Source organism: Drosophila arizonae, chromosome 2 (genome assembly GCF_054131065.1).
Source record: "Drosophila arizonae isolate 15081-1271.41 chromosome 2, UAZ_ARI_1.0, whole genome shotgun sequence".
Lineage (NCBI taxonomy): Eukaryota > Metazoa > Arthropoda > Insecta > Diptera > Drosophilidae > Drosophila > Drosophila arizonae.
In genome coordinates, this window is record NC_142922.1 from 24,391,814 (window position 1) to 24,521,228 (window position 129,415).

The window sequence follows — 129,415 nt, forward strand, 5'->3', positions numbered from 1 at the left end:
ATGTATTCAAAATATTTAATAAATATTTTATTAGGAACAAAATGCAGCAATCAAATATTTAAAAAAAAAATAATAAAAATAATTTTTGTAAAAAATAGGGTATCGATTCGTCGGTACTGAGCTGTTTAGCACACTGTCTTACTTTGTATGTTTTTGGCAACTTAATCAGCAGGCAAAGGTAAACGTTAACGGATGCTTTTAGAATTCACAGACTCGGCCAGAAGAAGCACAAGCATGGAAACACGACGATGCTCAACGCTTGCGGTCCACGATCCAACCACAGCCACAGTTAGGCAGTTAGGCAGTTAAGCAGGCTGTCAGGCAGGCAGGCACTCAGAGAGGAAGGAAGTGAACAATTCACATCTTGCAGCTAGAGAGTTGGCTTTATTGGTAGCTTTTCTTTTTTAGCGGCTTTATTTTTGGCAGCAAGTTAATTGCATAAAGCTAAAGCAAACAGATTTACACATAATTAAATCTATTTTTGTGGTTCATTAATTGGCCAGAGCGAATGCGAAAACAAATGACTTAGGCAACGAACTCGCTTCAAATGAGCACATTTATTGGCCGTGCAATTTGCAGCTGCTAACGAAAGCATCGCAATTTTCATTTTCACCCCGAATGGAAAGTGGGCAGCGATTCTTTTTTGGAAACAACAAACAGCCAAATAATGCACCTGCCGCTGGCAAATCGCTTGTCAAATCTCTGAAGCTCATCAACGGATTCGCCGTTGCCTTTTGTCATTGTCATAGAAATGGCGGTGAAATGCAAATTGCCTTTCCCAAAACACAAGCTCGACCACAACAGCCAAATCAGCCAAATATTTGTAAATGAATTCGGACATATTTGATGCTTAGCATTTCCGCAAGCATTAAATATTGGAATGCCAACACTTAGACAACATTTGCACTTCCTTGCGCGACAGATTCGTTTTGATTTCCACTGGCTCGGCCATTCTAATTTCATTTCTGTTTTCTGTTTCATTCAGCAATTCTCGCCTTTACGCTGCTGCGGCTTTCACCAGATCGTGATGATCATCTGGGCTATACCTGAACGGACCAGCTAGCTGATCAGTATGCGGGGGCCATTGTCGCAGTCATTCATTGAAAGCGAAAGGTCGCCGTTTGATGGCAGCAGCAGCAGCAGCAGCAACAACAACAACAATAACAACAGCGTCAGCAGCAGTAAGCGATCACGCATCAAATTCAAATTGATTCATTTTGAGGGTATGATGAGGGTTCTCTAGATTTGATGCTTTTGATGTTTGTTTACATTTGAAATAGACGAGTTGACTGCATTAAGAGCATAATCGTTAAATTTATGAGCCGAATATGCTAATGTGCTAATTGAATAGTTCAATAAAAAAAGAGTGTATACAAATAAAAAGAAACAAATAAATCGTTATCCCACACAATTGAACTTTCGTTTTCACACAGGAATCAATGTGTATCAACTTTCTTCAGCATTGGCATCTCACTTAGCATCTCGATTAAGAATGCATTGTGAACCAATTTATGGATTTGTGTTTGCGTTTCTGCCGTTACCTTTCTCCCAATGCAACTGACTTCGTTTTGGGCTCCTAATTCAGTTAAACTGTCTATTACTACTGCCGGACAGTATCTTTATGCAGTTTTGTAGCTTTGTGGAGCATAAAACGCACGACAACCAGCACCGCCTATGGCCGACCACAACATCACTGAGGCCCGATAGAATATCTGCAAAAAAAAGTACAAATATGGAAAATGTGTAACAAAAAAAAATGCATAATTATAATTTTCATGTACCAATAACTCAGCTAAGTGTACGGTGTCCATTTTGAGAAATTGATTTTCTACTACGAGTTCTGGGTTCTCAAGCCGACCATGCACTGGTCTCAATTTAATTAATGATTTTGAACGTCGTGTGCCCGTTTTGAACTTTTCCTAAGTGGATTTTGTAATCGTTAGATGGGCTCTAAAATTATGAATGAAATCAGGCATATGAAAAAAAGAGAGAGTACTCCCAGCTAGCACACACATATGCCTTGCCTAGAGAAAGAGCGAGAGCGAGAGAGGGACAGAGAGAGAGGGACAGAGAGAGAGAGAGAGAGAGAGAGAGAGTTGCCACTCTCCCGAGTGCGCACGCGAGCTGACAAGAACAAAGCAAACAGCTTTTTCTGCCAGCGCCGCTGAGTGGAAAGCCGCACAGAGCCAACACCAAAAACAAAAGCAAAGGCCGACTTTTCCTCACTCACTCGAGGCGCAAAAGCAAAGGCAAAGGCAAAGGCAAAGGCAAAGTGGAAAGACTCAAACTCGAAAGCAAACACAAAGTGCAGCTCACACTCAAAGCAATTGAGCGGTTTGCGTGTGCTCGCGCTCATTTCTTTGGCTTTCTTTGTTTGGTTTGTTTTGTGGCTTTCTTTCGCTGCGGCCAAAAGCAACGATCGCCGCTGAGCAACGAGTCACAACCATTGCCATTGTCAAGGCGAGCGCACGGCCAGCCGGAGCAACTATCAACAACAGCAGCAGCAACGCTAGCAGTAGCAGCAACATTAGCAGCAGCAGCAACTGCATCAAACTCTTCAAACTTATATAACGACCGATTAGCCTGACGGTTACTTTAGTTATTCGGTCAACTCTAGACGGTCAAGTTCGCAACGAAACACGGCTGGATCGCAAAAAAAAAAAAAAAAAATTTAAGAAAATCGACAAAAATAATATAATAAATTGAATTTTAAACACGCACTAATGCAGGCACATATTCGCCAGGAAGTGTGTCTGAACTTAGAAATGCAATTGTAACATCAAGAAATCCTAACTAAAGCAAAAGTGAGCAAAGTGAACCAAATTGTGTGAGAGTTAACAAAGAAACAAATCAAGCAGTACGCCGTGTATTGCAAAATAAAGAAACATATAAATATAAAATATCTCAAGGATATTTTTCGCTGGTGACTTTTGACAACCTGCAAGAACTCTTGCAAATATCAAGTGAGTGTCTCTATATCCATCATTATACATTTATGTGTGTCTAAATATTCCTATGAAATCTATATGGATGATTAGAAGAAATTTATTCATTTCATAGTGAATTTATTAATTTAAATTAAATATAATTTTGATTGGTACTGTGATTATTAACACGAAGTATAATTCATATCCGTTTTAAAAGCTGATAATGAACATGAAGAATAACTGAACAACTTGAAAGCTGATCTATATTTTTGTTTGTAAGATATCTAATACGATCTAAAAACTGTTATTTTTTCTGAAGATCACTGAAGAGTATATAGTATATAAATGACTTGCACATTGATCTACATTGAACCATTGAACATAAAACTGCAAATATTTAGTTCATTTGTAATTAAATTCAGTTATATAAATCAACAGGTCGAAGCTTCATCTAATGCAAATCTTATAAATTAGCTCCTCTTGAAACTTATAACAAAACAATTTCAAAAAACATATAGAAGCCCCTTCGAAACTCTTATATTACACTTTGTATAGAGGCCACAGGTTCATTTTGTCTTTAGGAATTCCGATAGCCTTGGCAATGGCAAAGTTGCCCTTGAGTAGAGCAGCATTTTCATGCCAATTATCAGCTCATCTTAGAGCACCCTCTGGATAATTACATATATGGCATATAGATAATCTTGATGTTCTCAGGGCTCTATAATTAATGTAACACAAGCAGCGGCCAATTAAAATAATTTAGACCTGTGCGATTTTGATGTGGTGTGAAATCTGCAATGAAATGTGTCAAAATGCTAGAGCTTGTCTCTCGTCTTTGGTGCAAGAGATGGGCACAGACCACCAGCCGAAATGATGCATTGAATGTCAGATTGAAGCAGCTACTGTCTTAGCTAGGGTTCCATTACCATTACACTATTACCCAGTGCTTGCCACTGTCATGAAGATGCCACCACAACAGCAACAACAACAACAACAACAACAGTAGCAACAACCTGCGTTGGTATTTAAATTTGCTCACATAATTGCACTGGCCATGACTGGGCTGAGCCGCAATCGCAGTTGCTGCCGGAGTTGGAGTTAGAGCTGGAGTTGGAGTTGGAGTTGGAGAGCCAAGACTAGAGTCGCATCATCGTCATGATGACATGACAGTTACAACACAAAACCGATGGGTAATCTTATCTGCCGGGTGGGTTGGCTCTTGGCTGTTAGCTATTTGCTGGGTTCCTAGGTTAGCCGGCTGACTAGCCTAGCTGCCTAGCTGCCTAGCTGGCTGGCTGGCTGGGTTGCCTGCCTGGCAGCTATTAATTTACGCAACCTGCCAGTCGCTGTTGATTAGACGAAGCGTGCGCTTTAATTGCCGCCAAATGGGCAAATCTGCAACACGCTCTTTGCTGGGCTCTCGGCTTGCAATTTGTCATGTGCATTTAATATTTGCCCAGCTCAAAGGCCCAAAGGCCCCCCCGATGTAGCCGACATAGTGCAAAACAATTTGCGTTTGTTTGTCCAGCTTGTTTGTTGCAGTTAGCGTTGATTAGCGTGCAGAGAGGCTCAATCGCAGTGCAGGTTTCATTGCAATTACGGCTAGAGCAACAGTTGCAGCAACGGCAGCAGCAGCAACAGTTGCAGCTGCGCTTTCTTGCGGTGGGCAGTGGCACGCCTCTTGGGCAGCATTTAACGCAGCAGCTGTCAGTCAGCAAAACAATTTCAAATGTCTAAGCATACACGCACACACACACACACATATGCGCATTAGAATGGACCCACCGCATTTGGGCGTTCTGCTGTGAAATTGAACGATTTGACATTTGGCGCAAGTCTTCCTTCTGCATCGATTCACCGAGAGAGACGGCAGTCGGACTTCTTGGTTTTTCTGAAACCGCTTCTCAATAATAATTCTGACATTCTGTAATTTACTTTTGCGGCTGCTGTGTGGCTGCTGTCGCCAAGCAACCAATAATGCTCATAATGACAATCGACGGGCTAACCAAGTTGTCGTCAAAGAAATCGCCATCGATTCTGAGTAAGAGCCGCAAAATAGTGAAGCGTACGGTGTGCGGCAATTGTCATGATTGATCAAATTATGTTGCGAAAACCGCTTCCGTTTCAGTTTATAAAAGAAAATTGATTGAGTCGCCGGCCGTGAGGGAAAAACAAGCAGCCAATCGTTGCGATCTTCACTTGGCTAATGTTGCCAATGGACATACTTTTTTTTATCTACTTGAGGTTTTTATTTATTTTCATTTTTTTTTTGTTAATCATTTATTGCGGCTCTTGAGTTCTCGTTTGCTTACCGTTTGCCTCGTTTGACGTGCGCCCAGTTTCCGTTTCGTTTATTCAAATAGTTGGCCAGGTTTTAGGTCAGCTGATACAACGGTCGCTGTTTTCTTGGGCAATTAGCAATGTCTGTCAACAATGGATGCCAGGGATCTAACTGTTCAGATTGGGGCAATCTCTCGAATGTTTGTCGCCAAATGGGTTAATGCTAATTTCGGCGATGGCCCAGGGCCAGCTATTTTTCGGTAGTTGCTAATTTATGCCCAAGTAGCCAATAGTGGGAACAATTTTGATAGATTGGAAATTGCTAGACGATACGAAATTGCGACTCATTTATATGCAAAAACTTTCGTTTCGCTCAGGAAGCGGATCAGACAACAGTTTTACTCGGGTCTATGATGCAAGTGAAAGCCAGGAAGCTGGAAACAGTTCAATGAACACTCAGCATAGATGATTGAGAATTCCCAAAGGGTTTCGGCTCGTTGACAGAGCGCAGCCTAAAGCCGATAAATCATGATTATGCTCGAGTAACTGTATTTTGTGTATGATTCATAAGTCAAGTATGCAAAATGCATGGCCCCCAATGAGGTCACGAGGGTTCGTTGCCGCCGCTTCAGGCAAATCAGATGGTCCGGCCGTGAAGCCAACCCACATTTCAGCTGTCATCCCAGACACGGAGCAGCCAGCCAGCCAGGCAGGCAGGCAGGCAGGCAGGCAGGCAGGAGTTGGAGCTAAGAAGCTGTAAGTGGGGCTGAGACTGAAACTGAGACTCTTGCTGAAACTAAAACTGCTTGTTTGCCACTTGATTGGCTGGCTTCGCTTTCATTGCCAAATGTCTGCAGGAGGTGCAGCTTCACTTGCTCGGCTTGACATGCAGTTTGGCTAATTCGTCCAGAAGTGCTGCCCGAAATAATTTGCGGCTGTGTGAAAGTATTTTTCGTTTGTTTGCGTATATCAGCATTTTGGCTTTGGCTTTCGTTTTGCCATTGCTCTCAAGTATAGTATTTTAATTGAATATTAATTGAAAAATAAAAGTTTTGCCAGCAACAGCAGCAGCAGCAACAGCAGTAGCAGCATCTGCACAGCTGGCGGCCAAATACAAACACAAATACATATACCATATATCCAGGCTCATATCTGGATGCTGCTTTCAAGAGTTTCACTTTTCAAATATCAATGAACTTTTGCCAGCTGAACTTCTCCCCGGGCAGACTTACACACAATGGCAGCTGTGCCGCCTCCAAAACGCCCAAAACTCAACGGCAGTGACACAAGCAGCATCACGACAATTTTGTTTGGGCAGAAGCTGCTGCAGCCGCCGACAGAAATTACAAAGAAATAATCGTTGAAGAATTTGACTTTCGCTTGTTGGTCCTCGCTGCAGCCGGGCCATAAATAAAAAGGCCCCCCTAAAAGATTTGTGATTGTCGCCGATTAAATGCGCGAAAAAAAAAATTAAATAAAAACGCTTTGGGTGCAACTCACAATTGCCACGACTTGGCATTGGCATTGGCCAATGTGGAAGGAGGAAGCATGGATTAATGGTAATAATGATGCCCAGTCGTTTGTATTTGCTTAAACTTTGACATTTGCCAGCTGCAGCCGCAGCCTCGGATTGCCGACGAAAAAGGAAAATTCCAGTCAGGATAGCATGTGAATTAGCAAACACTTGGGCAGACTTGGAGAAGATAAAACCTGCTCAAAATGTTAATTTACTAAAAGCTCAGGTTAAATAAAATTAATTGAAGCTGAGCAGAATAAGATATGATATTGAGAAGGATATACAACTCTTAGCTTATACATATATATAAAAGTATATATATATATATATATATATATATATATATATATATATATATATATATAATAGTTCAATAGTTGATCTTCGTTTTGGGCCACATCATAGGCAGAGTAAATTTACCCTTAGCAACATCTTTTATCTGTATCTAAGTGGCATATTCAAAACTGGTAGCACCCATTTATATTTAACCTCTGACTCATATTTTGGCTTGGCTTGGGTAGCCCCAACAAAAAGGTTTCACCTCTTTCAATGACATTCAATTTCGCTTTCAAAAAGCTGACTCTTTTTTTTTGTTTTTTTGCGCTTCTTATTAAATTGACAATAATCCAATAAACGTTAAATGCGCCTGGGTCGTGACAAAAATTCGATGCCGCGGCGTGAAAGCGCCAGCTACAGACAGCGATTCGAACTCCAAGCTCTCCCGCCTGCCCCCAGCTTTGGTGCAGCTCCCCTAGCCACCTCGCCACCCCGCTACCCCTCTACCTAACAGATGGTATTGCATTTAGGCGCTGTTAACATTTTGACATCGACGCGTTCCATTAAAAACTTCTCTGGCGAGTGACCCCCGAGAGCACATTAATAGGCTCGATTTTTATATACATTTAGGCGCAGCGTTTAGCTGATGCTTCGCTGGGCCGTTAGTTGGAGCTGCTGCTTCTTCTTTCCGAATGCCGCTTGGAATTCGGCTGGCGTCGCCGGCTGCTCGTGGCTGGGCTGGGGTAGCTGCTGGCAACGTGCCAGCCGCTTGAGACTTCTATTTGTATTGTGGTCTGCTTTGCGGTACCCATGCATGTTGGCACTTGGCCGCCTTTACGACTTTGGCTTTGAGTTTGGCTTTCAGCCACACAACGCACAAGTATTTTTTTTCTCTATGCTTGCGCCTCATTCTACGCCCATTCAATGGCATTTTTTAAGTAGTCTTCCACTTTTTTATTATTATTTCTTTTTTTGACCTTAATAGAAAGTGTTACAGTTCAATGTTTGTAGCTTCCGTTGCTGCAAGATTTCAGTTGATTTTAACAAGCAGATGGCTTGGCTAGAAGACAATCTACAGTCGGATCTGAGAGCTCCAAGAACACGTGTATGCAGACCTTTTATTTGCTCGGGAAAAACTCTCTTACTTTTCCCAAAGATTTAGTTCTGTGTGTCAGGAGTATATAAGCTATAGAAGACTATTATATCTCTCCTTTCCCAGCGGCTTTTTGCATTAGATACAGGGTATATAATCACGCTCAGCGCCTCAGCTGGGACTTTGATGTGTCTATCAGAAAAGCAAAAGTGCAAATCTTGTTGAAGACAGCTCGTTAGAATGCCCGACACTCGATTTTGGTCAATTTGCATTTGGAAGCACAGAAAGAAAGTGGCTAAAAATAAACTGAGAAAAAAGCCCAAGCAAAGCACAGAAAAGAAATAAAATAATAAAAAGGTTAAGAAAACACTGAAATCATGGGAGACATTCGAATTGCTAACGGCGCGTGCGTTGCATCTTTAATTGTATATATTTTAAGTTATTTAGCTCGATTGAGCTGCGCGAGTTGGCCAAGTGAAACTGGCCGAATGTAGAGGCCAATGTGCAGAGTCCTCGAGACTTTTAGTTGCAAATGTGTTAAAATAGGCAGCCTTTTAAGGCAAGTGGCAGTCGCTGCTGCTGCCGCTGCTGCTGCTGTTGGCCATATTTAATTTCGTTATTTATAAGCAAATTTGTTGCGCTGAGTTATGCCCCGACCAAAGCCTAGCGACACCGTCGACTAGGTCAACTTTCGCTAGCATGGAATGCGAAATGCAACAACAGCAGCAACAGCAAAAACGAAGCTACAACTGCTGCTGCAGCAACAGCAACAACAACAGCAACAACAACAACAACAGCAGCAACAGCAACAACATTTACAACAAACAGCGACATTGCCAGCCAATAATAAAGCAAAAGAAGTGCTCTGGCTGACTGACATTGTCTGACTTGGCTGACTTTGGCTTGACTTGGCTGAGATGCTGCCACAGGGAGCTAATAATACGCCAGTCGGGCCTTTTTTGTCCGGCACGAACTCAAAAGCGGGTTTGCTTGAATTTCTTTACCTGCTTCGTTTAAATAGTTGCAAATAAATTGTGTGGGTAGCGACGAGAGATGTGCAACAGCAACAGCCACAGCAACAGCAACAACAATTGCAACTGCAACTGCAACAGCAACAGCAACAGCATCTGCAACAGCAGCAAGTAAATTACTTCAATGTCACCTGCTGATGATTCAAAGTTGAGATAAGCGCTCTAAAAGAAAGAACCTCGTCGTCGTCGTCACCGACGCTGTCTTTGGTTCCGTCGTCGTCGTCATGACGGATATTTTCAGCATTGCAATTGCCTTAAGTTTTCTCTTATAATGAAATTATCGCTGCATCTCATTGTTTGACTGTTGTTGTTCTGGTTGCTGTTGTTGTTGTTGTTGTTGTTATTGTTGTTGCTTCAGCGTTGTACCATCTGAGATTTTGTCTGTTGCAGCAGTGGTAAAATTATTTATTTAGTTCTCGTTTTCACGTTAAACGTTGTCACACTAAACTCAATTGCTGAACTACAGATGCCTATCGTCAGCCGGGCCACTGATAAGGCCAGACACTGAAAAACCTCATTGCCCCGCACTCCCCCACATTGTTTTGTGCCGCTCGCTGTCGTTTTCCTTTCTTCGTGCAGCTGAAAAATCTTAAGTGGGTCTCTGGCCCATAGCGTAGCAAGCGAACTCGTACTCTAACTGACTTCCAGCTAATATTTATACAATTTTCATTTGTTTGCTTACAGATCACACAGCAAACATAAACGAATTCTCTGTTACGGCGTCGTAGTGGGGAGCATCAGATTCCAGCTACGTCTATTTGGCCAACACTAACAATAGCTAAGGTATGTGTAGAGCTAAGATAAAAGGTTATGCTAAGTTCAAAATATAAAAAGCAAACGATAAGAAGCAAATACTCAAAGATACCCAAAAGCAAAACTCATTTGCATTATGCAACGGATATTAAGCCAGTAAACGCGTAATTCAAGTCTATTTTATGCCTGTCCGGTTAATTGATCCTTCATTTACAGTTATGCTATAAGACGTCAAAGTTACTGAGACAAACAACATATAAATAAAAAAAATAACAAATATTAATTACAAAGGCAATGAATAACAGTAAACGTATCTATTATATGATTATGTTATCCATTCATTCAATATGATGCACTACGTCCAGACGGATTGAGAAAAAGTTCAACGCTAATGATCCTCTAGAGTTTTATGATCAATATCAACTTACTCTAAAAGTCGTTCTGCTAACATTTAATAGTCGGCTGTTAACCATTTTTATGTTATCCCATAAAAATTTAACAATTTGCCAAGCTCACATTAATAAAGAAAGGTGAGCTGACCCGCAGGCATAGCTCAAAGCTGGTCATAGTACACACACACACACACACACACACACACACACTTACACACCCACCTTGAGACTAATCCCAAATGCAAATTGAGATCTGAGCAGATGCCAGACAAGCTGGTAATTCAAGCTCAGCTCCAAACGTTTTTAGCCAATCTGTGGGCCATCGATAATGTTTATTAAATGCAAAGTGAAATCCGTTTTGGTTAACTTCTTTATTCAGACAGGAAATGTTTGCCGGCTGCTTCTAGTGCTGCTGCTGCTGCTGCTGCTGCTGTTGCTGTTGCTGTTGCTGTTGCTGTTGCTGTTGCTGCTGCATCTGCCACGGCATCTTGCAGCATTCCAGCCGGCTGCATTGCCCGGTGCATATCATCGACCCAGTTTTAGCATTTTCCTAGCCAAGCAGCGTGCTAACTGGGCGCTGAGCACAGTGTTTAGTTAAATAGAAAATAATTTGGCGTGGGTTGCTCTCAGATACAGATACAAGAGCAATAAACAAGAACTGAAGCCGCCATCACTGCTGCTGCTGCTGCTGCCAGAAACTAAAATAATCTCTTTTAAAACTATTTCATATACCCTGTAACTAACAACAAAAGGGGCATAATCGAGTTGTGCAAATTTATGCAATAGACAGAGAAAAATAGAATTTATTGTGTGAGAAATAAAGAGACTTCGACTGAGACTGAGATGATAGAGCATATGCTGGATATAAATAAAAGTTTCATTATTCAATTCAATTATTTAATTTATATTTTATATATATGTAAGGATTGAAAAGTTTCATTTATTCACTTAAGAAGCCATTTTCACATAAATACTGAAATAAATTGATATTTTCTAGTTATATATAGAATGAGACAAACTACAATAATATATTGTAGATATATGGTATATCATTTTGCAGGCTATGTTTCGGTCGATCATTTTCGCAGTTATCTGGCCAACGTTGTTATTGTTGCCAGCTCGCATTTCACACAATTCGCACACAAACACTGAATAAATTAGCGTGCTATATAAACAATATGTATGTATATAGAAGGCGAGGCGTAATTGTGCAATGAATATCAACAGAAATGGAGAGCTCGGAGGCCGGCTATAGAAACTGCAGCTATAGAAACTGGAGGCATGCTGGAGCCTCTGCCTCTTGGTGAAGATTGCATGCGCCTTCAAAGCCGTTTGCTGCTGTCCCACTTGTGTGCGGCCTTCGATGGTTAGCTGGCTGGCTGGCTGGCTGGCTGGTGGTGCTCCAGAGCTGCTGTCTCGTATTCCACAATAAACGGCACGCAGAGCAGTGACTTTAATATTTATTGCGTTTTAAGAGACGCATTGAGAACGGTGGCTTTTGGTGCCCAGAAATGGGCAACAGTTGCCTGCTGCCGGCTGCCTCCTGCCTGTTGCCTATTGCCTATTGCCTATTGCCTGCTGCCTGCTGCCTGCCAGTTGGCCATAAATCTCAGCCAAGTTGGCTGTTTATGTGCAAATTATTTAATGAGTGCTGCACTTTTGTGGGCTACTGAAATTGGGCTACTGGCCATTTTTGGCCAAAGTGTTTTCCGTCTGCTGTTCTAGTTGGCCAAATTGTTACGATTTCGACCAAGACATTTATCTTCTTCTTCCGCTGGCAACACCTGAGACGGAAGTGCGAAGATAAAATTAAAAAAAAAAAAAGAAGAAAAAATATCAGCTTCGACTGATATATTGATTTTGATTGCTGTTGAGAGTCAGAGGGAGAGAGAGAGGAAGGGGGCGATGGCTGTGACGTGTGTACATGTATATAATGATGGCTAATAAATCAACAGAGATTGCCTGGAATCTGGAATTTCTGTGAGCGTCAGCCACGTCGTCGTCGTCGTTGTCGTCGTCGTCATCCTCGTCGTCGGCATCTTTTGTGTGGCATGCTGCGCCTGCATTTCCTGCGCCGCGTTGCCAATGCCAACAAATTAGCGCAACGGCGTCGGCAAAGGCAAAATCATAAGGCTAAATCCCCAGTCAGAACGGCAGACTATACAGCCGGCAAGCAACAGCTGGCATTGCGCATAGCACTCGGCACTCGGCACTCAGTCTATCAATCAGTCAATGCAACTGGCTAACAAACAAATGCAAGAGCTTTTGTTGCTATTGCAGTCGTTGCGCTGGCTTTTTACCTGTTTGGCGAGGCCAATCTTAATGTTTGTGCAGCCAAGTGGATGCGAGCATAGAAAAACTTGTTGCACTTCTTGTTTGAGCTGCCGAACGCCGCTTAGCCCGTCGAATGTCACAAAAAACCAACAACAGCAACAAAATTAAGCAAATACCAAATACATATGTATATATGTATATATATATTCTTTTTGTCAAATTCCAGCTGTTTGGGCTATAATTGATCTGAAGCTCAGCAAATGCTCAATCTGAAAGTTGGAGCTATGCATTCGTTTGTACAACAAAATGTTTGCTCTTACCCAAGACTTACAGCTCGAGTGGTGTCCAGAGACAGAAGAGCCCCAGCAAGTGTACTCTACTCAAGATTACTTCACTGCCAGATACCACCTGTTCAAAGTTCTAGTATTTACATGCATTTCTACACACACGCACTGAGACACACACGCACACACACACGCACATTTGTTTGCCTTCTTTATTGATGCAGCAGGCATGTAAACAAAAACTTTCTTGTTTCCTCAAAAATTCGTTTAGAACTTTCCAAAATTTTAATTTGATATCGAAGCAAATTGTTGACGTTTTTTTCAAATATTTACATAATATTTACTCATTTCTAAATTTCCGTCCATTTTTTGTTAATTTTTTTATGAAATCTGACAACTAGCTGCTAATAGCTGCTCAAATGAATTATTATCTTGCTTGCATATTTATTTCTGAAATGCCTTTGATTTGTATATGAGCAGGATTCTTGGCTGTCGAATGCCTAAGACCGAAAATAAAAATACTTGTATGCAGTTTGAAAGTTTTGTCGCCTGTTTGTTTTGTTTTTTACTCTTTTTTTCGTATTTCGTTTTTCGTTTTTGTGTGCATCTGCCATGCCATGCAATGCGATGCGATGCGATGCCATGCCATGCTTTTGGCCAGGCCGGGGCCAGTTGAAAATGGGTTAATGGCACATTCTAATGGTCGGGCCAGGAAAGTAGGCAGGCCGTCATTTGAGCTAACAAATTTATTAGTCAGCTCGTATGCAGCTACTCAGGCTCAGTGCTATGAGTGTTCGGCGTTGAGAATATTGTTGGCCATGAATATTGCGCTCAAATTGGCTTAAATGCCAAGCGTTGGCAATTAGCTGCGCAGCCGGTGGGTGGGTGGTACAGTGCAACAGTTTACAGTTAGTTTGCGCCATGTTGACAGTTACGTGCACCGCTGCTCAGCTCAGCAGCCACCTGCCACCGTTGCCACCGAAGCAGTGGCGTTGCATAAATTAGCCAACAATGTGGAGCACCGTGAGGCAGCCGCATTATTGTGGTGCTTCTGTGTTGCGGGCGGTGGTGCTGCCGCTGCCACAATTCACAGCCTTTTGTACTTGCGTAATGCATTTTCACGCAATTTATAACAGTTTGCAGAATTGGGTCAGCAACAGCAACAGGAGGCCGCCCAAAGAAATGGGCTTATAAATGCATTTGCATTTGATTGAGTCGTGAATTGGCAACGCACACACACACACACATACAGACACACAGCGCACATACATGGCAGAAGCAGCCATAAATCTTGAACTGTGGGAGTTGCCACCCGTTTCGGTCGTTCTGAAAAACATTTATGACTGCAGCTTTGCCGCTTCGACCTGGTTTCGACAGCATCATTTCCAGAAACCGGAGCCAGCTGCTGCGACTGCGGCTGCGGCTGCAGCTGATGATGATGCGGCTTTGGCGTGCGCTTTTCAATTTGTTAGCCGCCGTTTCCTTCTTCTATTAGCTTTTTTGTGCATTTATGTGTGTGTGTGTGTGTGTGTGTGTGTATGTGTGTGTGGTATTTGGATTTATGTGTGCTGTCAGCTTTTCGGCTTTTCTAAGCTTTATGAATTTTACTTTTAGGCCAAGAATTTCAGAGCCGCAACAACTAATTATACGACACGTGCTAAGCCACTGCGCTACAGCCGCCGATTATAAATTGCATACAGTTAAGAAATTATAAACACCACACACACATACACACATACATATATACACACCAGACTATTTTGCCAACAGTTTCCATTTAATTTGCCTGATAGCCGCTAGCTAGCTGTCAGCTTTCTAACTATACTTAATGCTGTTTGATTTGAGCCAGTTTTCTAGAATTTTTAATTGTGCTTAAACGTTTTTTATTGACGCAAATTAGCGCTCAAGTAGAATTCGATGCCACGACGAACGAAAGTGTCAGCGAAAGAACGGCCAGACACAAGCGAAAAAACTAGGCTGCAACTTTCATAAATCTGACCGAAGACGTCGACGGCGACGACGACCCCGACCTCTAGCCCAAGGGCCAAGCTAAAGGAAAGCGAAAAGTGTGTGGCACACGCTGCACGGCGATACGAGTTGAAAGAATGCAGGCCATAGAACCGCTGAAGAGACCGTTGTCATAAAGTTCTCTGTCACGTAGTTCAAATAAAATGTGTTTTTATGGCGCGATTAGTGCTGGATTTTATGCTGCCTAAAGCATATCACAAACAACAACAACGGCAACAACAATAACGCATGACAAGAGCAACAAAAAGTGAAAAGAATGTCAAGTGTTAATTGCCTACCTATGAACGTGTCGCCGCAGTCTTCCCTGTCTTCCCTGTCTTTGCTGTCTTTGCTGTCTGGGCGGCTGATGAAGATTAAGTTGTAGCCAGTGTCTTTTTATGGGTTTGTAAGTGTTATGTTTATGGGCATGCGACTCGAACATGAGCAAACCAGCAGCATCTCTCGGCATTTTGTATGTCATTGCATTATAAATGATCATAAATGTTTTACAAATGGTAAACACAATTAGCCTGGCCAATTGGGCATAAGAAATGAAGGGAATACGTATAAATATATGTGAAAAGATTAATCTTCAAACCATATTTATAGAGAAGGTGTATAAATGGTATGCACTTCTAACAAAAAACAAAAACAGAAAAGGAAAACCATTAGGCCTAGTAAGTAAAATGGCCGCAGTAAACTGCAGTAAAACTGTCTAAAGAGGATTTCTTTCAGCTGCGCAGGTATTAACAAATGATGGTCTAATGGAATATGCTTTATGGATTCATTCACTCAAATGATCTGCGCAATAATTCAGTTTTTTCTCAAAGGCTCTGCGGCTTAAATTAATTTTATTATGTGCATTATCAGTCAAGCAATGCGATAAAGAATGCTGAGAAAAACAATAAAACACTTCACTTAACTGTTTATTATCAACTCATTCATCTTGAAGAAACCCACTGGAGCTAGCTGGAAATATTAGAGTATTTAATGTGCATACGAAATCCATTTGCAAGCAACGCCCCAAAGGCGCTTTCAATTTTTAATTAACATTAAATTGATGTCAAATGCTAATTGACTTTTAAGCCATCAAAATCAGGCATTCAATATATTGCGAACAATAAAAACTACACTCTCCCCAGGGCAAACACAATTGCAGCCAAACGAACCCAATATGAGATATTGGGCGAAGGCTGCAAGTCCACGATAATAAATAGAAGCCTTTGTGACGCGCTGAAAAATGCACGGTCAGGCCGTGCTGCAAAAGGAAGCAGCATATTAGCAGAGCTGAACGGACCGTGCCGGAGCGCTGCTGCATTCAAGTCGGCGGCATTATCATAAACTAAATATAGCAGCAAATATCAATTTGATTGGGCGCGGGGAATGCTGCGGTCTAGCCGGCAGCAGCAAATTGAGTGCAGTGCAGCAATGAGGCAGTGCAGCAGTGAGGCAGTGTGCATTGTTTGTGGAAAGTACCGTTGAGACCGTTGAAAAGTCTGGAGCAGTTCACGTGCATGTCCGGCTGCTGGCCAGTGATAAATTATCACTGTTGGCTGGCCATTAGTTTTCGGAAATGTACGAGGTGAGCAAAAAGCTGGCCGCAGTGGCCGCGTGCAGTCAGCGGGCCGTGTTACCAATTCACTTGACGCTAAAACTTATTGCCGGCGATGAGAATGCGCTTTACCCAGGGCCAGCGGCAGCCCAGGCCAGGCCGGACCGGGCCAGAGCAGGACAGGACGGGGCTATGGCCATGACCATGGCCATTGCCGAGGCGTTGGCGTTTATTATGCAAATATTTCAGCTTTAAGTTGCGCGAGGTAAATTAATATGCTGGGCCGATTTACCTGTTGGCTTTGACTTTGCTTTGCTTTGCTTTGGCTTCGCCTCGCTTGGCTACACAATGTCGCATTCATTTAACGGCACTTGGCTGATTGTTATTTAAAGTTCAGTTCATAACAATTGTTGCAGTTGGCTGTTGCTGTTGCTGTTGCTGTTGCTAGCTAGCCGTTGCAATTTATTGCTTTGCATAGTTAACAACTTGATTGGTAGCGCTGGGCACTTGGCTGACATTGAAATGTAGGCCTGCCATTGATGCCCGCCAATGATTGTCCTCCATCGCTGTTGTCTCTCGTTGTCGTCGAGATGTTGCAGTTGTCATGCTACATAAGTGGACTCCAGCTGTTAGCTGTTGTTGTTGCAGTTGCAGTTGCTGTTGCTGTTGCTGTTTTCTGTTCGCTGTTCGCTGTTGTTGCATAACTAACAATGTATGCATCGCATAAATACATAGCGCGATTGGCCAGCAACAGCAGCTATTCAACTGAGCCAGCTAAGCTAACGGGAGCCCCACACAAATGTGCCTGACATGCAAAAGAATTTTAAAAATTCGCTGCGATTATGCGGGGCAAGGCAAAGGCAGAGGCAGAGTGAGAGAGAGAGAGGGAGTGAGAGATGCAGAACGGGTCCCCATTTAGCAATGCAAATGGTGCTGTTTAGCTTATAGATAATGTCATTCACAATACAAGAAACTATCGCAAATATGGTTAAAGAACTCGAACATGTTTGCAACGGCGGAACTCAATTTCGGATGCTCCATTGATAAGAGACAATCGTTGAGTAAGACAGTTAACATGCAAAAACAATTAGTGAGTGCGTTTAAGCATGCTCTGCATAATTAAAGACCTTTTGATTTGTTGAGCACGCACAAGTTCGCTGCCGAAGTCATTTGTTTTAATGGTCCAGTCCAATTGCATTTGATAGGCCTTGCGGTCTGCAAACTCTAATTGAATTTCCATTTAAATGAGTTCGACTTGCTGTCCGAGCTTGCAAAAAGAATAATGGATGGAATAATGGCCTTAAAATAGGTTAATGGAGGTACGAAATCCATTCACAACGCAATTGCAACGAGGCCTAAATCAAATATCAATCAGATCAAGTTCGCTGCCTAAGTCTTTTGTTTGTGCGAATCAAATGATTTCAGACTGAAGCAAAGACCATTAGCCAAGCAACCCTTCACTTATGATTATCTCTAAAGTTAGACGATTCGCCCAAGTTCTTTGGCCAGCATACATAACCCATCAAATAGGCCGAGTGTATCAGGCGGCTCTTGGGCAGCCATCGACATTGGACCCCACCCCAAAAGAAAGACCTGTTTGCAGCATGATTGATAGATGCGCCGAACCGAATCCGTTGCTGGCAGCTACCGGCTCCCAAGGCGAGCGGCTTGTTAACGTTCAATTAGTGAAATGGATAGACATATCTATGGAAAAGCATCCAGAATCCAGAATCCGAAATGTTAAGCCCAAAATTACGTGAATGTTAATTAAAATGTTTTTGTTTTTTGGTTTTTTTTCGCCGCGTTGGGGACTTTGATATGGTCACTCAAATGGAAATTCGTAATATGCGGCAAGGCCTCCGGTGTCCAGACCAAAGCGGCGGCAACCGCAAGATTCGATTCTAACCGCATGCCACACACATGCCGCATGCGTGTGTACCGTTCGTTTTTTAGTTTTCATACTACTATTATTATTATTATCTTTTTTGTTTTTAGTTTTTCCTTATGTGTCTATGTTGTTTTTGTTTCTCGTCTTGGCCATGCCCGCTTTTCGGAGCGCTCGGTCAATGGCTCATTATATTTGTGGGTTAGCAGGTGATGCCAACAACAATGAAACTTTTACAAATCTTTCTGCCCAAAATATAAGCGCTGCCAGTGGGCTATTAAAAGCGTGTCGGTCGATGGGACGCCGCTTGGCTGGCAGCCCATAATTAGCATAAATTCATTCATAGAACTAATTGCAAGTGGAAGTGAGTGTTCCCGTAATGAACCGGGTGCCAGCTGAGTTTTACCAAAAGCCGCAGCCCGCACATTTTTCCCTATTTCTTTTCTGCTTTTCTCTCTCTCTCTCTCTCTCTCTATGAAGTTTTCCAGTTAAGTGTGTGTGTGTGTACTGTGTGTGTTTCAGTACTGGTGCTAAGGTATGTTATTAACTTAACGGTACTCGCTGCTGTTATTTGGCTTTTCATAATTTATGTGTGAGCGCGGCAGGCGGCGCACTTGTTTTGCATGCCACGCCGCTAGATGGCGCATCGAACGCACCCCCGTAATTAATTATGTAACACAGCAACATAATCTTGAAATTCTAGTAAAACATCTTTCTCACGCCACCCCCTTATTAACAGATGCTGGTGCTGTTGTTGTTGTTGTTATTGTTGCTGTTGTTAACCGTGTCGATTGCCTGTTGCAAATAATGAGCAGAGATTATCTCACAGCTGCTGCTGCCGGTGTCGGCTTCAGGCGCTTTACTCAACTTTTTTTGTGGCTCTTTGTTTTTCACTTAGCTCGCACACACACACACACACACACACACACACACATGTACAGCTGGCCGTTAGCTGAGCGCTGGCCATAAAACAGAAGACATTCCCAGGTTTAACAACATGCATAAATATACATGCTGCAAACATTCGCTGTTGCCGAGCAATCAGAGCAAACTTTTCACTTTCACGCAGCTGGGATTTGCCAAAGCTAACGACAGTCATAAAAACAATAAAAGACTCCCAAAAAAAAAAAAAAAACAAATTGTGGATTGTCAGCGCTTTAATGAACACTTGCATAAGCGTGAAAGCCGCAAGCAACTGAATAGCCAAAGAACCCAATGCAGCTCCAGTTTAAGAATCGTTTTTTATTAGAAATCTGCCGGTGCATTCAGTGTGTGGCGGAATGCGTTTTATATAGTCGTAAAATGCTTTGAATTTGTGGCGGGTGAAAATTGTGTCTCACAGCTTGATATCATTTCCGAACGCCTACACACGCAGACTCCCCCGCGAGCGCTCGATGCTCTGGTTGCGGGTCAAAGCGATTCTCAGCCTTTCCCAGGCGTCAACACATTTCACACATTTCAACTTGCCCGCGGCAACGGCAACGGCGGCCTTAAACATTTCTTTTTATTGTTGTACAATAACAAGCACAAACATTGCTAGCCAGCTGTTGCTTTAATTAAACTCTGTAAGACCTTACAAGCCAAGCAATTAATGCCTGCACACACTCACTCGCTCTACGTGCAACATGTGCCAGCAACAGGCAGGAAGAGCAGCAAAATAAAATAAAAATAAAAATAAAAAAATCAAATCAAATCAGAAAAAGTGCCGTTTGCCCAGCGTAGTTGTCGTTGTTGTTGTTGTTGTTGTTGCTCTTGTGCACCGCATGCCGCGTAGCTGCCTAATATGCAGCAACTTATAAAATGCACAACAGGAATTACATAAATTACGCGTAACGTGAAATTAGTTAGTCTAATTAACATTTTGCCAATTGGCCCCTCCCCAACCAGCCAGCCAGCCAGCCAGCCAGCCAACTAATCCGCTTTGCTCTCCACTTTTGTTGGCTCTCTTCTAGGCAAAATGTTTCTACGCCGCTGCACTTTTCTGTTGTTGCTCTGCCTAATTGCGAGTGACGCCAACGCCGTGCGCAAAACGAAGCGTCCTGTCAAGCCGGCCAAGCAGACAATTCCACGCACCAATGTGACGCCACCGCCTGCAGCATTGGCTGCCACAACTAGCAGCAGCAGCAGCAGCAGTAGCACCAGCACCAGCAGCAGCTCCACCTCGCCAACAACCAGCACGAGCGAACAGATCGCCGAGGCGGTCCCAGCCCCACTGACCAGCAGCACCAACAGCGCGATTAGCAACAGCGAGCTGCCCAAGCCGCTGCTGCCACAAACTGATGCACAGCCGGAGCCCAAGACGGACAAGGCACCCGAAACGGAAGAGGAGTGCGATCCAGATATGATTGGCTTCGAGATAATTACCGGGTAAGTGTCATAAGCCCAAACATGCTAAGACTTTCCCAAACCCCATTTGCATTACTTTTCACATTTATTTATATAGCAATCGGGGGTCCGGCGATGCTAATAAACCCTATTCAAGTCTGGGGCTTTCGGTCAATTAGCCAATTTGCATAGAACTGAAGCTCAACGGCGGCCAGTGCTAATGCTGTTTGGCTTCAAGTAGGTGGGGGGTCGACAGGGGGGCGTGCCATGACGGCGAAACGAGGCTTATCTAATCGCATGGTGTGTTTCGATGTCAGGCAACACATAAAACACACAAAGCACAAAGCACAAAGAGCTCGCCGACATCAGCTGCTTATGAGCTTTCTTTCGTCAGGGCCGCGGCTGGCGCTGACAGCAGCAAGTTCGTTGCCTGAGTCTTTTGTTTAGGGGCCAGCTCATGAGCCAGTTATGCGGGGGCACCATGACGTTACATTTGGCTACACTTTCAGTTTTCTTTTCGGCACGCACAACCTGTTATTGACTAATCAAATTGGATTAGACGAGCTTATGGATTAATCAATTTAAATTAATGTTTACACCTTGGATACTTAGGGAACCATAAACTATGGGATAGTCGGATTAGTGTAGGGTATGAAGCAGACATTATAATACAAACAGATGTTAATCTTCTTTGTAATAGCCCGAACAAAAACTCAGTTGTCGCTTTCTTCACCTGCTTGGCTCGTAGTTACACCATAATTTCATTTCAAGCTTAATGAAAAAAGTAAAATAAAATCGTGTTTTTTTCTGGGTCTTGTAGCTACGTGTTGTCGGCACCGTCGAAGATGTTGGATACCCTACCCGGCACCCTGATGCTCACGGACTGTTTGGAGGCCTGCCAGAGCAATGAGTCCTGCAGTTCTGTCAACTATGAAACCGGCTTGTGTGTGCTGTTCAAGACGACCGCCGATAAATTGCCAGGTGAGTTAGAAAGTGTGAGAATCTGAATCTGCTGAGTCTGTGCTCGCACAACTGTTGCCGTTGCAGCTTGCTGCTGCTGCAGCTGCTGCTGCTGCCGCTGTCGTTTTGTGTGCCAAAGAAAGTTCAATAATTTAGTTGGCCGCTCGTTCATTCAATTATTGAGTTCTAGTTCGTGGTGGCCAAGCCGCTGGCGCATAAATCACCAGCGTCAGCTTCAGTGCGAAACACGCCTTTGGTTTTACGCATGATTCGGCAGGTAGGCAGACAGGCAGGCAAACAGGCGGGGCAAGCGACAGACGAGGACAGACGAGGACAGACAACGGACGACAGAAGACAGACGGCGGCTCCAACTTGGCCTGGGCCCAAGCAAACTAGATTTTGCCTATTCTGCAAACTGGCTTTTGGCATTGGCGTTGCGCTAACGCATAATTTCAGGCCAGCCTTGTCGCTGTTGCTGTTGCCGTTGCCGTTGCCGTTGCCGTTGCCGTTGCAGTTGCAGTTGCAGTTGTCGTTGCTGTTGCCGTTGCGTTTGCTGCTGCTGCGTTTCTCAACGCCTGTTACTTTGTAGTGAAGGGGCGTGTGCGTAAAACGCATCGCACGCACCACACGCACCACCAGCACCACACACGCACACACTACTAACACCATTTAATGCTTTTGGCTTGTCTGTTTTGCAGGTTCACTTTCGCGCTCACAATTTCCGGTTTTCACGATCTACGCACAGAAATCGTGTTTGGGCGTGCGTCCTTGCTCCAAGGCCTGGTGCATTGATCGCGTTCAAGGTTACCGCCTACCCGAACATGTCAAATCTAGTCAGACGGTGCTGTCGCGCCGCGACTGCTTGGAGCTCTGCCTGGGCGAAACGGAATTTACATGCCGGTAAGTCAGCCCGAAGATGAGCCGTCAGCTGTTCGGCTAACCATTGCATAATCAACTATTCAAGTTCATCCAGTTATGTTTATTAGGATCGCATGGTATCGCGTTACGATAGGTGTAACTAGGCTGCTAAATGGACACCTACAAAACTGAGAACTGGTTCATTGCAGATAGCAGCGCGTTGATTTCCGATATACAAAAAAAAATGACTAGAAGAGTCAGCTAAATAGTGTTAGATTCTCTTTTGAGATTATGTCTAGTGTATCTCGTTTCGCTGCAATAGAGAACTCTGGATCGTAAATTGTGCAGAGCATTTAGATAAGAAGAACTGGTTTCACACCATCTCTGGCCTTGAATAGATTATAGTGTCAAGATGAAATTGAAAGATAATAATCTATATTTAGCTAAAAGAAGAAGCACTTTCATATTCAAATTAACCAGTTTGAAAAACTCCTCAGTAATCGAACAGTTGGGAGAGAAACCCTGTAAAGCCCTCAGTGTGCATTAAAACAAATAAGGAAACTATTAGAATACTAATAGAACTAGTTTGGACTGAATGCAAGATCTTCGCATCAGATAAAACAAATTGCATCAAATAACATATCTAAGCGAATTAATTCCATAGCAGCAGCCGCATTATAGCCTAGCACATATAACTACAGCTTACAGATAAATCTTCCCTTGCTTCGATAGCTATCTATGTTGCTCTATTCTACACACTGTACCTAATGCTATATCTTCACATTCATTCTTTATCTCCGCCTTTCTGAACAAAAAACCTTCAACCTATTCTACTGCCTGTCACAATGCGCCCATCTCTGCCGCTCATAACTCTTGCCTTGTGCAGCTCGGCGAACTTCTATCGCCACTCTGGACTGTGTGAGCTCTCAGACATGGATCGCATCACGCTATCGGCCGGCAACAGTGTGGAGGCCTATGAAGGCGCCGACTATCTGGAGAATAATTGCGCTGAGGAGCCCAGCAAGCTATGCGAATTCAAGCGCATCTCGGGCAAGATTCTGAAGACAGTGGATTCCGTTTATCAGGACATTAACACCATTGATGAATGTCGCGATCTGTGCCTCAACTCGCCCTACAGGTAAGGCCAACGCACTTAGCGCGCAAATGAATAGTTCTCACAGTTGCCACTTCGACAGATGCCACTCGTATGACTACAATGACACTGGCGACATGGTCTGCCGTCTGTCGCATCACAGTCGCGCCACGCTGACGGACGTGATGGATCCCTATCTGGATGTGCCCGAGGCAGCCACCTATGAGCTGTCCGCCTGCTACAATGTGTCTATCGAGTGCCGTTCCGGCGAGATGATCACTAAGATACGCACCTCCAAGCTGTTCGACGGCAAGGTCTATGCCAAGGGGGCACCAAAGTCGTGCTCGGTGAGCGTCGACAAATCGCTGGAGTTCGATTTCCGTATGGGCTACAATGATCTAGAGTGCAATGTGCGCCAGAGCGCCTATGGTCGTTATATGAACGATATTGTCATACAGCATCACTCAATGATTGTCACCTCCTCCGATCTGGGTCTGGCTGTCAGCTGTCAGTACGATCTGACCAACAAGACGGTGCTGAACGATGTGGACTTGGGTGTCACTGGCGAGATCGAGTCGTCGCTTAGCGAGGAGATAACCATCGATTCACCGAATGTCGTCATGAAGATCACGTCACGCGATGGCAGCGATATGAAGCGCATCGCCGAGGTCGGTGATCCCCTGGCGCTCCGTTTCGAGATCGTTGAGCAGAACAGTCCGTATGAGATATTTGTGCGCGAACTGGTTGCCATGGATGGCTCGGACAGCGCCGAGATTACGCTGATTGATGCTAATGGCTGCCCCACCGATCAATACATCATGGGCACCATACAGAAGCTCTCGCACAATCGCAAGGTGCTGCTCTCCCAGTTCGATGCGTTCAAGTTCCCATCCAGCGAGGTGGTACAGTTCCGCGCCCTGGTAACGCCCTGCATTCCACGCTGCGAGCCCGTCATTTGCGATAGCGACGATGGCGCCAGCGGCGAGCTGAAGTCCCTCGTCTCCTATGGCCGCAGGAAGCGCTCCGTTGTGAATGGCACCGATGGTGGTAAGTATTGATCAGCCGCGCTGACTGAATTTCGGCTTCTGGCCGTGGCTCATTACGCTGCTAACTGCTTGCAAATTCACAGTCGAGTTCATGGTCAGCACACGCCAGCAACGCGAACGCCGCGATGTCGGCTCAACCCCGGCCGATGATAACATACTGCTCGTGCAGTCCATACAAATCACAGACAAGTTTGGCTTCCAGGCCGAGGATGGTAGCGACGCCAGCCAGAGCTCTGGCGAGCCCCACGAGAAGGCCTACGCGGGCGTTGCCCAGGACAAGCTCACTTGTCTTAATGGCTATGGTAAGTTTGGCTCCCTCTGTGAAAATGCCCAATCAAGAGCGAATCAAAACATTCAAAGTCGATGCTGCTGCTGCTGCTGCTCCTGCTGCTCCTGCAGCAACAGCACGCTGATTTGCATAGACAAGGCGGAGAACGTTGTTGACGTCGTGTTGCCGCAGCCAGCGGGTGGCGGATGGCTGCAACTGAGGATGCGAATGCGTTGCGCTAAGCCAGCCAGCAGCCATCTGTCCGCCTGCCAGTTGCCTGCTGCGTCGTGAGCCAGCGGCTTGTTTTGCCCATTGTTGGCTGCTCGCTAATTTTGATAATGAATCAATTTTTCATCATTGCCACTGACGACTGCATGAGAAATAAATTGGATTCTCTAGCTATGTGGCTCATGTCCAGAATGTGTACCGCACTCTGCCAGCAAGTTATGATGCAGATGCAGATGCTAATGCCGATGCTGATGCCGATGTTGTTGTTGTTGCTGACGCCGACTCACGACCAGGTCACTAGTTCAATAAGATGTGCCGCGCCAGCAGCTGTGCAGGATGAGATGCTGCTGTGCTGCAGCTGCTGTTGCTGCTGATGCTGCTGTTGCTGCTGCTGCTGCTGTTGCTGCTGTTGCTGCTGTTGCTGCTGCTGCATTACTGCACGCCTCATTTTCGTGCGGCGCGAAAACTTTGCACAGTTAGCCAAGCCCCTCGCCTCCTCAGCCCCCTTGGCCGTAAGGCACGGCAGTTGTCATTGTGGAGCTTTGTAGAGCAATTGCCATGCGCGTTCGACATGGCGCATTAATAACAAATGCAGCGTTGAAGCGTTAAATTTACAGCTTGTTAGCCGGCAGCTGCAGGTCCAGCTGCGGCTGATCCAGGTTCATTTGGTCCCCAGATACAGCAGCAGCGGCAGCCACATCAATTTCTGTTGCAATTACGCGCTGCACCGCAAAGCGAAGCGCGTCGAGCTCATTGGCCGCAATTAGAGCAACGGTTTCTCCTCAGTTAAAGCTCATTTGCCACACACATGGAAGATGGAGGAACAGAGCGTGAGCAGAGCGTGCATCAGTCCGGTGCGTGCGGCATGTGGCATGTGGCATGTGGCAATCAATCTAGCGGCAAAGCTCCAGCTCCAGCTCCAGCTTCAGCTCTATCTCCATAATTTATACAAATTTATTTGAATTATGCATTTTTTCATAACTCTATGGCAGCATTGTTGCCTGTAATCTAGCTGCCCATAACTATAATCTCAGCCATGAGCCTAAACTGATCAATTCCCAAGACTGCAATTTGAAGTTTATAGAACACGTCAATTATTTTCCTGAAATTTGTTTTGTTTAAGTTATTACATTTAATTAGGGTTGATGTGGCACCAGCCAATCACTCTGAGGCTTCCACATAAATTTTGAGAGAAAATTCTAAAACAGTTATGAATATTGTGCAGCTGCTTTCTTAAGTAATTAATTAACAAAAGAAACACGAATTTCTGTTTGGTGCTTAGAAAGCTGATCATTATATCTCATATACATGCTAAAAGTCATAAACGAAATGAGTTGAAAGCTAATCAATATAGTTATCAAATTATGAGATATTTTGTTAATATCGCAAATTTCTTAGTGTTTACAATTCCCTCTTCAATAATCCGAATCATTATACAGTACACTTTTGATATACTCTTCAAAACTCTCAAAGAATCTGTTCCAATTTCAGACAATGCAATGCATTAGATGGCATCACTTTCATTTAATGTCCCTTTTCCTGTTCAGTTTCATTCACTTTCACATCGAATAATATCTAATGTTCGCTTCTTCAATATGTGCCCAATCAAGTTTTACTCGCTTTCATCTTAGATGCAACATGATGCACATCCGATTTGTGCACTGGTTCCCATAGTGTTAAAAGCCAAAAACAAGAAGAAGATGATAAAACGCAACAGCAACTGCAACACGAACAGCTACAACCACAGCAACAACAGCAACAACAACAACAACCACCACAATTGCAACTACGTGCCAATGCTGTTCATTGTTCTAAGTTGTTGTTTGTATTTATTGCTATTGTTCGTCGATTTTGAGTTTATTTTGAAATTGTTTACCCTTTGATTGCCGTTGTGGGTGCCCCCTCAGCGTTTATCATAATTGTAATAATTTCATGTGGTATTTTGTTGCTGTGCGGGTCATACGCACCGTCAGCCAAAACGAGACGCAGTTCATGGGGGCTGATAGAGTAAGAAAGAGAGAGAAAGAGATAGACAAACAGATAAAGGCAAACCAAGCACATAAATAAAAGCTCAAGTGCGTGCGCTTTGTTATTGAAACTCGTTAAAGTCATTGCCAACAGACCACGACAACGACAACAACGACAACAACAGCAACAGCAGCAACAACAACAGCCAAAACAGCGTTGTTATTTGTTGTTGCTCTTGTAGGTTTGGGTTAGTTTTGGTTGTTTGTTGGTTTTAAGCCGTCGGCGCTTACTTTTTATGGCCATTTGATGTACAACAGCAACAGCAACAATAACAACAACACAGAATGCATATGTAAGCTATAATCTGTGATAGTCATCAGCCAAGCCATCGTCGTAACCGTCATCATCATCGTCATCATCATCATCATCGTCGTTGCTCTTAAATTCTGAAAAATTCGTGAACTGGACGACAACGCATGCGAGCTAAGCGAACGGTTTGCTCTGCACTTTGGCGGCACTTTCACCCGATTTCTACCATTGGCATTGGCATTGGCATTTCGAATTTCCTCTGTCCATTGGCCGTTGGTTTTTAACTCCAATCTACCATCTCCGGTCTCTCGTTGGCGGCTTATTTATGTGGCATGTTGCACACAGTTGAGTGTAGAACCAAGTGCATGCCCCGCGTGTAGGAGCATGAAAAGTGAAGATCGACTCGAAACCAAAAAGTTGAAATAAAAAAAAAATTATATTTATATATATATATATGTGTGTGTGTATATGTACATCTATACTTATATATATGGGAGAGAAATATGCAACTCATGCACTAAATTGTCGCTGCTTTATTTTCTCATTGTGTTGTGGTTGTAGCTATTGTTGTTGTTGTTGTGGTTGTTGCTGTTGATCTTCAACTTGTTGGCATCAAAGTTGGTCACTTGGTCGGTCATTGGTTTAGCCCCAAGGCAACTGGCGCGAGTGAACTGGGTCAAGCGGCACACACTTTTGTTTTCTTTGATAACTAAGTAAGTTGGTTTCGTTGTTCGCTTCCTTGTTGCTGCACAGGTTCCTCATTATCGGCCATTCGCTCTTCTTTCTGGTTTTCCTGTTTTGATAAGCATGCCGTTAATCCAAATCCAGTTTCATGCTCTAATCTCTTTCGCCCTCTGCTTCGCCGTCTCTTTACAGGTCTGATCTTTGCCGGCTCGCTGTTTCTGCTCGCCCAGCTGAGCATCTTTGGCATTTGGAAGACCGTGCAGCGACGCACACGCAAGGAGCGCTATCTGTATCAGCAGGACCCCACGCCCACCATCACATACGGTGCGCCCACAATACTGTATGGCCCGCCCCCGGCAGCCGCGGGCAGCATGGCCGGCGCGTCGCATGCGAACAGCGCCAAGGACACGCTGAGCAAACTGTACGACAGCGGCATAAACGGACGCTATGGTCAGCAGTACTAAGACGGGTATCGGATAGCTCTCACAGTTAGCTGGGAACAAACGCAATATGCCTCGAAAGCTTCAAAAGATTCGATGAGACTTGAATAGCACATATATATCTATGTTCGCCAAGCAGCGATGCATGAAAATCATTTGAAAAATTCATAGTTTAATTCTACGTAAAAACAAAAAAAAGGAGGAAAAGAATAAGAAACGAAAAATTAGCATAAGCTTAATTTAGTTAATACGTAATTTTATTGAGAAGAAAAAATCACGTATTGAGACGATTGCAATTCGAATGCGCGCTTTAAAATGCCCTGGAAGATATATCTATATAAATAAACAAACATATCTATATATATCGGTATTCCAGCATTTTAAAACTGCGCATTCACTAAAAGAAAAACACGAAAAAACTTTAATTACTTAGCATCAAAAATTGTAGAAAATTTTTAGCGCAAATTAGGCTAATTTTTTTTAAACAAGAATCTTAAAATATTTATATCTGTGTGTAGTGTAAATCTCTGGCATGCGAGTATCTAAAGTCTAAGTCTATAACTGAGGCAAACATTGAAGTGCATTTATAACTATTACCCCACTATTTTATTTATTGATTGTATTATTTATTGATGCTTCGAGCGGCCTTATACGTTTATAGAAGGCGCAGCCACAACGTTTCCAGCAGATTTGCCAAATAATTTTGTATCAAAATGTTTGTGTCAAATTTCTTGCAATTCGGCGGCGCTTCAAACCTCTCGAATCAACTATATTTATTGTACTTAACTTACTATTTATTACTAATTTATTTATTGCTAATTGCTAATTGCCAATTGCCAATTGCTAATTTATTGCCGAGCCGCAGAGAGGTGCTAAGTTAATAGGTGCTTAGCATGGGACTACACATCACAGCAAGACACCAGCAAGTAAAGGCTAAAGTTTAAGGATCATAATTTTAAAGAGAACCATTCATACACATGAATAATTATACACTTTTGCTAAACAAATTGTACTGATTAAGTAATGCAATGAACTCTACACATAATAAACTCTATAAATATCTATAAATGATAAATGTGTTTTTAATTGTTGGGAAATTTCTAAAGATTAAGGATGATATGCCATTATATGGTATATGGGTTAAACTATATATATATTTTTTAAATATAGTATCTCAATAATAGATATTATATTGCTAATCAATATATATGTGCAGGATATAGACAGACTTGTACTTATACATATAGATATATCTATATTAAACGAACATCTATAAATTATTAATTTTTCACACCGTAGACTTTTCATATTGCATTTATGCTTATCTCTATTACTTGAGATATTCATAATGATAAATGTTATTTTTCTCTTCTGTAGTTTCATTCAACTTCAACGCACAAGCCATCTCAATTAACAAGCAGTAGCTAGCTAATAAATTTATTAAGTGATTTAGTTATTGCTGTTGGTGCTGCTGCTGGCAGTATGTCATTATAGGCATTGATGGATTGACAGAGTGCAGACGGTAGCGACCCTACCGAAGACCGAAGCCCATAGGCAACGAAGCAGCCGCTCGTTAGCAATTGCCCCAAGTTTTGTTTGTCAAAGCACTTGAGCTTGATATATGACAAATGCATTAGCAGACTAAGTGAAATGCTAAAACGCCAACAAATTACAATAATTTCACGGCACTGTGAGCATTCAGTCACACGCCTAAACGCACACACGCACACAACCACACACACGTGGACTACAGTGTTAATCAAATTATGAAACATAGGAACAAGTTAAGCGAACCGTTTTACGATCTCTTTAACGCTCCAGCTACGCACGCCATTAACAAAGCCTGAGAGAGGCTGAGCTGAAAAGGCACACAGCGGCAGCTGATCAAAAATTCAGAGTAGACTTGGAAAAAAAAAACTCAAACTGAAACTGAAACTGAGACAGTGAGGTGCGGATGAAGCTGGAGATGAAGCAGACGTTGGCTGAAGGTGAGGCGGCATCCATTAATCAAACACACAGCGCACAACGATCTGTGCGAATAGTTGAGACGCGTGCCGCGACGCTCTCAGCGCTAAATAAAGACATCGTCCGCAGCAAACAGGCGGAGACGGGAGCCTAAAGCGTGTCCGAGTAGGTGCCACAACGCATGTGTTTGCAGCGAACGCACGTTGCGATGGCTTGAATAAAACGCCCCTATTAAAAAAGCATCAGCAACGCGTCGTGCGTTGACAATTTTTATGGCCTGCTCTGGTGCGTATTTGGCCTTCGCATACAGCCATAGAGTCATGGAGCCATGGAGCCATAGAGCCATTGAGCCATTGAGCCATGGATCTATAGCGTGTGCCCATGTATGCGTCACCGCATGTGGCAGACAGCTGCACGATGTGGCCAAGTGTGGGCATTAGCGCTGACAGCTATGCAAATACCTGGCCATTAAGTCTTTGTCATTTAGCAATGTCTTTTAATTAGCGGTATGGCCTGTCGCCCTCTGCTGGCGAGTGCTCTGCGGCCAGGACTGGCTTTCTAAATACAATAGCATCGGAGCGGATCGGAGCGGAGGTTGGCCAGCAACACCCACACTTCTTGACACTCGGCTCGAGTTGCATTGACAAACGTTTTGCTCGCCTTTTGGCCCACATCGCTGCATAAAGCTCGCATTGAACACCCTCACGCTTTATGGCCATTTGCATTTGCATTTAAATGTTTTTGACGGAGCTGATTTTGTTGCACAGCGCTTCCTGAGAGCGCATCCGCCAGCGCTTGCCATGTTGGCCACATCACGATTTCTTGGCCAGGCCGCCTGTTGTTTTTCCTCGTTTTGTTTTTCTTTTTTTTTAGCATTTTTTTGTTTTGGGTTTTTTTTTTTTTGCCTCTTCACAGTTTGCCGTTTGTTTACAGCTGCTCGCATTGATTGAAAAATTATGCACTTGCCATGACGATGGGCAATGTCAAATGCCAAATGCTAAAAAAGACCAACAGTGAAATTTCGCTCAATCGGCACACCGAACCTTATTTGCCCAATCTGGCATAGATGCATATATATAGGGGATATATGTTATGTGGGCGAAACTCAAATTTATTCGGGCTACATTTGCTTGTGGCCAATCATATATTACGACAGCAATACACTGAAAGAAAACAACGAAATAGAAACATAAAATTTCTACTGAATTTTGTTTTAAAATTAAAAAAAATTTGTGTTTTTTTTAACAAATATTCCTCCTTATTATATATAATGTATGTTATGTTATCTTGTATGTTATTGTTAAAGATATTTATTTATTTATTTTGTTTTTTATTTCTAAATTTCATCTTTGTTTTAGGCCTGTCTACTCGATAGTTTTATATAGATTTAATTCACAATTCCACAGCTCCCTCTTCTCTTGCTTCCATGGAGCTCGATGACAGGCTAATGCTACCCTTTTGGTACAGGGTATTAGTTGAGCCGTTGGTATCTAGGAATTTTAGCACTTCAAAACGAAAAACGTTTTCCATTTTGGCAACCTGAAAGCGAGGCCGAGCCTGCTTACTTTTCTTTTCGCCAGCTTGTCCTGCTCATTAGCAAACCAGGCAGCGGTGTCTTTTGGCCCATGGGCAACGGCAATGGCAGCGTCAATGGCGATGGTAATGCCAATGGCAGCGGCAACATTGCCGACAGCTGTTAGCCAGTTTTCACCTAATTAAGCAAACAAACGTGTGGGAAATCAGCTCCGGAGCCGACGCTACCCCACATACCGCCCCTGCAACGCCCCTGATTACTTTCGCCTTGGGGCTGGGCCAAACTAATTGCCTTGAACATGGGGCTTAAATAGGCTCAAGGAATGCAACCAAAACATTTGTCTCTAATTGCACCGCTGCCCAATTGGGCAGGCCAAATTAAATTAAATGCAGCTCGAACCCGAACAACCAAGCCAGGCAAAAATGGGGGGCAAAGTTGGAGCAACGCAGCAACGTGCAACGGCAACTGGCAACGGGCAACGGGCAACCGGCAACGGCAGCAGCAACAATTTGTTGCAAAAATACAAATTGGAACATTTTGTAGAAGCTGTGCGCAGGCGCAACGCTGTGAGAATTTATGGCCCTGCCGGGGTCACTGCCTAGTGGGGATAACATCTGTTGACGCGTCGTGCGCGCAATGCGCATGCAAGGCCCACCACACCAAAGGACATTGACCAGGCAGGGCCATAGCCAAAGCCGCATCCACAGCCACAGTCAGTGGCAATGGCAATGGCAATGGCAGTGGCAGTGGCAGTGGCCAGAGCCAGCCAGCCGAACTGGCAGACAGATAAAACCGTTGCAGAGCGCGAAAGCAGTTGGAAAACCATTAGAAATTGTAAAATAGTTCAGTTAGCCTGCACTGCAGTTTGTACTTGTGTTAGCCATTGCGGTTTTAGCCAAAATTGATCTTCAAATTCCATTGGCAGCAGATTAAGCAAGCACCAGCGCTACACGGCCCAAGAATTTGAAGTCTTAATTTACAGGACAACAGTGTGGGAAAATCCTTATCAAAAGTTTCCACCACAAATGACCATGCAAATGGGGTTTTACAGTTCCATATAATTCCATTGAATGATCTATAAAATACAAGTGCTTTACTAGAAAGGGTTAATTGGGAATTTATGGAGAAGCTATTGGGCTGGATTGATTTAAAAATATCTTGCTCTGGGTTTTTACCCAAACTGATAATACAATATTTATTTTCAAATCATATTTTTATATAATAAATATCGAATTCTACCAGTTTTATCTCTTCCAATTTTTTTTTTTTTTTTTTTTTTTTTTTTTTTTTTTTTGCTGTCTATATAGATGTATGATTAAATTATATAGTGTTTTCAAAGTGTTTTATCCTATTAAACTTAATATTTTAATATATTAATAATTAATAATATAATAATATAATATCATATTTCTTTTCTGTCTATATCATGGTTAGATTATAAATTTATATTTAGGTTAATTTTTAAATTAAATTCTCATATAAAATTTGATCATTCGAAAAAGAATATTTAAGTTTCTTATAGAGTTAGTTTTTCCCAAACCTCAAGAGAATACCAAAATCTTGTTCTTCAACTTTCAGCGGATGTAAAATTGTATTTATATAAAAATAAAAAAGAATCATAAATAATAATAATAGATCTATTTAGGAAATAATTTCCAACGGCATTGCTTTAATAAATCTTAAAACTTTTACAGTTAATGAATAATTGCATTTGTTTCTTAAGGCAATCGATTGGGTTTTTTGTTTTTGCGTTGAGGCATGCAACATCTTGTTGCAACCCTGGGCAGAGCGACTTCCGCTGCCAGATCTGGGCAGCAACAGTTGGCAACTGTGCGACCTTTTGGTTTGCTGCGTATTCAATTTGGGCCTGGCCAGGCCTGGGATCTTCCTCGTGGCTTCATTGAGGGCGTGCGTGAAAATTGCCGCTGGCTGGGTCTTCCTTTGCAGAAGAGACTCTGGTGCAGGGCAGCCGGGCCACGTTCAGGTCCAGGTCCAGGGGCTCGGGTTCAGGACAACAATCGCAGTAAGTGATTACGTAACCAGTGCATTGTTCTTTGGCTGCGTTTTTATTTCATTGAACAACGCAATAGAGGAGCGTCTAGAGGCCGCTTATCAGCATCAAACGGCGCGAGGAAGCTGCAGCCAGCTCGCCAGCTAGCCAGGCAGAGGCAGAGTCAGGCAGTCAGGCAGCTAGCCAGAAAAATAATTTATTCACAGCCATTATGCGCTGCGAATTTATGCCACTTCCTGGTGGAACAACTACAAATAGCCATTTAAAATGCGATAAAAATAGCGCCAACGGGCTCAAAAGCAAAAGCCAAACGAAGATGCTCTGCACAATGCGCTCGCATCGCATCGTATCACACTCAGGCAGGGGGCGTGGCCAGGGCGTTATGCGGCATTTTGCCGCAATGACTGCCAAGCATGAAACCGTAAAATGGTTTTTCAATAAACAGACCCACAGAACGCTTGGCAAGCTGGTGCCGAACGAGAAGCTTGATGCCGGCCCAAACAATGCGACAAATATTTGAATATGTTAATTAGTTTAGCAATGTTGCAGACGTTGTTGTTGTTGCCCGTTGCCAGTTGCCTGTTGCTGTTGTTGTTGCATTCAGCTGGGCACGATCAGTTCTATCGGCGGACGTGCATCGGGGCAGTCTAATTTCATGTGTTGCCATCTTGTTAGGACAGTTAGGAGCAGTTAGTGTTGCAGTTGTAGTTGCAGTTGCAGTCGCAGCCAAAGCGTTTTGCATCTTCGCACCACAAGACTAACGAGCTTGAACGCCTGCCAGCCCCACGGTCGCCGCCTGCACTTGCGTTGCGATTCATATTTACGAGTATGCCACATTCGAGTTCTGTGCGCATTTTTATGATTGGTATGCACAGACCAGCCTGGCCGGGATCTTGCATTTCGCATTTCGCTTTTCGCATTTATTGTACCTGGTTGTCATGCCCAGCGGCCAGTGGCCACACACATGCAGCCAGCTACCAATAAAGCTGCCAATGAGCCGGGCTAAAAACAACTGACAGGCCGACAGGCAGCAGCCTTATAAAGTCACAGGCCAGACCAAACAGTCAAGCGACTCAGCATTTTCCCCAATTGCACGCAAAGCTCAGATGGAGATGCTTCGCCTGAGCTGTATGTGGGCGTCTGTATGTGTGTGTGTGCGTGCACGTGCTTTAGTGATGCCAGCTCTTGTGGTGTAGCCAAAAAGGCTAATTATATAAACTAAATATAAAAAAAAACATACTTTCAACAAAACAAGACACAAATATTTATGAAGAAGGTAAAGCGTGTATTTTTTGTATTAAACATTTTATATATAATGTAAGAAATAAAAAATAAAATTAAAAAAAAACTTTAAGACTAGTAGTATGGCATAACAATTCAAAATGATTAACAAAAATCGTTGTCAACTTTAAAAAAAGCTAAAATGTACGAAAAGACTTCTCCTAAATATATTCGCTTTTATTTAAGCTTAATTTAGCGAAAACTATATAATAAAATTTAAAATAAAGTCCCGCTAAAAATGTTAAACGAAGACAAGACTTTCAAGACTAGCATTTCCAAAGGAAACTCTCATCAATATGCACGCCATTTTGTTTTTATAGAAAGCCAGATTTAGCGGAAATTGAATGGTTGTGGCTGCACTGTTGGGTTTGTCCATTCACCTGTGGCATTCCTTGCGTGCTAAAGCTGTAGGTGTTGCCCGGCACCAGCTGATGGCTTTGACAGCTACTAAATTTAGCTTTAAGAGCGCGAGACGCGCGTTCCTTGTCCAATTTTGGGCAGCAGCCAAATGGTTTGTCCGGCCGGCGCTTATCGTTTGACCATAAATTTATGTACGCCGTTGCTGTTTGCCAAATATTGCCAGCTTGGAGGTCCTAGGCCAATAACTTGTGCCAAGACAACACGCAATGAAGTTGTTGTGACTTTGCCTTCTGCCTGTTGCCTTTAGCCTGTTGCCTGTTGCCTGTTGCCGTTGCTATTGCCGTTGCAGGTACTCGTGGAATTTTACGTTGCATAAAAATGCAATTAACGGCACTTGTTTGCCATCGCTTGAAATAGTTGTTCCTGTGTTCTTTTGTATTGACACTCTGGAGCGCGACGCAAATGAACACATAACAATTAGGATAAGAATTAATTAACAGTTTGATTTAAGTTACCTATTATATTTCATTGCTTAAAAACTTTTCATAAATTCATTCAGAAAAAAAAAAATTGTTGAATCAAACTCTGGTTTGGTTATTTGCTAAAATTTAGTGTTGCCAACCACCAAGTTTAGCGCTGCCAACAAAGCTTCAAGTCGACTACCAGTAGTGCTACCAGTATATAAGTATACTCTGAAAGCTATTGTACGCAATTATTTATCAATAAAATAATATGCAGATTTGATCAAAGCAATATGGCCATGGTGTACTATACCGGAATGAATTAGAATTAGAATCAAAATGGCGTAACATGCCGATTTCAAATTCACGATAGCTTAACAGCAGTGTTGCCAGATCTTCAAAACACAGTTTGAACTTCCTTGGTGTCTCTCTCACCTGATACACTTATCTCTTCCTGGTTCACATTTCTGGCAATATTTAGTACATTTTCCAAATAGCTGCTGCGCATTATTTAGTGTATTTTGTATGTGTATTACAGTGAAAGTGAAACCTGCGCCATAGCAAACAGAAAACACTAGCAATTTTTTTTTTAATATTTAAGAATTAAACATAAAGTATAAATTAACAAGCAAAACAAAATGTGTGGGGGCTTTACCTGCTCGAAAAATGCGCTAATTGCGCTTAACATCCTATATGTGGTAAGTAGCAGGAATAACAAAACGAAAATTTGCATTTCTGACATAGAAAAAAAAAAACATTTCTTAGTCTCTATGCTGCAATATGAACATATGTATATATATTTATTTTGTTTCGCATAATTTGTGTACAGATGATTGGTTTCTTACTGATTGGCGTTGGGGTCTATGCTCGGGCGGCCTCCGTTGTCACAAATCTACCAATCGTTGGAGGAATCCTCGCCTGCGGCGTTATACTCATCTGCATATCTCTGCTGGGCCTTGCTGGCGCCGTCAAGCATCATCAAGTGATGCTCTTCTTCGTATCCTTTTTACCAACAATAAAAACTATAAGTGTGTATGCGAATGTGCAGGATGTATGCAGTGTGCTCCGACAACCACAAACCTGAAGGTCAATGCATGTCGATGGGACTGACATTGTTCTAACAGCACAACAAATCCTCAACAATTCAAATACATGCATACATATAAGTATGTGTGTGTGTACTGGCCTGTATGTGTGTGACGTAGCAGCTGCCGTGAATCAAGCAACTTGACTAATTAGCTTGTCTCTGGCTTCCGTACGTTTGGCAATTGCGTCAGCTGCAGCTTATCTTCCAGGCTGTGCATAATAACAATATTCACTGATTACTGATTTAATATTTGCTTTTATATTGAGATAACAGTTTCACGACTTGGTTTTGACCTTAACCCAATGCTCTCCCTCCTCAGTACATGATCATTCTGTTCATGCTCTTCCTCATTCAGTTCTCCATTGCCAGCTCGTGCCTCGCCGTCAATTCGGTGCAGCAGCAGCAGTTCGCTGAGCACGGCTGGAAAACGGTGCCACCTCAGTTGCGCAAACAAGTGCAGGACAGTTTTCTCTGCTGCGGCTTCAATGGCACCACCACCAGCGTCGCCAACATCAACAGCAACACCGATGACGAGGAGCCCAGCTGCGAGCTAATTAACCGAGAATGCTGCGTGAATTCGAAGGATCCGCTCTGCCACTGCGAACCCTGCGGCCCCTTGTTGGAGGGTAAAATTGATTATGCTTTCAAATTGTGCGGCGGTCTGGGCATCTTCTTCAGCTTCACTGAGGTGAGTGTGACTTGTAGCTATCTTACGTTCGGCCTAATTTATAATCTCTTGCAATTGTATTTTCTCAATGACATGCATACAGTTCGTTGGTGTTTGGCTAACAGTGCGCTATCGCAATCAAAAGGATCCGCGCGGCTTGCCCAGCGCCTTCCTCTAAATTGCACAACTAACCCCTTAACAACAACAAAAATATCCACATACACAAAACAGAAACCAAAATAAACAAAAATATATGTATTCATTAAAATAATACTAGTTGCAGACGCACAAGCGCTCAAATCGCGTGTGTCGCTGCACTAGAAAGTTGATGTCAATGTAAATGTAAATTTCATGTTCATGCAACAATCGTGGGTCTATTAGATCAAATTTGTGGTTAACTGTTCTATTAGACAGCCAACATACGTATACACAGACACACACACACACACTCTTAATATAGACACATATTTATATTTATATACAAGCATCTCAACCTTATACACATACATAACCGCATGCATAACACGGATACATACATATATACATATAAATATATTATTAAAAAACTAAGTACGTAATGCATTAGGCCATACATACATATATACTTACATTTACAACTCTAGTAATACTTCATATACATATATACTTCTACATATACATACATATATATATATATATATATATATATATATATATACAAATTAACGCAAGTGTTTTTCAAACTAAACATATATACACACACACATCCATATTTCCAACACACACACACACACACTTTTTTTAACAAACCGTTTGGCGGCGTAAACTTAAATATCTCAGAGAAAATAAGTTCGGCTAACGCATATGGTGAGACATTCATTCATCTTCTATAAGTACATTCTGAGTTTGATTTCTAATTTCGTTTGATTGTAGTTGAAATGCTTGTAGAGGACATTATCAAAAGAAATTTATTTCAATGCTGAATGTGGATTATACTTGAGTACATACCTGGGGATTTATTTTGAAAAAAAAAAATCCGAACTAATATCCATGAATCACGAAGCACATGTTAACTCAAATTATTCTTCGAAATTCTTTTCGTGTAAGACTTCACTACAGTAGACTCTACTCTGTCATAACATTTTTCTATTATTCATCACTGAACTGTTCTAAAAGACATGTAAATGAAATGATTATATTGTATTATGTTTCATACAAGAATAACTGTTTCGGATTAGACCTTTTGTATAATGAGCCTCTGCAGCAATATTGAAACTTTGGCATTTCAAAGATAACTTAGTTTTTTATATTTCTTTTTATTTTTTATCAAGTTTTTAATTCGGTCTTCTTAAAACAATTTTTCACAGGTCCTGGCTGTTTTTCTCGCGCGTCGCTATCGCAACCAGCACGATCCCAGCTATTTGCCCGCACGCGCCGTTTTTCCACACAACTATCAGTACTGAGTGAAGATGGTGAAGGAGCTGCAACGAGATCAAAGAGCCGAGGCGCAGGCAACTTTTAGTCAATGGGACGAAGGCTGATTTATCGCATATTTTATAGAAATCTCCTAGCCTAAACTGAAAATAACGAACATTTCAGAGACATCCTAAATAGGCTTTAGTAAAGGTCTTCGAATAGGTGCATTAGGTGCTTGATTAGTTCCTCGCTTAAATTGTTATGGAGAGATTAAGTATCCCACACTTGAGATTATAATTGGTTTGGTGTTCCATATGAATGCAATATTTGTAAATTCTTATATAAATTGTACAATTTTTATTTTTAAATATTTTAGTTAGCTTATTATACATATTTTTAATTTGCAACTGGCAACAATCATAAAACTCAACTCAAACTGCTGTACCACAAAAAGATAAACAAAAGAAAGGAAACCCAAATTAAAAGAAAAGAAAAACTATAAATCATTTCGAACCTGATATAAGTGTAGAACCAAGTCAAATGTAACTAGCAACGGTAACTGTGTTTTAAAAAAAAGCGTAACATATACATAAATGCAACTTATATACATCTACATATATAGATATATTATATATATATATATATATATATATATATATATATATATATATATATATATATATATATATATATATATATATATATATATATATATGAAATATACAATTATTCAGATTGACAACTATAAAACCAAACTATAGATGTTAGATGTGTGTTAAAATTTTGAGATTGCGCTAAAGTTGCAACAGAAAAAAACAAAAAAAAAAAAAAAGAACCCCTCCAGATACATGTCAACAAATATTAATGTATTAAAATATCAAACACATTTCCGATGAAAATCTACCCTAAGCTTTGCTTTTCCTCTGTTGCTTGCTTTTCTCATTTTCCTTTACTCTCTGAGGAATATATCAATAAATTTTTCAATTACTCAGCGGCGCCTGCTGCTGCCTCCTTTGACTGCACCCACGCAGGCAATCAGAGAAAGTATTTCTCTTCTTTTTACACTATATGCAACACATACACACATACACACACACACACACACGCAGACCACAACTAACATGTTGAAATAGTTTTTCCTCTTGCTTTTCGTTTCGTATTTCCTTTCAAAGCTACAAAGAAACCATTAAATAAAATTTCTCTGTATTCTGTGCTGTGATTGAAGTAAATATGATCTTTAAAAACCAAATAAATCCTCGAGTTTCATTTCCCAATTTATCTTGACTTAATTAAGAACAGAGCCGTCTACCGTTAGTGTACTTCGCGCAAAGTCTCAGCTTTCCAAGTGGATGCTGCGGCCATCTTATTTGTTGCTAACGGACCGCACAGTGGATGGCAGTGTTGCAAGGACGCAGGCTTTGAGCTTAATAGCTTAAAGTATCTTTATTCACAAATTAAATGTCTCTAGATGAAGTAGAGTCGTTAGAGTTAGAGAGTTGAGTAATTAAAATGCTAGGAAAATCAATCAAACCTAATGGAGCATCTCAGGTGACAGCCTCAATCGGGCTTAGAAAATATGAATAAATTGCTGTGCTTAACAAATTAAATGAACTAAGTACACTTTTTAAACAGATTTACAGGCATTACAGCTTCAATTGAACAAGGTGCAAATGTTTCAAATGATCAGCTCTCAGTTTATTCCAGTTAGTACTTATGGCTAAATCCATTATGGGAAATAGCCCCACGGTGCGCCTAGCCGCATGCCACAGGCCTCATCCCGCCCCCAGAAGATTAACGCACGCAGTTTGTTTGACACCTCCCCGGGGAACCAGTCTGGGTGGCTGGGCGACATCTTTGCAGACTTGAAGGGGATGAAGAATTGGTGCTCCAAACAAAGGCCCAACAAATTTTCGGTTGCCAAATTCGTTTCACTCGAACTTTTGAGCCAACTCAGCTCAAACGAGGCCAAGTTCAACGCACTCGCGCTCAATGGAAATGCTGGAGCGCTCTATTAAAAGAGCATAGAGAAATACATACACAGAGCCAGAGAGCGAGAGAGAGAGAGTGGCGGTCAGAGAGAATGCGAACTGAGTGAGCGCAATTTTGGTGGGCCAAGCAGGAACTGTTTGGGTTATGTAACGGATGCGCAGTCAGGTGGCCAACTAGGGTGGTGTAGACCCAGCACACAAAAAGTGGTTGCGGTGGTAGCGAGCCATGGCATGTGCGTCTCCAGACGAATTTGTTGTTGGCCAACGCAGCGGTCGCCGCTGTTTGGGACAACATGCGACCTAGCTCAAGTTCTCGGTGTGTTAGTTTAACGGACAGAACACGACATGCACACTTGCAAGTACGGATAAGATAATGTATTATGTATAGAATAAATATAAATATATATGTATACACATACATTGTACGCCAGGAGAATTGCATGTCCTTTGCGAACCCATGTGTCTCGAATTAAATTGTCTTGCGTAAACAGATTTATGGGTATTGGATTATCAACTGCAGCTGCTCAACAGACCACATTATTGATTTCCATTGTATGACTACTGGAATACCTCAAAATTGGTATACATATACACATGTCTATGCCATGCATACATGACAACAAGCCACACGAATTCCTGCACGAATTTCACTTCTTAAATAATAAATGAAATACCATTAGCTGCCACAATGCTCGAGATCCTTAAAGCGTGTTGCCTGTTTATTATCGGTTTATGCGTAAGATGCTGACAACGCAACGTATGAGCAATGCTTTATACTTTCATTTTATGGTGACACAGCTGACTAATGCACGCTCAGTGGGCGTGGCACTTGTCGGAGCTGCTCAGCAAAAAAACAAAAGCAAACAAATTAGGCGAGCAAAACAGAAACGAAACTTGTTTAGCTGTACTCTGCTGATGATTTAAAAGCTCTTGAATATTTTAGACAACAAATTTAATTATAAGATGAGCACAAAACGCAAGAACTATGCTTTAAAATGCCCGTAACATAATAGAGAATCAGAGAATCGATCCAAAACCATCCATAAATATGGAATCCTCACAGCCTGCAACATAATATATATCAATATATATCAATAAACCCTCAAGCTAAATCATAGTTTAGTTATTACTTAGCTCTGATAAGTCAATTAATTCCTATAAAAAAAAATAATTTTACTAGCCTAATTAAGTCTAGTCTTACTGTTTACTCGCCTATCGTCTATATTTGTATTTCGTCGCTACACAGATTCACGTACATGTATATCTATATAATTAACAGATAAATTCACATCAAGCCCATCGCCTCGTAAATCGTATTTACTCTCCATAACGGTGTCGCCGTCCGTCCGGCAACCTTTGAAGCATGACAAAAGCGTGGGCGTGGATGTGGACATTCGACTAGGGCAAAGGCAAAGTGAAGAGCAGAAATACAGCAATAAATAAAAATGAGTCTAGGAAAAATTTGAATGTCAATGTCAAATCAAAGTCACACAAATAGTTAAGCTGACCAATTATTTTGAACGAATTTTAAATGAAACTGAAAAGGGGAAGGTAAAAGAGGAAGGTAAGCAAACAAACAAAACACATCAGAGTCTATTATTGTGATCAGTGGCTCAGTAGCTAGTATTGGAAATGAGTAAAATAATGCCACTATTTGAATTTAATTTTCTCCCATAGACTGAATGATTTCTACTTTAACATCTTAAAAATTAAAAACTGTTGCACTTAATGCCAAAGATGCAGCTGCTAAAAAGAACCCTTTGGAGGCTCTCTATAACTTAGTTGAAGGCGATATTTGAAGTTGTAACGGCTGGCAATAGTTTATTAATGCCTTTTTGTATGCATCCACTGGCATAAAATAGAAATAGGTTTCAGCGACTCATACTCGGTACTGTAAAAAACCGTCACTTGATTCATGTTTTCTTGCAGGTCATACATAATATATGTATGTATTATATTATAATAAACAATTGAATCATGTTAATGAACGATATTACTAAACAATATTTGTCTCTAATAAATTGTATATTCTGCAAATAGAAAAAAAAATATATTTATTTATATATGTATGTATTATTTCAAACAAGTGCCCAAATACATTAACGAAACGCCAGAGTAAACACGAATAGGTGCAAACAATGACTCAAGCATACATACAAAGTATGAATATTAAATTCTCTGGAATGTTTATCGTTTTATTTGAGGAGAGCGCATAAAAAATACAACCATTTTCTGTTTTATGAGCTGAACAAAAATGTATGTTCATTTAACGAGCGGCCCTGTTTAACTCAACAACGCTTTCAATTATAAGTACTTGAAAAAAGGAAATTACATGGCGTATGCGCAACGCATATTACGCATACGCATCTTGGGCCAGCGGACAAGGGTCAGACTAAACTTAAACGCTTCGGTAGCTTAAAATTTAATTCAATAAGCGCCACATTTGGCGCTTAAATGAAATGCTTTAACGCATTAATGGGACGCTCTACAATTAGAGAAGGACAGATTTTGCAGAGGAAACAGCCGACTCGCTGCCAGTTGCGCAGCTGTTGCACGCAGCGCTGCGCTGAGTCGGGGCAGCAGAGCAACAGCCACACCCCCTTTTCGTCTCGGCTAAAACGTGATAGAAAGCGAGCGAATACTTTGAGCACAAATCGAGCTCAGAGCATGGCAAAAATAAAATCATTTTGTTTTGCTTTTCTGCGAACATGCGTTGGTAATTGTCGGCTCGTGCTTGTCGATTACAATTAACTTTTTACTTTAGCGCACGACAATTCAAAAATTGAGCTGGCTGGCTTACACGTTGCCAATTGTTTAACATTTGGCGCAGTTTGAGTGAGTTTTATGACAACGAGCTTCCTGTGGAAAGTTGAGTTGAGTTCGCTTCGCAGCAGCAGCGCAGCGCAGCGACTGCGAGCAGCGGGCAGAACATGAGTTTTTACTCGTCCATTCTCACAGTCAGTCTACGTTGAACTTCGCGACGCTGCGGACGTCAACGCCTCTGCAGAGTGTACTAGTGAGCGTGTGTGTGTTTACCCTACTGAGTGCGACAGAGACACAGATAGACAGAAAGAAGGCGAGCAACCGTTACGTTGTGCTTGTTACACGTGAGTCGCAGCAGACAGGCAGATAAACAAAGCAGCAGCAAAAGCGCAAGGAAAACGGGACGCGCTGCTAAAAGTCAAATTACGCGCGTTTTTCGCCGCAGTCAACTCGAACAAAAGCAAAACTTTTACCTTTACGTAAGTGCAAAACATTGTCTTGTTTACATTCCTCTATTTTATTTTGGGATATTCGCACATAACAGCTACCAGTATTTATTTGGCCCAACACACAACAATAGGTATTCGTCACTTTATTTGATTTACGATTGAAGTTTTCACGTAAGAAAATCAATAGTTCGTTATCCTGCCAAAGGTTAGTTTCTATGGTATACTACATAAGTATGTGGGCTACTCATTATTGTGGGCCAGCAGCAGCAATGAGCTCTCCTCCTTATAATACTAATTGAAAAAGTTTTTCTGCTCTTCAATGTGCGCCTTTGCAGCAACAACAAATGTAGAAATTTGCATTCGTTGATGACTCTGCAAATGTTCATTGAACGGTTCAGCAAACTTTTTCAAGGCTACTCGCATTTATTGGGTCACCCAGCCAAAGGCTTGCAAAGAAAGGACCCTTTGGTGCACCATCAGCAGTTGTGCGTATGTGTTAGGAATAATATGGCTCAAATTACATTATGAGTGCGCTCACGTTGGCAGGCGCATAATTAAGTCAGAATATTGATTAGGCTTCTACTACTTCTAATTAAAAATGTCAGATATTACAAAAATATGTTGTGAGTCCTGCTGGTTAGCTGAGTAAAGAAAATCTAAGATTGATAATTAAAAGATTAATTATATTTTGACAAATCAGGGTATTTAGAGATATTATCTTCTTTTTTTTATTATTATATTATTTAAACAGGCTTTCTACTACCAATTTCGCAGCGTAACAAGTTGAACATAAAAACACAATTATTTACAGTACACACTACAGAAATTTCATAACAATAACAATATAACAATTTACAAAAACATCAACTAACAAACAATAACAATTGTTACGTAAATCACATTAAATTTGACTTGCTATATTTTTATAGGAACCTCGCGGGGAGGTCCTGTGACCTATACAAAAAATTAAGAAACACTTCAAAATATGCTATGTTTATTGGCCATATCCTAAAATGCCTTGGCATTGCCAGCATTTCGTTTGATTAAGCAGGCGACAAGCCGTCAGTCAATGACACCCAATTTCCTGCTTCACTTCAGCTGTCATCAGCCGTTAATTGTAGCCTTGAACTTTGGCACTATAATACTCAGCAGTGACAGCCGCTGCGATGGGAAATCATAGCAATAAATCTATTCGACTAGTTGAATACCCTGCCGATTAAAGACTGACTCTATACAAAAATAACCTCAACAGAAGCATGTACCAGGCACCTTTCACTTGCTTTACAAGGTATACATATGTGTTCTCTTGGCAATCTGAAATTGCTGCTACACTGCCTATGGCCCAAGCAAAAGTTTATTCAGGCATCTGTGCTTATGCTCTACAGTGCATAACTGCTCTCTATATAAAACTGTTGCCCAACTTTAAGCGCGTGAGTCGCACGACTTAATGATAAAGTTTTCGCTGGCATACAATATGCGTGTTCAATCTAACGAAATCGTGTCTGCGCAGGTTGTGCCACAGAGTAAAGCAGCTGAGTGTGATTACCCTCAATGGACAGGCCGAGGGACCCGCAAGTCCGGCAAGGCGCGAGTAACTGGCGCAGCAGCTGTAGTTATTTTCAAGGACTTTACTCCTGGGCTGGCAGCTGTGGTCAGACGCCTGCCACTCAAACAAACAAACACACACACACTCACATACCCACACACTCGTACACACGCGGCTGGTCTTCGTAGTCCTTTGTTGCGCGTGACGTTTTGCATCGTTGGTTTTTAATTAAAAGCTGTCAAAACGGTCGTCGCTTTGCCCTGGCCCTAAGCAAAGCTCATTAAGTTTATTTATTCCTTTTTTTTTCGCCAAGCCCTTAGTTTTTTGCACCCACACATAAAGCACTCAAAAAGTTTTCCTCTGCTTTACTTTGTATTTCCAGCGCCCACCGCAAGATGTCGCTGCTAACAGCCAACAGTCACTCGCTGTCCGAGGAGGAGCTCGATGAGTGAGTGTGCAAATCTGAATATACATATCTAACTTAGACTAGAACTTGCAGCGATCAAATTAAATTGCATGGCACGAACTTTATTTACTCAATTTACGGAGAACACGAAACCAGCGAAACAATAGCAGCATCAATGTCTTAGTTATACGCAAACAATGTGCACTTTGAACTTTTGCGTTAGCTTCTAACGGTGGAGGCCGAGCTGCAGCTAAAGTTTCCCCAAGTTGATTTTAGTTTCAAAGACAGAGTGCAGCTGAAACATAAGAAAGATAAGAAGGACGCCTTTAAACTCCATAGCACACTTCTCAGTGTTGGCCAGGCGAATCGGGTTAAATGCTTAACCCAATTATCTCAACAGCTGCCTGACGTACACATCGAGTCGATGTCTAAAAATACGCATGCCGCAAAACAGGTCGCTCCAATATTGTCAGCAATTATTGCTGGGGGTTTGCAAATGTCTGTCTGTGTATATGGGTGGGTTTATGAATGTATGTGTGTGTGTGTGTGTGTCAGTGGAGCTGAGTGCGTGGGAGCGTCGAACAAGCTTTGATAATCAAACATTGCGTCGCCTCTAGGCTACACACACAATGGCGCAGACATTGCTCATACGCACAGTAGTCCGCAACTGATTAGAAATTTGAGTATGCGACTATACACTACCCTGTGTAAGCAATTACAACACTAATTTAGTTGGTATATTACTGAAGCAAATGAATTAATAATTAATCTATTTAATATTGACTTTTATTGGATTGACAATATTATCGAAATCGGATAATTTATCATATATTATGTACATCTATAAGCGCAACTCATCATGGCCCATTCTGTGTGTATTTCTATTATGTCTAAGAATAGCAACATCAATGACAATGCACATATCACTGCGTCTAGGTCCGTAATATAATTTGGGCAATATCGATAGGCCGTTTGGTGGAGTATTTGAATTTTGACCACGTTCCGACAGGCCGAACTTAATTCTATTTTCGATTTGACATCAGTGACGCGTGAGTAATACAGAATCTGGTTGACAGGATTACGACGTGCCCCTGACATTTGTTACCCCTGGCTCTGCGTATTGATTTTGAGCTCCTCTAACTGCCACTGCCATGATACATACTTGCATATAATCGTTTTAGCCAGTGTGTTTGTGAGTTTGTATTGCTTCCTCGTCCCACGTTTTCGTCTCTTATTTGATTTTTTATCAAATGTTCACACACCTTTCCTTTCAACTTTGACCTTAAGCAAGCTCTTTGCTCACATAAACTAAGGAATTTGCATTGCATTTGCAAGCCAAGCATCCAAGGGTTGGTGAAGGTGGGATTTCATTTATTCAGATATTTAAGATTTTAGTAAAGCTTTTAGGATGAGCTAAGAATAATAAAATAAGGTATAATTACTATACCCATATATAACAGGTTTCCCTTTCTCAGATCAATAATTCTCTGATCCTAAAAGTATACCACGGTAATTCACTTCAGCTGTTGCCTTCTTTGCTTCCACATGTTTTGGCAATCGCAATGCTATGGCCATTTGTCCATTTTCTGTTTGCATTAAGAGCTTTTGCTGCCGCTTCTTCAGCGTCGTGCAGCATCGTCTGTATCATTTATTAAATGTAATGCGGACAATGTGATTTATGGCATGTAAACGGCAGTTACAAAAGCCCCATAGAATGTAATGCCAAATGAGAGCTCAAGCGAACTGGCAAAGGCTTTCATTTTTATTCAGCCAAGTCATGATAAATTTGATTTTTATTATCAATGTCAGCTGGCCCAGTGGGCGTGGGTGGCAAATGCAGCAATTGCTCATATGAATGTGCATGTATACGTATATATGTGTGTGTGTGTATGTATGGAAACTATGTACTCCGACGCATACGATACAAGGTCACGACTATCGAGCGTTCTGTTGACAGCTTGCTCAGAAATTGCAGTGCACTTATGAGACCCAGTGGCTCAACGGCCCCAAGGAACTACAGCCAGTCAGCAGCTCAAACAATGCAAGCGGCCATTAAATAACAATTACGCACTCTATCGAGGGGAAAAGAAAGTGCTGAGCCGCTTTGTACACGCGACAGTAAAAGTTAACTTTTCTCGTTTAGAAACGACTCTCGTAATGCCATATAATTTTTGTTTATTGTCTTCACTCGTTGCTCTGCTTGGCTTTTCAAAATGAATCTTAAAAAATTGTAAACTTGTTGCAACATATGAAGAGTTTAGAGGAAAGGCAATACTAGAGAGTTTCAGAGCGAGTTGAGTAGCTTAGATATTTTATAGTACCCCTTAATCTCACTCAGTCAGCTCAGTCAGCGAAAGCCCTTATTTAGTCTTTTCGAACAGTGCATGTGATTGTTAGCTTAAAGTACCGCAGCAATACTGAATCGCTTTAAAAGTAAATACTGAAAAGCAAAGATCAATTGCCCAACTGGACTTATTGAGCGACCTCGAACTGTGGTCGCGAGTCGAAGCACGTAGCTGTGGCAGCTCCACTTTACCAGATGCTATGACTAACTCTTACGCACACACACCTGCTCTCTCCCTCTCTCTCTCTCTCTCTCTCTTTCTTTCACTCCGTTTCCAGCTAACAGTATGGTCGAGCCCCCTTTTGCTGCTCATTGACTAAGTTTTTGCTGTTGCTTCTGTTAAACACATTTATTTATTTTTATTTGTTCGTTTCGCCTGTGTTTATGTATTCGTATTTCACTTCGAGTTTGGCATAGTCTTGTGTACATATGTATGTATGTATGTATGCATGTATATATAAACAAGTATATGGGCTTTTAAGCTGACTTAAGAAATAAATAAAAGCCACAGGCGATGACGCAGACTTTAAATGGTTTTGGAATTTACTGTTAAAAAAAAAAAAAAAAAAAAAAAAAAAAAAAAAGCCAGATTCCAATAGCAAATAGACAGGGCGCCCTAAAAATTAAGCCAAAAATGAATATATAAAATTAAAGAGTGTGATTTTCCAAAATGCTAACAACGAAATTTATTCGAATATTATTTTTATGCAAATGATGTTTAATTTTCGCTCTTTGCAAAATATCAAAGTTGAATATGCTTATTTAATTTGAATTCAGCGACCGGTTTAAATACGCTTTAAGATTGATAAAAAAAAACAAGTAAGAACGTTGCAGTCGGGCGTTACCGACTGCGGAATACTCATTCACATCCCATCAACAATTTAGTAGTTAAGTTTCGTTCTAATACTGTAGAATATACAGGTTTTTCCGATTTGCCACGCCCCAACTGGGCGTAGACACCTCATTTTTGGTCAGTTTTTAGAAAGAGATAACGTTACCCTAACTGCAAAGTTTGAATGCTTACCCTAAAAAAATGTGAAAATTACAGGGTATTTTTCGATATGCCACGCCCCTAAAGAGGCGTAAAAATTATTTTTGGGGAATCGATAGAGGAGGCTACCAGTAACTCAACTATCCAAATTTGAAGCTTCTAGCTATTATACTTTAGGAGATATAAACTTTTGCGGTTTGCCACGCCCCCTGTGGGCGGACATATATCCGACAAAACTTTTTGGTCTTGGGTGATCAGTCCGAGTATATGTACAAAATTTGAGGTCTCTGCCATCAATAGTGTCCAAAATATAGGAGAATTTAAAAAATCACCATATCTTCATGTCCGATTTGCCACGCCCCCAACGGGCGTAGACTTATAATTTATCTTCAGACTTTATAGAATCATACCATTAGCTGACGTGCAAAATTTCAGCATTCTAGGTTTACAACTTTAGGAGATACAGTTTTATCCGATTTGCCACGCCCCCAATGGGCGTAGATATATCCGCCATAGCTCGTGATCTTGGGTGGTCAACGCGGACCTACATACCAAGTTTCAGCTTTCTAGCTCTTCAACAAACATGATTTCTGGTATATCGGAAAATGCATTTTCCGATTTGCCACGCCCCTAGTGGGCGGATCGGGAAAATTTTAACACTTTATAAATCGGAGATATACACGAGTATGTGTTCCAAATTTCAAGTCTCTAGCTTCAATAGCGCCGAAATAGATTGCGTTCATACGGACAGACGGACAGACGGACGGACGGACAGACGGACAGACGGACAGACGGACGGACAGCAAGACGGACATTGCACAAAACCAATATACTGATTCACTTTCGTGAATGAGTATAATAATAAAAAATAAAAAAAAAAAATCTATTTGAATACACATAAATATTTAGATTATCGCACTTATTCGGGTGGCATTTTGAGTGTAGACACCCTGTATTATTCCGAATGTATGCGCAGCACTCAACTTTAATTGCAATTGAATTGTGTAATGGCAATTGCATTGTACACGGTAATTTACGCAAAAGAGTTATGCATGTGTGCTAATCTAGTTTAAACTACAATCAATTGCACATAAGATGAGACATGTGTAAGCATAGTCTATTCTTATCAGACAATGTGTATGATGACAACAAAATTTTAAATGACATTTATTACACACATAAAAGACATAAGTGCTGTTTTATATTTACATATTTGTATAATAAATTGCGCTGTTAGTTTGACATATGAACTTCCGTTAGGCTCTTATCATTGGATTCGTACATCCCCACTAAGTAAAACTGCAAACAGCGCCGTTAACAGCCGACACGTCCCGCCGCTCAACATGCCTATGTACATTAACAGCGAGACAGTCGCAACCGGTAGCTCTCTGTTAAGTCTTACATGGCATTGCTGTTCGTCGCCTATAAAGAGCCTGACGCGCCACACGAAAGTTTTTAGTTGTTCAGAGAGCCTGAGCGTGCACAATACGTTTAGTGTTGGTGCATTATACGTAATTTTTCTGTTTTTGTTTGAGTGAGTTCGCGAGCAAAACTTTGGCAGCTGTCATTGGCGGTAGTTAGACGATTAATTAGTCAGGACAATTTAAGGACACAGACACAGGCTGACATCATGCCACCCACCATAACTGAGCATGAATTTAAGGCACATTGCCGCACAACACCGCAGGACGATGATAAGGACGAAGCGGACTTACATCTGTATCGTATAACGAGGTAAGAAAACAAGATTCCAACAAACCGGCTCACAAGGAATTCAGATAGGCAGATGCCAAATCCAATGCCAATACCAATGCGAATGCGAATGCGAATGCCGGGGGTTGAAATATGTTGTTATTATTAAATTTGGCGGGCTGCCATTTGGTTGTGTCAAAGGTGAATGATTCACCGAAGCGCATCCGCAGCTGAAATTCACGTGAAGATGGCCACAGCTGGGGCCAATTTCACAAATATATCAGAAATTTGTAAGTTAGCTGAGTTGGCAGCTGACGTAAAAGTCTGCGTGGTTAGCAGAGCAACAAATAATCGAAGCAAAACAAACGTGAAAGAAAAAGAGAGCCGCGTGAGTAAAGCAAAACGACGTGATGAAAACGAAACACGAAAGAGATTACAGAAGCACTTGATCAAATTAATGAATGCGAACACAAACAAACATTTATTATTACGGTGGGTGTGTCGCCCATTTACCCGGATCGAAACCAAGACCTAGACCTTTTAATGCTCTGTTATTTGAACTTGGTAATCGTTCCGATATAATTTTTTTAATGAAATACCAAGTTTGCTGATAACCTAGCGCCTCTCGATTCTAATACATTCACACTCTATAGCTAGTAAAAAAGATCAGATGTTTAATTAAAGACCTAATCATTTTTCAAGTTTTGCTATCAAGCAAGGTCAACGTAGTACACATATATATGTATGTATGTATTTGCATAAGGGAAATATACATATGTATTTATAGGAATACGCTTCAAAACATAAATAAATCAAGATTTCAGCTCTATTTTTGTGCTGCGGTGAGTGTTTGACGTATGTACTTGATAGGGCTAATCAAGTGACGTTTACCGTTTTGGCACTATGATTCGACGAAGGCCAATGGCCATTAGCTATATTAGTTATTGGCTCATTGGCTTCATATCAATTTACATGGAGTTTGTGTACCTATTTATACTATATAATATTATTCAGCTAGCTACACGAATCGGGCATTGATTGATTGCTTTGTTAATAAGTGAGAATGATCTATCTTATTCATTCATGTTTTTTGCCTTTTAACATTGCTGTATAGCCATAAAACAGCATTTCTGTTGTTTACATTTCTGTCATACAACATCGAACTTCAACATGTATGAGTGAGTGATCGAGCAACTAGCTTTTGTAATGCACAAATGATGTGCAAATGCCACCGAGCATAATTGAAACTTTTTCAGCACTATCGTTTAAACCTGACGCGCGAGATTTAAAAATAGATGTACATTATTTGTATATTAGATTGATTGATGACAATTTGATTATTTTTTACCAACCATTATGCAGTCATATCGAAATATATATGTATAGACTAAGTGACTAAGTAGCTTACAATTTAATTGAAATTTGTGACTAAGATTCATTAAAAAACAGTCTGCAACTAGCAACTGTTTATTGCCCACAAAGAGTCTAATTACTTTTATATAAGTGTTATAATTAATCAGCTGTAATAGCATGTGTTTCATTGAATGCAAACTAAGCAAATAGTTTCCAATCTCGGCTAGCATTGTACATAATATAATCACATACATTCATTAGCATTCATCTGTATTTTCGCAGTTATTTAAAAGTGCAAGCATTTGCAGTTCATAAAGTCGACAATTCTCGGAAATTGAAATCCTATCGGAGCACCGACAGCTTTTAGTTTCCGTCTGTTTCAGTTTGTTGCTGCACTTTATTAATGCCAGATAATTATTAATTATTTTATAGACTATTTACTTAATTTACTTCCTAGTCTGGAATATAATCAATATATTTCTTAATTACTTCAGATACTCCGATGGCACCGTTAAATTACGTAACTCTAACATTGAACTTATGGATCAGGACATATTATATCACTTGGCTCTTGGCAGTGAGAGTCATGACTTACAGGAGATGTTTGGCGATGTTAAGGTGAGTCCGCTTATGTTTGAAAGCTTCAACTATAAAGAGCGTAAGCCGACATGGATCGACCTGTAAGAAAGAAACTAAACTCTAATACTCCATATGTAATCTGATATGCATAAATGCTAGTCAAGGCTTACATTCTTTAGCTTGGTATTTATAGACCAAGTTAAGAAGTTAAGTTACTTTATATTCGGAATACGGTAATTTACGATCAGATCGATTATCAAGTCAGATCAGATATCGCGACAGCTAAAAAACTAGTTTGGCCGCCATACAGTCTTTGCTTCATATGCCCCAGATCATGAAAATTGAACTAATTTTATTTATATATGATTTATTTATTCATTTATAACCAGTTCGTTTGCATGGGCGGCACACCAAAGCGCATGGAGAACTTTGCACACTTTATTATGGACGAAATTGGCTACAAGCTGCCCGCTGGCACCCAGCTACAGGATATTAGCGCCTATTCGTATCGCTATTCGATGTACAAAGTTGGACCCGTGTTGAGCGTTAGCCACGGCATGGGCACACCCTCGGTTAGCATACTGATGCACGAGATGATCAAGCTGATGTACCATGCCAAATGCATCGATCCCATCTTCATACGCATTGGCACCTGTGGCGGCATCGGAGTTGAGGGCGGCACCGTGATCATCACAGAGGATGCCTTGGACGGCCAGCTGCGTAACTCGCACGAGTTTGTAAGTAAATGCGAAAGACTTTCGATTCGGTAACTGATTTGTATTTTCTTATTTCGACAGACGATCCTGGGCGAGACCATACATCGGCCGGCTAAGTTGGATAAGAAGCTGGCACGAGAGCTGAAGTCGCTGGCAAGTGCCGATGATCCCTATGACACCATCATTGGCAAGACGCTGTGCACAAACGACTTCTACGAGGGCCAGGGACGGCTGGATGGCGCCTTCTGTGAGTTCACCGAAACCGACAAGATGAACTATCTGGAGAAGCTGCGGGATAATGGTGTTGTCAACATCGAAATGGAGAGCACAATCTTCGCAGCACTCACACATCATGCTGGCATCAAGGCGGCAGTTGTGTGCGTTGCCCTGCTGAATCGCCTCAATGGTGACCAGGTGAATGCGCCCAAGGAGGTGATGCACGAGTGGCAACAGCGTCCCCAGATCCTAGTGTCCAGGTATATACGCAAGGTGCTGGCACAGCATGGCCAGCTGAAATCGCTTTTCGGGCATCAAGGGTCCATCAAGTCGCCTAGGCGATTTAAGCTGGTCCAGCAGGAATCTCAGGCCCACGACTAAAGCCAACAACCAAATGCACACGATCATAGCATATACATATATCTATATATGATATTTTGATTTCAAGTTACCTTTGGCTAAATGCCAACCCAACTCGCATGTATACAACTTATTTTTGAAATATTGCTTTAAACATTCCATAGTTTAGTTCAGTCTAAGTTATAATTTCTAAGCTCTTAATTTCCTATGTATGCATGTCAGTGTTATACTTATATAAATATATAAATACATATGTATTATATATATATTTCCTCATTAGCTTATTTAAACTCAAACGTATTGCACGTATTGGCGGCGTAACGCCGAATGCTGAAACAACTAATCGCAAATAAACATAAAAATTAAAGTAACACAATGAATATCTTCGGCTTGCCTAAGATAAAATATCCTTGTAGACATTTTACAGATAAATTATGAGTAGAAGAGAATATATATTTTAAAATACGAATACATAATGGTTTCCATGCTAAACTTAATTTCTTAATTGTCCGATATCGGAAGTCAAAATATTGTCTCGATTTCATATTACTTCATATGATATAGCTAAATGATTCAGCTCATGTATCATATGCAAATCAGTTTAGCTCAACTTAACAAAATTTCCTTCATACGCACGATCCTCTACAAGGCTATAAAAATGTACTCAATGTAAAGTGTTTCAAAATACAAAACTTTCAAATTATTGTTGATTGCATCGATGTTTGCAAAGTACATTTCAATAATGAACTAAACGAAAACAATACAAAAAAAATTAAAATATATAACGTTGTTAATTGTTATGTTGCATAATCGAAATGAGGCAAACCAAATATTATTATATACGATGTATGTGTGTACTTCAGATCATAATATAAGATTTCTTAAATTATTCTATTATACATATTGTACTGTAATTCCTAAACATTTGTTATGCGCATTCGCAAATTAATGTTGTTAATCACGAAGCTATATTAACAATCGTTACTCTTATTCAATTCTAAACTAAACAAAAAGGAATCAAATTATACACATGAAAAAAAATATACATAAAGAACAACAGCTGAATAATACTCCACTCGTATTACGTACTTTATTGTGAAGTTTACTTTGGAATGTTTTGATGCTATCTACAGACGTATCAAATTTTCAGCATGGGCAAGAAGTGGAGCGCAACGATTGAAGGCAAACGATCACGAAATACTCCTTTTGCAGTTCAGGGAGTCAGCTGTGATCTGCGAACAAGGCGTGGCAGTGAAAGTGAAAAATATCCCTCATAGGGCGTGAATTGATATACATTGATAGATATATAGATTTTTATTAAATACTATAAGAGATCAACATCAAGCTGTAAATTATATAGCATGATATATACATATATGAAAATGTATGTATATGAGCAGCATTTACATGCTGCAATATATGAGAACCCGAGCAAATACGAAGTGCTTCATATTGATTTTACGGAGCTTTTAGAGTAGTTAAAAGCTCTCGAGTTGTATGTTTATTCACCCGCATAACATTTAGTCGATGACAAGTGTTGATCGCGATCGGAACACGCTGTGGAAAATTTAAAGAAAATTTATATATATTTGACAAATTTGATTTGTTATTGAATTATTTACTTGTATGTGTATTCGTGCTTAAATGAAAATTAAACAGCACCCGTATCATAATATTTATATTTCTCAGCGTGCTCAATACGCCTAAAACAACAAGTTTTAATCTATATAAGAACGATATGCACGTCGAAGTCTCGTTTGAATGAAATGCACTGTTGCCATACCCTGAACACATCGAAAATGGAAAATCAACTCTTCGCAAGGCTTAGGATATTTCCTAGTTGAGCCCTAAATAGCTGATGTGGAACTCAAACATTTCGATAATCTGTCGTATAGTGCTCAAGACCTTGCTGAATGCTTTTGAGATTAGCTATAAACTGATAATGATTTTCTTAGAATTATTTTTTTTCAGTCGTTATCTTGCCCCTACCATAACCGTTTTCCGTATTGTAAAATGTCGCTGTAAGTAAAGCTGCAATTGTGAAAACATTTAATTATACTCATACAATATTTATGTTGTATCCTACAGCTCCAGGCTGAATAATCCCCATTTAGATACAATGACCTCTGATTTTCTATACCATTTGAACATTAATGTGGCCTGTAGCCAGAACGCCACCGATATTGAGAAACAATTTGGCGACATTAGGGTGAGTAGACTAGGCGAGCATTGTAATCAAATATACTCGAACCTGACTCTGACTACAGGTTATATGCACAGGTGGCACTCAAAAACGCATGAAAGAATTGGCGATATATTTGCGGCCTATACTTGGAATAGTTGACAACAGAGAGCCGGTCGATCTATGCGAGAGCGGTCAGCGCTATGCTGTCTATAAGGTGGGACCGGTATTATGTGCCAGCCATGGCGTTGGTTCCTCAACATTCTCGGTGGTGCTGCACGAGCTGCTCAAGCTGGTCAGGTATGCCAAGTGCAAAGACGTCGTATTTTTGCGCATTGGGACATGCGGCGGCGTGGGCGTGGAGCCGGGCACAGTCATTGTCACCGAGAAGGCCTATAACGGTTGCTTAGAGAACGTGCACGAAATCGTAAGTCACCCAATTACACTACACAACACAGTTGTCATACTGCATTCCATTGCATGCTAAAAGCATGAAATCATATTCATGAAGACAAAGGAAACAAACTGATGCTCCGTTGCTGATCCTACAGCAAAAGTGAGTGCTTTCAGTATATGTCGAGCAGTTGGTTTTTAAAAGGAACACAATACAATTATACAATACAGAATATACGACAGAATTGCTTTAACTTTTATCTAATCTAATCGAATTGAACCCAAACCAATTTATAATATGTATGTTTTATGTTTTATGGTTAGCCCATTTTGGGAAGGCGTGTGGTGCGACCCGCTTTCTTTGCACAGGATATTGTCGAAGGCATTTTAGGTGTTGGCAATCAACCCAATGATGGCTTCAAAACCATAAAAGCGAATACGATGTCAACAGACTGCTTCTATGAGGGTATTTTATATATAGGTTTTTTTTTTTTAAATTGACCTATATCTACCTAAGCATGCTTTCATCAGGTCAAGGACGCACCGATGGCGCTGTGTGTGAATATTCCGAAGACGATAAAATGAAGTTCCTGCAGAAAGCGCACGATCTGGGCATTCGTAATATCGAAATGGAGGCCACCATGTTTTCCTCGCTGACTAGAAAGGCGGATGTAAAGGCGGGCTGCATTTGCGTCGCATTAATCAATCGACTGAACGGCGATCAGGTGGGTACTATGCACATATGTATTTAATCTAATCTAATTTTCCAACATGCTGAGGAAAGGGTTTCATACTTATCTCAAATAATATGAGACTTCTTTGATGGCCAAGTTTGATGCCTTCATTCGATTTCCATATATGACTTGATATTTATACATATTATCTATTTTAAAAGATTTTAAATAATATTCATTCGTTAATATTAATATTGTTTTTATTTTATTTTATTTTATTTTATTTTTTTTTTTTTTGTTTAGGTGACCATTACGATGGAGCAAAAACATGAATTTGAGCAACGTCCCTTTATAATTGTTGGGCGTTACATTAGACATCTGCTAAAATAAGACTCAATATAATATTTTTACTATTGAATATCAGATTAAATAAAAGATCGTTGAAGCTTTTCGAGGAAATGACTTTTTTGGGATCTAAGTAATGGGGAAATCATTCGAATATTTAAATTAATGTAAACTGCTCCAAATTCTGATTATTGGCAATACTTAAAATTCAAAAAAAAAAAAAAAAAATCACTCGATCATTGGTAAAAATGGGGGACAAATGTGAAAAGAATATGCACAAGAATGTCTGCGATCTAAAAGGTGGGTATCGGCCGTTGTTCCTTGACCCTACTCATAATGCAGCTCTGCAGCAATGGTTAACGCACAGAATAAGCGGATCGATGAGCTCATCAGGTTTATCAGGGAAGGTAGCAAAACCGATATACCGCAGGAAATGACTTGGTGCACATGCAACTTGAACCCGTATCTTGAGTGCCTCAATCCGGATATCCTTTACCATCTCAACTTGGATACCAAGTCAACCGATTTTCCAAAGGTCTTTGGTGATGTGCGCGTAAGCTGCTGAAATCTTACTTAATCGAATTGCGCCTCAACTGACGGTCGACTGCCATGCCCACAGTTCGTGTGCCTGGGCGGCACGGGAGCCCGTATGGAGAAGTTCGCCAATTTCATCATAAGTGAGATTGGCCTTAAGCTGAGCATGGCCGTCGAGCTGAGAAATATTTCCGCGGACGGCCACCGATACGCGCTCTTCAAGGTGGGTCCTGTGCTGGTCGCTAGCCACGGCATTGGCGGCCCCTCAATCAGCATAGTGTTGCACGAGCTGATCAAGCTTGTCCACCATGCAAAGTGCCAGGATCCAGTCTTCTTTCGCATGGGCACCTGCGGAGGCATCGGCGTGGAGCCCGGAACCCTGGTGATCACATCGCAGCCACTGGATGGCCAATTGCGGCCCGTATACGAAGTGGTCGTGCACACACAGCCGCAGCTACGGCCAGCCTTACTGGACCAGGCCTTGGCCAAAGAACTTATAGCCCTATCCAATCCCTGTGAAGATGGCTACGATACCGTATTGGGGAAGACACTCTGCGCCAATGACTTCTACGAGGGACAATCACGGCTGGACGGTGCCTTCTGCGGATATAATCCACAAAAGAAGATGTGTTTTCTGCAGCAAATCTCCCAAATGGGCGTTGTCAACATGGAAATGGAGAGCACCGCATTCGCAGCTCTCACGAACCAAGCGGGCATACGTGCCGCCGTGATTTGTGTGGCCATCATTAATCGCATGGAAGGCGACCAGGTGGGTGCACACAGCAGCTCGCTTAAGCAAATCTTCGACTACCTGATATCCCCCACAGATTAATTCACCAACATGCGTCCTAAAGGATTTCGACCAGAGGGCACAAATCCTAATTGCCCGCTATATGCGAAAGGTTCTCTTCAAGTGTGACGAAGATAACGTAGAGACCTGCCACTGCGATGATGCCCCTGGATGTCCCTAATATCACTGTTAAATTACTTGTTTCTATACATTGTCTTTAAAGAGTGCCTAATTTGTTTTTGGAAAATACATTTTCGATTTAGCAGCCGAGTACCAAGTATTCAATCTAGCATTTACATACATATAAAATGGCACATATAGACTTAGACGTTCGTCTCTCGTGAAAAAAAAAAAAAAACATATATGTATATGTATATGTACAATTTAGTGTCTACACAGGTATGAAAACACTTATTGGCAACAGCCAATCAGCTTATAAATAAATAAGTTCTGCTCAACCCCACTTTAAAGTAAATTTAGGTAGGAATAACAGAGTTGCTTCAACAATAATCAGCAACTACACTCATTCAATGATAACCATGAATTTCATATCTTATCAGTCCAATTGTAAAAAGAACTAACGACTTGAATGCGTTTTTATATCTGTAAAATTGTACGTATGCTACTTCAACCCTTCTTAATAATACAATATTTTCAATATATTTTTTTAATTTCATAAATCAATATACTTTTACCTAGTTTGTAAAGAAGTCATTAGATCAATTTAGTCTTTAATATATTCCATCAATTCGATCATCTCCTGGTTTTTGCCTTCCCCATATATAGCACATCTTGTGACTAAAGGAGTAACAATATCAATTGCTAATACAAGTTTTTTGCAATCAGCCTCGTACAAAAATGTATGTTTTGTTTACAATTCTCTTTGCTGATATCGATTAGAAGGTGCGAAAAAAGAATATATGTATGTTGTAGCATTACGATCTCAGATTGTATAAGCCCCCTTAGCAAATATAAATAAATGATTTTTGTTACTGCAGCTCCTGTATTAGGAGCTTGTTGTTTGTGGAACCTGAACAAGTGCTCTGGGGCAGACGCAGCTGGCCTTGTGCCGAGGCCACCTTCTGCATCATGTGTTGCATCTGCTGCTTCTGCGCGTTGGCAATGGAGTTTGTGTTTTTCAATGTGCCACCCAGGGCTTCTGCAGCAGTGGCTATTTTACTTTTAATCACACGGTTCGGCTTGACTAGCTCGGCCAGGTCATAGTCCTTGGGCAGCTTAACAGGCTCCACAGTTGCTGGCTCCACAGTTGCTGGCTTTGGAATAGATGGCTTTGGAGTAGCTGACTTTGAAATAGCTGGTTTCTCTGGTTTCTTGGTAGTTGGAGCTGTATCCGATGGAAGCTCCTGAATGACCATGCGTGTAGCATGTGCGGGAGCCAGCTCGCCCACCTGTTGACGCAATTGCTCCAAAGATTTCTTCGCACTTGTATTATTGGGCTCCAGTTCCAATACACGTTGATAGATGCCATATGACTAGCAGTAGATCAATTCGAATATATTATCCATGGATTATTCCGTTTGCTACTTTACCACTTACCTCACGACGATATCCCTGATTGTAGTTGGCATCAGCTAGACGCAGAAGCGCCTTTACATTGTCTGGCTCGAGTCGAAGACATGCTTCACAGTCCTTGATGGCTAGTAAATAGTTATTTAGCTTTAGATCTGCAGGACGAATGAGAGCATAGATATATGAAATGGCATTTGGTATGAGAACTTTCATTCGAACACTCACACGAGATGGCGCGATTGTTATAGGAGCGTGCAGCCTGCGCCGGATCGAAATTTATAGCACGAGTGTACTCCCTAACGGCATTCTCATACTCCTTGGCCTTAAAGTACTCGTTACCGCGCAAGCGAAATCTGTTTAAAATAAGGCTATTATAATGTATATCAATAAGAAAGAGACTGTTCTGCTCACTTCTCGGCATATTGCTCGCGTTCGACCTGACTTAGTTTCGCGATTTGTGCGTTCAGACGCTGCTGCTCAGTGATCTCCTCACTAATCTCCAGCTGGTCCTCTTTTTTGGTGTTAATAATATTTTTGAGCTTTATTTGTGCCTGCTCCTTTTCGCGTTCCTGTTCCAAGTCCATACGCAGTATTTCCTCATCCGGATCGTACTTGTCCCATTTGCTGTAATCCGTCGACTTGATGCGCTGTTCATTCGTTGATTTGGGCTGCGGCTTTGCGCTTGGCTTAGGCGCCGGTTTATTCTTAGATGTCTCAGTTTCATCCTTGTCAATATCTATTTTGGTAGTCTTTCGCACGGGTGGTAGATCCAGTGACTGAACAGTATCTTCCTCCTTGAGCTCACTTAATACATTGTCCTTGTTCTTAATTTCATTCGTCCAGTCCTAATAGTAAGTGTGAAGGTAAATTGAATGGCTAATAATCATCTTTATGTACATACATATATGGGTTTTAATTCGTGCTTGGCTAACACGTTGCTTTGTTGTATTTTCTCCTCGGTGCGAAACAATTTGCTATCCGGCTTGAGTTTTTTAAGCTTCTCCTCGGCACAGCGCGTCAAGTCTGGAAAGTAGCCTTCTTCGCCGGAACGCAAAATCATCACAATCTTTTCCATTTCGCGTGCGTTTTCACATTTTTCCACATAACCAAAATCCAAATTGCTTATTGGTATGTGATATTTCTGCAACAGAGATTTGCCTTTATCCATGATTATTTAATTATTTGCACTCTAGAAATATAATACAGTTAAGTTATTAGATTTGTTGTGATGTATGTTTCTCTGCTGGTATAGATTAAATAAATTTTGTACATCATTTTTCTTTGCTTGACGACGGATTTGTTTAGTATTGTTTTCAGTTACATTTAAACGATAAAATACCAAAAATAATCGTGTCAGTTATTAGTACCAGCTATAATGCTACCCAACCATCAGTTTACAACACTGAATAACACCAAAAACAACAAAACTATGTTTTGGCAAACATTTGGCATCGCGGTTCTATGGTGTAATGGTTAGCACTCTGGACTTTGAATCCAGCGATCCGAGTTCAAATCTCGGTAGAACCTGTTTGTAAATATTTTTACCATTTTTTTTTTTAATATTTAAGTACTAAAATATTCCAAATTCTTCACTATAATTTGATTCTAACAATTAATGACATCCAGCATTGTATTTCTTAAAAAGTATTTTCCATCATTGCCAGCATACCTAACACTTGAACCTTATTTTAAAAAGTTCAGCCACGATAACACGGTTCTATGGTGTAATGGTTAGCACTCTGGACTTTGAATCCAGCGATCCGAGTTCAAATCTCGGTAGAACCTTTGGATTAAGTTTCTTTTTTTTAATTTGTTTTTATTTTTAATTATATATAGAGGTGTCGAACACTTTATATTCAACATTTAATAAAAAAAAAAAAAATTAAGAAAAAAAAGAAAAAATTACTTTCGCCCAACGTGGGGCTCGAACCCACGACCCTGAGATTAAGAGTCTCATGCTCTACCGACTGAGCTAGCCGGGCACTTGCGACGTCTATGTCACATAATTTAAAAGAATAGCATCTTCGGTCAATTTCCACCACATAACAACAACCGCACCTTTTCCGCTTTAGGCAACAATATTTAATTCAGTTTTAAATACTAAAATGTCTGTATTAATAGACAATTTATTTTTCATTATTTAATAATTGAAACTTGTAATTAAATTTGAGTTGATTTAAGGATAATTTAAAATTATTCGCTTAGTACAACGTTGCGAACTCTTCAACTATCCCCTTAATGTTATTCCAAATTTATTTTAAGTATGTATATGCAATGGTTGCCTTAGAGCTACTACCAACAAGTTAACGCGAATCAATCGCTGTCGTTCTTTTCCAAATAAACATCACCGTAACGATGAAGACGATCGAAGATATCGGAGTCGCTGCCACTGCTACTGGAAGACATATAATCCACAGACTTGGCGCCTGCACTCAACGCATTTGCCATCTTCTCTGTGGGCCGATAATACACTGAATAGCGATTATCAAAACTGCGAGCGCCCGTGTAATACTTCAGGAATTTGCGGGCCCTATTTTGTCCAATGATGGGGACTAGAGTATGCTCTGTAAGCGTAAAGTTGCCAGAGTTACAGCTCTGAGAACGGTCGGCTGGTCTATACAGTAGATAACCCTTTTTAGTCGGCTTAATATTAGTTGGAGGCTGAGGCACGTCTCCAGCAGGCTTCGCAACTGCAGCGGCTGCCTCGCAGCCAGTCGTTGACGTGACGATGGTGCAGTCGCCGTCACTATCTGATATCTCCACGGTTTGCTTGAAGTTTGCAATCGTATTGGCAACATCATTAGTTGGTTGCATATTAAGATTTTTCATAGAATGTGCACATGCCGTATCAATAGACACGGCCGTTGAGTTGCAGGCCACACTGCTATTATTAAAAGTCGATTGTTCCGGCAATTTGGACGATGAATCTGAATCCTCATCCATTTTCGTATCAGCATTTTGAATCGATTTCTTTTGCTCACTCAAAAAAGTTTGTTTTGAAAGCGCAACGGCTAGCTTAAAATCTTCATCGGAATTTTCCGATTCCTCGGATGTCTGTTTGGCTCCACTTTTTAGTTTCGGGCGCACCTTACCGACTGAGCTGCTAGCCACAGCACTCTTCCCATTTTTTCCAGCTGCTGAACCTTTTTTTCCTGATTTTACTGCCTTCTTTTTCTGGCCTTTGAGTTGAGGACCTTTGAGTTTACTAGATTTTGTAATTCGCTCATTTTTCGCCTTCACAGGTTCCTCACTTATTTCTGGCTTACTGATGTCATTGGATGGCTTAGTTTTTGATGCTTTGTCTGAATTGTTGCATTTTTCTAATCGTTTCCTCTTGGGCTTATCTCTCGGTAGGTGTTCCTTGTCTGTATTACTCTTTTTCTCCAACACACCTTCTTCGGTGTCTTCGTCTGTTTCTTCAGCAACAACATCAATTTGCTCAAGTGCTGGTGCCATTTTCGACTTCAACGTTGAGTTTGTATTGAAGCGACTGCTGGTCGGTGTCTGAGTTTGCGCTTTTAAATTCAGTAGATCTGGACTGCTTCTATTCTCAACCAGCCACTCCTCTGTTGAGCTATTGGCGATGTGCACCACATTGGAGCAGAGTCGATCCTTGTTGCAACACTTACATTCACTCTCCAACAAACGCGGACGTAAATCGTCCTCGAATGAGTGCTGACGTCGCACGTGGCGCACGCTACGCTTAAAAGTGCTGTGCGAAGTCCTCGATCCCATTTCAAGTCGCTGATGATGATATAGGCTATGACTCTGGTAGCTACGATAGCCACAATAAGGATGGGAAGACATGGAAAAGACGCGTCTCATACAGGCATTGCAGTCGCAACGGCTGTGAGCGGTCTCATCTTCGCTGGAGGATGTTGATGGAAAATGTGGAGAGCTGTCCCGCCGCTTACGCAGCTGCTTACGACGCTGCTGGCCATGGAAACTGGAAGCAACCCTGTACGGATAGTGCCTAGGAGTCGGGTGATAAATGATTTCATGATCACGCTCACGTTCCCGCTCACGGTTGCATCTGTGCAGCTGGTCACGTCTATGGCGTAATGCCTGCATGTGGTGCCGATGCTCTTGGTCCTCATTGTATTCATTGCAGCTGTATTTAGCACGCAGCTCGTCGCGCATGCGTGGGAGCGTGCGATACATTTTGATTGTTGTCATGGGGCTGCTGCATTTAGTGGCAGTCGACACAGTCCGCTTTCGACTGGCGCGTATATAGCGTGCTGTGTCCACAGAATGCATTGACTCGGTCTCGCTATCGCTGTTGGCCGCCGGAGAGAACACATGATCGGTTGCCTTGAAGCGCCTGTGACACTGTTTTGTCTGCGACAATGGTTGCAGAGTCTTGTCGCCATATGCACTATTGTGACGCCGCAGCCAATCACCCACATGCTGTTCTATCTTCTGCTCATCGAATGTGTTTAGTATGCGATCAAGGCCAGCAGCCTTCCATTTACGTACGTGTTCTTGAACAATTGGTAGCGTTTGATCTAAAATCTCTTTATTATCGCCGCTGCATATCATCAAGGTAATTTCTGCCTTGCTCATAAATGCCGTAGTATTGTGTACTTCCTCCACTTCGTCCACTACATCTTCTACGGCTTCTTCTATATCACCAATACTTTCTTCATCATCATTTTTATATACTTCTTCGATACTACTCATATTTAATTCTTCGCCATCTTCCATATTCTCGCAACGCTTAGTAAAACAAAAAAAAACCGTGAAAATTTAAATGGCGATCGCGTAAATGTTTTTAAAGACCTACCTTAAGAAAGTTTGACCACAGTTTCGAACGTTCATAGGTTAACGTTTCCAGAGATTCTTCATCTACTAGTAAATGCGACATTTTAGCAGGGTATCAAACTTAAACGCCGCAATAATTTCTCCTTACTATTTCTAATGTAGCTTCCTTTTTTAATAGGGTTGCCATACTATTTAAGTGCCTCAGACATACATTTTGGCTATCGACCAATCGATATTTGACGCTACGCTCTAAATTTAATTGGAGCGTAGATTTCGATTACTATTTATAAGCTCGTTAAATTCTGATGCTGTTTCTTTTATTTTGTGGTAAACGCATTTGATATAATCACTAACCACTCTGGTTGGTGATATAATTTAATTTAAAATTAAAAAAAAAAAAAAAACTGGGAAAGCTGTCAAAAATAATCGATTAGCCGCCACGATTTAAAGTGACACTGGGCGGTAGATCAAAAGTAAATGTAACCTTTTTATTTTGTTTTATTTTAAAGTTGCATATGTTTTACATTATATTAATAATATTAATATTGCAGATAAACAAACGAATACATATTATATGCCTAAATAACTGTCGGATAAACATTTGCCACATGGCTCAGTTGAAATACGTAATGTACAACTACATAAGTATATATAAACTTTCGTTTTTCATAAGTCTAACGCTGCTTGCTCCATTGGCCACTATGTCGGAATATGTTGGTTACTGCTGCTGCTACTTTTTTTGTTGCTGCTTGTTGGGTTTTATTTAACATGTATAGTATTTATATAGAATATATATGTTTTGTTTTGGAATATGGGCAGGCCGTTTCACGGTCTATTTGCGATTGCGTATAGCGCGATCCATAATATTATTGATTCGCGTCTCCGAATAGCCCGGCATCAGCATATGGATTAGCTCCTTCATGAACAGGTCACTAACTCCTGGACTGCTGCGCTCGGCCAGCTCAAACACCGACTTCAAATCGCCAATGTCACTGCCGACGCCAACGCCGTGCATACTCTGCAAATTCTTGCTGCTGTTGCTATATTTGCGCTGTATGTCACCCAGCACCGGGAAGAGCAAATTGTTTAGGCAAGCGCTGTTCGTGTGATATGACACGCGCTGGCCCTGCCCGGTCGCAAGCTTGCCGTGATTGGATTGATTGGAAGCCAGTGAATCGTTGTGTTCGGCAACGTTCATGCCACTGCTGCTGCTGTTGCTTACATTATTGGCGCTTGTCGCATGGAATGATTCACGGTTGTTGCTACGACGTTGCTGCTGGTGCTGCTGCTGCTGGTGGTGATGCTGGTGCTGTTGTTGATGCTGGTCCATGCTGAGTGGCAGGCCTAGGGAGGCACGACGCTCTTCAACTTGGTCCAATGTAGCAACCGAACGTGACTGACGCAGCTCTGGTTTAGAGCTGGCGCGTTTCTGCACTATATCAGTGGCCGAACTGGATGTGCTGACCGGCAGCATTCTTCCACCGCCAGATGATGAATTGCCAGCTGCTCCTGCTCCTATTCCACCTCCACCTCCTAATCCTCCACCACTCAGTGGCGCATTCAGCATAGTTGTTGTGGCATGTTTGTTGCTGTTCAAGTTGTTGTTGTTACTGTTATTGTTATTATTGTTGTTGCTATTGCTGTTGCTGCTGACCATCGTCGGCAAGTCGCTGCCAGACGCCGACGTCGCCGCCGCCGTTGCAATCGCATTACCCACGTTAGTTGCACTCGCAGCTTTGCTGGGGCCTCCAATACTGTTACTAAGGTTGCTGCTCGAAGCTGATTGACTGCTGTTGCTGCTGACGCCCGTCGTGGGCGAATGTGTCGTGGCCATAAGTTTCTGCATGGTCAGCTCGTGCTCCTGCAGCTGAAAGCTATTGACTCCGGCACGCGGTGCGCTATTGATGTGTAGTCCCTTAACGGTCATTATCCAGGGTTCGTCGTGACCGCTGCCGCCGACGCCGCTCTGCTTGGCATCCGAATCGGAATCGGAGTTCTCCGACTCAGTTTCGCTCTCATCGCCCTTAGAGAGTTTCCATTTCTTGAAGCGATCGATTAAGTCAATCAGATAGGCATTCTTTTTTGCCTTCTTAATGAACGGATACTTAAGCAGTTCCTTTGCTGTCGGTCGGTTCTCTGGGTCCTTGTTAAGGCATGCCTCGACAAAGTCCTTAAATGATTTGCTATAGTTACCAGTCAATTGGGGCGGATTGTTTTTCGGTATTAAGAAAAGTACACGCATCGGATGTAGCTCCGAATTAGGCGGCTCGCCCTTGGCCAGCTCGATGGCCGTGATGCCCAGCGACCAGATGTCCGCTTTCGAATCGTACTGTGATTGCTTAATAACTTCTGGTGCCATCCAGAAGGGTGTACCCACAAACGTATTTCGCTTGGATGTCGTATTGGTGAGTTGCCCAGCTACTCCAAAATCGGCTAGTTTCACATCGCCCAGCTCGCTGAGAAGCACATTGGCCGCCTTGATGTCGCGATGCAGCTTGCGCTCCGAGTGCAAGTAGTCGAGGCCTTTGAGTACCTCTCGCAGTATGATGCCAATGTGCATCTCTTCGAAGGATCCCGCTTTCATTAAGTCCAATGCAGAGCCGCCACCCAGGTACTCCATAATTATCCATAGTTTGGTGCCTTTCAGAAAGGATCCATAGTATTTGGTGACATACGGCGAATCGCACTGGGAGAGCACCATGATCTCCTGCTGTATGTCATCGATCTCATCCTCAGCTTCCTCCAAATCGATTATCTTGATGGCCACCACCTGCTGCGTTCTATTGTCAATGCCTTTGAAGACCTCGCCAAAAGAGCCTTTGCCAATGCGCTCTTGCTTGGTGAAGATCAACTCCGGGTCCACTTTCTCAGTCCAGGACATGATACCTTTTGTTACTTTTCACACCAGGCCAGCTGACTTCAAATTTCGGTTCGTCTATAAAATTTTCAAGCAAAAACAAAAGCAAGAAAAGGTAGCAACAAAAAATCCCAAAGCAAAGTGAGTTACGGCTAAGGCTGGCTATCGCTCTCGCTCTCTTTTTCTATTTTTTTTATTTGTTGTTGTTGTTGGTGTTGCTGCTGCTGCACGCACTCGAATCTGGTTGCGTTGCACTATTGTAGAGACTATTTTGATATCATGCACAACACATACACACGCACTCATCAACTATTTATCGTATTTTAATCCTTTGCGTTCACATTTAAAAGCATTTGAACAACGTACGAGCTATGTATTGGAGGAAGGCACAAAATTTTCGCAGTTGACTTCGTTGGCTTTTCTTTTGCTTGACTCTTCTTCTCTCCTTGCTTTTTGTTGTTGCGTTGCGCTGGCTGTGTTAGTGACGTACGACGGAAACATCGAAAAGTTTTTTTTAGTAATATGTATCGATATTTAAAACAGTACTAGATGGATCACATAACAGACTTTACCATGTTTTATTGACAGTTTTATTTACATGGTTATAACACACACGATTTTCAAACCGACTTAAATGATGGTTACAGACTTTACTATATGGCTAATACAGTGCTTTAATTTTCGTATGTTGATTGAGAAGCTGAAACGATAAAAATATTTTTATCGATAGTTTTCTTTAAATATTCAGCGCAGCAACAGCATGTAATTTTGATATGATTTCATAAAACCAGTTCAGTTTATTTAAATACTCAATCCACCGATCAATGAATGAAACCAACATCGCAATTAAGGTGAAAACTGCAAAAGAACCTGGCCCAGCCAGAGTAGCGTCAGCAGTGGAAGATTAAGAAAGCCCTCAACAAAAATGATGTACCTGCGCCGCCTATTCACCCAGGAACTGTCGCCCGTCACACAGAGCGACCTGTTGGGCTGCCTTCAACATGCGCCCCAACAGCTGTTGTGTGGCGGATTTGCTGGTGCACCCACTTTGGACAGTCTATCCTGGTTACACAATCTGGCGCCCTGTTTTCCGCTACGTGGAGAACAGATACAGGTTATCCATGAGCCGCATCACTTCTATCAAACCTTAATACAGCGCATCGCTCAAGCCAAAAAACGTATTGTGCTGGCCAGTCTGTACCTAGGTACGGGTCAATTGGAGAGCTCCTTTGTGCAAACGTTGCGTCACAGCCTAAAAGCGGAATCGTCACTCCGGCTAAACGTTCTCCTGGATTTCACGCGAGGAACACGTGGGGTGTCCAACTCTAAAACCATGCTACTGCCTCTGGTACGAGAGTTTGGAGAACAGGTACAATTTTCGCTCTACCACACGCCGGATTTACGCGGTATGACCAAACGATTCGCGCCACCGCGCTGGAACGAGCTGTTTGGACTGCAACACATGAAGGTGTACTTATTTGATGATGCAGTCATCATTTCGGGCGCCAACTTGTCCAATGACTACTTTACCAATCGCCAGGACCGCTACATACTAATTGAGGACAAGCCATTGGCTGATTTCTATGCGCAATTCATTGAACGTGTGCAGGAGTTCAGCTTGGCTGTGGGCGCTGATGCGGCCGAGAGACTGCATCGCAATTGGCGCATTCTACCCTACGAGGGCACTAAAAACCAATTCATTCGGCTGGCCAAAGAGCGTATAACAAATTTCGTACAGGATGCATACCAAAGACAACTGCAAATCAGAGAGAAGAGCAGCCAAGCCGACACGTGGGTGTTTCCCTTGTTAGAGATGGGTCAGATTGGCATTCACCATGACAGCGTAGTGACCAAACAATTGCTATCCAAATGCATAGCCGGCTCACGCCTTAAACTAGCCACCGGGTACTTCAATCTGACCCAGGAATACATGGACACCATTACGCACAAGTGCCTGGCACAATGCAGCATTCTCATGGCGCATCCAAATGTAGGTATTGGCTAAGAAAGAAACCCGATTTTCTAATATTATTTACGTTCTTTTGATGCAGGCAAATGGTTTCCAAGGCGCGAAAGGACCCGCTGGCGGTATTCCTGCTGCCTACACACTGATTGCGAAGAGTTTTTATGAAACCTTAGTGCGACGACAGCAAAATCATCGTGTAAACTTTTTTGAGTACGAAAAGCCTGGATGGACATACCATGCCAAGGGCCTCTGGTACTATTTACCTGAGGCTCGACTGCCCAATTTAACACTTATCGGTTCCTCAAACTTTGGCGAGCGCTCGGTCAATCGTGATTTGGAGACCCAGGTCTGTTTGGTGACTGTCAACAAGGAGCTCAGTCAGCGACTTCAAGAAGAATCGGATCGGCTCTTTGACTTGTCTACTACAGCAGAGCGACAGATTGTTCAGAGACCTATACCGCGCTGGGTACAGGCTGTAGTGCGCATATTTAGAAATTTCTTTTAGCTTTAAATACCGAGTCACATGCTTAGTTCAATTTGTTGATGTTAAGGGCTAGTTACTTTACATGTATGTAGTCTCCAATGTGTGTAGAGTTTCGAGTTTGATCTTGTATATTGCTGTAAATTTATTTTTTACACAGTCATACAGTAATAAAAAAGAACATGTTTTTAAACAACATGCCTTTGCATACATATTTTATTGAACATTTATTCTTATCGGCATTTGTCTTATTGGTTATGTTTATTTAACCCAATTACATCATGTCTAACTTATTTCATGATAAGCGGGTTTGAAAAAGGAACTAGTACATTTTGTTCGGTTCGAAATGAACTGGGTGGCAACTCTGTATAACGGCGCTGGCTTTGGCATTTGTCTTGTTCTTGTTATTCGGTTTGAAGAGAAATTGAAAAAGACAACAAATTACGAATTGGAATTGCGAATGAGCATTGAGTAACATTCAAGTGTCAAAAAAAGAACAACAAAACAATAGATAATTGGAATACGAGAGTGGAGTTGCGACTCTCAGTTTTTGTTCACGATTCGAGAAGGCGTCGAGATGACCAAAGTCGCGGATCAGTGCGAACCATGGATGGTTTCAAATGTTGAATATGGCAGCGGGGTAGCCGCACTTCATCAAGAGATTGAACATTTCTACAACTACATGGTTTCGACGCCCACGGAGTATATGATGCGCATGGAGGCTGTGCATCGGATTGAGCGTGTTGTACTGAGTATTTGGCCCGATTGCTGCATTGAAGTCTTTGGTTCTTTTCGCACCGGTCTAAATCTGCCCATCTCTGATATCGACATTGCTGTTAACAATTTCTATTGGCAAGGCTCGCCATTGCTTGAGCTAAGAGATACACTGATTGCACGAGGAGTGACCGATGATGTCAATGTCCTGGACAAGGCCTCGGTGCCGGTTGTTAAATTTACAGAGCAGATATCACGAATAAAATTTGACATTTCATTCAATACGACGTCGGGCGTTAAGGCGGCCGAGCTGGTGCAGCAGTTTATAGAACAGTTCCCAGAACTACCCAAACTAGTCATAGTACTGAAGCAATATCTACTGCTACAAGGCCTAAATGAAGTATACAGTTCAGGCGGTATTTCATCATATTCCGTCACACTCATGTGCATCAGCTTCCTGCAGCAACAGTCGCTAAGCGAGGCTAAGAACTGCAAGAATGATAACAAATTGGGCAAGCTACTGCTCAAGTTTCTGGACTTTTATGGACGCAAGTTTGACTACTTTAAGTATGGAATCTCTGTTCGTGGCAGCGGGGGAATCGTGGAGAAGTGTGTGCTGCAAAACTCTTTCGCTGATGGCAGCTGGCTATCGGTTCTGACCATTGAGGATCCTATTACGCCGACTAACGACATTGGACGCAGCTCGTTTGGAGCACTGGATGTGAAGCAAGGCTTTGAAGTAGCTTTTTTAAAGCTGTCGAAGCAGGTTGACATGGACGCCTCGAAAAGAAGTGGATCTATTCTGGCCAGCATTATCAATGTGCCACAGTCTGTGATGAGCTATCGAAATTGGGTGCACTTCAAGTTTCGACATTTGACCGACATCAGTGCGGAGCCTGTCAATGGCATAGAGCAGTATTTTGATATTGACGTCAAATTGCAATTGAATGCCACCACATCGGAGGATGAAGAGGAAGATAAGAAGGAGATAGGCAGCAATCTCAACGACATGCCTCTGACCCACAATGGTTGTCAATACAAGGGCTTAGGCTGTTAAGTTTAGTCATATATAATAATTTTAATATAAACATATATGTCATATATGTTTTGATTAACTGCTCGAATTTTAAAAATATTGTTTTTTTTTTTTTTAATAATTAGCTTGCATTATTCTGAATTCATCTTATCTGTACATAAATAAATAATAACAAATAACTGTAGCAGGAAAGCGCTACCAAAACTGAAGAATCTTTTTATTTGGCGCCATATGCTCAATGTTTTATGTATCGATATCAAAGCTGTGTTAGAGTGTGCTATCGTTTTCAAAGTCCCCGATTAAACCAATAGGATTGAACGATATATATCGTATACCGGCTAAGAGGAAGCAGAACAGCTGGGAGTGTTGTGTAAACGCAGGCCGTCAAAAAATTTGGCCGCACGCATTTTTTTTCATAATTGTAAATAAGTAGTTTTAAATTCGTAATAAAGACATGCTGCACATATTGCGTCAGCGTCATTGGGCATTAGCAAATGCCGCTCAACGTTGCCTACACACGACTACCAGCCGGCCGGGCTATATTGTTCTGTAAGTGTTGAATTCCTGGTTGCGGAACAAGTTAAGTTAAAACATTTTTTGTGCCCATAGTGTGCCTGAAATCGGTGAGGAGGGTCAATTGGGTGAAGGCTTGCTTATGCCAAATGGCTTGCCGGCGTTTACCGACATTACTATCGAGATGTGCCTGGGAGCTATTGGACAGCAGGCGGCCGCCGTGGAGAAAGCGATGAAAACCCTGGAGCTGGATATAAAAAATGGGAAGCAACTAAAAGGCTCTGATATATACAGTGAACTGGATGCAGTTACAGCCCCGTTGGAAACCACCTGGGGTGTAGCAAAGGCACTTTATCTGGGTAACAGCACGCTAATACCCACCAAATCCTATATGAACATACACGAGCGGGCGCGAAACGCGCGTGCTGCCAAGTTCTGCAACAAAACGGTGTATACAGCCCTAATGCAGCAAGAGGACCAAGCGGGCGAGGCAGAGCAACGATTGCGTCAAAAGTTCCTGCTTGAGGGCAAATTAAATGGCCTGACGCTGAGCAAGGACGGTCAGGATGGGCTCAAAGAATTGATTACACAGCTAGGTCGGGAGCGTGGCAACTTTAAGAACAAAGTTAATATGGCTGTACATGCATTTGCGCATGTCGTCAACGATTTTCAGCTAGTTCGGGACTTTCCGGACACTCTGCTGGAAGCCACAGCGCGAGATCCTAAGCAAGCACTCGAAGGCCCTTGGAAAATAACTCTACAGCAGCCAATTGTAGAGGGCTTCCTTAAATACTGTCCAGATCGTCTGCAACGCTGGAATGTGTGGCGCGCCAACGTTTTGAAGGCATCCCAGCAACAAGATAAAGCACTGGAGAATAGCACGCATCTGGAAAAAATTCGAGGCTTGCGCAAGCGACAGGCGAATCTCCTGGGCTATACCAACTATGCAGACATGTCCATGCAGACCAAAATGATTGGCAGTGTGGACAATCTAAAGCAAATCTTTGCCCAGCTGCTGAAATTTGCGGGTCCCGCGCAAAGCGTTCAGATAGAGGAGGTGCAAAGGTTTGCCAGTGCTAACGGGGCAGAGCATAAGCTAGAGGCGTACGATGTGAGCTACTGGGCGCGCAAACAACTCATAGCCGAGCATCAGCTACAGGAAGACAAGCTGCGAGAGTATTTCCCACTGCCACGTGTACTCTCCGGAATGTTCGCCCTGAGCGAAAAGCTGTTTAATATACGCATTGTAGAGCAGTCCAAGACTGAAGTCTGGCATCCTGCTGTCAAATTCTTCAATGTGTACGATAATGATGTGAGCAACAGCTCGACACCGGTTGGTGGCTTCTACGTCGATTGCTTTTCGAAGCAGCACAAATTCGGTCGCAACAATGGCTGGATGGTTGGCATACGGAATAGAAACAAAACAGCTGACCTTACTCCACTCTGCGCACTTATCTTTAATTTTACAGATCCGACTCCGGAGAAGCCCACGCTTTTGAGCTATGATGACTTGCAAATGGTATTCAAGACCTTTGGAACAGCGCTGCAGCATCTGCTAACCCAAGCGGGCTACAGCGACTTGGCAGGACTCTCTAACATCGAGTGGGATGCCTCGCAAGTGTCGGGCTATGTGATGAGCAATTTCCTGGACGACCCTTCTGTGCTTCAGACTCTGTCTGGTCACTATGCCAATGATGACATAATTGATATAGAGCTTGCGAAGAAGACGCGTCTGCTGAAAACACAATTGGCTGGGCATAAACTATGCAAGGAATTGTACTTAGCTGACTTGGATGTGGAGTTACATCGCTCGAGCGCCTTTTGGCTGGATGTTGTGCGTAAGATTTGGCCAGTCTATCAGTGTATGCCATTGGACAAGAAGGACGCTCATCCCTGCTCCATGACCGACATATTTGCTGGCGACTGGGCAGCCGCACACTTTAGCCATTTGTATTCCAAGCTGATTGCCGCTGATATCTCGAGTGGATTCGGAGAGGAGCGCAGCGATGAAAACTACGCTACAGTGGGTAAACGGTATAAACAAACATTTCTCAGCTATGGCGGTTCGGTGCCAACGGCGGAGGTATTCCGTCGTTTCCAGGGTCGCGATCCGTCAGTGGTGGCACTACTTAAATCGCTGGACATATTTATTACTTCCCAAACCACGGAACCCAATTAGATCGTGGCCAGATATCACTGTTATCTGTTGTTAACCATTTAGTTTAGAAAATGATGGCATTATTAAATCGATTTGCCACGTTTGTCGCGTTGGATTAACTGATTATCGAGTCAATAAACGACATCTTATCGTGCACATTGGCATTGAGGAGGGCGATATCAGCTCAGGTGTTCTTTAATGCTCATGACCGATTGGATTCTTTTCTTTACTGGCAACAGTTGCTTTATTTAAATAATACTTTACTAATAAACTGAGTAAATTTTATAACATTGCTCTTTGGATTGCTCACGTCTTTTTTTAGCGGAAGACAACGATGATAACAAAGAGTCAGCCACCTCTTTGTTGAAAGGTTAGATATTGCTGCTTCATTTCGTATTGATTGTCTTTACTTTTTAGCGCAGCTGTTAAAATATATTCGGACAGCCGCTCCAGTCTTGGGTCGCCTTGGCCTGCCAATAGGTATTCTTAGACATATGCATGAATTCTGTGCTGCCCTCCACGCGCTCCCGCTTGAACCACATGGGCTCATAGGCCGGAATGGGTCGTCCTTCGGCAATCGCTTGTTTCTCCTTTAGCTCCTGTTGTTTTCGCACCGCTCGCTGTTTCTCCTCGAGCCGTAGCTTCTCTCGATTGCTCTCATCCCAGGCGCCCTCCTCCATGCAACGCTGATCGGGTCGATGGCGTGAATCCGTTGGCGCCACACCCTCCTCCGGCTCGTTTAGCTGGCAGGCAAATACGGGCAAGTTGTAGTACTTGTCCGAATCAGGGGCAGCTGGACGTCGCTGCCAGGCAACCCTATACTCGCCAGCCGTGTAGCTGGGGTTCTTTGCCGACCCGTTGGTGTGCAGCACAGGAGCAATTTCGATTTTGTCATTCCACGTGCCACGTAGCAACCACTTGACCTCATTCTTCGGATTGAGCACCACCCCTTTGACGCTGCGCTGCTCCTCACGACCGAAATATGAGTATGGTATATAGTTGAGGATGCACTTGTAGCCCTTTGCTGCATTGCTGCCAACAATCTCCAATTGGCCTTCCAGATCGACCCACAGCTTGCCCACGATTATATTGTTCACAGTTGTTGTCACGCGTCGATAGAAATAGCGACGGCCCGTGGCGGGGAAAGAGACGTAGGCCCCGCCAACTGGATTTACCTGTTCCATTTAGAAAGAATGGTTGAGTAACTCAGATGAATCAGCTGCGCCAATCACTCACCTGCAAATACTTTCCACGAAACTTGCTTTGCAACGAGAATTCTTGCCAGCTTACCCATTCTTTGCTCTCACAATGCAAAGCCGTAATTGGCGGATGATGCGACACTTGTTCGGTGTGACAGCGCCAGCCGAGATCGTCAGTGCGATCGCATTCGTAAGTCTCCCCCAGCAGAGGATTGAAAGGCTTGTTAATCCGGGACTCTGCCGTGGCATATGCAGAGACCGTGAACGCTGCCAAATAGGCCAGCTGTTCGCACATATCGCTGCAGCTGGCGGCGATATCGAGCACGTCGGAGTACTCATAGTCCTCGACCAGGCGCTGCAGCATCGAGATCGGCTCGTTGAAATTTATGGGCATGGGTATTTTAGAGAGATCCTTGCCAATGCAGTTCTTCATGAGCGTCCACAGGCTGAGCGGGTAGTTGGGCTTGTCCGGCACACGGGTGCGACGATTTCTGATCATTTTAACCTCAGTGGGAGCAGGACTTACTTTATCAACAGCTGGCATCTTCACGCCCTTGGCCAGCTCTATCGATGTAATCCACGTCTGTCGTTCCGCCTCAGTTTCCGCCTTGATGCGAAAGCTCAGCTGCTTACTGCTATCCGAAATCGCAAACGTACAGGGATCCACGTGTTCGATTATGGCTGCCTTGAGCGTTATCGATCCGCGCGACGCCAGATGGACTTCAGACTGATCGAGGTAATAGCTAAGCACGCCATTCGAGAGCACAAACCAACGTCGCTGATACCCCTTCACATAGTTGGTCCATTTCAGTAGCCAGCCCTTCATTTCCGTGTTGCTTTCGCTGGCAGTGCGATTTTTCGAACGGTTTCGTCTCTTTTTCTGCGACAATCGTAATTTGTTGCTCGGAGACGAGGCGCGAGAGTCGGGCGCGGGCGCGGAGTCCATGCTCGCACTTGAGCTATTCCGTCGCTGTCTGTGGTGCGCTCGCTCGCCAGACATATTCAATTCCTAGCGAATAACTGAACGCAATTAAAAACGTCGACTCCCTGGTTGAGCGTTGCGACCGCATTTTGCTTGCGTTATCGCGCGAGCATTTCGCTAGTCGAACGACAGAGATAAGGTATGGCAGCATTACGATTCGCGTTCGGCTCAGTTTTTTGACAGTGAGTCAGTCAGATAGTACATTATCGCGGACGGTGAGAAAGGTGGTGCCATAGGTGTTTCTCTTCTCGTCGTCTTCCTAATTGCGTGAGTGCATGGCCTAAATGTAGTTGTTGGATTGACCACAACACAATTCTTTTATTTTATTTAAAATAATACTTTAATAATAAATTGCATAAATTTATAACATTTAACATATACTCGTTGCATTGTTTAGAACCTCATCAAATATGTATACATGTACATACATACATACATACAGCAAAGGTGAAAACAATTTTCGGTGAAGGGAACACACGTTTCTCCTTGTTGTTGCTGTTGCTATTATTGTTTAGAGTGAAAAGCTGTTTATACTTTTCACTAGAACGAATATGTCTACATATGTATATTGATTAGATATATATATATATAATATATATATATATATATATATATATATATATATATATATATATATATATATATATATATATATATATGTATATATATATATGTGTGTATGTTTTAATGGATGGTAAGGTCTATGTGCCATAAGTATTTAACTGATTAAAGCAAAGATTAAAATAAAACCCGAGCAAGGGAAAACAATTTTGATAATCGCAATCAATGCGATGCGAACTTGAGATTGAGCTCGCAATAAAATCATTTCAGTATCAGTATCAACATTCGCAGCTACTTTACAGTAATTAATTTATATATGCACTAAGTAGTGAAAAAATGTTATTACATCGATTAGCTTTATAGTTCTGTAAGTTATTGATCCTCTCGAGGAGTGGCTCTTTGTTATTAGTGGTTGACAGCGGAGTTTCGAGGCTTGCATATTCAATTAATTCACATAAGAGTGCGGCGTTTGTTTCTTAATAGATATCTGGACAGCCGTTCCAATTCTGGGCCGCTTTAGCCGCCCAATATGTGTTTTTCGTGACGTGCACAAATTCATCGCTACCCTCCACCTTCTCGCGCTTGAACCACATCGGCTCGTACACGGGGTATGGCCGTCCCTCGGCCGCTGCTTTCTCGGCCTCGGCTTCACGTGCTCTTCGCACCGTTCGCTGTTTGTCTTCGAGGCGCACTTTCTCCTTGTTGCTCTCATCCCACCTACCCTCCTCCATGAGACGCTGATCGGGTCGATTACGAGAATCCGTTGGCGCTACGCCATCCTCCGGCTCATTCAGCTGACAGGCAAGCGTGGTGAAGTTATAATACTTTTCTGAGTCCGGTGGAGGTGGGCGACATTGCCATGCCACCTTGTATTCGCCTGTGGTGTATGTTGGATTGTCCGCAGTGCCACTCGTTTCCAGCACTGGCGCTATTTCGATTTTATCATCCCACGTCCCGCGCACCACCCATTTAGCTTCATTATTGCGATTGATAACCACGCCCTTCACGCTGCGCTGCACCTCACGACTGAAGTAGGAATAAGGCTTATAGTTCAGGATGCACTTGTTTCCATGCGCTGCATTGGAGCCCACTATTTCCATCGTTCCATGCTGATCCACCCAGATCTTTCCAACGATTATGTTGTTCACAGTTGTTGTCACTTTGCGCCAGGAGTAGCGATGTCCACTTTTGGGGAACAAAATGTACGCCCCGCCCAGAGGATTCACCTGAGCAAGAAGTGAATGAGTTAAAGCTTTCAAGACAACAAAGGAAAATCTCAGCTTTCTTACCTGCAAATACTTGCCACGGAATTTGCTCGTCATGGAAAATTCTTGCCAACAAACCCATTGCTTACCCTCGCAGTGAAGAGCGGCTATTGGCGGATGATGCGACACCTGTTCAGCCAGATAGCGAAAGCCCAGATCATCCATGCGATCGCACTCGTAAGTCTCACCTAGCAATGGGTTAAACGGTTTGCCCGTACGCACCGCGGTTGTCGCATATGTGGAAACAGCAAATGCCGCCAAATAGGCCAGCTGCTCTGATTCGTCTGTTAGCGTAGCTGCATGATCCAGCACTTCGCAATACTCATAGTCCTCCGCCAAGCGTTGCAGCATGGAGAGCGGCTCATTGAAATTGATGGGCATGGGTATTTTGGACAGATCCTTGCCAATGCAGTTCTTCATGATGGACCACAGGTTAACCGAGTGATTTGGCTTATCCGGGACTCGCGTGCGTCGACTGACCACCTTATTGCCTGATTTGCTAGCTCTGTTAGTTGATGCCCTTCTCACAAGATCTGTTTGTGATTTCGAAGCTTCATCGACCTTGTCTCCATTGTTGTCATCGCCGCCGGAGGCAACGCGTGCGGCGCTAATGAGACACACCTGCTGCACGGTCTGGATGGTTCGTCTTTGCTCGTCGCTTTCCGAAGAGCTGCCTGTATGGCCCTCGGAGCCAACTTGATCCTCGGAGCTGCTACGCCGCTTGTTAAGCTTCAGTATGAATGTGCTGTCTATGGGCGAGTCGCCTGTTCGATCATAGCCATATTCCTCGGCGTCATAGAACTCAGTTTCATCGTCGGAAGTCAAGTTTGTGCCAGGAGCTCCAGGAGTCATGCACACCATTGTGCTTGACGATGACATTGGCAGCGGCTTATTCCGGCGTACGAATACGGCAGCTTGTTCCATTTGAGATTGCTGCTTGGCCATCTGCTCGATGATCTCCTCCAGTCGCTGGCGCTGCTCACGCTCGTGGTGCAGCATTTTGGACCATTTATGGCCTTGTGATTCAGCTGAGCGCAAATAGTCGTTGCCAGCATTTATCATTGCATTTGATGTAATCCTAAATAGCGTGGCCCGTTCATTGACAATCTTTGTGCGACTGGCCAGAGATTCCTCTTCATTAGATTCTAGATCATTTAAAGCACGCTGGAGTGCTGCACCATGCTTCGTAATTAGGTCGTAGCAGGTACGCATATTTTCCAGACGTTCGGTTAGATCGCGCACAACAGTGCTGATCTCTTGGCTGGGCACCACCTGTGCCGTCTCCTCTTCCTCCTCCTCTTCACTTTCAATAGCACGAATAGCTTTGGCTTTGGCCAGCTCCAACGATGTAACCCAAGATTGCCGCTCCACCTCGTTGGCTGCCTTAATGTGGAAGGTTTGTGTGCCACCGTTCGAGATGACAAATGTGCAGGAGTCCACGGTGTGGATGAGCGCTCCATGGAGCGATATTGTGCCACGGCAAGTGTGATTGATCTCTGATTGGTTTCGATAATAGCTTAGGACACCCTTCGACAGAACAAACCAGCGACGTTGGTAGCCTTTGATATAGTTTGTCCACTTTAAAAGCCATCCCTTCATTTCGGGATCGCCTCCGCCCTTTTCGGCGGCAGGCTTTGCCGCAGCGTCCGCCATGCTAGCAATCGGTCTGCCCCGAAGTCGTGGCCGTGCCCACCGTGACAATAAAAATCTATTAGCACTTGCTTGCTTACGACCTCGACCGCTTGTTGACCGATTCAGACTCAGATTCGGTTTCGCAAACGCCACGTACAATCGTAATGGGGGGGCTGGGTATGACAACAACTCCAAATTCAAGTCCGTAACAATAACTTTAATTAGCTGCTGTTTTAAGCAGCTGCTAGCATTATAAAGTACACTTTTGCAGTATTCGTAATCGCGTACACAATGAATTTCGTTCGCTTAGCGGCAATACTAAGTACTTTTTTCTGCACAAAATAAAGAAACTGTGGAAGTCAAGTGCGCATTTGTGTGCGTGTGCATAGGCGTATGTGTGTTGCGGTGTTGTGTGAGTATTTTATGGTGTGACCGACTCTAACAACTGCAAAGTGGTGGTATTTCCACGATATGCATTTTATTGGTTGTCAATAAATAAAAATAAAAAATACTTTTTTTTATATTAAAAACACGCTTACTATGTAAGCAGAATATTTTAAGCCTAATTATGGCATTATATTCTTTTCACTTTTTCCTTCTTTTTTTCATTAAATACTCCAACTAGCGCTGCCAACTGCTCAAAAAAATACTACATACAGATAACGTATCACAAGACCCGCGACAATTTAAAAATGATTTCTTTTTTCTTTTTGTGAAAATAAGTATTATAACGAAATGTGACTGTTCAAGATAATTGAAAGCTGCCATTTGTCCAATTATTTTTTAACGTCAGTGAGCGGTGACGCTAAGCAGACCTGTGTAATATTACAAAAAAAAAAAAAAAAAAAAGTTTAAGCACTTTAGCTTATATGTGCCGTAGGCTCGTTGATTAATTGAAAGTTGGCTTTTGCAACTGCCCTCTTGTAACTGCATGCGGCTGTCGCACACTCCCACATACAGAGTAAGATAATGAGTCACCCTGCTTGGTGGCAATACAATAAATATATTAATATTGGTATCGAATATAACATATCAAATTTTATAAGTTAATTAATTAAATTTGTGTTTCGTGGGTAGCACATTGATAATAAAATATAGGTGGGGTGTCTCATCAAGGTTCGGTGGCTCACTTCTTGCACTCGGCCCAGGAGTAGCGAAACGTGGCTATCATGCGGTAAAGGCTGCAAATACAAACTTGGTCGTAAAAGCTGATGGCAAAGTTCATTGGACGACACACACACACACACGCGCGCGCTTCCAAATAGACAAACATAATGTCAGCTGAGTCAGCTTATCGACGAAACGGGGCACAGGTGGAGTCGGAAACGAACGAACGGATGAACAACACACAAATCACCACATGAAATGCATACTTATGTGTACACATATAAATATGTATATACACATCTCTATATATATATTATGTATGTACATATATGTATATTCGTATATATACATATATATATATTCGAATATATACAATAAATCATTTATTCGTAGGCAGTTCTTGCATAATATAAAATAAATATATGTATATAGTTACAAGTAATTTAAAATACAAAATACAGTTTCATTTTCAAAGTTTTTGTTTTTTTTTTTTTTTTTTTTTTTTTTTAGTCCCTGACGGCACTTTTCACAAAACATTTAGAAATTGGATGTTGAGATGGATGGATGGGTGGACTGTTTTAAGGATTGCTGAAACAAATGCTTTACAAATAAACAAACAATTTTAAGGCATATCGCATAGTGCTTTATAGATTTATATGAATAGACACTGATTGATTGTGGACGAGAAGGAGGCGGAGGGGAGGGATGCGGTGAGAGAGAGACATATGTAAGGCAACGTAACAACAATGATGAATAAAAGCGAAAAATACATAAAATAAATACAGAGTAATAGGCAAGTGTCGAGCTGAAAAGCAAAAATAATGAAGTGCTTTATAGGCCTGCTTAGTTATTATTACGAGTTTTGTGTAGACGTGTGTTTGTGAGACTGAGTGTGTGTGTGTGTATGTGTGTCTAGTAAGAAAGATCATTCCTTTACATGGTATTGTATGCAGCGGTGTTGAAGCTTTGCTTTGGTAAACTTAGCCTAGTGAGTGGATGGGTCTTTCCATGCTGCGCTAGACGACGATGCTGCACTTGCTGCTGCTGCTGCTGTTCAGATTGTTGCAGGTGAGTTATGGTGTTGTGCTGCTGCAGTTGTAGCTGATTTAGGTTGCTGGCAATGTGTCGGGCAGGTGCGGGCGGCGGTCGGTTCTCACTGTAATCGTGTGCTCTGTTTGACAGCGATCGATCGTAGTAGGAGCGCGGGCGTTGCCTGAAGCTAGTGACGCTTATGGTGCTGTTGATGGCTGAGCTTGCTGCTGTATTGGCGGCGGAGGCGGTGGTGATGGTGGTGTTGGTAGTGGATGCTGTTGTGTTGTTGGTGGGTGGCGGCAGTATTGTGGCTATCGGCGTTGCCGCAACAGGATTGTTACTACAGGAAGTGGTTTGATATTTATGCACTAGACCTTTTACATTACGATCACAAGATTCGCTTACGCTGGAGTTGGATGAGTTGGCCGATGTGCTCGATGAGGACTTGGCCGCTGATGCAATTGCAACCACATTGTCAACCAACACATGATCGGCATGCTGTGCAACCGGTGATGAGGGCAGTGATTGATGTGTCGCCTTCTTGCTTGGAACGATTGCAGTCACATTCGTAGCGCCGGCAGCTGTGCTGCCAATGCCCGACACACCCACCACGCCCGCTTTGGCTTCAAAGTTCTGCTTGAGTATTTGCACATTGCCCGAAATGCGCTGATCCTCGGACACAGCAACATTGTGCGCACGCAACACCACAACCAGGTCAGCTGCAGTGTTCTTGTTCTCAATATCACTGGTGTGCATTAGCTCCTCGCTGTTACAGCGCAACGGCTGGCGCGGGCGAGTGGTGCTAGCCGAGGACACACTGCGAAACAGATTGGCACACTTCTTCTCACCCGCTACCGTTGTTGCTTCGCCTGCCGCTGTCGCTGTATCCAGGTCATCCAGCTCGTTCTCCTGGCAGCGCTTTTTGAGGGAAGTATTTTCCTCCAACTTCTGCTTGGTGCGCTTCACGGTGCCCAGCTGCGATTCGCTGGTATTGCAGTTGCTCGCGGTTGTGCTACTGCTACTGCGCTTCAGATCCTGAATCTCACCCTCAAAAATGGCTGTGGTGTTGCGGTTGCTGTCGTAGTAGCTGCAGGAACTTGTACGCAGCGGCAAGCTGCTGCGATTGTCGCCCGATCCCCAACTGGCATGCCGCGAGGGCAGTTCGCGCTGTCGTGGACCGCGCGTGCGAAGTACGGCACTGGGTGTCACTTTGGGCTGTTGTAGAGGTGCATCGAGGATGATGCCACCGCTAGGTCCAAACGATTCCGTCCAGGATTGCGTTTTTCGACGTTGACGCTTCTCACGCTCATCCACCTGCCCCACCGCTGTGGTAAACACATCCGATGAGCCGGAGTCGCGACGCGAAAACGATGTTTGCGTAATCAGCTTGGATAGTGAAGTCCACACGGGTCCTTGTGACTGTGCTGGTTGCGTTTGGGCTGGAGCCTGCGACTGTAGACTGCGACGAGGTGGCTCTTGATGAGCCTCGAGATCATGGACGCGTGTACGTACCGACAGCGGAGTATGTTTTTGGATGTGTAACACCTGATTCTGGGTGACGCTATAGTTCTCACCATTGCTTCCCGGATAGCGCATATTTTTCGGCTCCTCTGCAACGCTTCGCTCTGGCGTTAAATTCTCCATAGATTGACTCTGCTGCTTTATCACCTCTACGGCACATTGTGTTTTCGGCGATGTGCTACTCGAACGACGCATCATGCGACGCTGCTTTTGTGCGCTGCTGCGACGATAAGGACCATGATCGCTGCCTCCCTGTTGCTCACTGCCCGACTCGCTTGTGGATTTCGATTTGGCCTGATTGAGCGCCTGTATGAGTGGCGTTGGCTCACTTCCCGGCAGCAGGCGTGCATCTTTTGTGCTCTTCAAGTTGGTCTCACTCTTGCTACGCTGGAGTTTTTCCTTGTTCTTCATTGCATCCAGCATGCCGCTGTACGTTTCCAGCTGATTAAGAAAATTTTTGTTTGGCTTGATGCAGCTGCGACGCATCTTTACATGCTCCAGAGCACGGTGGAACTCCCATTTGTATGCCTTCATTGCATAAGCAATGACCACAGAAGCAGACCGACTTACGCCCATTTTACAGTGCACCAGCACCTTAGAGCCTTCGGCCTTGGCGCGCGTGATGTACCGAAATGTGTCATCCCAGTATTTGAGGAGATTTGTCTTCTCATCATCGTAAACGCGCACATTGAAATAATCAAAGGTGGCCGGAAAGAAGTTATCAATCTCCCGCGTAACATTTATAATGTGTCGAACACTGCATGAAAGAGAAGTTGAATAGATATATAAATGATTCGGTTTACTTAATGTAATTACCCATTCTTTTGCAGCTCCTCCAAATTGCTTGCATTCCATTCCGAGCCCAAATAGACGTGGTCAAATATTTCTGTAGGCGCATCCATTTGGCCCAATATACGCAGCATTTCAGCGTCTATAAACGATTTGTATTCGCCTAGATCCATATCTAATAAATCTTCTAGGCGACCGCGTATATACTTGGAGGTTACTTCGTCCAAATCTACTGACATCATGATTGCTTTGAGCTTCATTTTAATGACACTTTCAGTTTCCTCCTTGGCGGTTGGTCTGCAAACCGAACAGATAGACATAAATATATGAAATATTGTCTTATATATTGATCGGCATTGTCAGCTAGCAACAATTTCCTACTTGTTTCTTATGGCATCTGGTGAGGGCGGGCGTCGGCTCTCGAGCGCATCCATGGCATTCCATTCATTTAAACACGACTGATCTGACTCAATGCGACTTTCGTATATGGATAACCAATCGTGGGATGGTCCGCTTGGATAGAAGTTGTTTTCACGAGCCTTTCGAGACACTTTGTGCAGCGTTTGCAGCGCTGACCTATAAAAGCAAGCAGTAAGCCATATGTCAATGGAAGATCTGCGCATTTAAAAAAATGTACTTACCACATAGCTTGCACCGATACGGGCTTGAATATGTGGGTCTTCTCGTAGACGGCGACACTAAAGCCGCTGCAAAAATTGAATTCAATTAATTACAATGATTAAACTGAATGCCACTATTCGACACCCACCCGTCGCCATCCAGGTGAATGGTTGTATCCGCGAGTATGGGCACGACTAGGCCGATGGTCGTGCTCTCGTTGCAATCAATGCCCAGCAGGCAGGATTCCTCCATGCCTGGGGTATTCTTGTTGCTGTCGCCGGCGCCACCAGCAGTTGCCGTTTCCCGACCATCCACATCACATTTTAGGCTTTGACGATTGGCGGCGTTACCTGATAAACGCTTTGCCGCTTCATCTTGGACAAGTTGCTGCGTTTTGTGGCTATCCACGGATAGCTGGCGTTGCGCAACAGGTGTCCCAGGCGGCGCTGTCGTCGACTTAACAGAATTGTGACGCATGATTTTGGAGCGTCGCTCACTGCTCGCCGCCGTGCGGCAACAGTTGCGCGAGGCGATCACAAGGTAGCGTGTCCGATTCGGACGCTGCGACTCCAGTTTGACAGCCTGCAATGATAAGTACTTTGTGAGCAATTGATTGTATAATGAATTGATATTTTTTGTGCCATACCATTTTCAATGTGTCCTCACGTTCCAGTAAGTAAAACATTGATTTTAAATGCAGCTGTATGTCCGAGTTATTGCTTTGCGTACTATTGGTGGACCGTGTGGAGTCTGTGCTAAGACGTCGCTCTGCATGCTGGGGTATGTCTTTGAGTGCTAGCACCAGAGCGGTGCCCTTGCCAGCAAAATAACATTCGCTCCTTTCGCTTTTGTTGTTACCCTCTTCGTCCTCGGCCTCGCCATCCTGTAAACGATATTCCAAACGTTTAGTTTATGTTTATTTCCTCAGTCAATTTCTTTTTCTTCCGCGAATCGCGGCTGCTGTAAAGAGTGACTCAGACTCACCCAACGGTGTATACAAAATATAATATCTGATTGTGACATTTTTGGAGTTGAGTGAAATTCGTAACCAAACAAACTTGATGATGAATTGCTTTGCAAATCAAAAGAGAAGCAGACGAGAGAGCGAGCAACCGAGCGAGTGTGCGTCGCCACCTACATGGTGGGAAGCTTATGTTTACAATATTGTCTAATAAATACAAATTCCAAGGGCAGGCCGTATCCAAGGTCTTGAGAACTATTTGTTGTTGTTTTTGTTTTTGTTTTTGTTTTTTTTTTGGGTGGGGGCGAGGACGTTTTCGTTGGCGCGCTAACGGAACCAGCCAGAAAAATCACAGAGCGACGTTGACAAAACTACAAATAAGGCAATGCAAAATTTTCAATTTATTGAAAATGGAAGAGAGCGCGCGATGAGGCGACATAGTGTGGCAGCTGCGACGTCGCGAGGTCTGCTCGGATTTGCTTCAGTTACAACAATAAATAAAAAGAACAAGATGTGGGCTATCGAGAATGGTCGATAAGTGAATACCCTATACCCTATTGCCGTTGTTATGCCAAAACAAACATTGCGATAATAACAGTAAATTCTAAAGTGAGATAATAACTATACCAGATATAGATACGGTTTTAGTAAAGCACCACAGCTGATAATCTATACAATGGTTTTATTTGTTACTTTATAAATCAACCATTGAATCATTAACAAACTAAGAAATAATTTCTATATTGAAGTATATAAATAATCTCTATCGATGACTCCTTCGCTTTGCCGTAGATATTTACATTTTAACCTTTTGCACTGTGTACAGGGTATTAATATAAAAACAAAAACAACAACTATCACAGCAAACAACAAACAGATGCGCGAATCGTGGCGCGACTGATGATGATGACGCTGATGACGCTGACAAAACGCCCACAACAGAAACGCTAAGAGAGTAGCGCATGGAGCGACGGCAGTGGAGAGAGCCTTTGCATGATATTCGAATTAAACTAAATTGGCCATATGGGCTGCTCGTCCGTCACACGTATGTATACACAACAAAAGGATCACTGACTAGCACGGAACACGCACAGGAAGCGTTTATAGGCGGTGGCTAAAGAACACAGACGTAAAACCCCCTGAACTTAAATAAGCTCCATTAACAACGCGTAACCAAAACAAAGCAAAATCATAGAGAGTGAGCGAATGTGAGAGAGCATGAGGTCGAGAGCGACGAAGCAAGTGAGCGGGTGAGTGCTTGATTACAACACACACACATACGCGCGCGTACACACAATCAAACAAATGCGTAGCTGGTTGCAGCTGTAAAATTGCACCTTACATAGAAATGGGGCAACTCAAATATTTCGCAGGCCGCCCGTTGCTCCCACTTCCTACTTCACATTAACTGCACACATACGCTCACATATATTTATATACATACAATTTTATTTATATATGTATACATGTATGTGCAACTCACCGAATTCGAGCCTGAGCCCGCCACACTTGGTGAACGCTGCACTGTCACTAGAGCCATTGAGTTCTGTTTAAGTCGTTTGTTGTTTCTTCTGCAACGAGTTCGTATCCAAGGCCTTCGTTTTGACTTATGTTGGCCTTTTTCCTTTGCCTATCCTTTGCTGAGGTTCGTTGGTCTAATGTGCGTGTGTGTCAATGTCTGTATGTTGAGTCAAGTGTTGGGGCGAAAATTCACAAATGCATTTTCATTTTGTCGACGTCGTTTCCTCTCTCAGTTGTTTTTGCACTCGGCACTTTGTCTTCTCTAACTTAAAATACTAAGATTATGTTGGCGCGTTGCACCAGATTGTAAAAACAGCACACGCCCGTTTTAATTTTTTATACTGCACAACGTATACGAATAAATATGATAAATGTTATTACAAAAAGGTTTTCAAAGAGCCAGAGCTAAAGGCAGTTTAGCACGACGACGCCATATTTAATTTTATAGTCGATAGCATGCACTCTTAGTTCTGAAACTTATCGAATACGTGCCAAATTGTTGTATTTTGGACAGGTTGGCAGCTCTGCATTATTTATATCGGCTGTCGCGGCGAATTATAGAGGTTGTGGTGCGGCCTAAACAGATGGCGAAATTACTTACGACAGAGATTGAAATTAAATAAAAATAAAATTTCTGGTGAGCCCAGGCAATAATTTAGGCAAATGTCCGGATTTATTGAGGAAAAATCCTTTATGTTGCCCCGCGTGGCGCTCATAGCATGTGGATGCTTCAGTCCACCAACGCCAATGCATATGCGTTTGTTCGGTAAGCATTTTGTTTACGAGAGCCCGGTGATAATCGATATTGACATTGACATTGACATTTTATCCTAATTTAAACAGAGATAGCACGAGATTATTTTGAGCTTCGTGGCACGCATAAAGTTGTTGGCGGTATAATATCACCCACACATGACTCATATGGCAAGAAAGGACTGGCTCCAGCATTGGATCGCTGCGCCATGATAAAGCTGGCTGCTCAATCCTCAAATTGGATACGCTTGTCCGATTGGGAGGTACATCAGCCACAATGGATGCGCACAAAAGCGGTGCTGCATTATCATCAGAACTATTTGAACAACTACATCAATTCGCCATACGATGAGGAGCCAAATGAGCTGCTACCTGGCTGGTTGCCACCGGGATTGCGTGAACGACGGGATCCCATTCGTCTCAAACTGCTATGCGGAGCTGATTTATTAGAATCTTTTGCTGTGCCCGGCTTGTGGGCCGATGAGGATGTAAGACAATAATGACATAGCTAACCTAGGTCCGGGTTAACAATATTTTGTATTAGATTGAAGAAATTGTCGCTAACCATGGATTGGTCGTCATAACCCGTTGTGGCTCTAATCCTGAAAAGTTCATATTCGATTCGGATATTCTAACAAAGTACCAGGTAAGTATATAAAGTAGTATCGCGGAATGTTTTAAGGAACATTTCATTTGTAGCAAAACATAACGCTTATTACCAACTGGGTGCCCAATGAAGTGAGCTCTTCTCTCGTTCGTCGTCTTCTAAGTCGCGGAGAATCCGTGAAGTATCTTTTAGATGATATGGTACTTAATTACATCAAGCGCCAGGGCTTGTATAATGTAAAATCGTAAGTGCTAACGCTCGTTCAGTCAGAAATGAATTCATATTCGTGCACCCACGCTTGAAACTTGATACGTACACTGAAGGGGCTAAGCTAACGCCGCCTGCTACACCCAAACACTGCCATCGTAACACTATAAATACTTCACTTTGTCAGAACATAGCCAGTATGCAATTGCACGCACGACCAACAATTTGTATCTCTCTCTTTTGCAATGACTCCAAACTGAAGGCTGGATACGCCGCCTGAGGGCAGAGAATGACGTTGCACGCACTGCACCTTACTCCGTTTAGATGTAGCACCAAGTTATCTAGAGGCACGGCGGCAACATCAAACCCACCAACTCCACCTCTGTTTCCACCAACGACAATCAGCCAAAAATATTCTCGTGCAGTGGCGCCTTTTTATGGAGTGTGAGTGTGTTTACACAAAAACTTTAAAACCCAAATTTTGCAAAAATTTGATTTACGTAATATCCAACTCTTGCATGTAAATATATTCACTTTTAATATATATAAGCATGAGAACACGTATGTACACTTCTTATACGCCTTAGTGTTGTACAGTTTTCCAGTGTACGTATCAGCGTAGATTGCACCAATGATCTCTAATTGAGAATAATCCATACCAATAATACGCTAAAGATCATCATTATTGTTGTTGTAATTGTACTGACACGCCTACATTGATAATGGATTTTAGTAAGTATATAACGGATGCAGTGCGTCCAGATCATTTGAATTTCAATCGCGCATATATGGACAATAACAAGAATGCAATCAAACCGGAAAGCGAGCAACCGGAACAGCTAATGGAAGATGAGTCGGACAGTCCGCTCAGGCAGCAGACAGCGCGTGTATTTTGCTGCGGCGAATCGTCGCGCACCAGCACCAAGCTGCTGCTGAGTCGCCCTGGTCCCGGTCAGGCGGTGCAGGTTATGACAGTGCAGAGCAAGGACACCATCGATGGCTTGGAGGTGAGTAGAGAACAGCTAGGGCATCTCAAGAGTTAATACAAAGTGCTTAATTTTTAGCAATCGCAGCCCAAGAAACAGAAGATAGCCAAAGTGCAGCAGGTCTGAGGAGTTCGAATACCAAAAACTACGGAGTTATACAGGCTGGATACCTATCCAGGATAACTAGGAATGAACAATGTTTTATCGTTGTTGTAGATATCACATTGTACACACATATATGTTTATCAGATATGTACTGGTAAAACGTTAAATATATCCTATTTAGAGGCGTTTGCCATTCGCATCTATCTTTGGGTCAGTCTAACAAACTGGAAGGCATTGAACTTGCAACGTGCATTGACCTTGCAGCGGCAGGGCTTCCCAGCTGCAGCCATCGCTCGCTTGTTGTCATATCGAATGACAAACTGTTGCAAGCCAACTGAGTGCCACTCTCTGGTTCTTGGTGGTGCTTAGAACCACCATCAGTTGCGCTCTTTCAGTCGTCGCGTTTGGTTCGACGTAACTGGCGTGAATGTTTTTCTTTCGGCGTTCGAATGTCAAGCGTGCACCACGTCCGTCGCGTGCTCCGTCCTTTGCCCTGCCCAAGCGGCGTACGTCCGTACTATTGGCACCCTCGAATCAACATGATCAGCTGCCGTTTCTGAGACGCTCGCGGTTCAGCGCCTTGCCGCACTTTCGCGCCCACGAGGATGAGCCCGAGAGCCTTTCCCTGTTCATTGCCATTCTCTACGTGGTCGACTTGTTTGGCATCTTTCCGTTTCTGACACTGCCCGCGCTGCTGGTTCGGCTGGGCTACTTTGGAGTGTTGCTCGTTCTATCCATCATCTTCCTGCAGATATACACATCCTTTCTGCTATCACAATGCTGGACCATGGCCGAGTATCTGGATCCCTCGATACTGCAGAAACGCAACTATCCTTACGCTGCACTCGCCGAACTGGCCTATGGACCCTGCGTCAGCCTCTTGGTATCCATCCTACTGGACCTGAGCATCTTTGCCCTGGCCGTGCCCAGCATTGTCATGGCAGCCGAGAACCTGGAGGCGGTTGTTCTACGCATGAGCGCCGGCCTCTATAATTTCTCCTACTGCTACTGGGCCATTATTGTGGGCCTGGTCATCTGTCCACTCATGTGGATAGGCAGCCCCAAGCACATGCGGTTAGTTAATGTTTTGTGCTTGAAATTATTTTTAGCGAATATCATCTTTATGATTAGGATAGTCTAACACATCTGGCCATATATATATATATGCATATATATTTCTATATTTCAGAGGCCTGGCCATTACAGCCGTTTGCGTCATGATAGTAATTGTTGGGTTGCTTTGGTATTGCCTGCTCGATGCACCGGCCATTGGAACGCCCTTTCAAGGAGTCTCGCTGGGTGCGTAAGCTACGCTAAATTTTATAGGAAGACCTATAGATATAGAGTGTTTACATTTTCTTGCATACATTCCACGTTGTCTAATTAAGCGAGACTCTTGTTTGTGACATAATAATGTAAACAATGTAAACAAGTCTGAAATGTAAACAAGGCTTGTTAACTAGTTTTATCTGGTATATAATTTTGTATATTTTGGCTGTATTTTTGACACAGAGCTACCTGGTTTTCTGACCATCCTGAGCAGCTACAGCATTTTGGCCTTCCAGTTCGACATACATCCCGTGCTGCTGACCCTGCAGATAGACATGAAGCGCAAGTCTCAAGTGTCCTGGGCGGCGCTCAGTGGCATTGCCAGTAAGTGGAGTTTGCTCTTATGTAATGTGAATGCCGAAAGGCGAGTATATCAATTTCTGTTCAGTCACTTGCAGCGTGGCCATTGTGGGCGCCGGCATAGCTGCCTACAAGTTCGGCTCCATGATTTCGAGTAATCTGCTGCTCTCGCTGCCCACCAGTGTGCCCTTCTTTGTGATGCTCATACTGATGTCGCTGCAGCTGTGCTTCTCGGTGACGGTGGCCAGCTCGGCTATGTTTATGCAGATCGAGAACTTCTTCAAGTTGCCCGAGAGTAAGTCTGCGTCTAGTCTCCAAGGCCCCTCTATATATATGTATGTGTGTGTATTTGTCACCCTTCTCACTTAGCTCTGTGCTGCAAGCGCATTCTCATTCGGTCCTGTGTCCTGGCTCTGGAGGTGCTCGTGGCGGAGTTTGTGCCCAGCTTTGATGCGCTCATGAATGTGATCGGCGGCACCATCACTGGCCCATTGGTTTTCATACTGCCTCCCCTGCTGTATCGGCGCATTCGGCGCATGGAACGTGTGCATCAGCGCATTGCCGCCGAGGCCAGCTATGGCAGCCTGCCTCTGGATCTTAACTATGCTCCCGTTGAGCTGGAAATGGAGCCGTTGCTGGTATCCAAGAAACCGCATTCACCACCGGGCTGCTGGCTGCGTGTGGCGCGTCTGCTGAATCGCTTGGAATGCGACATCTCCTGCACCATGGCCGTCCTAATTTTTGGTGTGCTAGCCACCTTTCTATCCACCTATCTCAATTTGTTTACCCTGACGGATCTGTTCAAGAACAATTCGCCTTGCCTGAGCAATCTAACGGCGCATTAGTCAAATCCGTGCTTCTCCCTCAACCTGAGCTGCGAAGATTAAGATTCAGACATCTCTATAAATATAATCTACAGCTCATCAGAGTTGATGTGCTGAGCTTTTGGGTATTCTATTTCCGTCCTTCGATAAGTTCAGAAACCTCAATTACCAATTTCGATGCAATATTTGTTTAATTAATATGTTTTTTATAACCTAAACTACAAATTTAATAAATTTATTATATTATATACTAGTAGCATGCACAGCTGTACTACCTTAAATTTACCCCCCTGTGTGGGTCTGCGTGTGTCTGAGTGTTTAATTAGTTAAGCTTTATTAAAACATACGTAAAACAACTATTTTTTGGGTAACTGCACAACTGCGCATCATTTATCATGTTTTGGTCGCGTCGCAAATGCTTTGTTTGCCAAATTGTTGGAAAACAAAAAATAATAATCAGAAAAAGGAGTTAAAAATAAACAATTGGCCTGAATAGGGGGGAATCGATCAGCAGATACCCTGTAAACAGCAAGACTCAACTGTGTCTGTCTTTGAGGTTCAATGTATCGATATAAATCGACTTTAAAGAAACATAAATTAAGGGTGAATTGTGAGAGTCGATAATCTAAATTTGTAATCTTCAGCAGTGCGAACAAGGCAGTTTCAGTTTTAGTTTAGGCCATTATTTATGGTATCAGAAATTTGTTGTCCAATTTGATTATACCCTATGGCTGGCTGTACAGGGTATATTGAAAATCGTACACTGTTCGCTTTGCAGTAATTTGAGACCAGTTCCAGTTCCAGCTACTACGACCATGCTCGGTATGAAAGTAAGCCCCGCATTATGGAAACAGTCGTAAGCTGATAAGGCATTTGGCAGCTATCTTCGGGTTATGATTCTGGCCTAAGCACAATCGCTGAGCTCAGTGTTTAAATTTAAACACAGCTGCGTTGATGCTGATGTTGATGTGTAAAGATTCTTCTTCCACATAAGAATTTTCTGCCTGCCTAGACCCCCACCCCTCGCCACTCGGCTCCACACCTGCCCGGTGTTAGGCCAGCGCCTGTGCCTGGGTCTTATAAATAAATTTAATTTATTCTTTGGCTGATGTTTAGCTCCATGCATAACGTTTTTTATTTGCGTATTTGTATACAATTTTGTTATTTCTATTTTTTTTATTTTTTTATTTTTCACCTGGCATTCATTTCCGTCTTCAATAATACGTTTTTAACCATGTTGAAGATGACTCAAGCGTCTGTCTAGATAACCCATGCAAAAGCCACAACAGCAAAAACAACACAAATAATCAAATCTTATAAGTAATATTTTTAATGTGATTATTTATGAAAATTAATACTCATTGTTCATTGATAGCAACGATGTCGACACGTCATCAGCCGCAACAATTTTAATGTGCCAACTCTGCCCTTACAGCGCACACACTCACACACTCATACACTCAGACACTCACTCGCACACTCACACACACCTGTTGCTGTGGCACTTTTATTAGCTCGTTATTTTTATTCGGTTTTTACTGTGGTTGTTGGAATTCACAGCTCAAGTACACACAAAAGCCCACTGAACTCCACTGCCGTTCTACGCACCCTTTTTTTTTTTTTTTTATAATTACGTCGAACTTTGGTTTTACATGCGAGTATTTTCCTATTTTTTTGTGTGATTTGCCCTACTCTTACGAAGAGCATTGTGATTTTGCCAGGCAGAGTGTAATGCGACTATAATTATATAATATTATATTATATAACCTTTTTTTTCAATTTATTTTAGAGTGTGTAGTATCTTACAATCAAATAAGAGTTTAGATTAAGAACTAGGGTTTTCTAAATATAACTTTTAGATCAGATTATAAACTGTTCACTCATGAATTTTTATATAGTGTTGTCATATATTATAATATAGGCAGTCTTTTATAAAGCAGGTTTTTTTTTTATCGAAATTCTTAACATGAATTTTGTCATGCACGAATTTATGATATGCGTAATCTTATCAACATTCGATTTCTATATTGTATACTATAGCAAAGTTATTTGTGTTTTATGGAAAGTTTATCAGACTTTCTAATCTAAGCAATTATGAGTTTTTAAAACTCTGCCTTACATATATTTTAAAGACTACCATAGATTAGAGCATTGAAAAGCTCTTCAAAGCTCTTAGGGTATAAGGCTGTCGGCTAGCAAATAAAGCCGTTAATTCTACTTATTTTTTGTTTCTTGTTTTTTTATTTTTTATTTTTTATGTTCATCTCAACTGAGTCGCAGGTTCCAATGCGTCAACCCAAACTGCAGAAGGTCTCGTTTAGCACGAACTCTCTGTTTGCCCATGGATGCTGTACATCTCATAGATGAGTCACGCTCGTGGCTAGTCCAGGCAGAGTTGCTGCCGCAGCTGGATGGAGCGGAACTGCCGCCGGGTGGCAAGCTTTGTGGCAGCAAGTGCAACATAAATCGTGCTAATTGATTATATCGTAAAGCGTTTGACAAGCGTTTTCTACAATTTACACAAAACATGCATAATTAATAGTTATTAACTTTTATTACTTATTCAAATACGTAGAAAATACAAAAATTATTCAAAGAGCTTACTGATTAGCCTCGTCAGGCCATTCTTATTTACATACTTATTTCTGATGAGTTGAGGATTTATTTAAATATATACATACATATATATATATATTTATGAAATATTATCTTAGCCATAGACAAAATATTCAAATATACTTTGCAAGAGCCTCATAGAGAATTAAGAAATAATTATTGCTATGAAAAACACGTCAAGGTCGATAATGATTAGATTTTTCAATTTATTTTTAATATCGTCCCACTATGTGAATCAAGTTTTTGGAATATTCTGGAAATGATTGAAACTAAAAATCAAAGCCTTTAGAATTTCTTTATTCAACTGAAAGAAAACTTTCATCGACTCCTTTTATACGTATTTCAGGTCAATTTGAAATAGAGTCTTATACTACTTTGCATTGAGCGTAATCATGGGTTTGGCCTGTCAAATATGTGTATAGGTGAAGACATATTGCTCAGCTATATCCAACGCTGTTCGATTTCTTCACACGACTGATTGGACTCGAGCGTGGTCATCAGATCAGCTGAGTTGGTGCCTGGGGGCGCTCTCGTTGCTGTCAAAGACTGATTACACGGTGGCAATTTTCAAGTGCTCGCCACAAAGGCTTAACCCAGAAATTAATGATATTTAAATTGCCAGTTCCTTTTGCCAATACCACAATAAAGGTGTACGTGTGTGTGTGTGTGTGTGTGTGTGTGTGTAACAAAAGGCAATTGGTCTCTGGCGAGGTTTAACTGAAATTTCACTTTTCATTTCCTATTGACCCCGATTCATTGGCGCACTTCTTTCTAATTTCGCTGAGCATGCTTCTTCAGTTTGCTTTTCAAGTGCCCCGCAGTTCTTCAATAATTTTTCTATGCGATTCTATTTTATTTCTATTTCGCTCATTTTTGCTAATCGAATTCGGCATCCATCGATCGATCTGTAATGTCTTTCGAAATAGCATTTATGCGCCAAGCTCTGGCTGCTTTCTGCATCGATTGAATGCTCATTAGGCACATTCACACGTGCAGGCTGACCGAGATCTCGCCCTGGTACTTGAAGACTGGGAAGCTATCGCGCGATGATGACTTTTTGATTTCGTTTGTCTTGGCGCACAGAATCCGCGCACAAAGTGCTTTTGCCGATTACCCAGTTGACCACTCTATATATAGACTATAGCTCTTTCTATTGGAATATTGCCGAATATTGTAATGTGGCTCTTTGCATATACATATATGATTTGGTTGTCTCCCACAGCCCGGAGCACTAGCTATTCACGGCCTGCCTTTTGTTTCACTCTGTGCTGGGCACATCAGCGTAATTGCCTCCTGTCCTTGGGGCACGGCTACCAGCTTGGCCCATTTAGCAGAAGGTATACAACTCTATACGCATTTTCACATACATATTAATAAATGAACTAACTAATGTATTGGGGCGTCAATAATATTGTTTATAAATAAATCGATGACGCTAGCTGTGATTAACTATCAGACAATACAAATTGTTTGCTAATAGTTAGACCTGGTATGGCCAGTGTCTGAGAGATTCGCATCGCATTATTCACAGCAATTACAATATTCGGTGAGGCGCTCAAAACGTGAGCCATAAAGGCAATAAAAACAACAACAGCAATCGAGATGCTCAGATGCTCAATAATAATAAGCAAATAAATATAATTACAGACCCGTTCGATAGCTAAATGCACAGTCAAGGACGTTGAAGGCCATTCAACGGTGCTTTTTGCTTTTTGGGGGTTGAGGTTGTCCTCCCCCTCCCCCGACTCCTCCTCCCCCACAGTTTGCCCACACCAGTCAGAGCCACAGCAATCCGTTACGTCTGCCCGTGGAGCATGCTAATCGAGACGGAGCAACAGCATTAAGCCAATAGATTGATGCTGGTCCATAAATTTGCTCCGGGCCAGCGAAAGGGGGCGGCAGCCATAGCCACAGCAGCTGCAAGGCCGCACGGCCAAACTGTGAATAGCCTTCAGCTCATTACCATTAGCCGTTGGATGCGGCTGCTAGTTGCTGGCTTCAGGCTGCTGGCTGCTGGATGCACTGCCGCATCGTTTAGTTTATTGTCTAAAAATAAACGTCCAGACTATGTCGACATGGCCTAAAGCCTAAGCCTCTGTACGAGCCCGAGCCTTGTCTTCCTGCTCCTCATGGCAATTTTTTTTCTTTTTTTTTTTATTATTATTAATTAGCACAGCTCATTGGCTTGGTCAGAAATCTGAGTGGAGTGCTGAGTACGTGCGGCGGTGCGGTGGTGCAGTGGTGCGGTGGTGCGCAGGTTAAGGCCATGCAGCATATGGCATTTATGCTATAGAGCATATATAGCATGGGGTGTTGGCGCTTTGGCGCCTCTCATCAAGGGGCCCAGACAGCGTTTGGACAAAGCCTTGTTGGCCAATTAATTGCCAATAGCTTCGCCTTGCCAAAGACAGTCAACGCAGCCGGGCAGAAAACTTTTAATGGCAACACTTAGGTGCTGCTATAAATAAAACTACCTCTGCATGGTTTAGTCCGGCTTCTAGTTTGTACCTCATTTTCATTGTCAATCCTTCTGTGTGTTCTAAAATCAAGAATTTCCCTCTGCTCATTAAAAGCAATGAACGCCAGACCGGAGCGGACCGATGCTGAATGTTTTTATTGATGCAATCAAAATGTGGGAATTACCTGAAAAAAAAAAGAAAACAAAAAGGAATCGGAAAAAGAATACACAGCAAAGAAGCTCTTTCGAAATGCAGCCAACGGCAATGGATCTTCTTGTAACTCGTAACGCATATAATGCCCATCTAGGAATTGGCAAAAAGCCCAAATGCTATGCTAGTGCCATCTAGTGGCTTTATGTGGCCAGGACTCATAAAACCGTAAGTTCTTGCCTCTCTTGGCTATTGCTCTTAATGATGTTGATGATGAAGAAGACAGGAAATGCCTATTCTTTGGCCAAAGTGCTTAAAGTCTTCGCAGAGAGAGATAGATGAAGAGAGAGTCGATGTGAAAGAGAGAGAGAGAGGGAGGCAGAGAGCAAGAAAACTAGGAGAGTAAGATAGTTACAGTAGGGGTAAGCCAAAAGGATATTGATAAAAAATTCAGTAAAAGAGGACAGAGAGAAATAGAGAGAGAGAGAGACAGAGAAATAGATAGACAGACAGCGGTAGAGGGCGAGAGAAAAAGAGAGTGAGAGAGAGATAGAGGTCTATTTGTATATATACATCTAGAGAGATCTATAAGTTATTATATAGAAAAACAATGGGATAGAGAAAATACAACGCATCAAGTTGTAAATGACTCACTCTGAGTAAAGATATCCAAATGAATGGGGCAAGAGTAGGCCTCCTACCCTTTTATATAACTATTATACGATCGTAAGCATTAAGCATTAAACTAAAGAAGTTATAAACTAAGAGACCAGCTCACAGTTGATTATATACGACTGAAACTATTCCGGTTGAAGTTGAGCTAAAACTCTGAATTATTGTCGCTCGTTTCATCAATGATTTATAAAAGCTGTGGGTTATAGATGTGGGTACACAGCAGCTGTCGGGGCAAATCCGCGGTGGTCTGAGAACAAAGCGAAAGAATAACTAAGAATGGAATAGAACACTTTGGCAACTTAACTACCCCAGCACTTTATGTAGTTGCTTGATTAAAACTATAAACGCTCTTCTAGGGAGTTCTCCAAATTAAGCTCGGTTATTCATAACACTTATAGCCAGCTGGCCAGTGGCCGAGCCGCCTGTCTGTCTGTCTGCCTGTCGGCCGGACGGCTGGCGATCGCATGCTGATGATTAGATAAAAACGCCGTCGTACGGTGACCGCGACGAACGCAACAGGCCCGAATCCAAAGTGCCCGCCCGGCCCAGACCCAGAGACGACACGCAACAACTGAACTGCTGTCGGAGTTCACTTTTCTCAGCACTGAAGTATTATAATTAAAAGTAAAAAGACACTCCCGACAAACGGTCTCAGTCGCAGCGGAATTAGAATTAGAATTAGAATTATGTTTCCTTAATGAGTGCCACCAGCTGCCGCTACCGTTGCCGCTGCTGCCGCTGCTGCCGCTGCTGAAGCTGCTGCTGCTGCTGCTGCTAAACATCATTCGATATGAGCGAAAGGTTCACTGAACTGCGCACCCGGCTTTGGGGCACTTTCCCAACTCAATGCAAAAATACAAAAAAAAAAAAGACTACAAAAAATTAAATAACAAAAAAAAAAAAAAAGAATAGAAAAAGACACTTAACGCAGCCGCCTCTAACTGTAAATATATTTAAAGATTTTGTTTTTCCCTGGGTATTCCGGATCGACTAGGGCTTGGTTCTGTTGGCCATTTATGAAATTTGCATAAATTTGGATTTTGCATTCGAGAAAAAACGCTGTGCGAATTTGGATCTCTGTGCTCGAGTGTTTACATAACACTACACTCGATATTCCATGAATGAATCTGAACCGTAAAGCAAATAGCTACGGGTTTTGCGATGCCGCTAGCTAAACACACACACGAATTTGCATCAGTTTCGACAAGCCAAATTAATCAAATGCCCCAGGTTGTTGCCAAGTGACAGGTAGAGTGAGAGAGAGAGAGAGAGAGAGAGAGAGAGAGAGAGAGAGCGAGAGCGAGAGATAGGCAAAGATGTAGAGGAGGTGTAGAGATCTACACTGAGACTGTGTGCCCCACGGTAGCTTAGCCGAGTTTACGCCCAATTACTCAAAGTGCTGGAAGGCCTTCTAAGGGTTATCCATGTCGGGTCTGACATATTTACTCAACAAACCAGCCGCAAGCGTCGCTCCATAGAGTTCTACAGGTTTGTTCTAATCAAAACTTTTCAACCATTTGGGGTGTCTGCCTGCGTTTATGTATGTATGTGTGAGTATGTGTGTGTGTGTGTTTGTGTTTGTGTGTGCCAAATGCCTAAATAGCTTCGTGAATTACTTGGAGGCGCCATAAATCAGCCAAGTGGCTAGGAATCTGGCAAGCGGCGACTGCCAGCTGTAATTGTCGCATTAGAAACGCCAGCAAAACGCGCGAATAAATCAACACCTACGCGAGATCGTAGAGCTGTGCTGGGGCGAGGGGCATGCGCGGTGGGTGTGTGGTACGTGGACAGGCACTACCGTTTTACAATTTAACGCGACTCGCAGCCATTTGGCAGGCAAGCAAAACGAGCATAAATGCCAAAGTGGTCACGCCTCTTTTCATTTTGGCATAATTTGTCGCCCATTTGCCACAGTCTCGTAAATTTCGTATGGCGCTGCGCGTGCGCAAATGTCGGCCGAAAAAAAAAAAAAAAACCAAACGCAGTAGCTGTGCGCGTCACGTAGCAATGGAGCAGGAGGTATTCTAGCCACAGTTGCAATAGAATTGCACTTCCGTCTTCCGGTTTGACACGACATGAACTTCACACTCACTCACACACACACACACGCATATACAGAGTTAGCTTCAAGGAAGCAATTAGCCGCTGGAGCAACCACAACAAAAGCCACAAGCCGTTTGCGCTGATCATCTTTGGGCTTTAGCTTTGAATTCGACGGACGGTCGGTCGGTCGGCTAAATAAACCCGGCTCAATGCAAAGCAAATACGGGGTAAGTGTGTTTCACAGTTAAAAAATATGAAGAAAAAACAAATCATGTTTGAGGCAAATTGATTCGACAAGTATTTAAGTTTAATTGAATTTGACGATAGTTTTTCGGCAAAACGCTCCAAGGCTGCTGATCTCCAGCTTCACAACATAATCATCGTCAGTTTGCGCACGACTTTACTCGCACACACACACATACACACATACATACATACATACATACACATGCAATTAGTCAGAAATAATATTTTGTATATGCGATTATTGGCAATCTAGGAAATCTGCTTTGGCATCAGCGGCCTTAGAATTCGGTCTGGTCTCTATGCAAGAAATCCAAGATTGGGTTAGTTGCCCATGCAAGAGCTTTGGTTTTTAACTTGGCCAATAGCACTGTTGCTGCGGCTAAGGCGCTTTTCGATATTTCCGTTTGCCAGACGCCATTAGAATCCGCTTTAGTGATTCCCTCAAAGATTACACGATGCTCGAGTGGCATTAAGTTGTCAAGTGTGGGGTGTGCGCGCAGAGCATGTTAGTTTTTCGATACCTTTTGCTTATTATTAATGTTTCTAATACTTCGATTTTTATGAGTATTGATAGACTGATTGATGTGCACTTCGATTTCAAGTAGATATGGATAGATATTAGTACTTCAGTTAAGAGGGTGTTTGATATACTATTTCACTCGCGGTGAGGATTTATACGCGAAGCGGAATGTATACTCCAATTAGATGTAGAACTAATCTTATTGGAAGTGATATTTAGACTCCGTTTTATTTCGTTTAACTAATTATTTGAAGAATCTTAGCTAATGATACGATTATATATTGAGTTTGTTGCAATATATTTCATATGATTTTATTAAACAAATATTATATTTCATCAGTTTTCATCAGAGTCACTCGAAAGGGCACAGAGATTTCTTCTAGACTTACCTAGGGCAAATTTTTTATGTATTCTTTTATAATTTGTGCTTTTTTCTCTGTCTCTGTTTTTTTGTTATTAATATGAGTAAGAGTTGTTTGGCTGATGATTTAGGGTTCTAAGTTCGCCAAATCCAAAGCAAACCAGTTTTTCATTTGTAACTTATTTTCGTTTGTTTCACATCGCCATTTTTGTCTTTTTCTCCAACTTTTTTTGTTTGTTTGTTGGTATCTGCCCCATGGATGGATGGCGTGTGTTCTCTGTGTGTTTTTCTCTTTCGTTAAGGTCTATTTCAAGGTTCAACGGCCGCATCAAATGCCTGCGCTTAATGGATGTGTTGGAGCTCCTCTTCGAGCTCGGCCAGCGCTGATCTCCTTTGAATGCCACAGAATGATGTCTGCTGTTGTCTCATTAAGAGCTTAAACGATTCAAACAAATGCAGGCTCTGCTGCAATTTGGCTCTTGTGGCAACGGCAACGGCACCGTCATCGCCAAATGAGTGTACAAAAACTGGAAATGCTTTCTAAAACTCCAAATTCGTATCTGAAGTCCGATTCCGAATCCGTCTACACAAATCCAAATTCATTTCAAGTGCAGCTGTCAAACGCTGCGGCGTCTCTTCCTCAGTGTCAGGGCCATTGTCGTGGCCACAGAAAGTCAACAGCATTTGACAGCTGCTAATTGGCCAACACGCCGGCCAAGCCGTCGAGGCGGCACCCACACATTCCGTTGGGGCGGGCAGCGGTGTCTGCTCGCGGAGCTCACGTCTCTCTAGCCAGCGATGCCCCATTCATATTTACGGCTTATTAATGACTTTTCTATTGACATGATTTTTACGCACGCAGCCAAGTTAACATTTGTTTACAATATATTTCGCCTTCTTCTTCTTCTTCTTCTTCCTCTTCCTCTTCTCTTCTGCTGTATTGTCGGTCTCCGTGTCCGTGTCTGGCCCTGCCCTTTGGGCACATTTTGCGGTTGTCAAGGCCAATTGCATTAATTTCATAATTTCATAATAATGTCCAACAATTATTTGAATTGGAGCCATGCGCCTGCATTGTCTTTGGAGCTTCGAATTTGGAATTTTCGAATTTTGTTCACGTCTCGCCTTTTGGTTTTTTTTTTTGTTTTTTGTTTTTGTTTTTAGTACTCAAAATAGAAATAGATTGGGACGGCGCTGCTGCCATTCACTTTTCACCTAGTGAAGCGCGATTTGGCCACTCATAAAATCGAACCCATTCCCGGCTAGTTTGCAGTTTTTTTCCTCTTCTTTTTCCACGTTGTGTGTGTGTATGGGTTTTTTCTTCTTCTTCGATTTTGAAAAGTTCTCCACCAATTGTAACGGTACTTTTGTTACCATGCGCCGGCAATTTGTTATTTTGTATGTATTTGCTCTAATTTGTATATCCACAGGCAAGGCGACGAGGGCAGGCGGGGGGCCCACGCGGGGCGGCCACGAGGCAGCCGGCACAGCTGACATTTTTGCTTGCGCACAAAGCAAATACCAAACTGTGCCTAGCATGGCTAATTAGAACTCGGCTAAGCGTGTGCGGAGTCACATACATAAGCTAGAGTCATAGACACAGATAGAGATACAAATACTGATACAGATACAGATACAGATAAGTATCTAGCTTTGACCCACGCAGAAACATACAATGTGCTGGGTTCATTGTTTTTGGTTTTGGTTTTGTTTTGTGTTTTAGTTTTCTTAACTGTTGCAAATCTATTTGCGAATTTCACAGCTTGACAACATTTGTCCTCTGCCCGTTTGTCGGCGCTCTTAAGATGGCAGACACGTTGTCATCGACGCGTCGGTGGCGTTGGCGTCAAATGCTTTTGTTAAGCCAATTTTGTGAATTGTCTGCTTGGCTGGCCCATATGTAGGCCACCTGAGCGCTGCACTCTGGAGCTGAGAACGGGCGATGGGCGATGGGCATGGGAACGGAAACGGGAACGGGAACGGGCATTGTGGCTGGCAGCACCTAGCGACTTAATTAACCCAGCCCAGTCACATAAACTGATGCGTCTCGTGGTCAGTTGAACCGAAAAGTGCATCAGCATCAGTCTTAATGGAAAACCCGCACAGCCACACGCTGCCGGCTGACTGACGTAGACGAATTGCCAGCAACGGAGGGGGCGTAACGACCATTCCAAAGTAATTAAAAACGCACAGTTTTATTAGCCCGGCATGTTTACGAAGCGGCCTCGCGAGACTAGAGACTGTAAATCAGTTTATCTATATATAGTAAATTGCATGTATGCTTCGATTGTTATAAAACTTTTATTGCAAAACAGCATCAGGAAGAACACCGAAATAAACAAACGAGCCGCGAACCCTTCCAGCTCCACAGAGTTTACAAGCTCAAGCTCAGCTTGCCCAAAGACCAAGGACAAATCTATAATAAAAGACTCTGCAAAATGCATATATACATGTGTACATATATATATTTTGTTTAGTGAATTATAAAGCAATACATGACATCAGTTCTCATTTTTATTGCGCTGTTCAATGTTGGCAAAGAACTTGTCTGGCCATTATTCTTAGATCGCTGATTTACCATCTGCACATCTGCATAACTCGAATGCTTTGTGTTGTTGTCATTAAAACGATTAAATGGCTAAATTATAATCAGCTGCATCTCCTTTCTACGACCACTTTCCAAAATTCTCTTTGGCTTAATCGATGGCTTTGGCCATTCGAAAGAACTGTCCAACATTGTTGCTTTCTTTGTCTCAAGTAAGTTATTAAAGCGTAATTAATAGCATTTTAAATTAATTAATTCTGCATATTTATTAAACAATTAATGAAGTTCGCAGAGCATTCGCCGTCATTAGTGCGAAGTAGAAACAAAAACCATAAAAAAAAACAAGTAAGAAGGCTCCAGTCGAGACTGCTCGACTAGGAGATACCCTTAACCCTCCAAACTGATATTCTAATCATTCTGGACTTCTTTTATGCACACATACATACACATGCACGTATAAGCACGCGCTTTGCAAACTGCGCAGCTAGCAGCGGCTGCGCTTGGGCTGCACTGCAGTGTGGGCAATATAACGAGAATTTATTTGTTGAATAATTTCTTTTGTAGACATACGATCTTAATGAAACTTTTAGAGCGTAATCATATGGCTTAAATGTGTGCACATTTCAAAGCACAAGTCTCTAGTACTTGAAATGCGTTTTTTACAAATTGGGGGCGAAGGGGGCGTGGTATCCAAAATCTGTAAATTACAAAATCTTTGTATCCATTAACTTTATATACAACGCAAATTTGAAGTCTCCAGGTCTAAAAGTGTTCAAAATAAGCTGAAAAAACATTGTCGATTTTTCGATTATTCTCGATAAAAAAGTTATCGGATGAGTTATCGAAAAAATAAAGCAAACTTGTACTGCCTATGGTATACACGAGTATGCTTGCCAAATTTCAGCTCTCTAGCTCTTATATCTTCTGAGATCCTTTTGCTCATACGGACGGACGGACGGACGGACGGACGGACGGACGGACGGACGGACGGACGGACGGACAGACGGACAGGGCTATATCGACTCAGCTCGTCGTCCTGATCAAGAATATATATACTTTATGGGGTCTGCGATGATTCCTTCTGCCTGTTACATACTTTTCACAAAACCATTATACCCTGATTTCCCATTTTCAATGGGTTCAGGGTATAAAAAAAACAACAGTATAAAAGTATACAAAACTCTTAATCCACAGCCAGAGAATGCTGTTGCTCATTGAGCTCCAAAATTGGCGTGCGTTGAAAGTTATTTCTGATTGATGACAAAATATTAAAATATAAGAAATTAATGAATTCCTTGTAAGCTAACAACAAGACAAAGAGACAAAAAGAAAACAGCAAAATGAACGCACACAGAAATATGAGTATGAAACAAACAACAAAAAGCCGAACACTAAATCGTTTCTTGGACTTTCAGAACCTGTCACTTTATCCAAATACTTATGAGATATATGTGCTTATTTGTTTTCCCAAAATGTTTCTCTAATTATTATTATGTAAAATTTGGTATTATTTTTGGCGCTTCGTTTGTTCGTTTGAAGCGATTAAGACTGCCTTGACAGGGGATTTGCATAGGAAACTAGTTGGCGCAGCTTAGACAGAATGACTAGAACGTTGCGTGAGTCAGCAGCATCTGCGTGCTATGATATTATGCTTATCTCCTCCCCTCCCCTCAATCTATTTATATACAGATTACGAAGTATATTTGCATTACAAAACAGCTTACTGGCAGGGGACATGTGTATTAGTGCCGTTCAAACGACATTTCTAGATCACCACGCCCCAAAGTCGTTGACTTGAGTGATGACCCCTGGCCGGCCCATTCTCCTATTAGAGAACCGTTAGCATGTACGATGCTTATCCGCACACAGATAAACGCACCGCATCAGGGCTAACGACCTGCGAAAGGTTGCCAAATGCCAGCATTTAATAGTCGCTCACTCGCTCACTCGCAAGTATATATGCTAAAGTGTTGTATTAATGAAACATTTGTATTACCAGTGAGTCACAACTAAATGGAAATACCGCCCGGGCCCGGCAAAGATGTGCGGCAAGTTTGTGTTCTAAGTCTTTTGATTCAGCACGCAAATTTTACAGCATTTTCAACACTAAACACCCCGAAAAGAGCCATCAAACAGCAGCTAGTGGCAATAAAATTGAATTTATAACTAACAACAATTAAGTAACTCGGTGATATATGTCAACAACAACAACAGCAACAATAGCATTCGCCCGTTTTTCGGGTTTAATGAACTGCGAGCCAAGCAGCAGCAACAGCAGCAGCTGCTTCTATTAATTAATGCATAACGTTGCCGACCAAAACAAGCATTAAACATATGCACAACATTGCCAACATTGATAAGACTCACAAATTAAATGGCTGCTCTGGCCACAACAGCCTGTATCAGGTGCCACTGGCTGCCAAGCGATTCACATGCTAATCGCGTGAAATTCGTGCGTAAGAAAAAAAATTTATATTTAGCTTTTATAGATTTCGTGGAGGTTTATTGATGTGCGTTTATGCTACGCAAAATCTGCTAAATGGTTGCGCATCTCGGATTAAGTTTTCCATTTGAATATCATTCGATTGAGATAAATTAGCCAGCCAGCTAGACAGCTAGACAGCTAGCCAGCTAGTCAGCCCATACCCGGCTCACACACCAAACCAAACTGAGAAGCAACAACAACAAAGCGTGCGTTTTTGCTCTGCCTTTTGTTTGACGTGAAAGCTTTTTCATCAACCACATTCAAAAGCCTCTCTTTTTTAGAAAGAAACAAAATTCTTTCTTTTTTATATATATTTTTCTTATTCCCTTTTTTATTTTATTTTTTTTTTTTACTTCTTAGCGTTGTTTTGTCAGCTAGAATTGGGCGCATGCGTCGGAACAATTGCAAAGCTAAAAGGCTTATGGGCTTATTTATATAGAAACATTGTTAACTGTCTGGAAAGCGCTTTTCGTAGCTTTCCCTCAGTAACTCTGCTGCTGAAGGTCGTTTTGTCGCTGCGTGACGAATGTTGTGTGATATTATTTCACAGAGCGATTTGATCTGCTGCTCAGTATGACACCAAATTTGAGAAGCAAATAAAAAGAAAAAATGTTTGAGCTAGAATTTGCGAACTTTTTGAATTATTTGCGAAATTATTTGCTAAATCTATTTGATGGTTTATAGAAAAGTGAACCAATGCCCACTGAAAGTCACCTAATCAAGATTATTTGACGAGAAGATACCCTGTGATTGTAGAGTCAAGAGACTCATTTGATATATATAATAATATATTATATAATCTGCATTGGCCTAATTAACATTTTACTTGGCGAAACTGTTCTTCATAATTGTTAGGCCATTTATTATAGGAAGACATTATCTCTAATGATCTCTTGAAATTTGCATCTGTTGCAGCCTCGGCAAGTTTGTGTGTAAGATTTTCGCATAGCTGACACTTACGCCTATTCGGACGGCCTATTAGGTGTGCGAGGCTCATAAAAAAAATGTCAAATTAGTTTAGAGCATAGTGATTAACGGTAATTTAGCAGACTGCACAGCCAATTAGCAGCCTGCCGCCACTTGAGATAGTTAAGATTGCGAAATGCTGGCGATGACGTTGCTGCTGCTAGAGATGAAGATAAAGATGACGATGACGATGACGACGGCGATCGCCATGACTGCGCTGCATCGCAAATGAGAGCTAAGCACGGGCTAGGGTGCAGGTGAGAGTGTGTGTGTGTGCGTGTATATGCTAACAATACAGGTAAATTTGTGGCTAAGCTTATCTTCAATTTGCTAACGAACAGTTGCCAAAAAATCAGCTTTCGAGATTGGAGATTAAATTGATTGTGCAATGTGGGCGACTGGCGAAAAGCACGCAACGTGCCAATGCCTGATAATCAAAGATTTTCATGAGCTCCATCCATGTGGCAGTCGCGGCACCAACACCAATTGAAACATTAGCGTTATTGTTGGCCAAAACATTTGCGTTGACCCATTTTCAAAGTGCACGCGAACCAAAGGCAGCGACCCGATCCGATCCAAACCGATCCGAGGCGACGGCCACGGCACCGGCAACGGCGGCTGTGGCGGCTCTTCAGTTCACGATAGCGCCGACAAGTGTTTGTGTTTGGGTTGTAGGTCTTAGACCCGGTCAGTGGCAGCAGCAGCAGCAACAACAACAACAGCAACAACAATGACTGCTTTTGGAACTGGCCGTTCAAGTGGCGCTTAGGCAATTTTTTGTTGGCTGCTTTCGGGTTCGTTTTGTATGTCAATTGGTGGCGTTGAATTTAGCCGCAGGCGTTCCTGCCAGTCCAATGGTCCAATGGTCCAATAGTCCAATGGTCGATTAGTCCATTGGTCGCAGGTCTTCCTGGCCAAAATGAAGCAATTTAAATGTGCATAAGTTTCAGTGCCAAATTCAATTAACATCGCATCCAGAGACGCAGACGCAGATCGATTGTCATCTCGGCAATTTGGACACCCAGTGACTCACGCTTCTGCCGTTTGCTCCCCCCTCTCCGTACTCGATTTTGCACACACACAGTTTCAATCATTAATTATTTGCCGCATCGCGGATGTGGCATTGGATTTGGGCACTGTCAGCTAGATAGAACCTTTGCACACAGCCAGCAATTAGAGGTAGAGTTTAGCTATAGAGTTGCGCTTTATGAATGAATCAATGAATCAGTTGATAATGCCTGGCGCGGCGCATCTGCTATTTATAGATATGATTCTATAGACCCAAGTGCGGATATGTGAGTATGTGAAGCGTTTATTCGTTATCTAAAGTGCACACAGTGCTCATACCCTGTAGCCGACGTCAACAGTCTCAAGTGGGTATGCGCGATGCTTGTTGCCTGCTGGTGGTTGAGATCAGCTATTGAAGCGAGCTTTGTTGCTAAGCAGCGCTGTAGACAATCTGAATTTATTATTATATATAAGTATTAAATATGCAATAAATTAATCATAATATGAAATATATAACAATTATATTGAGTCATTCTTACAACAGTAATCGACTGTCTTGATTTGGTTCCACAAAACTTGACTTTTTCTAGAGTATCTCTCAGTCGATCAGTCTGGCATACTAGTAGTCTTCTTGCCTGTTTTGCATTTAGATAATTACACATAACTATGGGCCGCAATGCGTCCTGCACTTGGCTAATACTTCCGCCACAATCTGTGGCAGCGGGCAACAGCAACGAGGCATGCGGCATGTTGCTGGCAACATGTTGGCAACCTGTGCAGCAACATTTAAGCTGTTGCTCGGGCTATTTTTAGCCGCATGTTGCATTTATTAAAATGAAAGATTATGCAGTTAGCTGTCCCTCTCTCTCTCCCTCTCACTCTCTCTGTCTCTGTCTCTGTCTCTGGCTCTAGCTGCAACGTTTATGCATAATTTATTTTATTTTTATATTTACATTTATTCGTTTATTTATTTGTATTTATTTATTTCTGTTGTCGTTTTAATGTTGTCTTTTTTTTTTTTTTATTCGTCGAGTTGCGTTGCTCACAGCGTGCAGCGTGCAGCGTGCGGCTGCATTACATCATATTGGCTGGCTGGTGGCCCGGCTCTGATGCAATGCGCTGAAAACGAGTCTTACCGGCTTGCAACGGGCGCAGTTACAATTCGATATGCGAGCGCCACAATTTAAATCCTCAGTGTCAATGTCGCACATTGCCACGGCCAGCAAATCCTCGTCGAGGCGACGACCCCGGCTAACTGCACTTTAAGTATAAAACTTAAGTTGCAGCTGAAGCTGAAGTTGAAGTTGAATCTGAAGTTTTGGCTGCGTGCATGTAATTTAAGCGGCCTGCCTAGGAATGTCATTTGCCAGTTGATAAGATGGAGTTGTTGCCATTGCCATTGCCATTGCAGTTGTTGCCACATAAATTCATTAGAAACCTTGCCCCGCCGTGGCATATCTGATAACCGAGTGCTCAACGCAGCGCCTGTGCCACTGCGCGACAGCAACAAGCTGCAAATTGTAGCCGCCATTTGATATATGGCCTCTATTTCCTGTTTATGCTGATGAGCTCTGCTGGCCAATTGCTGGGATCCCAGGCGAGCCAATGGGAAAAGTATTGTTCGTATAAAATGAATTGCATACGCATATGACTCAAATGACCTAAATTGCATTACAAACACACAGACACACACACACACACACTTTTACACATGCAGCAACTGCAAGTAACTCATAATGTTGTTATTTGAATTTGGCAAATATCAACAAGAATAACAACAACAACAACAACAACAGCAACAGCAACAACCACAGCTAGTACAGAAGAAGCAGAACCTGTTTGTTATTAAGTTTAGCACATATCAACAGAGAGCCCCAAGGAGGGACGCCGACATTTTTGGTTAGCCTCAATAAAAATGTTGTAAATTCCTAGAAGAAATGATTAATAAAAATGTACGCAAATACGCATATACCCTGTAAAATACCAGAGGGTAGCTCTGGATCAATAGATAACATGTAAATTAAATTGATATTGAGAAACAATTTGACAGTTAAGGCAGGCAATTTAAGAGACGAATAATTATTATAGACAGCAGTCATCTGCTTCCTTACATTTGCAGGGTATCTCATGGCTGGGCAGCTATCTAATTAGTTGTTGTTTGGTGTAAGCTGCACCCACTTCAAAGCTGTAAAAAAAGGCGCAAATGTTTTGGAATTTCATGTGGCGACATCTTGAACTTACCACTTGTTGTTGTTGTTGTTGCAGTTGTTTTTGTTATTTGTCTGCAGTGAGAGTCGCTTGTTTGCCAGCCTCGTGTTTGTTAGAGAAATCGATTAGAACTAAAAACAACAGCAACAGCAACAGCAACAGCAACAGCAACAACAACAACAACAACTACAGCAGCAGCAGCAGCAGCTGCATCAGCATTAACAAGAACAACACAAAGCCAACGATTGTATTTGACTGCAGCAGAAACCAGAAACTAAGAAACTAAGAAACTAACAGACTTGCAACGTGCTGCATGCAACCTGCAGCGACGGCGCATTTATGCCAGTTTCTGCCAAGTCATCATCAACACCAGCCAGCACTTTGATGAGCTGCGTGCTCAGCGCTGCGTAAAGGTGTCAATTTTAGCACACAGATGCCATTTGAGCCGGCTGCTTTCTACGTGGCCACTGCAGCATCGATTCTGCATGTGGCAAAGACATTTGCCTAATTAGCGGTGGCAAGAATCAGCAATACAGTCGACTCGCACAGCACCACACACACACACACACACACACACACACATTCTGTGCTATGTTTGCACATCAATCAAGTGAAATCAAATTGCTAAACATTTTGAATATTATTAAGATTGGTTTTTTTTTTTTTTTTATTTTGTTGTTTTTTGTTTGCTTTTGTATTTTGGCAATGATTGAAAGCTATTGTCAAAGGCTAGATGAGAAGCGCAGAGAACGTCAGCAAATTTTTAATTGCATGCTCTTCACACACTGAGGACGCATAGTTCGATGCTGAAGATTCTGCGGAATGGAACGACTCTAGAATGCGTCGTATTCAATCTTTTTAGCAGTTATGCAAATTGCAAGCAAACAAGTCGTAATAAACATTATGCGTTGTTTGGTTTATTATAGTATTTGAACAAATTAATTGTTGGCGCATAGAACGGGTTTTAGACAAAAAAAAAAAAAAAAAAAAAAAAAAAAAAAAAAAATAACAATAATAATAATAATAGTAATTGCGCATGCATAGAATTTCCGTACATGCCCAACCCACACACACACGCACACTTACATACGTACACACACAAACAAAGTCTTCAGCTCGAATAAACAATCAAAGAGGCACAAGCAAACCCTTTCACCGATTGACTTTCTTATAGGCATTAGAATAAGAATGAAAGCCGCGACTAAGGAATGAAAGTGAAGTGAAAGCCATTTGCATATCTTCTTGGATATGTGTGTATAAATACATATATACACAAATACATACGAATGTCTGCATAATATATCAAAAAGCTTAGGGTTTGATGACTCCGGTTCCTCAGTTGGCCGTTTGCCAAAAAAAAGAGAGTAAACGAAAGGAAAAACTGACGCATCGTAAACGCAAATTTAACGCCCAACAATTTGCAAGCTTTAAAAAAATTTGTTTTTAATTTTTCCATATTTTTAATGCCGCGAAAGTTCAAATGAAAATTGCAGTGGAAAAACTAAAAAAAAAACTTCATTCGTTCGTTCATATTCTAAAAATCATATGCGGGCAGTCTATAGCGCTGTGAAACAGAAAGTAAATCGTAATTCGGAGAAAGTTTTTTTTTTTTAGTTTGGCCAATGTTACGACCATCATTTGTTTATGCCGTAACTTTTGAGCCAGGTGCCAGACGTAAGTCTTGTACCAAAAATGTAGCCCATTAATCATGTATCAGAATAATAAAACATGCTAATGATGAGCTAGGCCGTGCTGTAACTAAAAGCCAATGCGAATCTGGAGTCTGTTATCAAGTTACTAAGAACGTGAGAAGCGCTCGCAGCTCTAGCTGAGGAGCATTGAACCTCGGCCTGGGCGACAATACAAGAACAAGGAAGTGGCCAAAGAATTTCTTGAAGATGAATAAGAGAACAAATGGATTCGAAAACCTTGAACCCGCCGTGTCGGCTGGCCACGGTTGGCGCTGTTTTTTCTTTCTATTTCTAAATTTGTTTTTCTTTTATTTCGGCCAGGTAGATACAATATAATGTTGTGGCAAATTTGTTGGTCAGCCTTCACTTCATTACTGTTATAAAGCTTTGGCTGTGTCTTCGTTTTGCGAATGAAAGTGCTGCAGCCGTGGCCAGAAACGTTTGGGCCATTTCGGTTGATCATTTGGTTTTACTTTCTAAATTGGCATTTGCTACACATGAGCTGAAATAATCACAGCCAGAGATGAACTCGCTTGAACTTCCGTCAAGTGTTAAGAAACTTTGTATGCCCGGAGATGTCATGTTGCCCAGAAAGGTGAATCACACTTTCTCCCCGGGCAGCAAGTATGTTGCCTGCCTTGTTGCATGAATTATATGTCGCGATCAGAACCTGCAGCAGGCAACAGGCAACAGGCAGCAGCAACAGCAGCAACTAACAACTGGCAACAACTGGTAAACTGGAGGCCGGCGTCAATAATCAAGATAAATGTCGGCCAGCTCATGGGTGCGTTGCAAAAAGCCCCAAGAACGCGATCTTGATGATGACTAATGGTACAGTTCTTAGCCTTAGTCAGCTGGTGCCACAGCTTATCGGACTAGGGCTGCACTAAAGAGAAAGAATTGTCTGTCACGGTGATCTGCAATTTGGTGATTTAACATTTTACAGCAATCCAAAACAGTGTATACATTCTGAATATTAAGTGCTTCATATATATTAGCCAAAGCCACTTGTGTAGATCTTCCACGGATAGCCGAAGATGGCCGAGAAAAAGCAGCCCAGAGACATCGATCACCAGATAAACTGAGAGATAAGAAAAACAGAGACTTGTTATAAATATAGTACGCAAAGTGCCATTTATAAATCTGATCTGATGTGTGTAGAATGATTTGTTGAGCCAAACGAATCGCTCAAGAAGAGTCATAATTTATGATTGAAAGTTGATCATTTTTAAGGAGAGAAACTACATGTGGCAGAAATTACAATATGTGTATGTGTATGCTATATATACATATCGATCAACGAGATTAGCTCAACTTTTGCAAAGACAGAAACTTAAGCCATGAATATAATTTTAAACTTATTTATTTTTAGTTAGAGAAACTCGGAGTGTGTGATCTTTAATTATTATGCCACAGTATGGGGTAGCAAGTGATAAATTGTATTATCAGCCCCATATCGGGCATCAATGACTGATCGCTGATCTGCTTTGATCAGACTTGGACTGAAATTTGCATATGAAATCTTGAATATGTATTAAATTTAGCACCCATTTAACAATTCTAGCCTGACAAAAGTATTTCAGGCTTGGGATGATTTAATAAAACAAAAGCAGTATTATAAATAAAGCTATATAAAGATATTTTTATATATACTGCGTAACCTTCTGACGTCTGCTCCACTTTCAGGCCCTTTCTCCAGCTGAAATTCGAGTTGAAATTTAATTAGTTTTGAGTTTTGTCCGTGATTTTCTATCGTCTTTCGTCAGTCTGTCAGTGAAATGGCTGAAATTTGTTTATTTTTGGTTTAGTTTGGAACTGAGTTGGAGCGTTATCTTTATTGTTTTAATTAGACGCTGTGCTCGGAGTGAGCTGGCCGGCTATTTTATTTATAGAACTGGCCAACTATCTGCACATCATTTAGCCGTCGCTTTGTGTCACTTAAGCGAGAAACTCATAAAGAAACCCATATACCATGCATGCGACTTATGCATTGGTGCACTGGTGCAATGGTGCATCTGTATCTGGCGCGTGTATCTTTGTATCTAGGCAGCACAATGTAGCGCTGGGCTTGACATTGGGCAGCCTAATGGCTGCACATGTGGCGCGATCGAGTTCGAGTTCGAGTTCGAGTCTGAATCGGAATCAGAGACTGAGCCATGATTTTGTCGTGCCCCATGTCGCACAAACCGTTTTCGTTTTCAATGCTGGCCCTAAAGGCGGTCACTCTAAGCTCTCCAGCCAAGAGGAGCGTCTGGAGGGGGCTGCGGGGCAGCAGTTGCAGTACTGGCACTGACTATGCATGGCATGCATTCAACACACGATACTTGGCATTCTTAGCAGGCCGCCATGGTAGTTGTTGTTGCTATTGTTGCTGCTGCTGGTGCTGGCTGCCTGCGTGAGTTTGTGTCCAAAGTCTTTTGTTTTGCAGCCTTCTCTACTATCGATCGCGCATGATCATCATCATCGTCATGGCTGGACTCTGGCTGGATAATGCCAGGCATGCTATTTTTATTACATTATGCTGCAAAATAGTAACAACAAGGGACGCAACGTATTGCCACCCCGCCCCACCCCCACTCTCTTGCCTCCTTCATTGCGTTTCATGTGTTGTCAACGCTGGTTTTTGCATTGTTTTTCATGCGCAGTCCATTACATGATTTTATTATGTTCCTGGCATTCGCAGCGTCATGTAGAAAATGCGGCTGCGCTTTTGTTTTAGTGGTTGTCACTTTTTGTTTGGCTTGCGGCAAGAGTGGCAAGCAGTCCCAGTGTAGGCAAGCAACTCCCAAGACTCAGTCCAAAGATCGGCGGCAGCACGCACGCTCTAATGAGCAAAAATCATTTAAGACGCTGCTATTTTTAGTTGGCATTTGCTATATATAGACGCAACCAGTGCGGGGCTGCAACCCGAGGCCATGGCCGAGCCCGATGCGGCGGCTTTATTGGGCTTCCAACTGGCAGCAGGCGAGCAGGCGAACTGGCTAACTTGCAGACTGGTTCCATCTATGCGGTCGCTGCGGGCACGGGTAATGCGATCTAATGCATGCAGGAATTTTTCAATTCTGCACCGCCGAAATGCAGCAGCAGCCGCTGAAGTAGCAGCAGTAGCAGCAGCAGCACCAGCGACAGACTCCGAGCATAGCACATGGAGTTCATTAAACAGACTATCGGTCAAGTACCTAAGAGACGGCGTCTGCCTTGGCTAATTGCGCGTGCGCAACCAACGGAAGCGACGCCAGCCAACCAGGCACAGTCCGACTTCAGCTCTAGCCCCAGCTCCAGCTCCAGCACCAGCTCCAGCACCAGCTCCAGCACCAGCTCCAGCTTCAGCTCTAAAACGAAGCCCGAATCCCAGCGCAAATGCGGACATTGTGTTTAAGCAGCTGTGGCGGCCACTTCTCTCATGCTAATTAAAGCGAATTGGGCAAAGGCACAAGTGAAGCGGAGTGACGTGTGGCGAAAGAGACCAAAGAACGGTTCTTAAATCCTAAATCGTTGCAGACAACACCAACAACAACAGCAACAGCAACAGCAACATGTTAATTTCGACTTGTGCCGCCGTATTTCGTGGAAGAGTTAAGAGCACGAAAGTATGAATTACAACTGATGCGCAAAATTGAGGATCCGCCAAACGGGGCAACGGACGAGCGAGAGAGAGGGAGAGACCGAGAGACAAAAAGAGAGAGAGCAGGGGAGCGAGCAAGCGAGCAAACAAAAGGGAACCGTTTCATGGAGCACTTGGTGACTTACTCTGGAGCCGCAAGTCGTTGCACTTTCGCGTCTCTGCCAAAAATCGCGCTGCAGCTGAGATGGGACTGGCCCGATAAAGCTAATGATGGCGACGCCAGTGGGCCTTCTTAGTCAGCCAAGCGCAGAGCCGTTGTCGCTGTGGACACTTGGCGAGTGGATGCTAAAAGGCATATGCTGCCTCCTCAATATTGCGCGCTTCTGATGAACTGCTATTGAAGCTACAAATTACGGTTATGCATACATTATATATAAACACACACACGCACACACACACAATCACGCTCACTCTCGCATACATTCTATTTGCTGAATGGGGCGTGGCAATGCAAATATCAAGCGTTAAATTAAAATTTCAAAGCTGCACCAAAGCAAACAGTGCAATGATAACAGAGCCGGCGCGAAGCTGTCCCAGTTGATAAACACTCGACGAAGCTGCCAAATGCTGCTCAGACGCTGGGCGGGCCACTGGGCGGTGGGCGGGCACAGTGTGGCGATGCTTAATGCAGTGCAACGTTAAATGCTTTTACCAAGGATTTGATGCCCAAATCCAAGGCAGTCGAGCAGCCGAGCAGCCCAGACAAGCCAGACAACAACAATGCCATGAAAAACGATTCAGTTCGAGCAGCAGCTGGAAGCTGAAAGTGGGTAAGGAGGGCAGGGGGGGGAGTTGGGTAAACCAAGCCAGTCAAGACGGGGCTGCCTTTGCAGACGGTTGGCGACTCTTGTGCGACAGTGAAATTGATGATGTGCTGCTCCTCCTACTACAACTCCTGCTGCTGCTGCTGCTGCTCCTGCTGGCGGCGTTAGCTGCCACTTTTGTAGTTTTTGCTGCTTTCACTTTTTGTTGTTTTTTTTTTTTTTTTTTTTTTTTTTTTTTTTTTTTTTTTGGTATGTCTTTGCAGTTGTTGTTGCTTGTGCTTCAGGATTTTTAGCCAGACACGCAAAAACGTTCCCCTCATTGTCAGGCTGTTGTTGTTCTCGTTGTTGTTTTGGGGTAGCAAGGCGCCAGAGCGTGCTGAAGCCGTGTCTGCTCTGCCTCTCAGCTCTCTGTTTGCATAGCCTTAGTGCTGGTTGCACTTGATCCCCCAAAGTGAAATTAGGAAAAGTTTCAATTAAAAAGCATTTAAGTAATCCACAGTTAATGCCAATGCAAAAAAGCTTTCGCCGGGCGGAGCATTTAGGGGTGGATTGCAGCTGACCCGCACGCCCTCTTACCAGAGTGTTTGTGTGTGTGAGTGTATGTGTGTGCAAGCGTGTATGCGCCTGTATTGGTTGGCTATATTTTATTTAATTTTTTTCGCTTGTTCACAATTTTTAGCGGGTCACTGCAATTTGCTAGGAATCTGCTAATGAAGCGCGCTCTATGGCGATGATGAAGTTGTCTGTTGACAGCCTCGCTATCAAGTTAATTGAATTGTTAATTGGCTGGCATTCAGCTGGGCTAATTGACGTTTGTTTAGCTACGAATTAAGTAAACGTGATTGAACTTCAAGTAGTTTATCTTATTTAAATATGTATGCCATTAGAAATGCTTATGTCAAATATTATTTGCACATTTTTGTTGTTGTTTATTTAATGAGCCCGTTTCAGTATTTCGGGAGACATTTTTATTGTATCTCGGAATGTATTTATTCTCATAAAGTGAGCTTACTATGGGAGAATAACCTGAGAAGCCTGAAGCAGTTGAAGCTCTTTATGTATTAAAATGGAAGATACTTAGGATTATATACATATTTGTAATAAATTGAATGTTTAGAATTGCTTCTTTAGTTTTAATGAATAAATTTAGACAGAAATATGAAGCGAAACTTGAAATAATCTTTTAAATAATGAATGCATGCAATTATTTTACATTCGATTTATATACTTTAAATGCTAAAATACATACATATATACAGTTTTGTTTAAGCACAACAACTGATTCGTTAAACTGAAGAATGTAATTATAATAAATAATTGCATAATCTAGCTTTACTAAATTTATGTATGTGGCTTTAAGCTGAAAGAAGTCAGGATTTAATTTATTCACACCTTTATTTATTTTATTTATTCTTTCTATCTAGAACTTTACTTATTATATTTTAGTCATTTCTGTTCTTGGCACTAACTGTATATGATCCTGGGGCAATTTCCCCACATGTCTCTAGATAAGGCATCTAATTCTATAGAAATTTTGTGGCAAGCGGCGTGGCTCTTGCCCTTTTCTACACCAGAGCTAAGCAACTGCTCGAGGGTAATTGAAAACGCACGCATTCATTTCTCTTCCCATATCAAAGAAGTGGAAAGAAAAACACTTTTCGCAGCCGAGCTGCAAAAAATTGAAAACCAAAACAGCCAACGAAAATGAATGCCAGCCAGGGCAAGAGGCGTACATGGGCAAGTGCAACTGCTGCAACATGAGCAAGTGCAACACAGGCGCATTAGAAATGCAACAAATCACAGCGGATGGCAAAGCGTTAGCCGCAGTCGAGCGTGGCTGGGACACGGGCGGGCACAGGAGGCAGCGGCACAGGAAAGAACCAGAATCGGCCAGAGAGCTGCAGACATATGAGTACGCACTTTGGGTGCAACCAACAACAAGCCGCAACAGCAACAACAACAGCAATGAGAACAAGCAGCAGCAATCACAAATAAACGAGGGAGACTGCAACAACGACGTCTGCATTGAGTTGCCCGGCAGCGTTTTTCCTTCCTGCAATAAGTCAGCGCTGTGGCGGCAATGGCAACGGCGACAGCGACGGTGGTGTCGGTGGTGCACCAGCACTGGCAGCAACAGCAAACAAAGCCACGCACACAAACTGCGCTACAAATTGTATCTAGTTACAATTTGCAAACTACAAACAGAGAGTCGCGTCGAGTTGGGGCGCGACGAGTCAAAGTCAAAGTCGCAGTCGCACGCAATGGGGCAAGGCTCGCTGCTGGCAGGACGCGGTGGCAGCGGCTGCTGTGCGTGTTGAAGCGCAGTTTTTATTTGCTTGCCAGTTGTTGTTGTTGCTGTCGTTGTTGTTGTAACAGATGAAAGCATTTGAGAAGCTGAGCGCTTGGGTCGTTGAGTTTTGTTTCTATTGAAAGCATTTTGCCAGCGCGCTGGCAACGCGTCGTATGCGCAATTTATACCACAGCAGGTAATTTGCAATGGCAGTTGTTAAGACTTCTTTCAGCCACCGTTCTGGCCAATTCCCCACACAGCCTTGCCAAATTGGCCGCTGACTGACTGCCGACTGCCAACTGCCAGCTGCCAACTGACGTCCGCTGGTCAGCGGCAGCAAATCTAATGCGCTTGTTAACGCCAATTGCACAAGATGTTTGGTCGCTCGCAATTTGGCCAACGGTAGCATTTAATGTCCAATTCGTTATGCTGCACCCAACTGCAACTGGCAGCCGTATGCCCCAGGCTCGAGTGGAAAATCAACTTGTCGCCGCCTGTGCGAACAAATTTCAATTAAAGTGCGCGCACCAAACTGGGCGCATCATAAGTCAACTTAAAGTTGAGGCCAAATTGTGCTAACAAAAGCTGTCACAGCCAGCCAGCCAGCCAGCGAGTGAGATGCACTCAAGCAGCAGACGGCAGATCCTGGCCACATCCAAAAATTGTGTAATGGCCCGCTGGCGGAGTGTGGTGCAGTGTGGTGGCTGGCTTTGAGGCGCGTCAGACTGTGAAACGTGAAAAAGCCGAAAATTTAAGCATTAAATGTAAGTTGCACAGCCGAACAGACGAGCAGACGAGCAGAGCAAGCCTGGAATCGGAAGACAGGAGTCGGCAGACGGGGCAGACACTGTGGCAGACAGCCTGGCGAGACAGACAGACAGACAGACAGACAGATATGGAGTGACTGAGTGAGAGAGATACGAATAGAGAGTGCAGATATGGCTTGGCTTGGCCCAAAATGAAGCAGTTGAAAAATAGCCTCCAGTCATTTGGCGCGAAATTCAATTCCCGCCTGCGCTGACATGCGAATCTCTCTGTTTGTTTGCCCGCCACACCCACACCCACACCCACACCCACACCCACACCCACACCCACACCCACACCCACACCCACACCCACACCCAGAGCCAGAGCCAGGGCCATGTCCTCATTCCTGACCCTGTTCCTGCCAGCCAAAGACTTGGCTGGCTGCAGTCTTGATGATGATGTTGCTGCTATCGTTACCATTTGGCCTCCCCTCCCCTACACACACACATACACACGCACACGCACACACTCGCATCTGCGCTATGCTTTATGCGTAAATATGTACGGCAAACATGGCGTATGTGCAATCTGCGCTGTGTGCGTTCTGCGTATGCTGAAACGTGACTGTCGCGACGGGAGCTCAGCTGGCTGCTGTCCGACCGACCGCCTGCCCGCCTACCCGCCCGCCCGGACACCCCTGCGCACCCCGCTCAACGCGCTGGGCCCTTTCGCAAATATTTATGCTTTACATTTCGTTCGGCACATTGTTTGAATTTATTTGTTGGCATTGTCGCTGTTGCGATTTTGTTTGCCAGCGCGATGATTATTGTTGCCCGGTGTTTTGCTCGCTGTTTGTTTGAGTTGCTTTCGGGTGCTGCCGTTGCGGCCAGACGTGCTCATATGGACTGCCTGCCGCTGCTGTTGCTCTCTCTGTGAATGGGCACTGTGGTTGGGGCCAACAATTTGCAACGGCTTTGCGCGCTGGAACGAGCACCCAGGCCCAACTGACCTCTTTATTTATTGTTTCTATCAGCGCAGAACTTTTGCTGAAAAGCCACTTGTAAAGCGATAAACATAATGTGTGGCTGGGCATTGTCTGCTAGATGTTCGCTTACTGTCTCTATTTGTATTTGTAAGTTTTTCTAGCAAGCAAAAATGGGAGATGGGAATCTCATACTGGAGAGTGTGTGAACAAAATTGTTAATGTCTATTAAAGGAATATTTTTTTAAATAATTTTAAATAATTCACTAAATATTTATATATTGTATATTTATATATAGTAATGCTTATTACGGCATCTAAAATATTTATCATTATATTTTACTCATGTGTGTAGCGCATTCACTAGCTCACATATGCGGCAAATATTTTATTATGTGCAAAGTATATTTACTTTCTGCTCAGTTAACTCTTTTTTTCGAGAATGTGTTCCATGTTGTTTGCCGAGTCCACAGTGCTGCGTTGACTTTGACATGAGAGTTTCAATGTAAATTGATTTGTTTTATTTAATGTTTCATTTGCTGGAATTTGCCACAGTCAATTTTTTGGGCTTGAAGAGCAAATGCAAATTTAATGAACTGTTTGAAATGTTCGGGGCAAGGAAAACATCCTGACGTACCGTTTGCAAATGCTTTTCGGTTATGCAAATTGCAATAATTATGCGCTGCCAACATTTCACGGCAATTACGCAGGGATTCGGGCTTGTAGTGCTTATGCATGTCCAGCTGGGTATAAATAGGTGTTTTGCGCAGTTGACAAATGTTTGCATTAAATTAAAATTCATGCGCCTTGCAAGTGCTCAAGAGTTGCCGAAATAAGACAATGAGCTGCCTAAATAGCTGCTAATTGTTGTGCAAATAGACAGCTTAAATTAGCACATGAATAGCAAAATCTCAGTCAGTTAGGTGTTTAGTTAGGTGTACGAAAAAAATTGTTTAAATCTATAAAAAGCAAAAAGTGAAAAAAAAAACGTGTTAAATTGTTTAACAATAGCTTTAAAATGTATACAAAACACTTTGGAGCGCTTTGGGTGGGTCGAAAAACGAAAGGGTGCCAGCGAAATCAAATTTACATGCTCATAAAATTTATGGTCAGTGCCAAAACACGCGACAATCATTAATCATCAATCATAAATTGGAGACAGCCACGTTTTACCGTTGCTTTTGATGCCAAACAATTGCGTTGGGCCCACAAACTTGACCCTGAAATGCAGCTCGGCTCTAACTGTAATTATAATCCATGTCACATATAGAGATCGAGCTATATAGCAACTGTTATAGCTGGCCATAAATATCTCGTATATGTTGCAATTTGCATTTGACCCTCACATTGCTGCCAGCAATTGTTATGGTTGTTGTTGTTGCTGCAATTGTCGAACTTGCTGCTGCTGCGGTTGTTACTGTTACTGTTGATTTGTTGTGGCTGCTGCTGCTGTTGTTGGTGATCCTTTTGATGTTGTTGTTGTTGTTATTAATACTGTAGTTGTTGTTGCTTCTATTGCTATTGCCAACACAGTTGTTGTTGCTGCAATTGTCGAACCGGCTGGTGCTGTTGCTGTTGTTGCTGCTGCTGCTGCTTCTGTTATTGCTGTTGTTGTTTGTTGCTGTTGCTGCTGCTGTTGTTGTAGTTGCTTTTGCTGCTGCTGTTGCTACTACTGTTGTTGATGCTGCTGCTGCTGTACCTGTTATTGCTGTTGTTGGCGATCCTGTTGATGTTGTAGTTGTAATTGTTATTATTGCTGAAGTTGTTGCTGCTTCTATTGCTGTTGTCATTACAGTTGTTGTTGCTGCCTTTGTTGCTACTGCAATTTTATATCTACTATTGCGACTGCCAGTGCTTTGGTGCTAATCCTGTTGCTTCGTTTTTGTTGTTGTTGCTGCTGCTGTTATAGTAGCTGTTGTTGATTTTATTGCTGTTGCTGTTGAAATTTGAAATTTTTTTATATACATACTTTCGGCCTTTGATGCTGCCGTTGTTGTTGCTGTAGATGTTGATTTTGATGTTGCTGCTGTTACTACAACAACTGTTGTTTCTGCCGCCGATAATGTTGCTGAAAGTGTTGCTGCTAGTACTCTTGTTGCTACTGTTAACGTTCTAGCTGTTACTATTGTTGGCATTTGTAGTTGCGCTGATGTTGCTGCGGTCATTGCAGAGTGTGTTGCCTGTACGTGCCGCAGCGCGTATGTTTGGATTATTATTTTTCGGCATTATTATTTGGCAGTTTTGGGGCCTTAACACCTTGTTGTTGCTGTGTTGCTGTGTTGCTGTGGTATCTGGCTGCCTGCATCTGGCGAAAAAGAGTCAACGAGCCGTGTAAACAGCGTGAGAACTTTATTTAAGATTATCAAAAATTACTAACAAATTTTCACATTGTCTTCTATATTATTATTTTTTTCCACTTTACTTTTTGCCAGCTTTCTTGATTTGATTCTCGATACTTCATTCCGAGTTGCCGAGTTTCGTATTTACTCTGGCGATTTCCGCAGTTTGAGCTCTGATTGTTCTACTTGTCATCCCCCTCATGCCAAGCTGGCAAACAATAAAGCAAACTTATTACAACATCGGTGCAGGGGACGAGCGAGAGCAAACAGTCCAGCAAGCAAACAAACAAACAGAGTAACAGAGCTACAAATATGACGATGGAGAGTGTTTGACCCACAGATGATCTGTAAATAGATATTGAGCGCAAATACGTTTTATTATTATTTATTGTTGTCTAATAATTTAATATTTTTGCAAAAATATATAAATGAATGAATAACTAAGGAACAATCTTAAGGGTGTGTTTGTTCTTTAGCAGCATATAAAAGCTTTTATACATTCGCAGATACTCTTCTGCTGCCTGTTACATAAGTTTGCACAAGTGTATATACCCCATGTGTGATGGAGCCTGAAATGCCTACAGGGCATAAGAACTAAACAAACCTAAATACATGACTGCAATTATGTTGTTGTCCAGTTAGGAGCGTGTGCTCCAATTCCAAATAAATGTAAGTATCCCAAGTGTTCTTTTTTTTTTTTTTTATTTTTTTTGGGTATTTTTGGAAGAGAGAAAGTAGATGGATGCTGGGAAGGGTACGCTTATCGAGAGGCATCATCGCTTGTCGTTCTTTTATGAGTTACTCACTCCGACTAATTGGGTCAAGCACTGCCAACATATTTTCAAATCAAAGATGCTAATTTTCGTTGCTGCTGTTGCTGCTGGCAGTTCTGAATGTTGCTGCTGTTGTAGATTTGAAGATTTATGCTTGGCCATAAACGCGCCGACTTCAGCTGGCCGTAAAAGAGGGCCTTTTTAATTTGTTAAAGTACATCAAATGTTGGCCATTAAAAGCTGATTTGCTGATCTAACTAATTTAATGCGCGGGGCGTGGTGCCATTTTAACCACTTCTCATACATAATGCGAGTGCAATGGGCAGCAAAAGTTTTTGACAAATGCAAAGCAGGCACCAGTTTTACATAGTCAAAGCCAACATGATATATGGCCCTGCATATGCATGAGCATATGTTAGTATGGGCTACTGTGAGTGTGTGTGTGGGTGTATGTGTGTGTCTACAACCGCCCTCAACTACAAAATCCTTAGACTCTCCGTGCATATATCTCCATTTAGAGCCCACAAGGCGGCCAGCCATTCATTAAAAAACTGACTGGGCGCCTATTTTATATGCACTTCGCATTGCAGCGCTTTTTTGTTTTTTGTTTGCTATTGCTGTTGCTGTTGCTAATATTGTTGTCGTTATTGTGTGCTTCTTATCCGATCTGTTTTGCTAATTCGTGGCGCATTCGAGGCGCCAAAACAAAAGTTTGCTCCGTCGCCCCGAACGTGTTGAGAAATTTGCAAATGCTAGCGACTTCATGTCGTCTTAGTGCCTGACTCTTTAGCTAGTGGAAAATCGCTTTTCCACAAACCATAACAAAGTGATTCATGAATAACAATTATATAACTCGCCTGTCCATAACTGTTATTCTAACCGTACGCACGTCTTGCGGCATAAATCGGGTAACACTCAAGAACCTATTGGAATTATACGAGATTTGGATGACCTTAGGTTTGATTTACTGCCTTAATGGGTTGCTCGAATGACTTTTTTAATTAGTTTTCTTCTTTTCGATAATATTTATTCATATTTAACTAACAGATGAATAATTGCCTTAAGCTTCATAATGTCCAAGTGGGGATAATAAATTAGAAGCAGTCTGAACACAAAACGTAAACATTTTCTGTTCATTTTATAGCGATTATGGCATAGTTAAGGTTAGTTTTAAAATTCCACAGGAATTAGTTGGGTAGAAAAAATGAAACTGGATTTTTCCCAATTAGAATCGTTTCTTGGTCATTTGTAGCTTAATTGGATTTTCACATGGTGCTGCCAGTGGGTTAGAGAATGGCTCTCATATGGAATGCAGCCGGCGTAGGCCAGTTAGATGTTGTTGCGTGCCTCAGAGAAAGACCACGACGACCACGAGAATAGCCTTTTGTTATGCACGGGCTGTGGCGCTTGTCTGGGGCACATTAAAGGCGCATGAATGGCCTGGCAATAAATATTACAAAAAAATTTGCCTTTATGGCATGCTAAACGTGCTGTAACAACACCAGCAACAACAACAACAACAACAACAACAGCTACAACAATTGCAACACTAAGCCACCATAAGCCTATTATCTAATTTGCAGGGGGAGGGCACACAGGGGCTCGCAGTTTCGACGGTCTCCCGTGCAAATGAACTTTTCAAACGTCCGCAGAGTGGATAACTTTTTTCTGTTCGAGAAAGTGCACGAAAAGTTGCAGGCGACGCATTGATGCTGCCAAGGAAAATGTCGACGGAGTCGCTGATATGGACACACATTCATCCAGAGCATCATCAGTCATCACCCTCGCAGTTGTATTTTTATACCCTGAACCCATTGAAAATGGGAAATCAGGGTATAATGGTTTTGTTGAAATGTATGTAACAGGCAGAAGGAGGCGTGGCAGACCCCACAAAGTATATATATTCTTGATCAGGGCGACGAGCTGAGTCGATTTGGCCCTGTCCGTCTGTCTGTCTGTCCGTCTGTCCGTCTGTCCGTCTGTCCGTCTGTCCGTCCGTCCGTCTGTCCGTCTGTCCGTATGTTTGAACGCGTCGATTTCCAAAGATATAAGAGCTAGAGACTTGAATTTTTTTTTTAAATGACCGTTTATACAGCGCGGACGTCGAGTTTGCTTTTAAAATTCGATAAATCATCCCGTTATGTTTTTATCGAGTAAAAACATTCAAGTTCAAATCAGATGCCACTATAGCTAATTGTGAATGATTTTTCTTTTTTTTAAATTTCTCAAATATTCAATATAATATGTAGATCATATGCCGAAAGTTTCATTAAATTCCGTTCAGTCAAAAATTAATAAAAAATAATCAAATATTTGGCCAATTAACAAACGCACGTGCAGCAGCTACAACAAAAACATTCGTTGAATCACATCAGCTGTTAGTTTCGTTTAGTTTTGGTAGATGGCGCTGCAGCAGTGAATCTATTTGAGTTTTGCCAGCGCCACTAGCAGGAGTGGGGTGGCCTAGTGTGTTAGCTGCATGACGCTCGATCGAGAAGTCGCGGTTCGAATCCCGATCGATGCAACTGATGTTAGTTTTTTTTAATTGTTTCAAAAATTTTTATATTTTATTAAATGAGTTTGGTATTTTATTTATATTTTTAAATACATCGAAATTGAAATTTCAGCCATACTAAATGAGCATTTTTATTTGTTGGGTTCAGGGTAGTATCTAGTCGAGCACTCTCGACTAGAATTTTCTTACTTGTTTTTTTTTTTTTTTGTATTTCGAGGGTTGCAAAGCGGCAACTGTGCTGCAGATACTTTTTGGGCAAAGCAGCAGCAAGAAGAACAGATAGATAGTACAGCAATTCGTTACGGTCAGCTACAGATATATATAATATGTATATATATTTTTACGGGCTATCTATATATGTACATATATACACATCGCATGCCCCCAGACTCTGGCACTTGGCAACAGCATAAAACATTGATGACTGCTTGTTGTTATTGTTCCCGTTCCAGGATTGCGCTCGATTCTCTATTCTCGTTGTCGTTGTCGTTGGCAACTTCTCTTATGCGAAAAGTTGAGAATTTTCACAAAAATCAATTTAGCAAGCTACACTTTCATGTTAAATCAATTGAACTCAGGCGTGCGTCGACTGTCAGTGTCATTGGCAGCTCGCCTCAGTGCGACAGAGACAGAGCGACAGAGAGAGAAAGAGAGAGAGAGAGAGAGGGAGAGCCACAAAGAGAGTGAGACAGAGAGATACAGAGGGAGGGCATTACCTGACAGATACCGTTATACCGTAGCATATAGCTGGCCCATAGTCGTACCCCATAGTTTATCTCACTAACAAGGCTAATTGGTCATGATGCTTGATGCCTGCTCTTGGTCGGCGCGACTCGAAGCGCTCATTGCCTGACATTGCCACACGCCACAGTTGCTGCCGCTGCCGCTGCCACACAAACGCTCCGCTATCTGCTCGTGCTCTCCCGGCCAGCACATCTCCGGCACATCCTCCTGTTCGTTCACGTCCGTTTTCCACGTCCACCCACCGACGACACGCGGTGACACCTGTCACATCACACAATGAAAATCACTCGAGCTACGAGTGGCATTGCCTGCGAAATATTGTCGCTTGGCATTTTACAGTGAAGCTCGGACGAATGTAGTTGGCTATTTATTTGGCTGGTCAGGCGCTTGTCTGGTTAGTTGGCCAGTTGGTTGCGATGGATGGCCATGAGAGTGCTTTACAGTTGCTGATGATGACGATGATGATGATGGTGACCATACAGGGGCAGGCAGTGTGCAAAATTTGAGTATTCAATCAGATGGATAACTGTGCAAGTGATTTCGCTTCTCTTCAAATAGTTAATAAAACACACAAGCAAACAAACACACACACACACACACACACACACACACATACAGAGTAGTAGTTGGTAGCAATTGCGATTTTTTAACATAAAATTAACTGTTAGCTCTTATCCACCATCTGCATGCAACTTTATCGATGCAAAGCGACGCTATAAACGTTGTGCACTAACATTGCGTCAACACTAAGGATAGTCCCATTAAACACTGAAGAACTTTAATTCGACTCTGCTGCATGTACTTTAAATTGAATTGC

At 42.5% G+C, this 129,415-nt stretch overlaps 16 protein-coding genes, 1 long non-coding RNA gene and 3 other non-coding genes across 28 annotated transcripts; 12 read left to right on the plus strand and 8 right to left on the minus strand.

Annotated features, from left to right (window-relative positions):
* Nucleotides 1-2,414: 2,414 nt before the first annotated feature.
* Nucleotides 2,415-29,507, plus strand: nyo (nyobe). Of its 2 annotated transcripts, XM_018013305.2 has the most exons (9): nt 2,415-2,963; nt 9,808-9,906; nt 20,223-20,637; nt 21,416-21,576; nt 22,254-22,455; nt 23,300-23,551; nt 23,610-24,553; nt 24,636-24,854; nt 28,202-29,507. In XM_018013305.2, exons 3-9 carry the CDS (start codon nt 20,228-20,230, stop codon nt 28,471-28,473), a joined length of 2,460 nt encoding a protein of 819 aa, XP_017868794.1. In that variant the 5' UTR covers nt 2,415-2,963; nt 9,808-9,906; nt 20,223-20,227; the 3' UTR covers nt 28,474-29,507. The 2 variants fall into 2 exon arrangements, with proteins under 2 accessions (XP_017868794.1, XP_089323204.1); XM_089467078.1 differs by lacking the exon at nt 9,808-9,906.
* Nucleotides 29,508-36,556: 7,049 nt separating this feature from the next.
* Nucleotides 36,557-39,647, plus strand: Tsp97E (Tetraspanin 97E). Of its 2 annotated transcripts, XR_016270122.1 has the most exons (5): nt 36,557-36,759; nt 36,891-37,058; nt 37,468-37,836; nt 37,919-38,661; nt 39,162-39,647. XR_016270122.1 is itself a non-coding variant. In XM_018013479.2 (4 exons), the coding sequence occupies exons 1-4, from the start codon at nt 36,700-36,702 to the stop codon at nt 39,255-39,257; spliced, it is 693 nt and encodes a 230-aa protein (XP_017868968.1). In that variant the 5' UTR covers nt 36,558-36,699; the 3' UTR covers nt 39,258-39,647. The 2 variants fall into 2 exon arrangements, 1 of the variants encoding a protein (XP_017868968.1); XM_018013479.2 differs by lacking the exon at nt 37,919-38,661 and having other exon boundaries at nt 36,558-36,759.
* A 4,498-nt stretch (nt 39,648-44,145) lies between these two features.
* Nucleotides 44,146-55,683, plus strand: LOC108617581 (uridine phosphorylase 1-like). 2 transcript variants are annotated; one of them, XM_018013418.2, is made up of 5 exons: nt 44,146-44,440; nt 46,339-46,404; nt 53,237-53,360; nt 53,711-54,058; nt 54,119-55,683. In XM_018013418.2, exons 2-5 carry the CDS (start codon nt 46,352-46,354, stop codon nt 54,632-54,634), a joined length of 1,041 nt encoding a protein of 346 aa, XP_017868907.1. In that variant the 5' UTR covers nt 44,146-44,440; nt 46,339-46,351; the 3' UTR covers nt 54,635-55,683. The 2 variants fall into 2 exon arrangements, with proteins under 2 accessions (XP_017868907.1, XP_017868897.1); XM_018013408.2 differs by lacking the exons at nt 44,146-44,440; nt 46,339-46,404 and adding an exon at nt 51,131-51,431.
* A 148-nt stretch (nt 55,684-55,831) lies between these two features.
* On the plus strand, nt 55,832-58,467 carry LOC108617624 (uridine phosphorylase 1). Of its 3 annotated transcripts, none has more exons than XM_018013469.2 (7): nt 55,832-56,237; nt 56,569-56,634; nt 56,702-56,822; nt 56,881-57,222; nt 57,513-57,654; nt 57,720-57,913; nt 58,166-58,467. In XM_018013469.2, exons 2-7 carry the CDS (start codon nt 56,627-56,629, stop codon nt 58,250-58,252), a joined length of 894 nt encoding a protein of 297 aa, XP_017868958.1. In that variant the 5' UTR covers nt 55,832-56,237; nt 56,569-56,626; the 3' UTR covers nt 58,253-58,467. The 3 variants fall into 3 exon arrangements, with proteins under 3 accessions (XP_017868958.1, XP_089319193.1, XP_089319201.1); XM_089463067.1 differs by having other exon boundaries at nt 56,585-56,634; XM_089463075.1 differs by lacking the exons at nt 55,832-56,237; nt 56,569-56,634 and having other exon boundaries at nt 56,894-57,222.
* LOC108617593 (uridine phosphorylase 1-like) lies at nt 58,365-59,799 on the plus strand. Of its 2 annotated transcripts, none has more exons than XM_018013430.2 (4): nt 58,365-58,507; nt 58,558-58,760; nt 58,827-59,510; nt 59,569-59,799. In XM_018013430.2, exons 1-4 carry the CDS (start codon nt 58,456-58,458, stop codon nt 59,710-59,712), a joined length of 1,083 nt encoding a protein of 360 aa, XP_017868919.1. In that variant the 5' UTR covers nt 58,365-58,455; the 3' UTR covers nt 59,713-59,799. The 2 variants fall into 2 exon arrangements, with proteins under 2 accessions (XP_017868919.1, XP_089319186.1); XM_089463060.1 differs by having other exon boundaries at nt 58,367-58,507; nt 58,575-58,760.
* Nucleotides 59,800-60,165: 366 nt separating this feature from the next.
* Spag1 (Spag1 axonemal dynein assembly factor) lies at nt 60,166-62,351 on the minus strand. The gene is made up of 5 exons (XM_018013384.2): nt 61,963-62,351; nt 61,473-61,906; nt 61,287-61,414; nt 61,089-61,216; nt 60,166-61,024 (listed from the first exon to the last, which is right to left on the minus strand). The coding sequence occupies exons 1-5, from the start codon at nt 62,227-62,229 to the stop codon at nt 60,521-60,523; spliced, it is 1,461 nt and encodes a 486-aa protein (XP_017868873.1). The 5' UTR covers nt 62,230-62,351; the 3' UTR covers nt 60,166-60,520.
* Nucleotides 62,352-62,516: 165 nt separating this feature from the next.
* Nucleotides 62,517-62,588, plus strand: TRNAQ-UUG (transfer RNA glutamine (anticodon UUG)). Its single transcript has one exon. It is a non-coding gene; the product is annotated as a tRNA-Gln (tRNA).
* Nucleotides 62,589-62,774: 186 nt separating this feature from the next.
* Nucleotides 62,775-62,846, plus strand: TRNAQ-UUG (transfer RNA glutamine (anticodon UUG)). Its single transcript has one exon. It is a non-coding gene; the product is annotated as a tRNA-Gln (tRNA).
* Nucleotides 62,847-62,970: 124 nt separating this feature from the next.
* On the minus strand, nt 62,971-63,043 carry TRNAK-CUU (transfer RNA lysine (anticodon CUU)). Its single transcript has one exon. It is a non-coding gene; the product is annotated as a tRNA-Lys (tRNA).
* A 109-nt stretch (nt 63,044-63,152) lies between these two features.
* cal1 (chromosome alignment defect 1) lies at nt 63,153-66,026 on the minus strand. The gene is made up of 2 exons (XM_018013498.2): nt 65,845-66,026; nt 63,153-65,777 (listed from the first exon to the last, which is right to left on the minus strand). The coding sequence occupies exons 1-2, from the start codon at nt 65,923-65,925 to the stop codon at nt 63,375-63,377; spliced, it is 2,484 nt and encodes an 827-aa protein (XP_017868987.1). The 5' UTR covers nt 65,926-66,026; the 3' UTR covers nt 63,153-63,374.
* Nucleotides 66,027-66,302: 276 nt separating this feature from the next.
* GckIII (Germinal centre kinase III) lies at nt 66,303-69,165 on the minus strand. The gene is made up of 2 exons (XM_089462434.1): nt 69,046-69,165; nt 66,303-68,757 (listed from the first exon to the last, which is right to left on the minus strand). Exon 2 carries the CDS (start codon nt 68,701-68,703, stop codon nt 66,655-66,657), a length of 2,049 nt encoding a protein of 682 aa, XP_089318560.1. The 5' UTR covers nt 68,704-68,757; nt 69,046-69,165; the 3' UTR covers nt 66,303-66,654.
* Nucleotides 69,166-69,405: 240 nt separating this feature from the next.
* PGS1 (Phosphatidylglycerophosphate synthase 1) lies at nt 69,406-71,315 on the plus strand. Its single transcript, XM_018013373.2, has 2 exons — nt 69,406-70,669; nt 70,731-71,315. Exons 1-2 carry the CDS (start codon nt 69,605-69,607, stop codon nt 71,148-71,150), a joined length of 1,485 nt encoding a protein of 494 aa, XP_017868862.1. The 5' UTR covers nt 69,406-69,604; the 3' UTR covers nt 71,151-71,315.
* A 183-nt stretch (nt 71,316-71,498) lies between these two features.
* Trf4-2 (Topoisomerase related function 4-2) lies at nt 71,499-73,080 on the plus strand. Its single transcript, XM_018013397.2, has one exon. It carries the CDS (start codon nt 71,704-71,706, stop codon nt 72,895-72,897), a length of 1,194 nt encoding a protein of 397 aa, XP_017868886.1. The 5' UTR covers nt 71,499-71,703; the 3' UTR covers nt 72,898-73,080.
* Nucleotides 73,081-73,283: 203 nt separating this feature from the next.
* Nucleotides 73,284-75,835, plus strand: LOC108617510 (uncharacterized). Its single transcript, XM_018013327.2, has 2 exons — nt 73,284-73,425; nt 73,486-75,835. The coding sequence occupies exons 1-2, from the start codon at nt 73,331-73,333 to the stop codon at nt 75,566-75,568; spliced, it is 2,178 nt and encodes a 725-aa protein (XP_017868816.1). The 5' UTR covers nt 73,284-73,330; the 3' UTR covers nt 75,569-75,835.
* LOC108617531 (oxysterol-binding protein 1-like) lies at nt 75,765-77,765 on the minus strand. Its single transcript, XM_018013351.2, has 2 exons — nt 76,784-77,765; nt 75,765-76,722 (listed from the first exon to the last, which is right to left on the minus strand). The coding sequence occupies exons 1-2, from the start codon at nt 77,744-77,746 to the stop codon at nt 75,973-75,975; spliced, it is 1,713 nt and encodes a 570-aa protein (XP_017868840.1). The 5' UTR covers nt 77,747-77,765; the 3' UTR covers nt 75,765-75,972.
* Nucleotides 77,766-77,857: 92 nt separating this feature from the next.
* Nmnat (nicotinamide mononucleotide adenylyltransferase) lies at nt 77,858-91,584 on the plus strand. Its single transcript, XM_018013449.2, has 7 exons — nt 77,858-77,995; nt 89,253-89,504; nt 89,582-89,979; nt 90,036-90,137; nt 90,191-90,342; nt 91,039-91,312; nt 91,370-91,584. Exons 2-7 carry the CDS (start codon nt 89,402-89,404, stop codon nt 91,415-91,417), a joined length of 1,077 nt encoding a protein of 358 aa, XP_017868938.1. The 5' UTR covers nt 77,858-77,995; nt 89,253-89,401; the 3' UTR covers nt 91,418-91,584.
* LOC108617500 (oxysterol-binding protein 1-like) lies at nt 78,582-81,943 on the minus strand. The gene is made up of 2 exons (XM_018013316.2): nt 79,579-81,943; nt 78,582-79,515 (listed from the first exon to the last, which is right to left on the minus strand). The coding sequence occupies exons 1-2, from the start codon at nt 81,205-81,207 to the stop codon at nt 78,766-78,768; spliced, it is 2,379 nt and encodes a 792-aa protein (XP_017868805.1). The 5' UTR covers nt 81,208-81,943; the 3' UTR covers nt 78,582-78,765.
* On the minus strand, nt 82,170-89,195 carry ssh (Protein phosphatase Slingshot). 3 transcript variants are annotated; one of them, XM_018013277.2, is made up of 8 exons: nt 88,701-89,195; nt 86,903-87,139; nt 86,405-86,838; nt 86,277-86,342; nt 86,017-86,211; nt 85,663-85,932; nt 83,231-85,603; nt 82,170-82,367 (listed from the first exon to the last, which is right to left on the minus strand). In XM_018013277.2, the coding sequence occupies exons 1-8, from the start codon at nt 88,755-88,757 to the stop codon at nt 82,313-82,315; spliced, it is 3,687 nt and encodes a 1,228-aa protein (XP_017868766.2). In that variant the 5' UTR covers nt 88,758-89,195; the 3' UTR covers nt 82,170-82,312. The 3 variants fall into 3 exon arrangements, with proteins under 3 accessions (XP_017868766.2, XP_017868775.1, XP_017868783.2); XM_018013286.2 differs by lacking the exon at nt 88,701-89,195 and adding an exon at nt 87,241-87,399; XM_018013294.2 differs by lacking the exon at nt 82,170-82,367 and having other exon boundaries at nt 83,524-83,665; nt 83,731-85,603.
* Nucleotides 91,585-91,736: 152 nt separating the features above from the next.
* mah (solute carrier family member mahogany) lies at nt 91,737-94,105 on the plus strand. Its single transcript, XM_018013362.2, has 5 exons — nt 91,737-92,470; nt 92,586-92,695; nt 92,909-93,049; nt 93,114-93,320; nt 93,395-94,105. Exons 1-5 carry the CDS (start codon nt 91,824-91,826, stop codon nt 93,868-93,870), a joined length of 1,581 nt encoding a protein of 526 aa, XP_017868851.1. The 5' UTR covers nt 91,737-91,823; the 3' UTR covers nt 93,871-94,105.
* A 2,862-nt stretch (nt 94,106-96,967) lies between these two features.
* LOC149270609 (uncharacterized) lies at nt 96,968-100,943 on the minus strand. Its single transcript, XR_016268506.1, has 3 exons — nt 100,057-100,943; nt 99,729-99,996; nt 96,968-99,108 (listed from the first exon to the last, which is right to left on the minus strand). It is a non-coding gene; the product is annotated as an uncharacterized LOC149270609 (long non-coding RNA).
* Nucleotides 100,944-129,415: the final 28,472 nt, after the last annotated feature.

Excerpts from the sequence above, each read along its gene's own strand:
- nyo (XM_018013305.2), top strand. The coding sequence starts at position 20,228 with ATGTTTCTACGCCGCTGCACTTTTCTGTTGTTGCTCTGCCTAATTGCG. Across the intron at positions 24,554-24,635 it reads TGTGAATGGCACCGATGGTG|TCGAGTTCATGGTCAGCACA; the intron begins GTAAGTATTGAT and ends GCAAATTCACAG. Across the intron at positions 24,855-28,201 it reads CACTTGTCTTAATGGCTATG|GTCTGATCTTTGCCGGCTCG; the intron begins GTAAGTTTGGCT and ends GTCTCTTTACAG.
- Tsp97E (XM_018013479.2), top strand. The coding sequence starts at position 36,700 with ATGTGTGGGGGCTTTACCTGCTCGAAAAATGCGCTAATTGCGCTTAAC. Across the intron at positions 37,059-37,467 it reads ATCAAGTGATGCTCTTCTTC|TACATGATCATTCTGTTCAT; the intron begins GTATCCTTTTTA and ends CTCCCTCCTCAG. Across the intron at positions 37,837-39,161 it reads TCTTCTTCAGCTTCACTGAG|GTCCTGGCTGTTTTTCTCGC; the intron begins GTGAGTGTGACT and ends AATTTTTCACAG.
- LOC108617581 (XM_018013408.2), top strand. The coding sequence starts at position 51,328 with ATGCCACCCACCATAACTGAGCATGAATTTAAGGCACATTGCCGCACA. Across the intron at positions 51,432-53,236 it reads CATCTGTATCGTATAACGAG|ATACTCCGATGGCACCGTTA; the intron begins GTAAGAAAACAA and ends TAATTACTTCAG. Across the intron at positions 54,059-54,118 it reads TGCGTAACTCGCACGAGTTT|ACGATCCTGGGCGAGACCAT; the intron begins GTAAGTAAATGC and ends TTATTTCGACAG.
- LOC108617624 (XM_018013469.2), top strand. Across the intron at positions 56,823-56,880 it reads AACAATTTGGCGACATTAGG|GTTATATGCACAGGTGGCAC; the intron begins GTGAGTAGACTA and ends CTCTGACTACAG. Across the intron at positions 57,223-57,512 it reads TAGAGAACGTGCACGAAATC|CCCATTTTGGGAAGGCGTGT; the intron begins GTAAGTCACCCA and ends TTTTATGGTTAG.
- LOC108617593 (XM_018013430.2), top strand. The coding sequence starts at position 58,456 with ATGGGGGACAAATGTGAAAAGAATATGCACAAGAATGTCTGCGATCTA. Across the intron at positions 58,508-58,557 it reads GAATGTCTGCGATCTAAAAG|CAATGGTTAACGCACAGAAT; the intron begins GTGGGTATCGGC and ends GCAGCTCTGCAG. Across the intron at positions 58,761-58,826 it reads AGGTCTTTGGTGATGTGCGC|TTCGTGTGCCTGGGCGGCAC; the intron begins GTAAGCTGCTGA and ends CCATGCCCACAG.
- Spag1 (XM_018013384.2), bottom strand. The coding sequence starts at position 62,229 with ATGGATAAAGGCAAATCTCTGTTGCAGAAATATCACATACCAATAAGC. Across the intron at positions 61,415-61,472 it reads CGCGAGCAATATGCCGAGAA|ATTTCGCTTGCGCGGTAACG; the intron begins GTGAGCAGAACA and ends TATTTTAAACAG. Across the intron at positions 61,025-61,088 it reads ATCAGGGATATCGTCGTGAG|TCATATGGCATCTATCAACG; the intron begins GTAAGTGGTAAA and ends ATCTACTGCTAG.
- cal1 (XM_018013498.2), bottom strand. The coding sequence starts at position 65,925 with ATGTCGCATTTACTAGTAGATGAAGAATCTCTGGAAACGTTAACCTAT. Across the intron at positions 65,778-65,844 it reads TGTGGTCAAACTTTCTTAAG|CGTTGCGAGAATATGGAAGA; the intron begins GTAGGTCTTTAA and ends TGTTTTACTAAG.
- GckIII (XM_089462434.1), bottom strand. The coding sequence starts at position 68,703 with ATGTCCTGGACTGAGAAAGTGGACCCGGAGTTGATCTTCACCAAGCAA.
- PGS1 (XM_018013373.2), top strand. The coding sequence starts at position 69,605 with ATGATGTACCTGCGCCGCCTATTCACCCAGGAACTGTCGCCCGTCACA. Across the intron at positions 70,670-70,730 it reads TTCTCATGGCGCATCCAAAT|GCAAATGGTTTCCAAGGCGC; the intron begins GTAGGTATTGGC and ends CTTTTGATGCAG.
- Trf4-2 (XM_018013397.2), top strand. The coding sequence starts at position 71,704 with ATGACCAAAGTCGCGGATCAGTGCGAACCATGGATGGTTTCAAATGTT.
- LOC108617510 (XM_018013327.2), top strand. The coding sequence starts at position 73,331 with ATGCTGCACATATTGCGTCAGCGTCATTGGGCATTAGCAAATGCCGCT. Across the intron at positions 73,426-73,485 it reads CGGCCGGGCTATATTGTTCT|TGTGCCTGAAATCGGTGAGG; the intron begins GTAAGTGTTGAA and ends TTGTGCCCATAG.
- LOC108617531 (XM_018013351.2), bottom strand. The coding sequence starts at position 77,746 with ATGTCTGGCGAGCGAGCGCACCACAGACAGCGACGGAATAGCTCAAGT. Across the intron at positions 76,723-76,783 it reads TTCGTGGAAAGTATTTGCAG|GTAAATCCAGTTGGCGGGGC; the intron begins GTGAGTGATTGG and ends TAAATGGAACAG.
- LOC108617500 (XM_018013316.2), bottom strand. The coding sequence starts at position 81,207 with ATGGCGGACGCTGCGGCAAAGCCTGCCGCCGAAAAGGGCGGAGGCGAT. Across the intron at positions 79,516-79,578 it reads TCCGTGGCAAGTATTTGCAG|GTGAATCCTCTGGGCGGGGC; the intron begins GTAAGAAAGCTG and ends CTTCTTGCTCAG.
- ssh (XM_018013277.2), bottom strand. The coding sequence starts at position 88,757 with ATGGCTCTAGTGACAGTGCAGCGTTCACCAAGTGTGGCGGGCTCAGGC. Across the intron at positions 87,140-88,700 it reads CGGGCTCAGGCTCGAATTCG|GATGGCGAGGCCGAGGACGA; the intron begins GTGAGTTGCACA and ends TATCGTTTACAG. Across the intron at positions 86,839-86,902 it reads GTGAGGACACATTGAAAATG|GCTGTCAAACTGGAGTCGCA; the intron begins GTATGGCACAAA and ends TTATCATTGCAG.
- Nmnat (XM_018013449.2), top strand. The coding sequence starts at position 89,402 with ATGTCCGGATTTATTGAGGAAAAATCCTTTATGTTGCCCCGCGTGGCG. Across the intron at positions 90,343-91,038 it reads GGCTTGTATAATGTAAAATC|TAAGTATATAACGGATGCAG; the intron begins GTAAGTGCTAAC and ends AATGGATTTTAG. Across the intron at positions 91,313-91,369 it reads ACACCATCGATGGCTTGGAG|CAATCGCAGCCCAAGAAACA; the intron begins GTGAGTAGAGAA and ends CTTAATTTTTAG.
- mah (XM_018013362.2), top strand. The coding sequence starts at position 91,824 with ATGTTTTTCTTTCGGCGTTCGAATGTCAAGCGTGCACCACGTCCGTCG. Across the intron at positions 93,050-93,113 it reads GGCGCTCAGTGGCATTGCCA|TCACTTGCAGCGTGGCCATT; the intron begins GTAAGTGGAGTT and ends ATTTCTGTTCAG. Across the intron at positions 93,321-93,394 it reads CTTCTTCAAGTTGCCCGAGA|CTCTGTGCTGCAAGCGCATT; the intron begins GTAAGTCTGCGT and ends CTTCTCACTTAG.